Source organism: Thermobia domestica, chromosome 17 (genome assembly GCF_964235325.1).
Source record: "Thermobia domestica chromosome 17, izTheDome1.hap1.1, whole genome shotgun sequence".
Taxonomy (NCBI): domain Eukaryota; kingdom Metazoa; phylum Arthropoda; class Insecta; order Zygentoma; family Lepismatidae; genus Thermobia; species Thermobia domestica.
Genome location: NC_137470.1, coordinates 7933809 through 8050481, shown reverse-complemented (window position 1 = coordinate 8050481; position 116673 = coordinate 7933809). Strand labels below are relative to the sequence as shown.

The 116673-nt window shown below is 37.1% G+C and overlaps 1 protein-coding gene across 1 annotated transcript; it reads left to right on the top strand.

The window, feature by feature from the left end:
* The first annotated feature begins 2815 nt into the window (after positions 1-2815).
* On the top strand, positions 2816-98888 carry LOC145673748 (uncharacterized). Its single transcript, XM_081743493.1, has 2 exons — positions 2816-3052; positions 93280-98888. The coding sequence occupies exon 2, from the start codon at positions 93471-93473 to the stop codon at positions 95958-95960; it is 2490 nt and encodes an 829-aa protein (XP_081599619.1). The 5' UTR covers positions 2816-3052; positions 93280-93470; the 3' UTR covers positions 95961-98888.
* Positions 98889-116673: the final 17785 nt, after the last annotated feature.

The window sequence follows — 116673 nt, the reverse complement described above, 5'->3', positions numbered from 1 at the left end:
AGTAAGAAAAACCCTTCCCAAAATACTTTTCTAAATCCGCCACTGATTCTCAGTATAAAATGATCTTTAAGGCTGTATCCGGAAGATTATTGCTAAACATATAAACGAAACGAAATATTAGTTATGCCTGTACTCATAAACTTCAAGCACCTCCCAAATAAAATTAGGAGTTTTTTAGAAAACGAAACAATCAGAAAAACCCCTCCTAAAGTACTTTTCTAAATCTGCTACTGATTATTTGTATAAATTGGTATTCAAGGTTGTGTCCGGAAAATTATTGCTAAATCACTTCACAACTACAGTATAACAGAAATTTGGAAGTACGGTTTGACGGATATATTGAAAAACGTACGCTTTGACGGATAAATAGAAAAACGGGCAAGTTTAACTTTTGCGCTAGAAGCTAGAGTACTAAAAGCTCTTAGAAATGAAACACGGATGACAAACTAAAATGATCTAAAGAAGAAAAAAGATGTCGATAACTCAAAAGTTAAAATAAAGTTAAATAGCCTCTAAAATTTGCCCTCAAATACTACATTCTTCATGTTAGCTTTAATTCGTAAAACATGTGCTCCATCCATCTTGATGGTGAATTTCAGAGCGAAATATCGCATTGAGGTCATGGAATTCTTATCTAACTATAGAATATACTATAAGAAAGCTATTTAGATAGAAAAATCATAAAAATGAAAAAAGCCAATATTTCCAAAATTCTCGTTTTCTTCCCAAAATAGCCGGCTTTTTATGTGAAAAAAAACATCGATTCAAAAAAGCCGGCTTTTTTGCATCTCTAATCAAGAGTGAATTTCGTGCATTTGCTCTTTAATTACATTTCCTGAATTTGGCCCAGCTGGAGGCTTCGCCCCCTGACCCGCAAGTTTACTCGGTCTACGGTATTGCACCTCTTAAGCACACAATTCTACCACATTTCAAGTTTCCTTTCCTATTTCAACTATCAACAATTTCAACCTACTACTATAAGATTTTGTACCACAAGAAAACGTCCATTTTAATAACATGGGAATTTCTTCATCCCCCCTTTATACCCGTTAAAAATTAAAAACATTCAATTTTGACAATCTTCCTGAGGATTAGTCTCGGTGAACTACAATCATACCAAATTTTACTATTCTAATCCTGCCAGAAGTGCCAAAACATTTTGAGGCGTAGAAGATGTCCCATATAAATAATATGGGAAAGATTTTTCAGTTTCCTATAAAACCAGTCTACATTTGGAAACTTTTAGTTTGACAATTTAGTTAGTTAACGCTAACGAAAACGTATAAGCATACCGAATTTCAAGTTTTTATTTCAATTACAAGTACCTAATAGATGAAATTATAAATCCAAAACAAGGGCCCATTTAAATAACATGGGGAATCACTTCATCGCCCCTTTAGACCCCCTAAAACTTAAAAGTGTTCACTTTTGGCAATTTTTCTCTGAGTTAGTCTCCAGAAACTACAATCATTGCAAATTTAACTATTGTAGCTCTACAGGAAGTGCTCAATAATTTGGAGATATAAAAGATGTCCCATATAAATAACATGCAGAAGATCATTCAGTTCCCAATAAAATCATTCTAAATTTAAAATTTTGTACTTTTAATTATTTCCTTAGGTAACGCTAACAAAAACGTACAAGCATACTGAATTTCAACTTTATAGTCTGATTCAAAGTACCTAAAATATGAGATTATAGGTTTTTAAAAAAAGCCATTTAAATAACATAGGAATTTCTTCATTCACCCTTTAGACACCCTAAAAATTAAGAACATTCACTTTTGGTAATTTTCCTGTCGGTTAGTCTCAGAAAGCTACAATCATGCCAAATTTTGACTTTCCATGTCAGTCGGAAGTACCCCTTTATTTTATGTCAGCTAGGATGTTACATAGAATTGGAACTTCTATTACAACACCGTTTTTGTGTTAAAATCTCAATGTGACAGAAATTGTCGCTTGCAACGTTGTTAAGCTTAGGTGTCAAATTAAACCTGCACAAATATTTTTACAGTATATGCTCTTTCAAACGATATACAATTTATTAATTTTAATTCAAGAGCTCGATTTGAAACAAAATAGTGTCATGATATACATATAAATATTTCAAATTTGCATGTACTTTCTCCCTTGATATTTTGCCTGTATTTGTTAGTAAACATTTACAATCCTGAATCGCACAAAAAAAGAAGAAAAAATCATGTGTATCAGAGATTTAAAAAGATGGTAAACACAATTCTCGCGCGACTTCTGAAACCTCTTAAGTTTCACGCAGACTAATTTATATAGTGGTCTTTATTTCTCTAATGGTGAATAAGACAGTAAGTTTATAACCAGAGTATGCCGTTGATCCTTACAAAATAATAATAATAATCAGTAAAGAATCTTTAAGAATTTATTTCGTCAGCACTAGATGAATCACTGTATTCGGACTGTATTCTAAATTGTGTAGCTATACATCGTCTGCTTGTACCGGAAGATTTTCGCGCCAAAAAGAAAAAAACGTTACTCGCTTGTCTGTTCTTCAGGCAGCGAGCCACAAAAGTGCGGTGTTGTCAAACTTAAGTTTGCCGCGCAAATAAGTGAAACTACAAGTTTGGCTGCTCTTCAACTTATTGTTTTCATTCATATACGTACTTTGGCAATAGTGCATTTACGTCATGGTTCCTTTTGTGCAAGGATGCGCAATAATATGTGATCTGTTATGCGCAAAAATTCTAAATTTGATTGGATAGAGAATATTTATGACGTAATATGCTTCTTTCTTATAAGCGAACTCCATGAAGTTCAGCTCATTCTACTGTTGACTACGGTGAAGAGTGGACGTATGTGACATTCGCTCTCAGAGTTGCAATTTTTGCGTCAGTGTGTGTGTGTGTGTATGTGTGTACATGAGGTTGGAATTTTTGAACTGTTCTTCCTTGTAGTTCATTCGAGACTTTCAGTGGACTTGGAAAATATTTCTTTCCTAAATTAACTGGACATTTTGAAAATTTTGGAAGAAAATAGAAAGTGGAAGGGCAAATTTTTGCGAGAGTGTCCCTCATTTTGAGGTAAGTATTATTTATACTTTTTTAAGTAGAAATATCTCGATAGTTGCGTAATTTGCAATTAACTGTTTTTTAAAGCTTAGACAACAATTTATTTTAGAAAAATGCAAACCTATTTATATAAGCTAAACTGTCCTAGATAATATTAAAAACTAAATGTAAGAATAGTATTAAATTATTGGAGATATTACTGGGAAATTTATTTTACTTTAGGAGTGCTGTTTCCAACAAAACGTTCTATTGACTTCTGAAAGCTTTATAACAGATTCAAGATAAGCAAAAACAAGAATTTCTCGATTTGATATTTTTAAAAACTGAGAGTTACAAACGCCTACCAAAAAATGTGGATATATATTTTTTTTGAATTGCAATTTAGCGTTTTTTCAGTAGTGAGACGTCGACTTACAGCTTAAAGCCAAGTCACCTTCACCGAAGCAGACAAATATGGCGGTAAGTAGGTAAAAGAAAGGAAAGAAATTGTGGTTTTTCTTGTACTTTTGTTGGTTTTATTTGCTTTTAGTAAAAAGGTATACACATTTCTATTTCAGCTGTGTCGGTATTATTTGTTAACTATACTTATGCTGATAGGTTTGTATTGTCTAGAGCCGTGATAGGCAAACTACGCCCTTCGAGCAAAATCCGGCCCTACTGAAAATTCCGTCCTGGCCGAGACATTATTCCTAATAGAATGAACGAAGCCATTGTGGCCATTTTTGTTTTTAATAAATTACACTGGGTTTCTTAAAGTATTTTTCAGATCTTTGGCTCTTTCCTAAAAACAAGTTTGTCTATCACTGCTGGGACGTTTCTGAAGCAGTATTCATGTTGTAATGAGTGTGTTACGTATTTGAAAGTTTTTTTACTGAAACAAAAGTTCAAATTTAATTTCTTGTACCATCTTTTAGATTTCTACGACTTGTACTTTCAATAGAGAGATAATGGTGGGAGAGGAATCAATTCTTAGGACAATTCACTGAGAAAGATCCGTTATCCGGACAGATGTATATTATGCCAATATACGGAATCCATAAGTTTACTACGGAAATCTGTACGAAATGAAATCTTTAAGTTTTACTTCCCACATTTATGCCGGCTGTGTTAAAGGAGACGGTGATGGTAAGAAATGAAGGAAATTGTGGAATGAAGAAAGTGGGAGGAAACCGGAGAACACCGAGGAAACCTACGCACACGGTGTTTATCCACCACAAAGTTTACTTGGTGCGAGCTGGGATCGAACCAAGGACTTTGTACATCAGAGGTAAACGCTCTACCACTGACTGAGCCACCGCGGGCCCAGAAATTTCTACGGAGCATACGTTATCTATATGCTACGTACGTACTGGCTTCTTCCCTCTTAGATGTTACATCATGTCTGACGTTTAAGTCTTCCGTATATTTCGTACATATACGTATGTTACATACGTTAATTATATGTTATATACATCAATCTGCTTGTGAGACCTGAGTGCCTATAGGCAGTTTTTTGTTTAGTACGGAAAATATGTATAGATGGAAAAGTTATACAGAAAGTCTTACAAAACATACGTTATCAGTAATGCTTTTGCTGCTAGGTGTTACATATAATCGTACGTTAAGTTCAAAAGCTACAGGATTTACGCATGTACCGTGCGTATGCCACATTTTTTTTCTGGGTACTTGACGACTCCACAGTCTATCATTCAAGACCAACGTCACAGTATCGGCCGTTCTTCACCTCAATTTCTCGCCTGTAAGAGATCTGGATTAGGGAACCACGCAGTTGCAAAAAACTTCTTTTGAGTTAGATCAGGGTTTCTCAACCTTCGTTACGCGAGCCGCTGTTGGTGGTACTTTTAACTTACGGAAGTATTAATAATTCATATGCTTTGAAGAGGGAAAAGTTTGAGAACTCCTATGTTAGACAACATCGAGTTCGTGGATTTTCTTGGGGCCATCCCGTTTCCTCCCAAGTTCTAATTTCACAAATTCCTTGATACTCACTCGTTTTTATTAATAATATGTTTTCTTTTATCTGAAGGCTATAAGAATCGGAACCTAAATTAATTTTTTTATGCTTTTTTCGCGATCTGACCGTTCTTACTGTGTTTCCTTTTGACAAACGGGTGGATGGATGCATAAGGTCGTTCTGTGGCTCCGCGAAGCGTAGTCGCTAGCGGTCCCGGGTTCTACTCCTGGTAAAGACACTCGATCCAAAAAGTATAAAACCTTTTTCAAGCCAGCCATACTGAGTGAGGCTTTTCCTGGGTTTTCCTCATTCACGCTAGGCAAATGCCGAAATGGTACCTAACATATAGGTCCCAGGCTAATTCGTCCCTTCCCTTTCCTCAGATAGTGTGATGACCGAAGGACGTCATCCCTCAAACGCGACGGGCTAACACGGACGTAGATCTCGAAAGCCCAGAAATCTAAATTCTAATCCTAATAGGGTCGTTCTACCAAACTATTCCCCTCTTTGGAGGGCCGCAGTGCCTCAGTGGTAGAGTGGTCACCTCTGGTTCATGGGGTCCTTGGTTCGATCCCAGCTCGCACCAACTGAGCTTTGTGGTGGACAAACACCATGCGCGTGGGTCTTCTCGGGGTTATCCCGTTTTCTCCCACTTTCTTCATTCATCCATTTCATTCATTTCTCAGCATTACCGCCTTCTTTAGCCTAGCCGACATAACCCTAGGATGTAAAACTCAAATATTTCATTTCCTTCCCTCTTTCTGAGGACGGGGTTGTATATTGCAAGTTGAACTATTGCAAATGTTCCCGTTTTGGTTTCGGTAGAGGGATAAAGATGGATATGGAGTCTACAGGGTGCCCCAAAAGTAGCTATACAGTCCGGTACTGATCAACTCATTGCTTTTTATATTAATTTCTTATTGTTATCCATCAGATAGACTTAGTTTCTTTATTATTTGTTCTTAAAGCCTTTTCATTTATATCTTAAGCTCAGAACAGCCGTGGTAAATAAACCCATAAGCTAGAATGTTATATTTGATCAATGGAAGGGTGTATGCCTATTTTTGGGCCACCCTGTATTCTTGTTTACATTGACTCCAAATTACAAAAAAAAAAAAAAAAACTATATCGCAGCATTGTTGATCTACATTGTCGATATTGGCACCGGAAATGGTAACAGAAGCACTTATTCTTTCACTATTTTTGCAACGACGGACATGCAATCTACACCAAATGTTATTTATCGCTGTCTTATCGTTTTTTTTTCTTCTACTTTATGAGGATCAATATTAAAACAGGAAGAGCTATATCAACAACTCTGCTCTCAATGCAGGCGGCAGGGGTTGGACGTATTACTGGAACCTGAATTCATATCTTAAAAAGTATATTTCCAGATATACAGGGTGTTTCAAAACAACACAACGACAACGTTTGGGAGGTGATTCCTGACACCAAGATAAGGCAGAAAGTATAGACCAACCTGAGTGCACAAATGCTTCTTTTCGGAGTTATAGGGTGTCGAAAACATGAAAAAATGAACTTTAAATTTCCATAGCTCTAAAACGACGTGACCTATCGTAGTCAGATCAAGACTTCACATTGGAACTAATATGTGCACTATCCAAAAATACATGTTTCAGAATCTTAAGGTACTCACGAAACAATTTTTATAGAGGGAGTGTGGCTACGGGGATATAATTTGAAGTGCTCATCAACTCCCTCTGTAAAAATTGTTGCGCAAGTACCGCAGGACTCTGAAACGTGGATATTTGGATACGTACATGTTATTTCCTAACTAAATTGTTGACCCGAATACGTTAAGTCCAATACATTTGGAGCTATGGACCTTTAAAGTTAATTTTTTCATGTTTTCAACAGCCTACACCTTTGAAAGGAAGCATTTGTGCACCCAGGTTGGTCTATACTTTTTGTCTTACCTTGGTGTCAGGAAATACCTCCCTAAAGTTGTCGGTGTTGTTATGAACCACCCTGTATATATTTTACTATTCCTCCTCGTATACTTGTTGAAAGAGAGGGATAAATACGCACATTCCTTGAGACTCCCCCTACTTACAGCAGCTAACCACTGAAAGAATGTAAATTCATGAGAGGTTACTACGAGATATCAGACGTAAGCACTTTCGCACATAGGATAAATTATTTTTTCTTGTTGGCGGTGGTGCTTATCTTCACGACGTCTTACTCATCCTTAGCCTAAAGGGCATGAACGTGGGATATTAAAGTGAAAGATTTCACTTCATTTACGAGATTGTACCCTTTCGTGCTCGATTGGTTATTTCGCGTGCTGCCTGTGATTGTGGTCTCAGGCTAGATTCTCGGTGGGGGCACTTGTCTGTAATACAAACCCAACTAGTAATTCGGTCCTCCGTTTAAAAAGTAATTTCGTTTCTTATAACTTTGGTGTTTGTAGAGGGACATTCCATTCCAGTCAATTAACCAAGTATTCCAGATTATTAAGTAACTAATTAACTCTATTTCCTATGAAACCCAGAGGTCCAATGCCGAGTTCACAAAAGCACTCCACTGACTTCTGTCCTTAGCCAACTGGATCCAGTTTCTACTTTATATTTCTATTTCTGCGAGATTCATCTTAATACTGTCCTTCCATTTGTGCCTAGGTCTTCCTAATGGTTGTTTTCCGATTGGTCTTCCAGTTAAGACTTTAAAAGCGTTTCTACCTTCTTCCAGCCTGGCTACATAACCTGACAAACCTGAGCCTCCTATACTTGATGATTGGTAAAACATATAATTTATACAGTTTCTCGATATGAAGTTTCCGCCATTCCCCCCACCCCATTCCAGATTATTATAAAAGGTATATTTTTTGAGACCTGTACGCAAAGGAAATCTCTTATATTAGTTCAACACTATGTTAAGAAAAAGCGACTTCACGACGCAGTGAAACGGAAATATATTTACCAAAATTTTCCTACCTGACTTTCATCGTTTTGTATGCAAGAATTCCTTGTACAAATTTGTAATTTCATTCCAAAAAGAATGAAATTACATTTCTTAATTTAACATCTAACGATTATCATATGGGAAGCAGATGATTAAGGCAATTGAATGAAGATTGATGAATCGGTATAATGAGAATGTGGGAGGAAAGAGAAGAACATTCACAAAATTCACAGACACGATGATGTCTACCAGAAACTCATATGGATTGGGGTCAAACAAAGGAACATTTAAAAGGGATGAGCGTTTTACAACATTTTTTATTTTTTTACGATTGTTTCGGAGGCAGGGTGGCTCAGTAGTAGAACGCTTGCGTCTTGTGTGTAAGGTCTCTGGTTCGATCCCCGACAAGTAAGTTTGTGGTAGATAGGAAAGCATTTTTCACATACTTGATTATGTCTTTGTCAAATTTACTACTCTAGACACAGAAGTCGTTTTCTCTGTTTCTCATGCGTCGATTCATCCGACTGATTCTACTGCTGATGTGGATTTCCTCAGGATATTCCGTTTCCTCCCACATAATCGTTCCACCATTTCTTCCATCATCATTTACTTGACTTAATTATCCGGCTCCCTTAGCCTAAAAGGCCATTTTCGTGGGACGTTAAACTGTAAGATTTTAATGGGTGATAAAGAAAGGACACAGAACCTTTCCATAAGATTATGAATTCATACAATAAAACTGTTTCTTTCTATCAATTACTGTTTTTTTCTGATATCTGTCGACAAAAGGATGTATGGACAGACGGATACGAGATCTTCGAGTTTTACGTCCCACGCGATGCCGGCTGGAGAGACGGCGACGATGAGAAATGAATGAAATGGTGGAATGAAGAGAGTGAGAGGAGACGGGAAAACCCCGAGAAAACCCACCACCACACGGTGTTTGTTCACCATAAAATTCACTTGGCGCGAGCTGGAATCGAAACAAGAATCCCATGCACCAGAGATACGGATATAACCCTTCTATAAGACTTTTGTATAATTAACCATAGAACATTTTGAAAGTCTAAACGGAGAAGGTAAGCATGTGTTCTTATCTTGGATACAAAATATTTAAAACAATTGAGTTTCTTTCAAATTCATTGGCCAATGAAATGTAACATTAGTTAAACCTTCATAAATCCCTTTAATGCAAACCTTGTGGTAGTTCAGCTAAGGATTTATTAGGAAGAAAAGTCTGTTTTGTGGGATCTTGAATAAAGACTTGAGAAAAAGATTCATTAAATTCTTCGTATGGAGTATTGTACTGTATAGGGCAGAAATAAGGACATTACGAAATAATTAATGAACTGGAAGCTTTCGAAATGTGTGTGTGTGGAGAAGAATGGACAAAATTAACCGAGTGGGAAACGAATGAGAGAATGTTAGAAATGGTGGCAAAGAAGAGAATAATTTTAGATATTATTAAGAAGAGAAACAGAAACTTGTTGGGACAATGGCTAAGAAGGAACAATATCATGAGGGACGTACTAGAGAGTATGGTGACAGAAAAGAGAGGAAGGGGACAAAGGAGACTACAATAATGGAAGATATCGAAACACAGAAATCGTAGGTGAAGGCGAAGAGCTTAGCGGAAGACCTTGGAGCATGGAAGCTTTTCAGTTACAGCAAGCGACCTGCCAATAGTGGCAAATACCTATGATGATGATGATTTTGAAATCATATTTTATTTACAAATAGAATTTGCTGTTTCCAGATCCTTATTAATAAGCGAAGTAAATTTTGGGAGAAAGTAAATCGTATTATATGAGCTGTTGAATTAAAAGTTACGGAAATTATTCGAAACCGTGGACCCCCTGTGGGTTCGCCCGTGCTTGGGCTTAGTAAATGCGAACAAATCTGTGAATTTTGAATACCGCATGTGAAGGGAAATTTTTACTCTCAAAATGCAGACATGTCCGTAAATGCAGCATTTCAACGTATTTTATAAACTACAGCGATTGAAAAAATGGGAAAGCTATGATGTATTAGGAACTACTAGCGCTGATTACGAATTCGCTGGGTTGAAATAAAAACTTTAAATATACAACTCCTCTATATATCTCCCCCTCCTCCTCTCCCAAGTTGCGGTGCTGAATTTAGATCCAAACGTCATGGTATGTGCCACTGTTAATTTCAGCGACCCCGAAAACTATGATTCGACACTAATATCGACAATTTTTAAATATCTTTCTTTCCCTTCCCTTATATTGCACCGTAAATGTAAAATAATAAGAAAAAACATTCCAGACTCAAACCTCATCTATATTGAAAATTTGATCGAGATCGGTCGGGTGGTTCAAGAGTTATTAAGTCACAAATGTAGTCTCATTCACTTTTGATCATTTTTATATATCTCCCCCGATCCACCCAGTAAGTTGAACCATCAAAGTGGAATTATAAAAATCATCCCACGCCCAACCCTCATCTATGTGACAAACTTCATCGAGATCGGTCGCGTCGCTCAAGAGTCAGAAAGGTAGTCACTTTCGTTTATATATATACAGACTAGCTTTGGCTAACTAGGGGCTCCGCCCCACGATCCCGCGTTTGCTCGGCCTACGGCCTCGCATCTCTTATGTATCAGCCTTTGAGTCAATAGTGAATTTCGTGTATTTGCTCTTCATATTTTCTGAATTTGCCCTGCTGGGGGCTTGGCCTACGGTCTCGCGCCTCTTAAACCCACAATTCTACCGAATTTCAAATTTCTTTTCCTATTTCAATTATCTAAAAGATAAGATTTTGTATCTCAAGAAAACTCCTATTTTAAAAAAATGGGAATTTCTTTATCCCCCTTTACAGAAATTAAAAATTAAAAATATTCACTTTTGGCAATTTTCCTGTAGGTTAGTCCCGGAAAGCTACAACCATGCAAAATTTCAACTTTCCACGTCAAACGGAAGTACCCTCTTTAATTTATGTCAGTTCATGTAGTTTAGGACATATCTGGGATTTCAGCATCTATGGCCATTTTAACCTGTCACATATAAGGGATGACATTCCTCGGCGATCATACAAGCCATGCGAGTACAAAGGGAAGGAAAAAAGAAGATGGAAGGAAGTGACCTGCAAATTTTTTATAACTACTATATATTTCTCTGCAACGAAGTAGGAAGATGAAGAAGACGCATAGATTTTATTTGTATATGATCTTTATTACTATAATTTTGTGTAACTGAGTCGACATTAGTACAAGTTGTTTAAAATAACATTATTACAATATGTTTTTAGCTAACAGATAAAGTAGATTGTCACTTGATTTTTTAAAATTGAAATTTTATATTTTCAAACATGTAACATCATGCATTAATGTTCATTTGCGAGAGATACTGTTTCAATATTTGCTGCACTCTGTTGTTCCTTTTCCATTTCTTCACCAACTCACTGACTGTTGATTTTAAACTTGAAAATAGAACTTTCTACCTTACCTTTGTTACTGTAATGTTATGCTACTGAACCCATATTAGTACAACTTGTTTCAAAAACACACGACAAAATTTGGTATTTATTTTCGCCGAATTCATAAAGTACACTTGTAATTTTTAAACAAAAAAATTTAGTATTCTGAGAAATGTTGCATTATGCATTTCGTAATGTTTGTCTGGAAGAGGCACTATCAGAAGAATGAGGGATGCACTTTTTTAGTTTCTTCACCGCGTCAATGATGCCTCCTTTTAAAGCTGAAAACAATGGGAAAACTTGGATATCATTCAATTCTCTTCTACTCTCTGCTTCGGCAGATGTTTCCCTATCATCAGGTGGCGGTCGATGATGAATCATAAAATAATACTCGTAATTCATTATCAGTTTTATGGACAGGATAACTTCTGCCAACTGCAAAAGAAAAAATGGAGAACATAAATTCACAAACTATTAGTTTTATATAATACAAGTAGCCTCAATTACCCGCTTTGCTGGGTTAAATTAAGAGGAAATAGTAATAAGTTTCGTTAGTCAGTCACTTTCTACTATAACTTAGGTGCTCTCTATCAGTTATTTTTTATGACTTTTACATTTCACTCCCCTTCCATGTTGCGTAGCTGAATTTAGATTTAAGTTGCATCAGAAGTGTCACTGTTCATCATAGTGATCCCGTAAATTATAGATTTGGAACTAATATCGGTCATTTTCGATGATTTCTATATTTCTCCCCGCTCCCCTTTCCCATATTGCAGGGCAACGCATCGGAAGTGTCATTGTACATCTCAGCCACACTGAAAACTGTGGATTCGACACTAATATTGGTAAATTCGACCATTTTTACATATCTCCCCCTCCTCCTCCCCCAATCTGCGCGAATGAATTTGGATTTAAACGGTATCAGAAGTGTTACTGTTCATCTCAGCGACTTCGAAAACTATAGATTCGACACTGATATTGGTCATTTTCGATCATTTAAAATGTCTCTCCTCCTCCTCTTCCTCCCCTAAGTTGCACCATCAAAGTAAAATGCAGGGTGTCCAATATACAATGCAACCCGGAGTTTGGGATAGTAGAACTTCTGAAACTGAAGTGATACATAAATAATGGTTATACCAAAATGAAGCCTTGTTCATGAATATATTTTTAAACTAGGAAGCCACGATTGAAGTACACTAGGAACCACACAGTGTTGCCAGATGTAACCTAAATTGTAAATCAATTTTTTTGCAAAACATGTAAATTGACTCATAACTCATACGTATGAATGTTCTGTCGTTAATTTTTAGTTTGTTTAGTTGGAGTAGCTTGGAAACTATGGAGCTGAAAAAAAACTTTTCCACAGATAACTAGTCGGATGAGGCCTCTGTAAGAGGGAACTAGAGAAATCGTCGTGGTCATAAATTAACACTCTGAATTGGCAACCCTGCTGATGTTTCAGCGCATCAAAAGGCGTGTTAAGGATCTGTCTACATTATGCAATTCCTGAAAACAATGAAACACGAACTTTGAAATTATCATGATAAAATTTTTACTTGAAAATCATGCACCCGGCAACACTGCTATTCATTTCTATGAGGATATTTAAAGCAAGAGGTATACAAGAACAATTCTCGAACTATTCAAGACCTGGAAACGAACATTCGTAGTGCCATTGAGAACATTAACACTTCTAACCTTTGTAAAGTTACTCCCAACCTGGTGAAACGTGTGAACCAGTGTTTGAATCAAAACAGGGGACACTCGCAGCATCCGCTGTAGAGCTGGTAACTCATTTCTGATAGTAGCAGTATTACCGGTTCCATGTAAGTAAACATTTTATCATGATAATTTCAAAGTTTGTTTTTCATTGTTTTCAGGTATTGCATAATGTAGACAGATCCTTAATACACCTTTTGATGCACTCAAACATCAACAAAATTGCCAATTCAGAGTGTTAATTTACGAAAACTACGATTTTCCTAGTTCCCCCTTAGAGAGGCCTCATCTGATTAGTTATCGGTGGAAATGAATTTTTTTCTGCTCCATAGTTTCCAAGCTACTCCAACTAAACAAACTAAAAATTAACGACAGAACATTCATACGTATGAGTTATGAGTCAATTTACATGTTTTGCAAAAAAATTGATTTACACTTTAGGTTACATCTGGCAACACTGTGTAGTTCCTGGTGTACTTCAATCGTGACTTCCTAGTTTAAAAATATATACATGAACAAGGTTTCATTTTGGTATAACCATTATTCGTGTATCAAAAGTTCTAATATCCCAAACTCCGGGTTGCATTTTATATTGGACACCCTGTACTTGTAATAAAAGTCATCCCAGCCCCGAACCTCATCAATGTTGAAAATTTGATCGAGATTGGTTGGATAGTTCAAGAGTTATTAAGTTTAATTTATTTTTGTATATCTCCCCTTCCCCTCCCCCTCTGCTAAAATTCTACCGTCAAAGTGATATCACAAAAACATCTCACCTTTGAACTTTATCTATGTTCAAAACTTGATCAAAATCAGTCGGGTGGTTCAAGAGTTACTAAGTTTTATTTATTTTTATATCCCCTATCTCTTCCCTCTTCTCCCCCACCTCTAAGTGGTACCGTCAAAATGATATGATAAAAACCATCCTATGTTTGAACCTCATCTATGTTGAAAATTTGATTGAGATCGGTCTCGTGGCTCAAGAGTTGTTAAGTTTTATTTTTTTTCTATCTCCTCCTCCTCCCTCTCTTCTAAATTTTACCGTCAAAGTGAATAGCTAAAAACTGGCCGCCTGGATTAAGTGATAGTTTGGGTTTGGCTACACTATATGTATTTCTCCAGATATAAGGCTCACAAGAAAACTTTTCATTGAAATATTTTGCTTTTTGGATCTTTTGATCCAAAACTATTTTTATAAGCATGTAAAAAAAATGATCTGGAAGTCAACGTAAATTAAATAAAATATATGCTGATATGTTAGATGCTTATTTCAAACACATAGGGGCCGCAGTAGGTCAGTAGTAAAGTGCTCATATCTGATGCGTGATGTATCTGGTTCGATTCAAGTCCGGATCAGTTGAGCTTTGTGGTTGGCAAACACAGTGTGGATTTTCTTGGGATTCTCCTGTTTCCTCCCACTTTCGTCATTCTACCACTATTATCCATCTCATCATCACCATATTAGCCTATGAGCATAATTGTGGGACGTTAAACTAAAAAAAAAAACAAAAATATGGGACCATAGTTGATAGATTTGTATTTACTTTCTTTGTCAGTATCAAGGTCATACAAGGCGGAACATAAAGTTTAAAGTGACATTGAACCATTGTAGGTTGTTTCATGCCTTCCCATCAGGAATTGAATTCAGGACATTGTGCAAAAAAATCACACATTGAAAGAAGTATACTAGGGAGGAAGGCTGGGGAATCATAGTAATCACTAATGATACTATAGAAGAGGTAAAGGCATGTATATTAGGTGTTCTTAAAATGGCGCCCACGGACAACAGATTGTTATTCTACAGTTCAAAATAAAGCAAAAATGCTGCATAATGTAATGCCCTCAGAGGCCTCCTTCAGCCTCTGTGCGGAATAAAAAATTTTATTATGTGGCAACATCTTAGATTAACTTTGAATCATTAGGATTGCTCCACGAACCAAGCAAGTACTTATATCTATTGTTACGCTAATAGGTGGCGCTAGTGTCAACATTTATCGATTTTAACTGTCACCTGGAAAGCATCGATGTAAGTACTTGATGGATCAGTAGATTTATTCCATAGTTCTTTACCTGTTACGTTGCCAAATAGTGCAATTCACGTTTCTAGACGAGAACCCGCTAAGTATACAATTATACAAGGTATGATCAAAAAGCACGATGAATGTAGTTGCACAATGCCATCTATCAATTTTGTATCCATTTTAACTGGTAAGCCCGGTAGCCTGAACTTTTGGTACAGTCAACGTCGAGTTTGAACGAGTGACATGTTAATTGGCTTTCAGAGGTGGAAGAGTGAGGACGTGTTAACAGTGTCTGTTGCGCGCCAACATTAAGTTTTGTTCTAAGCTGCAAAAAAATGCCAAAGAAGCTCACGAAATGTCAAAATCAGTATACAGAGATGAAGCGGTGGCATCAAAGACATTTACAAGTGCATGAGCGATTCAAAAGCTGCAAAGAATCGGTCGAAAACTAGCAACGATTAAAACGTCCATCCACGTCAAAAACAGATGAAGACGTGCAAAAAATGGCACAAATGATATGTTCAAACAGGCAAATGACTATTTGAGAGCTTTACGAATAACTAAACATCTACCATGGGTCCATGAGAAGCATTTAACCGCTGATTCAATGGGCAAAGGGTTCCTTATTCCCCACGACAACAATCCGTGCCCACCTTGCTTTCGATCCGCGAGTTCTTAGTCGAAAAAATATTCGTCTGTCTGTCCATATCCACGGTACTCTCCAGATATAACATAACGTGACTTCTGTCTGTTCCCAAAGATTAAAACCGCGCTTAAAGGAAAACGTTTCGACAATATTCCTGACATTAAGAGTCTTCATCCCGGCGAAATTAAAAGACCGCTAATTTTACAGTAATTATGTGATATCTTCAAATAGATAAAAGATAATTGAAATATGGAACAAGAGCGCCCTAGACAATATTATTCTGCGTGAGGTACCATTATCACAAGTCACCTAATGGCTTTCCGTTTTCAGCTGTTTAGAAACGCGAAAATAAATGCCGATTTTCAAAATGGCTCGAAATCGGAAGCAGATAAGTGAGTCGTGATAACGGTTTCTCATGTAAAATAATATTGTCTAGGGCGCTCTTGTTCCACATTTCGATTATCATTTATCTATTTGAAGATATCACATAATTACTGTAAAATTAGCGGTATTTTAATTTCGCTGGGATGAAGACTCTTAAGAGGGTCACGACAGAGCAGCTGAACGCTCTTCAAAAAGAAGGCTTCCAGAAATGCTTCCAGTCACGGACTCAACGTTGTAATAATTGCATTGCTAGCCAAGGACAATACTTTGAGGGAGATTAAATCAAATTCCAAGTAAGCATATTATTTTGTTTGTAATAAAATTATTCACCGTATTTTTGACGAAGTCTCGTATATATTTTTCGGATATAGTATACAACAGTTCCTCATCATTTCCCGAGGACTCACGAAGCTCAGTCTTTTACGGATTATTCATTGAGGATCTAGGAACTTGAAAATGGGATAACAAAGCGACTTTCATTTACTTATCGACTGAAACTTGTACATGACATACCACCATTTCTGTACGTAGTGCAAGAATAAGAACTATCCTCGAGTACGGAACACGATGAGGAACTGTTGTATACTATTACCTATTTTTCGCTTTATTTTGACTTGTAGGATAGTGCTCTGTAGTCCGTGGGTGCCACTTTTAGAACTCCCGATATATTAAACCGTAATGATAACATATTCGATCGAATTAACAAAACAGTTAAAAGTAAACTAATGGGGGGGGGCAATCCTTTTAGTACTTTACGTAAAACCTGTTCTCATTGTTATTAATATTGAACAAATTTAAAGAAAGAATTTTTAAGAATATATTATTATGGCACAATTACCAGGAAAGAGGGTTCATATTTACAAAAGATTCTTTCCCAATAATTTCCCGAAAAGTTTAAGCAATTGGATTAGAGTTTTCAGCATTGAACAAGAATTTGCATTTTCTGTATGAGAAAGAAATGAGAATTAATATTGGTTAACCCTGACTTTCTGACAATAGAACCTGAAAGAATACTTGTGATTACTGCCGACAATATATATGATACTAGATATGCAATAATTGCAAATTTGTAGCAAATGACTCACATTTATTGATTACTAGCTGAATATACCCATTCTTCGTATGGGTCAAATAAAATATCTATGTAAACAAACTGAACAACGAAAAAAATATCGGTCATTTTCTACTACTTTTACATATCGCAGTAAACGCCCCCTGAGACCCCTGGTTCGAATTAAAAAAAAAAAAGTCTCGAGCCCCCAACCGATGGAGGTTGTATTTGAAAGTCAACGACTATGGGAGTATCACCATTCATCACAGCGACCGCGAAAACTATGGATTTGACTCTAATAATCCAAAATATCGGTCATTTTGGATTATGTTTACGTCTCAGTAACCCGCAGCAGGTGACTCCCGGCCCGCATACAACGGTAGCTGAATTTGAAGGGCATCGCTAATGAAAGTGTCACCATGACCTCAGCCAATGCGAAAACTATGAGTTTGACACTAATATCGATCATTTTGTATTTTTTTACATGTCTAGGTATGCAGCCCTCCCGGTAACCCTCGGCCCGCAGCCGAATGGGGTGAATGCGATCAGAGTTTCACCATGTCCCGGTAAACTCACCTCCTGGTTCGAATTTAAAGAAAAAAAAACGCTTTGTCTTGGTCAGGAGCCTCGACCAAAGTACCCGTGACCAAAATTTGGTAACTCTCGGTCCAATCGTTTGGTCCCCAGGCCACACACAGACAGACAAACACACAAACTCTTTATTTTGTTTATATTAGATTCATAGAATTTGTTAGTGCCTTAATTGTTTTCGTGAATGAACATGACATGAAAATAGTTGAATTCAGCGAAAAGTATAATGGCCTTGAAAAATTGTGTTCCTAGAACAAAACGAAAAGGGCTTTGTCCTATTTATAATGCTGAAAATTCTATTTTCCATTGTTTAGAATGAGAATTCTCGAGTCAAATGCTTTTGCAACGTCAAGTCTATGAGCCTCCAGTTTTTCAGTGATTATTCCTCAATGGTACGTCCGATCAGGACATGCGACACCTTACGACACTCAGCGGGAGCTCTCAAATTACCATATCAAATTTAGTTCAGAACGGTTCAGGTACCTCAAAGGAGTATCCCGGGTAAAGCAACGCCTAAGTTGAGTAAAGAGGAGCTTCGCTTCAATGAACGTTCGATAAAAGCTCTCAAATAGCTCTATTCCACTCCAGTGAAGGCATTAACATACCTCGGCATTTTTTTTTTTTTTTTTTTTTTTTTTGTAACTAGCTTACCATACACTATCTCTTAAAAGCTTCCGAATATCCCGGATCTTAGTGAGAATCTACTATGAACCTATTAATTTGGCAGAGAAGCTTTCTGTCTATACCTTAAATTTTCGACAACAGTTCATCTGAGAGTTACTGCAAATGATACCTGTAAGTATAATTCTGAAAATTAAATTGGAAAAGGACAATTTGGTATAAGTATTGCATTACATATCAGAAAAAAAGTGCATAAGATGTAAAAATAAGCGAGGTGTGTTCAAAAAAGTATCGAACCTTATTTTTCCTGCGTAAACCAATGAAGCGCAAGATACTTTCTTCATTGTAGATATAGAAGGTGATACTCATGCGCAGTCGTGAATATTTTCCTGGCCACAGAAAGAGCCAATTGCTGCAGTCGGCCAACGAGTGAAGATTGTAGTGAGCGGTCGTCGGATTTAAGTTTTTTATTGTAAAATGACAGAAACACTTGAGCAATGATATTGCATCTAATTTTGCCAAAATCTGGGCGATACCCAAGCGAAAACCATTCAGTCGGATCGGTACAATCAATTTTGAAACGAGAATTTGGCATGAGTAGAGTGTCCACGAAGTTTGATTCAGACTTTCATCGCCAAACATAACCTTCCCGTTTGTCATCAAGCTCCCTACTCACTCGACATAGCACTGTCTGACTTTTGGTTATTTTCCAAGCTGAAAATTCTACTAAAAGGGGCCCGATTTGAATTAAGAAAAAACATCATGCGGAATGTGATGGCATGGTTGCTCGCCATTCCAAAAACTGTGTTCCTCAGGTGTTTCTAACAATGGCGGGAGCGCTGGGAGAAGTGTTTGCATTACCAAGGAGACTACTTTGAACGGAATTAGTGTTTCGGATTTCCAAATCAATAAATGTATTTTTGCCAACCAAAGGTTTGATACTTTTTGAATACACCTCGTATTAGTTCTTGTTTGAAAAATATAGACAATTTTCTTGAAAAGACGCGCTGAAAGAAAATTGAAAGGAAAACAAGTTTTACATATTTTGTAGTACTTTTTATATACCTTGTTGAATGTTAACGTTTTTTAAAGGCTAAAAATATTATACCTAGGTACTTTGAAAAGGTTTTATGGGAATTTGATAAGCCCTATTGTTGCTCGTTGGAACCAACTGATCGATAATTGAGCAAGAGCGCCAATTTGTCTGTAAATTTGGGGGTCTCCATTCAGATGCAGAAAGCATACATGAGGATTTTAAGACAAATTGCATTCAAATTATGCCAAATATTGTAAATTTACAAACACAATGAGGGGGCTCGCATGAGCTTTGGGTTGTCTGGCCCCCTTCCCCCCTTCCCAGGATCGGCGCCTTTGTAATTGAGCACAAAAGGTCGTATAATGTTCGGCATAAGCACTTTTCAAAAGTCAAGCCAAAGAGGAAGTTGAGTTTCGTTTTCCGGTTGAAGCTTGTAAACTCAAGGCTAGCACCAAGCTATCTTTGCTTCATTGATGCTTAATGATATTTCTTTGTTGATATAATGAACATCCTTAGTATTTTGCTATTGATGTTAGGTTAATTTCCGGGCAAATTCAAAGAAGTTAAAATATTCAGTTTAACGTCTCTCTCATGTCCTTCAGGCTAAAATAAACGGTTGATTAATGAAAGTGAATGATTTTGGGGTGTGAGAAGATCCGGGTCTCAACAAAGCTACGTTGAGTGCAGTCAACTGACTTTGCCTAACATTTGAACCATGAAGATGGATAACAAAACGTAAATTGTAGGACTTTGATCCTGAAAGACATGACGAAGCGTCGAAGTGACTCAATGACAGTATTGTTTCTTATGATTCATGGCGTCGTTGTAGATACGGCACGTGACGAGTTTCTAGCGGACAACTTTTGATATAAACTGTCTCTTTCAACTACGTACTTTTCTCTCCCCGCTCCATCCCTTTACTATGCCATCAAATGTTCCACCGCTAGACATCGGATGTTTATGCAAATGCATATTTTATTTGCTTACTGGCTGAAATACCCATTATTCGCATAGGTCAAATAAAGTATCTATGTAAATAACTGAACAACGGAAGAAAAAATAATGGTCATTCTCTACTACCTTTACATATCCCCACAGAGACCTCTCGTTCGAATTTTGAAAAAAAAAAGAAAAGAAAAAAGAAGAAGGGTCTCTGGCTCCAGCCAATGGGGGCTGTATTTGGAAATCAACGCCTGTGGAAATATCACTAATCATCCCTGCGACCGCGAAAACTATGGATTTAACATTAATATCAGTCATTTTGGATTATATTTACCTGTTTTGGTATTCCCCCCCCCCCCCGGTGAACCCGGCCCGCAGCTGATTGGGGTGAATTTGGAAGTTAATGTGATCAAAGTTTCACCATTGATCTGAGTGACCGCAAAGACTATGAATTCGACACTAATATCGGATATTTTCTGCTACTTCTACATGTCTCGGTAAACGCACCCTCCCCCCTCTGATACCTGCTGTTCGAATTTTAAAAAGATGCTTCTTCTTTGTCTGGGACCTAAACCAAGGTACCTGTGGCCAAAATTTGGTAACTCTCGGTGCATTCGTCTTGCCCCAGGCCACACACAGACACACACAAAATCTTATTTATTTGCTTATGTGCTTCTTTGTTAAGCTTGGTAGAGGTTTCTAACAGTAATACAGCTCGAACTTGAAGTTTTATAATGCGTACAAATGCATATTTCAAAGGTTAATATAATGTTTAAGAGAACATTCTGCATATTCTGTAAGTTTTTATTTAAGATTAGCTGAATATACCCATCCTTCGCATGGGTCAGATAAAATATCTATGTAAAAAAATGAACAACGAAAAAATGTCGGTCATTTTCTACTACCTTTTACATACTGCTCATTCTCATTCGTATTTATACCTTTACATATCCCGGTAAACGCATCCTGGTTCGAATTTTGAAAATAAAAGAGCGCCTCTCGCTCCCAGCCGATGGGGGCTGTATTTGGAAGTCAACGCCTATGGGAGTATCACCATTTATCTCAGCGACCCCGAAAATTATGGATTTGACACTAATATCGGTTATTTTGGATTATTTTTACGTGTCTCGATGACCCTTCTATTATGGACCCAGTACCTTAGCTGATGGGGGCTAAATTTCAAAGCAAGCACGATCTTGAGTTTCACCATTGAGCTCAGCGACACCAAAAACTATAGATTTGACAGTAATATCAGACATTTTGGATTAGTTTTACTGTCCCGATAACCCCTACCGCAGAATGAATCCCGGTCCCTATACAATTGGAGCTGAAATTGCAAGGCATCGGTAGGGGAAGTGTCAACACTGATCCCAGCGACGGCGAAAACTATGAATTTGACACGAATATCGGTCACTTTGGATTATTTTTACATGTGTCGGCATCCCCGCCCCCCGGTGACCCTAGGCCCGCACTCAAATGGAGTGAATGCGATCGAAGTTTCACCATTCATCTCAGCGACCGCGAAAACTATGAATTCGACATTAATATCAGTCATTTTCTACTACTTTTATGTGTCACGGTAAACGCCCCCCGTCCCCCGGAGACCCTCCGGTTTGATTTTTTTTTAAAAAAACGCTTCGTCTTGGTCTGGATCTGGACCAAGGTACTCTTACCAAAATTTGGTAACCTTTGGTCCACTCGTCTGGTCCCCAGGCCGCACAAAGACAGACAGACACACAAACAAACCATAGCATGAGAACCAGAGGAACGTAGCTCCAAAAATGCGGTTTTCGCGTTCTTCATGTTTGGACATAATTTTGAAGCCCCACTTGGTGTAAATGGAATGTAACGCTATCTGTTCTTCTTGTTGATCATCTGTTGTAATGTAGCTCAATTACCATCTTATTAAACCTACGAAAATGGAGTTACGTTACTCTGGTTCTCTTGAGACGAAACCCTTAATTTTATTTATATTAGATAAAATATATTCTCATACATGCAATAAATCCATTTTTAGGTTGTATTTTCGATGCATTTCAGTGTCTATGGAACAGAATATATTTTTTGCATGGGAGGATTAAGGAATGGTAGTTTATGAAGATCTAATATTGTTATCAACCGATCAGCAGAGTAAAGACACTTTCAATTATCATGACGTTAATAGAAATCTGATAATGATAAAGACTCATTTTAAAATCTTGTCGACATCAGTTCAGAAACAAGAGACGCGAGGGATGCTGTTCTGTGAATCCTTAGCACTGGTTGATAAAGTTCTAGACGAGCTCTAGTCAGTTCCTGGTGAATTCTGGCGCTCTATGGAAAAGAAATTGATGAATGTTCTTGCCAGAAACTTTGATTATAAAACAATTGAAGCCATGGGAAAATACTCTCAAGTGTTATATTCCAACTTGTGAGAAAAAATAGATACTAAACTTGCTCCCCTCTATATATGTAGTCCCGTAACATCTATTGATCCTGACAGGTCATTTTCTGGCTACAATTTCAGAAATGGACACTAGAAAATGTAGGAACACATCTTATGATATACTGCAAGGCTAATTACGGGAATGAATAAATCCTTAAAAACGAAAGCTTATCTTTTTCATAGGGAAACGTAGAAAAGTGAGGCTCATACGCACAGAGCCCGAAACGACTCAAAACGACATAAAAATGCATGTCTTCAAATTTGGACATACTTTAGTGTGTACAAATGACTTACTTTCTAATGGTGGACATAAGGAAAGGTGTCAATTTTTTGACATTACGGATATGTCCGCCATGAACATAAAAAGTGTGAGCAACTATAGCATGTCAAAATGATCTACTGCCTTGTTTTCATTAGTTTTGACGGATTAATATTTATGTTTTGATCACTGGGGCAATGTGTGAGATGATATAATTGTACGTCAAAAATTTATACACATGCGCGGAAACGTGAGGCGGTTGTCGTTTGTCTCTTGTTATCAGTGTATTCAATGTAGCACTTTGTCGTTTGATCTAGAAATATTTAAGGATATTTTTATCAAAAACAATTGGTTCATTTATATTGTTAGAATAGAAATTTAGCATCTTTTAAATGTTGTCTAGTGACTAAACTAGCATTATTTCCACTAAAATTAATATTTCTAATATGTCTTCTTGCAGTTTGTTTAGTGACAGTATTATTCACGTTGTTAGCAGTGTGTTTATTATCATTACGACATGTGTGTGTGCCCTATTACGGACAGGTTTGACATATATTTGTATGCCATACCTTGTCCTTCGGGCTCTGTGTGTATTATTTCATGTAAAGTACACTCTAAAATACAATTGTGAAAAAAAACTCAAAACTATTTTTTTCTCATATCACTGTGTTCATTTTAACTTCATAATCTGTGTATGGTTTTAAAAATTTAGGATACACATGTATAAACTATAAACATCAAAATAATAAATTCTCAAGAAAAGTCCCTGAAACGTAAAATACACTTTCTGTATTATATTTCACCTACAAAACTTCTGTCACAACTCCGCTGCATTGGGACCGCGGTGGCTCAGTAGTAGAGCGTTCACCTCTCATGCACGGGGTCCCGGGTTCAATCCGAGCTTCCGCCCAAGTGAACCTTGTGATGCACAAACACCGTGTCCGTGGGTTTCCTCGGGGTTCTCCCGTTTCGACCCACTTTTTTCATTCCATCATTTCATTCATTTCTCATCATCACATATCCTAGCCGGCATAAGCGTGGGACGTAAAACTCAAAGATTTCATTTCATTTTTTCAACTCCGCTGCATGTTTGAAAGTGTTCTCTCTATTGTATTGTTAGTGCATATTAAGTGGATATTTTAACACATTTAACAGCATAAGTGCATAAAAATCCAATGTCTAGCCATCACTATTTACTTGCATTGCTACAGTTCCCAAGTGGCCGAGTTACTAGATCGCATGCTTTCTGTGCGAGTGGTCACAGATTCGGTGTACCTCTAAGTAGTGAATGTGGACAGCTGTCCCTCCTCACTATTTTGTGATGACCAATAATCCTGAATTGTCTTCTTCAACTAACTAAATGACTAAAGGAAGCCGAAGGCTTATTGCTACAGATAAAGCTAGCCAATTCAATTGTAATGTAATGACTGTTACCATTTTCTCACTTTTTTCATCCATTATTAACGTCACTACCAGAGCTGAATTTGGTGATTAAATTTTGGGGGCGAGATTGTGTGACGGATAACGGTCTAAACTATAAAGGATCATTTTCTGTGATGGTTTATGCACCCATCAACTGCTCCGGAATCAAGATATTTTCGTGCTTAGAACACCATGTGAATTCTACGTTCTGTCCTTTATAACCTCGCTGTTGGATGACGACATATAAAAAGCTCAAACTCAATGACACGATCATCCTATCTATATGTCGAAATCAAACGAAAAAATAGAGTGCGGAGTTTCAAATTGTTATTTTCTGTTCCGATCCTCTTTTGACTGATGAAAACTCTCATGTTGTGTGTGGTTGCATAACTCGTAAAACTTTTACGATATAGGATTAGCACAGAAACAGTTCCTGGTTTGAAAATGGTATAACCCTAATACCAAAAGTATTATTCTGCTCAAACTTTCGTAGTAGTTACATAAACTCAAAAAGTTGTTAGTCGTGTTGACTGGAATTACAAACACGCAATGTGTGCGCCATCTGTTACATGGGAACCATCTACACGATAATCCAGCTCAAGAAAAATCTTCTGAAGTGTAACCGATGTAATAGAGTTTATAGCTGCACTAATATTTTCGTGAAGATCTAGTGGACCTGGCCTATGTTCCCAACTACCCACAACCTTGAATGATCTTCAGAAACGCATCAGTGTCAGAGATGGAGTGCATTATGGGTCGTCGGTCAAGTGCTTCAGGTGGGTCTAGATTTGTGAGTGGTCAGTAGGTTGTGGGTCAACAGGACGTGACCCACTGCCACCCACCCCCCACTCTGACCCATCATGAGCAACTCTGACCCACCGACCTACTCTGCTCGGTGCATTTTAGACAGCATCTGAACACTGGTGAATGGGGCCGCGGTGGCTCAGTGGTAGAGCGTCCACCTCTGGTGCATGGGGTCCCGGGTTCAATCCCAGCTCACGCCAAGTGAACTTTGTGGTGGACAAACACCGTGTGCGTGTTTTCCTCGGGGTTCTCCCGTTTCCTCCCACTTTCTTCATTCCAACATTTCATTCATTTCTCATCATCACCGTCTCCTTTAGCCTAACCGGCATAATAGTTGGTCGTAAAACTCAAAGATTTCATTTAATTTTTATAAACTCCATCACATTGGTTACGCTTCACAAGATTTAGCCTGAGCTAGATTATCGTCTCAATGGTTCCCGCGTAACAGGTGGCGGGCACATCACGTTTTTGTAATTCCAATCAACACCACCAAAAAGTTTTTGAGTTTATGTGACTACTGCGAAATTTTGAGCATAGTACTACTTTTGGTGTTAAAGTTACACCCTTTTCAAATCAGCGACTATTTTTGTGCTCACCTTATACTATTATTAGAGTTTAGAAAAAAATGTCTAAATGTGACACAGAAATTAATTGAGAGATCTTATTAAAGTTAACAAAATGATATGCATAAGTGTGAAACTTCATGCGTAGTTTTCGTTGAAAAAGATCATCAAAATTAATTTCTTCGTAATTTATCTTTGTATAAGAACAACGCCACGTGAGACTGTTATCGATCATTAGGGTTAATAAGCTTGAGTTATGCAATTAACATTTTTTTTCTCCTTCACATGACTCTGCGAGAGCCGGGTCTAGCCATCTACCTTGTTAGTAAATAAGACAAGTTAATAAATAATGATAAATGTGGAAGTGCTCAGTAAATAATAATAATAATAATAATAATAATAATAATAATAATAATAATAATAATAATAATAATAATAATAATAATAATAATAATAATAATAATAATGTGCGATATAAATTTGCTTCACAACGCACAAGGTCCAATCAATAAATAACAGGAAAAGTTGTATAAAAAACACAAAACTTGAACAAAGTTTGTGCTGCTTTGTTATTTCTTGGTGGTGTTCTAGAACTATTATCAGCTGAACCTGGCACGCTTGCCTCGCGAACCGAATGCTGGGAATCAGAGAAACAAGATGGCGGTATCCTTGCAGGTTTGCACCAACACAGCGTGAAGCAGCGGAGTGGCATTGGTTTCCTGTTAGCTGAAAGGTTGACACCAATTGAAATTCGCTGCTGGATGGCAGTGTAATATGGTAAAAGTTGTTTGAGTCGAACACAAGTATACGAGTTGGCAGATAAGTTCGAGCGGGGGATAACAAGTGCCGAAGATTCACCACGGTCAATACATTCTGTCTGGGGGCCAATAAGGGAGCAATTCTTGAACATTACATTCTGAGCGGCCCGTTTGAACTTATCTGCTCACTCGTACACTTGTGTTCGACTCGAATAACTTTCACCATATTGCACTGACATCCGATGGCAAATTTCGATCTGTTTCAATCCTTCAGCTAAGATAAATCCAAAAACTCTCCACACCTCCACGTTGGTGCAAACCTGCAAAGGTACCCCATCTTCTTTCACTGTTTCCCAACATCCCAATCCTGGGGCAGGCGTGCTAGATCAATCTGATAATAGTTCTAAGATACCACCAAAAATATCAAAGAAGCACAAAGTTTGTCGATTTTTTAAATATTTTTTCGGTTATTTATGGAATAGACTTGTATAATATTTATTGTCATTATACCCTTTAGGCTAAGGGAGACGGATGATTAAGGCAAGTGAATGATAATGGAAGAATTAGTGGGATGAGAATGTGGAAGGAAATGGGACCATCACGAGAAAACTTACGGACACGATGTTGTCCACCACAAACTTACCTGGCCGGTGACCGTATCAGGGACTCCACGCACCAGATGGTTTAAGCTCAATTTTAAACTGTAAGTCTCTCGGTATGTATTGTAAAAATGAAATCTTTGAGCTTTACGTCCCACGGTTATGCCGATTAGACTAAAGGGGACGGTGATGATGAGAAATGAATGAATGGTGGAATGACGAAAGTGCGAGGAAACGGGAGAACCCCGAGAAAACCCACGGGCACGGTGTGTGTCCACCACAAAGTCCACACGGTGCGATCTGGGATCGAACCAACGACCCCAAACACCAGAAGTGAACGCTCTACCACTGAGCCACCGCCCTCCCCGTATGTATTGTAATCTAGTTGTTGACAAAGAGCGCAAATACAAGTTAATCAACCAAAATCAACGTCTAAAACTATGATGGATAAGGTGATCCCCTTGCTTCAGATAACTATAAGTATTCGGAAAGAACCAAATAACTTTCTTTCTATTGTCATTTTATTACACATTTTAGTGAAACAAGCTACCGTTCACAATCTTCTCCTAAAACTTATATTTTTCTAAGATATTGTGCAGCCATTTCCCTTTTGGATCACAAGAGCCTGTATATTTCAATCAAAGATTTTTTTCTACGCTTTATATCTGGAGAACTAGATATAGTGTAGCCAAACCCAAAACATCACTTAACTCAGTATGACGTGCTTATTCCGTAGAAAGTACGAAAAGTCGATTTAGGGGCCGTTCAAAAATGTTGTGGCCCCTGATCCAAAAACTAATTATTGGTCAAGATCGCTATCTTTTGATCTTTTTCCTTTCCTACAATGCAAGGGTTGAATACAAGAACCAGGTAGATCCATTTTTAACGAATTTGAGATTTTCACATGTTCCAGTAGAAAAAAAAAAACACTCTACATTGTGTGCAAGAATCATGTGGATCCGATTATTATATTGAGTATTATAATGCAAAAGAAGGTACACTCATGTCCAAAATGATTGTCGCATATCTATAACTGTATTCTTGTAAGAATGTAATTTGATAATGATTTTGCAGGGTACCTTTAATACTGATACTATGTGTATAATCGGGAAATGTATATTTGTGGTAAATTTCACAGGAAAATAATTAGAAATACGGAAATTAGAATGAGTAAAACAAAATGTTCCTAAATGGATAAGAAAGTTTTATTTTCGTTTTATTGTTCTTATTTACTGCTCGTTTGACATGAAATTTGCCACATACATGTCTTTGCCAATTATACACATACTAACATTGTAAGAAATTCCGAGCCCTTTCCTTATCAAATTATATTCCTACAACATATTTATAGACATGCGACAATTATTTTGGACATGAGTGTACCTACATATAGTGTTCATCGTGAACTTAGAGCAAGAAGCAGGCAGCTCCGGAAACATTTCTAAAAATGGACCTATCTGGTTCTTGCATCCAACCCTTCAATTCTTCTTACCAAATAATAGTTTCCTACAATTCAAAAAATTTAAAATTTAAAATTATAAAAAATACAAACTAAAAATAACTTACCATGGCGGATAATACTATACATCCGACGACCTTAAACATGAAATTATATTTAGATCGAAATTTCTTCGCCACATCCACACATGGTTGTTTGAAGCTGACGCCATCCGAGACACAAGTTGGTATGTTCTCAGAGAAGAAATTTAAACTATCATTTTTTGGCAGACGAGCTATTATGGCCATGGTTACATTTTTCGTTTTATTGTAGCCTACTTGTGCAGCAAGTGTAGGGCGCATTGTTAACCATTCTTCCATGAGAATTATCACAGAAGACTGACGAAACCAATCCATGCAGCTAAAAATTCCACAGCATTTGTTCTGTAATGATAACAAACGTATATAATTCAGCCCTAACTGTCTGATTAAAGTGCAAGTTAACAAACACGGAAAATCTTACTCAAAAAACAAATCCTTCAAGATTGCAATCTATTCTGTCCCAAGACATCACACTCTGCACGGTCAAACACAACACTCCTTACAACGACCATGCTTTATACAGGATGGTAAGAAACTGTATGAACAAACTTCCGACACCGAAACCACCAAAAAAAAAAAAAAAAGTCTTCTGGAACTTTGGTCAGTGAGGGATAATTTCGGCGATATGTGCCGAAAACGTGAAAAAACAAAAAGTTTAGGAATGATCCAAAAAATGGATCAAAAGGTTGCAATCTTGGCCAATAATTAGATGTTGGGTCAGGAGCCACAAAATTTTTGAACGGCCCCTAAATCTAGTTTCCGTATACTTTATGGAATAAGCATATCATACTGAGTTAAGCGATAGTTTGTTTGGCTACATTAATCGTAATTCTCGAGATATGAAGCGTACAAGAAAATCTTTGATTGAATGCAATATATTGGAATGTTTTGATTTAGGGCCCACAAAATTTTTGAACGGCCCATAAATAGAGATTCTTTAGTTGTTACGGAATAAGCACATCATACTGATTTAAGTGGTAGTTTTAATTTGGCTGCACTACATGTAGTTCTCAAGATATAAGACGTACAAGAAAATGTTTCATTGAATGAAGTATATTAGATTTTTTGGATCAGGGGCCATCAAAATTTTGAATGGCCCCTAAATCAAGATTTCATATTTTTTACGGAATAAGCACACCATACTGAGTTAAATGGTAGTTTTGGTTTGGCTACAGTATATGTAGTTATCAAGATATGAAGCGTACAAGAAAATCTTTGATTGAACGAAATATATTGGATTTTTTTGGATCAAGGGACAAAAATTTTGAATGACACCTAAATTGAGATTTCCTATTTTTTACGGAATAAGGACATCATACTGAGTTAAGTGGTAGGTTTGCTTTAGCTACAGCATATGTAGTTATCGAGATATAAGGCGTACAAGAAAATTTGTAATTGAATGAAAAACATTGGATTTTTTGGTTCAGGGCCCACAAAGTTTTTGAATGGCCCCTAAATTGAGTTTTCATATTTTTTTACGGAATAAGAACATGATACTGAGTTAAGTGGTAGTTTTGGTTTGGTTACACTATATGTACTTCTCCAGATATAAGGCCTACAAGAAAATTTCTGCCTGAATTATATTGGATCTTTTGATCCAATAAAGTTCAGAGGGCTGTAATTAAAAAACAACGCAACCTAGAGAGTGCGGTTTAAAACATGACTCTCGAAGTCATACCTGCTCGATTGAAAAATGTATGTTTCAAACCTCCGCAAGATGTGTGCGAGGGATTCCCCAAAAGAACGTAGGAATTCCGTATAACCTGGCAAGTAATTTCTACCTTCCTTTGGGGAATCCCTCGCACACATCTTGCGGAGGTTTGAAACATACAGTTCATTTTCTCACGCTTTCGGCACCTTATATCGCCAAAACTATTCCTCACTGACCAAAGTTCCAGAGGACCTTTTTGCTGGTTTCGATGTCGGGAATCAGCTCCCGAAGTTTGTTCAAATAGTTTCTTACCACCCTGTATTATCCCCCCATCTTTTTGTTTGTCAACCCAAAGGTCTTTTTTCCAGTGAGTTCCCAACTAGAACACTATACACTCCATTCACATAGACCCATCTTAGACATGTTTCCTTATTATCCTATAATAGAGTTGTATTCTCACCGAATAGTTATGTTTCTTTACTGTTCTGTTACAACGCTCCAAACATCTAGGTAGCACGGTTCTTGCGAAATATGAAATGACGTACCTTTATTTTATATTGTACTTAGGCAATCCCAGTTTGATTGCTCTGAAACTTTTTTTTCTGGGAAGTAAGCTATCTTTCTCAGTGGTAAAATGAAATATTTCAGTTGAACATCTTATCATTATGCCCTTTAGGCTAAGGGAGATGGATGATTGAGGTATGTGAATGATTATTGAAGAATTGGTGGAATGAGAATGAGGGAGGAAGCAGGGTACCTTCAAAAAACTCACGGACACGATGTTGTCCACCACAAACTTGCTTGGTCGGGAATCGAACCACGGACCTCACACATCGCAGGTAAGCTCTGTACCACTCAGCTATCGTGTCCCCTTTCTCTGTGGTAAAAGGGGACTTGTATTTCTGTGTGGGTGGGGACTTCTATTTCTTTTTTTAATTCTACGTTTGGTTAGATCTCCCTTTATTTTCCTGACAACTTCTGAAGTGCGGGAGAGAAACGATTCTTCATTAACCTTAGGCTTACTGTAATTTCGTTTGGAAATCATTCTTTTTAGAATACGTCATATGCCTTCCACGTGCTAGCCATTCTCTAGTAAGATGGTCTGTAGATGTTGATGCTCGGCTTGCAAGGTATCCTCCTCTGAAATGGCAAAGACTCTATGAATCAATGAGCTATTTACCACAGATAGCGTGGATCAATGAAAACTTGACGAATGACCCACTGACTCATCACCTATCGTGACCCATGACGTACCATGATTCATCATCCATTGTGACCCACTCTGGCATACTGTGACCCACTCCGACCCACCATAACCCACTCTGACTCACCACTCATCAAAACCCATCGTCATCAACTCTGATCTACGCCCTCCTCTTCAGTGCCTAAAGAGTTTACACTTGTAATAAAACAAGGCTGTGAAATTATCACTCATTGGAGTTTGAATTTCCACGGTTAATCGCTCAAACACCGTACACCGCTCTGTTACGATACTGGTAGATCTGACCTTTATGATATAAAATGGTAAAGTGGTTGTCATGAGCCATATTGCGATGAATTTCAATTTAATTATGGTATATAATTATTTACTTGTTCAATTACAGATACTTTTCAGTGGAAAATAGGATGAAATTTTTAAAAAGTAACAAAGTAGGTCAACGTAATGAAAAAACAAAGGAAGCAGTAATGTAGAATTCGACTTTGTCTCGAAAGCCAAGTATTAAGTCTTATTGCTATTATTATAATTACAAACATCAATATCCAAAAGTGTCTGAAGTTCTTTTTTCACTTACGTTAGATATACTCATCTGAGGTAAATAAATAGAAACAAATGAAAAGGGAAGAAAAACGGAGGCCTTGAAAGTAAAACATAGACAAATTCACCAGTGTTCAGAAGATGGTGTTTACATTGTACTGAGCAGAGTGGGTCGGTCGGTCATAGTGGGTCAGAGTGGATGACGGTAAGTGGTGAGTGGCAGTAGGTCACGTCCTGTTGACCCAGGATTCACTAACTCACTCCATCTCTGCTACTTCTGGTGTTGAAACCTGTTACCCCTAAGGTGAAGACTACATGGTGTACGCTTTCTGCTTAGTCAATGCCCCAAGCTTCCTTGGAGTTTCATCTGCTCAGAATAACTAGAAATGAGATGCTACTACCTTCATTTAAGGTTGTGCGTGTGTCCGTCTCTGTGAGGCAAATAATATTAAGAACATTTTGATGGTTCACGATGTATAGGGTGAAAGATTAGGAATCAAGTTGATAGAGGTGATTTATCCATGGGGTGATAGAAATTCTTGTCCCATATCCTTAATAATATTTTCGGTTTTAAGGGTTTAGGGTTTAGATTTCTGAGCTTTCGGCATCTAAGGCCATTTAGCCCGTCGCGATTTGAGGGATGACGTCCCTCGGCGAGCACACTATCCGGGGAAAGGGAATGAAGAAAGGATTGGGGAAGGAAGGAAGTGGCCTGGGACCTATAAGTTAGGTACCACCCCGGCATTTGCCTGGTGTGAATGAGGAAAATCGAGGAAAACCTCATTCAGGGTAGCTGGCCTGAAAAAGCGTTTTACACTTTTTCGACCGAGTGACCCCAGTTTTCGGTTTTAAAGTTGATCATGGTCAGTATAGACGAAAACGGTAATACGTAACAGGAAGTGGTTTACAGGAACAAATTAAGTGTCCCAAGAATATATTTTATCTGGATTCTTAACTTTCTACAAAATAGGAGTACTGTAGCTCTGTGGTAGAGCGTGGAGCCCCTGATTCGATCCCTTGTCAAGTAAGTTTGTGGTGAACAACTTCTTGTCCGTGGGTTTGGTAGGGTTCTTCCTTTTTCTTTCACATTCACATTCCATCTTCATTCACTCATCGTCATCGTCCTTATCCCTTAGTCTAAAGGACACAATTGTGGGACCTAAGACAAAAAAAGATAGTGAATATGTAGGATACGAATTAACGTATACTCTATACTGATTTCTGTAGTAAACATAAGAATACCGTATATTCTCTTCTAAAACTGAGAGTGAAAGAAACCTATTACAACTTCCGGTGTCAATATTGATCCACATACCGTAAAAAATGTAAGAGTTAAAGAGAAGTCTTTTAAAATATGTTTAGCATTCTAAGAAGAGCATTCAACTATCTATTCAAGCCCTCAAGTAGCACAAATCAACACTTACGGTTTTAACATTGATCGCTGTAAAGTAAAAGCGATAATAGATAGCGAGAAGCAGTTTTTTCTACAATCAATTAAGCGTCTAATGAGTGCATTATATTTGTACTCTAATCTTTCTACTAAAACCGGAAGTGGTGGATATTTACTACCTCATGTGGTTTCAATGAAAATTGAGAAAATATCATGCCATACAAACCAAACGTCTTTGTGCACTGTACACGCAGTGTGCGAATTGAAAAATTTTCCCAGGGGGGGATGAATTTCACCCATATGCGCACCGTCTTCTTACACACACACACACACACACTTATATATATATATATATATATATATATATATATATATATATATATATATATATATATATATATATATATATATATACACTAACAAGTACATAACAGTTGAGATGTGAGATGTTTCATAAATTTTCACTCAAGCAATATTTAGGTTAGCTACGCAAAGTAAGAATTGTTTCCTTTTTCTATCTTCATGTCCATTTAAAAATACTCCAGACGGGGATAAGTTATCCCTGCCAGGGATAAAATTTTTCTTCTCCAGGGTGGGAAAGATTTTTGTCGGGGGGGGAAATCCCTGGCATCCCCCCCGCCAATTCGCACCCTGTGTACACGTGATACTGTTACTTGGTTGGATGATGTCTACTGCACTGAGAAAACATAGCCGTATGTGACGTACGTAAAAACGTAGATTACATGTGTAAATCCTGTAGTTTTTGAACTTAACGTACAGCAAACAAATAACTAAAAAAGTATACTTTATATGCAATTTCTGTATAGTGTTCCGACTAAACATACTCTCCATAGAAGAGATATAACTGTATACAGGAGGTCAGGATCTCGCATACAAATGGACGTATGTAACATATAGCTGACATATGTTACATATGTATACGTATGCAATATAGGAAAGACTGTTAAATGTCAGACATCCTTCAACGACATGATGTAATATCTAAAGATAGTGTATATGTACAGCGTGCCCCACAAAAAAGCACGAAATTTAGATTTTCTACAATAAGAGCGATTCTCGTGAACTACACATATCTAAAGGTTCAGTGTTTCGCATTATTAAAGCATCCGCATTGAAGTGCTACAGAAGAATAAAGTGCAATGTTCTTACTGAAGCACATCAGGCAGCTCGAGAAGTGAAATGTGCGGCTCTGATACAACGTTTCCACGAACACGATAAGTGGAAACAAGTGTGTTTTTCTCATGAAGCATGTTTCTCTCTCCATGCTCCGCTAAACCGGCAAATGAACGAATTTACCGTGCTGTTCAAGTGAAAACAAACATTTCCGAGAAAGATCTAATGGTGGAATATGATAAGCAACAGCCATCAATCATGTGCTACGGTGTGGTCTCTTGGCATGGCAAAACAAAATTACGGTTCATTGAAGGTGACACACCAGGTCAAGGACGTCTACCAAGATACAGGAGAAAGAAGAAAACGGTGAACCAGGTGGTGTATAGAGACGAGATGTGCACCCAGATGTTCCAAGACATTAACACAGTTATGGGTGATCACTAATGGACATGGCAACAAGACGGTGCAAAGGCTCATACAGCAATCGATACTGTGACATGGATAGGAATTAATACTTCTGACTTCATCGAACCTAACGACTGGCCGTCTAAATGTCCAGATCTCAACGTGATGGATTATTGCATTTGGGGTATACTGCTACAGAAGGTTCAAGAATACAAGAGAGACATCACAAACATTGATGGCCTTAAAGCTGTACTGACAGACGCCTGGAACAACGTTACACTTCAAACAATCCAGAATACCACCGGAAATTGGTTACAACGTCTACGCCACTGTGTGGAAGCCAAAGGGAAACATTTTGAGCACTTGCATTGATTATGAACATTCAAGTGACAGTTTCAGTAAAATATAAATGAAAATATGTGTGTCTACCTCATATTACAGAAGCTACAATAAGTTTCCTGCTTTCTTGTAGGGCACCCTGTAGGATACGGATTAACGTATACTCCGTACTGATTTCTGTAATAAACATAAGAATACCGTATATTTGCACAATACACCGCTATCCGGATAACGGATTTTTCTCAGTGTGAAAAATTAAAAAAAAAAACCTCATTAGTAACCTTTCAATTATCAAATACCAACCAAGCACAAACCACCATGTCTACCACAGATCGTAATTATGTGCTTTCTATCTGCTCTCTGTATACTGAGTCTGAAGATATGAACAATATATGCTCTCAAAACATTGAACAGTGTATACTCGTCCAGTTGATATACTACATCTATTTGAGTCACAACACATGGAAAGTTTCAGATCCTAGCATATTATTAACTAATTGTAAGCTCCACTGTTCCCAGGTCTTAATTAAAAACCTGAATAAAAGTATGGCGTTGTGGACTCATATTTCAGAGCACTGAATAATAGAGAGGGTGAAGGTCCTTTACTGTATTTTCCGGTTTGTATCCTTCGTTGTTATGTAATCCCGTAGTATCTTATGGCGATTTTGGTTGCATATTTAAGTGAACCTACTTAAACACTGAGAGACATGCATGCATGCATTTTTGTATATATTTTGACCCTCTCGATACGAAAGAGTGCTTCGTACACGATTAGGTCCTTTTAAAGTCTATCTGAGTAGGATTTTTTCTATGTAAAAATTTGATGATAGACACACAGACAATCAAATTATTTTACTTATTAGTGTAGGTACAGATTATACGAAGTTCAATGACGTCATCAGTTGGAACTTGCGTAATGAGTAAAAAATGAAATGAAATCTTTCAGTTTAACGTCCCATGATTATACCCTTTAGGCTAAAGAAGACGGAAGATTAAGACAAATGAATGATGACGGAAGAACTAGTGGATTCAAAATGTCGGACAAAACGGGAGTACCTCGAGAAAACCCACAAACTCGACGTTGTCCACTACAAACTTACTTGGTCTGGGATCAAACCAGTGACCCGAAACCCCAGATATAAGCATTCTAATCACTGAACCATCGTGCCTCGTAATAAATAAGAAAAATAAACAAATACATTTGGTTACGTATCTTTCGTAGGTCAATTTTACATGAAGTTAATGTCCTTCCTTTAGTATAAGTATCTAAGTAGCCTACTGAAGTACCGTGACATGGGGATACTTTAAATCATGGGGACACTTTGATCAAAACTTCCAAAGTCAATAGAGAGTCGCCTAGCGGCATCAATACAAAATATGTCGTAGTTATTTCAGCGAATGTGGAAGCCCTGAGAATCATGTTACATACTTACTACACAGCTGTCGACCAGTTTTCACGTGTCCTTACGAGGAATTGCTTTATCTACAGTGAAAATACGTAAACATTTGTAAGCGTAACCAACGTTTCCTAAACTTCCCACCTACAAATATAAGTGTAAAATATATACCCATTGAACTAAGTATAACTTGTGTTTGGTAGCTCTGGGAGTATAGGAAGAAACATGAATGCAAAATGTATGTTCTTATATATGTTGTAGAAAATATTAAAATTGAAGGGGTAACTTTGATTACACCATAGGGGCAACATTGATCAAACGATGGGATCGATGGATGGAGCTACATTCCGTGGCTGGTTCAAAACATCTTTCTATCACACGCGAAACTTTTAGAAGGTCACAAGGTGATATCAGTGGCAATTTGTCATTGCATTTGGATGCTGAGGTATTGTCATTGTGCACTGAAAATGCCATTGATTTTATTTGCTTAGTTCCTAACTCCACACATCTTTCCCAGCCGCTGGATGTTGCGTTTCTCAGACCCATGAAGGAAGCCTGACGCGCAAGTCTCACTAATTTTAAAGTACAAAATCCAAGATTAAGCACAGTTCGGAAGAACATGTTCTCTACTCTACTGACGAAAACTCTGAAGAAGAACTCGCAGTAGTGGCACGTGTCACATATACTCACGATCACAACTGCAACATGATATCAGAAATCAAGATAAATTTGATCAATGGATTCCGAATTTGTGGGATATATCCCATTGATCGTGAACAAGTGCTTAACAGATTGCCCGCAGAACATGCTGCAGGAGGTGCTATTCGTGGTGTCAAAGATACTTTAACCACTCCGCTCAAAGAGCAGTGATTCGGTACCGGTACGACAAGCAAACTGCCAAGAAAAAAGAAAAGATTGGATCTTGCACCTGGATATAGTATATGTACGGCTGTAAGTACACCAGGAGACACTGACAGCGACGACCCCACTGATTTGCTTGGGATAGAAGAGCTTCCCTTGTCCGGATATGCCGCAAACACAAACTTGGTCTCCCACCAACCAATATCACATGTTTACGAAGTTGGTCAGTATATTGTAGCTAAGTTTGCTTCCTAGCGAGGTGGAAAAACTTACAAATATTGGTGTCGAATAACAGACACTGATCCCTAAATAATCATCGTAGGGCTCAAAAGGATTGGCGGAAATAAAACAGTTCAAACTTAACAGGCTAAGGGAGACGGTGATGATGAGTAATGAACGAAATGGTGAAATGAAGAAAGTGGGAGGAAACGGGAGAACCCCGAGAATACCCACGCACACGGTGTTTGTCCATCACAAAGTTCACTTGGCGAGGGCTGGGATCGAACCCGGGACCCCTAGCACCAGAGGTGAACGCTCTACCACTGAGCCACCGCGGCCCCCTTATGTATTTTGAGTGAGGAGCCAAATCAGTAGATGGAGCTACAGGCTATGTCAACATCGCATCACTTTAAATATACATCTTTCACTGTTTAGTATCGTTATATGTTTCTAGCTCTCGAGTCATCCAATGTGTCACATTGCAGCTACCTTCTCGCTATAAACAGTTCCTACATATTTGCAATGTCATTTACTTTGGTTATTTACTATCTCTATAACCTACATATGAACCTACGATATTCTAACGGACATTTTCTTTCCTTTTTCTAGCTTTTACGATGGGTTTTATTTAATATTGCATGACAAAATCAAGAATGAGCAAAGTATCCCGACACCAAGTATAACTTTGATCACACACATTTTCTTTCTTTCCTCGGCAAATACAAAACAATTTGGCTTTACAATCACAGAATATGTAGATACAGCAAGACAGATTTGTCATATTTTTTTAAATTTTCTTTCTAGTGTAGACATATAAGGAAATATTGACTTTTACAAATGAAATTTGATCCAAATATTCCCATGTCACGATAAGGAAAAAGTGGAAAACAAATAAATTTAAAACAATGAGAAAACGATTTCAAAAGTACACTGTAAAATAGAAAATAGAAAATAATAATAATAATAATAATAATAATAATAATAATAATAATAATAATAATAAAGCACTTAAAATTATAAAATAATTATCCCTATTACCTATATTTTTTTTCGAAGTTCGTGCTAAACCATACAGATGAATGCCTTAATACGTATAGAATTGCCACTCAAACTCATTTTAAATTAGCCAATAATAGTTTGGTTTGGCATACACTTCAAGAATTTTAATCTCTTTTAATCAGTTGGATACGGTTTTCAATCCCCATCAGGATCCTGCTGCCTACAGTCGGACAATTTGTCAATGCCGACAGATGCCGTGGTCGGATTGCCGGCGCCGGACACCGGCGTCTTTCCGCGCGATTTTCGACCGCGACGAATAGTTGCGTTGCCGAACAGTCGGTAAACAGCCGGAAATGAGCATTAAATGAGCGCCGCCGTCGAAGAGAGGCCGGCATAAGGAGTTGGCAGAAGGTCGGAAAGAGGCCTTTCCGACTGTTTTGCCGACTCTGACGGTCGGCAACAGTCGGTAAAGGTCATTTTACTTTACGATTTTCGACCGCTTGCCGCCTCGGCAAAAGGTCGGCAACTTTGAACAAGTAGATCGTCGTGCCGCCGCGGACGGATGCCGGCTGCCTCCGGTGGCCTGCCACCGTCGATGGTGGCAATCCCTCTTTCCGACCGCGACTTCCTGATGGGGATATTTGTTCCCTAATTTGACGCTGTCATTCCAGTTTAATATAAATCAGTTCTGAGCTTATTTTATTTATTTATGTTTTTATTTTACTCATATAACAATCACCAGATACAGCTCAGAGGCCATTTTATAGTGGATATCTAACACCAACAGCAATAATGGAATGAATTTGGAAGACATCAGCCAGGACCTGTTTAGTAGGTATCATCCCGGCATTTGCCTGTTAAGACTGAGGAAAACCTTGGAAAACAAGTCAGGATGATTGCCAGCGGGAATTGAACCCACTAACTCCTAAACGCGAAGCCAATGCTCTACAACTTGAGCTACTTCGAGTTGTGATTATCGGTCATTTTGGATGGAGGAAACACAAAGACGTAACGGTTGTACCAAAAGCTTGATTTGCAAAAAAAAGAAAAAGAAAAAAGAAAATAAAGAAAGAAAAGAAAAAACTTTTAAATAATACACGGCTCGCCATTAAAATGAACACCAACAAGGAGACATCCTTGTTAGTCAAAATTTTCAGAACACAAGTGTGTAGAGCATAGAGGTACAAACAATTACTTAGAATTACAGCACCATGAAATACCAGAGACACCGGGTATGCCATCTAGTGATAACAAGGAGTGGCCGGGCAGAGAGCTGCAGTTCAAACGAAAGTTGATGTGATGGATGTGCATACGTTCAAAAGATGCCTCGTCGTCGAATGCAGAAGTGCCAGCAGATTCCAGCCTTTGATCGATGTCGAATAGTGTCGTATCCTGACTATGTCCTATTCTATCCCGACAGCAGTTTCTACGTTCGACGGAATGAGGCTACAGTTCAACGCATACCAAGTCAATTGCTTTACGAAATCACTATACAGTAACACGTGGGATCCTAACGACCGCGCCATACTACACTCCACGAGCGCAGACGGTTTGTGCGTATGACTTTGGTAGATCGAATAGTCACATCCCACGCACTGGCGCGAGTAGTGGAGGGGATTGCTCACCACTCAGTGTCCTACGGACAGTTCTACATCGTCTTGCAGAGCAGGGCATATTTACACAGCACCCATTGCTCCGGCTTCTGTTGACTACACAGCATAGGTATGGTGTACTACAATAATGTCCGGAACGTCGCATATAGAGAGACGAATTTTTGGATAACTTCTTTTCATACAAATTCTACTTCTGTCTGTAGCGTCATGAAGTGTGCATTCAAATCTTGCGCTACCGTCGCACGAACGGGACGATAATTGCATTTTAGATCGCCAGGTCGGTTCGGCATCGGGTGTTATGGGGTGGAATAGCATTGGATTCCGTGCCCGTTCGTGATTTCTACGTATTGACAGATATTTGGACTGCTAACGGTACATTGCCGTAGTATTGAACCCAATTGTTGTCCCTTCGTTGCAAGTTTTGCCGGACATTACATTCAGCAGGATAATGCATGCACTCATGTTTCACGTAATGTTTTACATTTCCTCAATTGACACAAAATTTTTTTGCTTCCTTAGTCGGCGCATTCTTCGACCTGTTCCCCGATTGATCACGTCCGTTCGTTCGTTGTACAATGCATCTTGCATTTGTAAACTCCGTCAGCTATAGTTGATGCGCTGAGACATTGTGTTGAAGAGACATGGTTTTGCCATACTCCAGAAAAACATCCAAGAACTCATCCTCTTGTTGTTTTGCCGTGTTATAGCTGTTCTGAGCGCCCATTCTGAACCCACAGGCTATTGACGGTTTCTAGTTCTGCTTTGCTGTCACCACGTTGTCACGCGTCGCACAGAGCGGTAAATGTAACCACCTGTACTTGTACCATGACATTTGTACCTGCCAACTTTGTCGTTGCTATTTTATCTCTTTCTTAATGTTGCATTTTTAATGGCAAGCAGTGTAAATAAAATATCAATCGACACTCTTTCTTATTTAAAGTTTTGGTTGTCTCCGCCTAACATTCTGGAGACGCAATTGATCGAATTCTATTAGTACAAGCTGTAGACCATTTAAGTTAATGGAACAGAAGTTTCAGAATCCCTCACAAATACCAATTGAGTGGGTAAGTGCAACAGTGGTCTAACCCACATTTTTAAAAATGGAAAAGTCAAGTTAAACTTAAACATATGGGGGGTTTTGTACAATGTATGTATGTATGTACTGTACAACGTATTACACATTCAACCATTTGTGCTTGATTTTGGTATATTGTACAGTAAGGCACACTTCTGGATGGTACTCCCATATGGAAATTTGCGGCAAAAGTGTACCATCCAGAAGTGTCCCTTACTGTACAAAACACCACATGTGTTCAAGTTGAACTTGTTTTTTTTCTCATTTTTAAAAATGTGGGTTAGACCACTGTTGCGCTTACCCCCTCAATTGTTTCTGTGGTAAACAAAAAAGCCGTAACTTATGGACACCCAGTATGTGTATGCATATGAGAATAGCATGCTTACTGTGCTTTGTAGTTTCGTATTCTCATCAATATTATGTTCATTCCGGAACTTCATTAACATTGTCATGCCCATTTTCCTCGTCTCATCCCTGAAGTTGTACTCTTGACTGAAAGCCAATTCGGTAGGGAAGCAATGTATTACAATAAGCAGGACAAGTAGAAACACATTCTGAAAAATAAAATCAAAAAAATCATCATTATTATTAAACTACTGAAAGGTTACATGCAAGACGTTAAGTAGATTCCATATTAGAAATGCGAATTTTGGATATGGAAGCTTTTCCTATATGAGCTTCTTATTCAATTATCAGTTTATTTTCCTGTAATGAATTCTACAATTAAAAAGTACCTTTAGAACATTCACTACTTCTGGGTTACTGTTAAGTCTGGAATTGGCTACTTTTATTGGTTCTCAAACTGGCATTTCATTACTGAACAAAAACGTAAGTTATGCAACCTTACATATCACCAGGATCACATTTCTTGCCTAACCACCTTACCAAGTTTGTAAAAGTTATACGTTTTGTCATTGGTGTTGTGCGGGTTGCCTAAATTCAAACTTACAGGCAATGAAAAAAGTATCATAAACCAAGAAACAGATACAAACTTAGAATTTGGTTTATATCTCGTTCAAGAAACCTTTATTGTAAGCTTTAGATTTTCTATCAGAATGCAAGATCAATTTACAAATGTAATCTTTCCCTCTTTATATCTTGTCAATGAACTTGATTTGAATTTAAGTTTAGCGTCCCCTTCAGCAGCGAGGCTGTATGAGACGTGAACCTACAGCTTAACGTGGGATCAAAATCACATAAACTCTCGCCAGAAATCGAACCCAGTTCTCCACGCCAAAGGCACACACGGTAACTGCTTTCCAACGAGGTATCTCGTCAATATATTTGAAACCGGAAACTTCGGTATAGCGTTTTTTTAATATTCTCTCGCTCGAATTTTAAACGCTAAAATAAACGTTATGTAAAGAGTGTCCCATAAAAACGCAACTTTTGATATCCTCGCCATTTTTGTTCTAGTAAGTTGGTAGCACTGAACGTCACACGATTTTCATCTCTTGTTTTTGTAGTTAGTATTCACAGAGCGTCGAATAGCGCATAATCGTCATCGCCAGACATTCACAAGTATCTGCACAACATTTATCACAATTGAAGGGGTAATTTGGATAAGGGCGTATCGATCTATTTCCGGTAAAATGAGATATACATATTTTCTGCAAGTTTGAGCATGTCCATATGTGTCTAGGTGGTGTTAAGGTAATATCTCTACTCCGTAGCGATCGCCTGTCTCCAAAAATGGTGTGTGAATACGTTGGTTAATTGCATAAGGGCGTTTGTTTTTCTACTCTCCTGAAACATTGAAGAATTGCTAGTTACGCCCTTATTCAAATTTACCCCTCAATTGTAATGTTTTTAGTATAAAAACGCTCTGTTCCGTATTGAAGCGCTTCATTTCTACCCGTACAGAAAATAGATCACGATCATGCGTTATTAGGCGTTCTGTGAAAATTTAGCAGTGAAATAGCACTCACTCATTTTTTCTCTTCTTTTCATTTTTATTTTATTTTATTTTATTTGTCTAGTTTGCATTAGTAGTCTGCAATGGAAGGTATGACCTACGCTACCTATTGGCTTTATTATAATGTATTTCGAATCAGTACGTTTAATGAACCAAATTTTCAAACAAATCACACGGAAATAAAGCATGTGTGTTAAACTTTTCACATTATCCTAGATGTGTCTCGGAAATCTACAATTCCACTATAAATTGAGTATTTAATTTGACCTTCAAGTTTGGTATTCATTTTGAAAGTGACTTAATGAATTTTTCAGGCATCCTGTATATATTCGAATAGTCCTGAAAAAATACAAAAAACAAACGTTATTTCTACATTACTGTTGGATTTCTGGAAACGGACCTTTATTATGTTAGATTCTTTTCTTACTGCGTTTAAAGTCAATGATTTTATCAGTGCTCCCTTTTCTCTTTTTTTCTTCTATACCCTTTTCTCTCTCTGTCTCACTTCTGTACCTCTGTCTAACGGACATCCATTGGTTTCATCTTTTCATTGTGTGTGTTTAAGTTTCCACCTACATCAATTTATAAATATTGTTTCGTCTCGCGTATATTCTTTCATTTTATCGACACTAATGCATGTATATTTAGAAATAGAATTCTTCTCATGTTGTCTGCTGATTTTAGTATGGGAGGCAAGGGATCTCTTTATCAGACACAATCATGGAATAAGAAGGTGTATATTGGGTGGCCTAGGAGCACGGCGTTAGCTGTCGCTTTCTTGATGAGGAGTGTACATTCAATATTACACTGTTTATCTGATTTTCGCAGGATATTGATTTCACAGAAAAATATTTCAGTTTAACGTCCCATGATTATGTCTCTTACGCTAAGTGATCAGTGGAATGAAAATATGGGAGGAAATGAGAGACCCCAAGAAAACTCACGGACACGATTTTGTCCACCATAAATTTACTTGGCCGGGATCGAACCAGGGACCCAACGCACCAGAGATAAGCACTCTGCCAGCAGCCACCGTCCCCCTGGTTTCACAGGAAATATAAACTCTGAAATACAACAGGCTGAGAAGTTTGGGTCACATGGCTGTAGCAACTTGTGATGTAATCAGCATTATAATGTAGTTAACTTGATATGGGATTTTTCCACCCATTTTCTGGACTGAGATCAGCATTTGGATAAAAACAGAGCGAGAAATAAACGTAGGAATCAAATTAATCTGTTTGATAAGTAAACGCCACTGTAGTTGTGTCACATTATTCAGCGAAACTATTTTAAAAGAAATAAAAATACAATGAAATGAAATCTTTGTGAAATCTACGTCCCACGGTTATGCAGGCTGGGCTAAAGGAGACGGACGGAATGAAAAAAGTGGAAGGAAACGGAAGAACACCGAGAAAACCCACGCGCATGGTTTTCGTCCACCACAAAACCCATTTGGCAGGAGCTCGGACCGAGCCAGAGACCCCATGCACCAGAGATAAACACTCTACTACTGAGCCACCGCGACCCCTTTTAAAAGAGATAGTAGTGGTAGAAACGCTTGCTCAATTTCTGTGTGTCCAGATTCTACTTTTAACTGTAGGTCCATGTCTTGCATACATAATCTTGGTGTTCAAAGAAATGTTAAAATAACCAAACTTTATTCTAAAGGAGATAAGTGTTACTTGATAATTTCTAGTTTACAACCAAAAGCGCAGAGAAGTACAATAAAAATTAATAATGACATGCTTTTACCTTCAGCAGTAAATACTTAAATTGAACTTATATAAAAACTCATTGAGTTATACTTTATGTATGGTCTTGTGTTAATGAGAATGTGCAATAGAACAATCTGGAGCTACCAATAACGAAAACAAATTCATTGATTCTTTAAATGATCACCTCTTACTATCTTCAAAATACTTAATTATTCTTAGCATTGTTCCTTCTCAACTCTTCCCATATTACAAAAGAAAACACGTTGATCCAAATTTTTTATACAAATTGTCTTTTAATGCCTTACAGTTTTATTATACAAATAGCCTTAAAAATTTATTGCATCAGCGACCTTCCCTTTTTATTATGAACACGGTCCGTCTACTAAGGTTCGACATTGGTGGCATAAAAAGAAATAAAAGACAGAATAACCATAACCATGTGTTATTATACCATATATGTCTCTCCTCTTTCGACATAAGCAGTGGCCAGTGGCGTATTTATGATTTTGTTTCGGGGGGATTTGCTAACTTTCGGGGGGTAGGGGCTTTGCCTGAAAATATGAAAATTCTGGAAGATATTACTTCCATATACTACACTTTCGGGGGGTTTAAGCCCGGAAGCCCCCCCTAAATACGCCACTGGCAGTGGCACTGGTATACAGCTGTCAGATCCAGTTCTGGATGTCTTGCTGTGACCGTTTTTAGTTCACTGGTAACGGCCTGCTGGATATTAGAATTGGAGTCGAACTTCTGCTTTTTCAGTTTTGATTTAATCTTGGAGAACAAAAAGAATTCTGCTGGGCTAACTTGGGAGAATAAATGGGTGGTTGATGCAGACAACTTTTTTCATGGGCAAAATTTGCTCAACAAATCGCCTTGTGGCAAGTCGCGTTGTCATGGAGCAGAAGTCACTCGTGAGAATGAAGAACTTTTGTTCTCACATGTCGAAATACTATCTTCAAGAATCGATTCATAATGTTTTTGAAAACTGCTCCTGTGATAGCGTGATCCTCGGGGTACGAGTTATCTGTGAACCACTCCTCTTCAGTCGAAGAATACTGCCAACATTGCCTTCAGGCAGACTTCTAAAGGCGCGTTTTCTTGGCTGCGGAGAAATTTTACCGGCTCAATGTGCTGATTGGCCCTCTGTGGAAGGTTCGTACGCATGAAACAGTGATTCGTTACAATTATAATCATCCTGCAACAATATGGATCCCTGCCTTCCATTTTCAGCAACTCACGACTCTCATACTGTAAAAAATAATTTATTAAATTTGAGAAACAGTTTCTTATCTGTACACCGAGAAAATATTATCTTAGAAATGAAATTACTAGAAGGAAAGTAACAGTATATTTTCTCGTTTCGCTTTATAAAATCTCATCTACTTTTCTTCATGTCTTATTAAATAAGGATTTCGAATTCTAATCCTAGTGATGGGCTAGCATGGCCATAGATGCCGAAAGCCCAGAAATCTAATTCCTAATTCTAATCCTAGTGATGGGCTAACATGGCCACAGATGCCGAAAGCCCAGAAATATAATTCCTAATTCTAATCCTAGTGATGGGCTAACATGGCCACAGATGCCGAAAGCCCAGAAATCTAATTCCTAATTCTAATCATACTGATGAGCTAACATGGCCATAGATGCCGAAAGCCCAGAAATCTACATCCTAACTCCATAAAACTTGTCCAAATGGAACTAAATTTGCAGAATTTACTGGTGGGGGACTGGCGTCTAAACTAGATACGCCAATATCTCACACTTCCTATTGTAAATAAAAGAAAATTTTGCGCGCACAAACATGCACATACGATTAGGACCATTTTGGAGGCAATCAGCGAGGATGGGGGGGGGGGGCTGCCGCTTCGAATACGTTAAAATTGTTTTGTGCACAAACGTTTGAGACTATTTTGATGAAATACGGAAGAGTTAGGGGGCTATCTAAACGGACGTGATTTACTGTTATAGTTCGAAATTAATGGGAAAGAGGATTTCTCGCTTCAACAATATTCAGAAAATCATTAGTTATTGTCTTGTTGCATTGAATGCTCAACATAATGTTTTGCTAAAAATCAAAGAAGGATTTTTTTTCCTCGCCAGTGATAAAATTCATTTGTATTAAATAATAAATAGTATGGCTAACCTTCAAACGATGAAGGAAGCATGTGCTGGATAAAGGCTTTAAAGTTTAATAGCTCAGCTCCTAATGAAGCAAGAAAGATAATTTTCATATCAATGTGTTTCTGAAGGATGAATCTTGCCGCCGATATACATGTTATTTATGTGGGGTATCAGCGGAGAAGGGGGAGGGTAAATTTCGTGTTTTTTTTTTGTTTCTTGTATCATTTTTTTTAGTTATTCCCGCCTTTGAGACTACGGTCATAAAAATTGGTATGTGAAGCAATGAAGTAGATCACTACACGCTAATGCTCTGCAAAAGTACTTGTTCTTCATATGGGGGAGTAGAGGAGAGGCAAATTTAGCCAAATTTTCGTCTCAGTTTTATGATGTAAATTACATTTATCTTCTGGACTGTACCATATAAGACAAGATATCTTTTCCCTGAATTGGTCTAGAAGCATAATTCTTATTTTTGTATGTTCTACGGGCAATAATAAAAAAATAGTGTGCATATACCGTGGTACAATGGTGGGGGGCGGGACGAATGTCAAATTCAATGAATATTCTTCTACATTTAAAAAAAAAATATTTCCAACAGAAAACAAATTCATTACGCTTTTCTTTTCAGTAAAACACAATAATTCTACTAATTTTTAAGTATTATTGTTGCAAATTTATTGCCTACACATTGGCGTGATTTCGTCAGCGTAGTGTGACTGTAAAGGTTGCCAGAGCCTCTCAAATTCTATTTTTTCATATATATATATATATATTTTTTTTTTAGGAATTTTGCTTCTCGTTCTTCTTCCTCTTCTTCTACGAATAAGGTGAGAATTCTACAAGTGATACGTCATTGGAATCAGTATTTTATAACCTTTCCAACGACGTATCAATCATTACGCTGTAATAATTAGTGGGTCACCAGGACACCCAACGTGAGAGTCTACGATTTCGTTCTAATCCCTGCTCGGTGTATAGAACTGAAGTTTAGTAATGAAACTCATTAAGAAACAAATTTTAATGTAGCCGCAAGAGACAAATGTATAGTAGATATTTTCATGAGAGTTAATGCACCAGAAATCACGAAATACATTATAATTCAACTGCAGTTCCTTTTACGAGTTTTAATCTAATAGTTGGAAATCTTTGGTAAACCATTGGAACCCTTTAAGAACACGCTCTCTTTAGACAAGCGATTTTAGTTAACAAAAAAAAATGAAATGAAACCTTTCAGACGGTGATTATGAGAAATGAGTGAAATGGTATTGAAGAAAGTGGGAGGAAACGGGAGAAACCCGAGAAAACCCACGAGCACGGTGTTTGTCCACGACAAAGTCCACATGGCGCGAGCTGGGATCGAAGCAGAGACTCCAAGCACCTGAGGTGAACGTTCTACCACTGAGCCACCGCGCCCCCAATTTTTAGTTAAAACTTTTAAGTGGATGCTTTACCGTATTGCTAGCTAAAATGCCTGCTACTTGCGCGGAGAACATAGGTTTATGGTAAACAACGGATAACGGAGATTTTGAACGTATTATTTTTATTCCTTCTTACCTCCGTATGGATGGGTACTGAACTTGGACTTACAACATCATTGTGAATATCATTATTCATCTCAATGACCCCAAGACTGTGGATTGGACACTAATATTGGTTATTTTCAACGAACTTAGAAAGTTCGTTTCTGAATTCTCTATGTCTGTGTCTCTCTCTCTGTCTGTCCGTCTGTCTGTTATTTGTGATTTTTTCAATTTTGAACCTCGCATTCGATAGAGCATCAAAACCTTTCTGAGAAAGTGATTAAAATTTCCGCGTCACTCTTACCATTCCCGAGATATTGGCCAAACAATGCCCAATTTCCAGAGATTTAATGAGCTATTTCTCGGAAACTTAAGTTATAGAGAGATGATTTTGGTGTTGATCAATATCTAAGAGGTTGGTAAATAATTTGGTACCAAATAGTAGCCGGTGACCACTGTCCAACTGGCCACTGGTTTCGTCACTGGCCAGTTGGCTACAGGCCACTAGCTAATATCAGTACCAAAATATTTACTATTCTCTTAGTTATTAATGAACACCAATATCATCTCTCTATGAATTACCGTTACCGAGATATTGCCTAGAAAGATCCGATTTCAGGAGATTTAAGGAGCCACATCTCGGGAAACGTAAGTCATAGAAAGATCGCATTGGTGTTCATCAATATCTAAGAGGATGGTGAACATTTTGGTACCAAATAGTAACCTGTGGCCACTGATTAAGTGTCTGGCCAACTGGCCACCGTTCCCCAGATATTAGCCAAAAAAGTTAAAATTTCTAGATATTTAAGCAGCCATATCTCGAGAACTGTAAGTCATAGATGATATTTTGTGGATTTTTGCGAGAAAGAGAAGATGGTGCAAATAAAACAAAAAAAAATGTTTACTTTTAGGAACAATGACAGTTATCCTTCCCAGTTCATCTCTCCATTCTTTTTAAGTTCATTCTGGCAATGCTCTTGGAGCATTCTCAACTGGTTTTATTTATATTTCAAGCCTGGAAGTACAGAAAATTACATTCTTTTTAAATTCTTGAAAACTGTATCCAAATTGTCCTTCCATTCCGAAGTTATTTACGAAACTAATTTCATCAAACGGAAATAACTTTTATCGCTGACTGTACCAAAAATCACCAAAATTGGTGTAGCGTTCTAGGAGTCGCTAGCGCGTGCGTGGTCCCGCGTTCGATTCCCAGTGGGAGAGCCTTTGGAATTTTAACTGTCCCGGATATGTTTGTGTTCGTGTCCCCATCCACTTTAGTAAGGGTTTTTAAAAAAACCTGTATACGAGGATATTCAGATATTCAGGAAACTGATGTATGAGGTTGATCTTTAAAAAAAGCGAAGTTAACTGTAAAATATCACAACAATCATTTTTATTTATATAGACTAGCCTTTAAATAACTAGGGCATCCCCTAAAGTCTCCCGCGTTTGCTCAGCCTATGGCCTCCCATTTCATATTTCAGTATCTGCTCCTTAATCTTCTAATTGTTTAGTCGCATTATATTTTTACAGTAGTCATTCTTTTGTCATTCACAAAGCATCGATTCCTCATTATGAATCATTATCCCATATTAATTACGTTAGAAAAAACGAAATCTTTGAGTTTAACGTCCCACGATTATGCCTATTAAGCTAAGGGAGACGAATGATGAATTCAAGTGAATGATGATGGAAGAATCAGTGGAATGCGAATGTGTGAGTAAATGGGAGTACCCTGAGAAAACCCACTGATACGGTATTGTTCAGTACAAATTTTGTTGGTCAGGGATCGATCCAGGGACCCCACACACCAGAGGTAAGCGCTCTACCACTGAGCCACTTTACTCCCTAATTACATTAGAGCTTTAACTAATATTATTTCTACTTTTTGTTAAGGTACCTTTTCATTTTTTTCTCTACGATCAGTACTAAGGAAGTTACGGATGTTTCAAATTCTCAAACGACCGCCATTTTGAAACAAGATGGAGTATTGAGAAAAAGATTCTAGCTTCAATATTAAGGAAATTGCGGATCTTTTAAAAAATAATTTGAGTCAAATTTAAAAAAAAAAATCTGAGATAACACTCCTGCAAACACACTTGAATATTTGTAATCTCATTTCAACTTAACTGATTTCATTTTAGAAAAAAAATAAAATAGTTTTATCTGTGTACGTTTTTGCCTGAAAGAAAATGTAGAGACAAGTTGAAGCTGGAATATGCTGATTGCAGTTTTAATGGCAAGAATTTCAGACTAGTGAATCTTATGTGATACTAGCAGCGTTCACCCCGCTTCGCTGCGGTCACCCCGGAACGCAATAAACTTTGTTACTTAGATAATTTTTACTTTTTCGCTTTCAAGTGATATGATAAAAACCATAGAAGATTGCACTAATGTTAACATTATATCGCCTGTCATTTATGTTAACCCGCCCCGCTTCGCTGCGGTCACCCCAACCCGCCCCGCTTCGCTGCGGTCATCCCGGAACGCAATAAACTTTGTTACTTAGATAATTTTTACTTTTTCGCTTTCAAGTGATTTATAGCGCCTGTCAGTTATGTTAACCCGCCGAGTCACAGGGTCATGCGGGTTGCATATAAATACGTTTATTTTTATACCTATGATGAACTAATAACAAAGGATTTGTACGTATGGACACCTGAATGGTCAATTATCTCAAGACACTGGTAATTGAAAATTAAAGTGATATGATAAAAATCATCTAGGGTCCACATCCTAACAACCCCCCAAAAATGAAAGAAATCGGTTCAGCCGTATTAGCGTGATGAGTGGACAAAAGATTTTTTGTACGTATTGACACCTGATTGGTCAATTATCTCAAGACACTGGTAATTGAAAATTAAAGTGATATGATAAAAACCATCTAGGGTCCAAATCCTAACAACCCCCCAAAAATGAAAGAAATCGGTTCAGCCGTATTAGCGTGATGAGCGGACAAAGGATTTTGTGCGTTCTCTTTTATATATATAGATGATACACACCACACTTTAGCAGTGAATCTAACCCTTTGTTCGATCATAGAAGAAAAAGGAAGCATCCTCTTGGTTTACCTAATTTCCCGGGCTACTTTTTCTCCTCTTTTGATTTTCTTTAATTCAAACATTTGCCTTTCTTTATAACTAAGTGATGTAAATATTTTTTGCTATAATAACTAAAGTCCCCTGATGTTGATATCCGTGGAACACCAGTTTCGCTTATCACCTCTCTTAGTTTTGGTGTTACTGACAGTGAGGCGGCCGACTACGATACGACAAAAGAAAGAAAGTAACAACTAATGAAAAGAAATAGAAGAGTATAATGGACGAAAGAAAAAAACAACACAGTTCTTACATGGAATGAAATTAACAATAATGCAGTATTAGTTCTGAACAAAGAGCATAAGAAAATGGAAAGTCAATGAAATTCTTAGAAATGGCAAGAAGGATTATTGCTGAATGTGGAATGAAAAAAACTAAGTTTTTTTCAGGGGAGGGGGACTTGAGCCCGATATACCCCTTAATATGCCACTGCTCACACGTCCTGTTGTACGAGAGTGTCAAATTTTCAGCTTCTGTACAAGTTTGGTTTCTCATTGAAAGAAACCCCATTTGATTAACAACTCCCCCTTAGAGACACTACAAACTTAGAGTATTCATTTCTAGAGCTTTTTCTGTGGTTTAGTCCCGAGAGGCTACAAACACGCTAAATTTTATAATTGTAGCCCGAAAAGAAGTGCATAATAATTATGCAGTGTAAGAACGTGTCCTTTTTTAATAACATGCGGAAGATTTTTCAGTTCCTCATAAAACCTCACTAAAGTTGATTTTTTTAAAATTTTTGTGACTAACTGAGATAACAACATTAAAAACCTACAAACATACCGAATTTCAAGTTTTTTTCGAATTCCATTCACCTAAAACTTAAAATTTAGTGTTCAATAAAACGCCCATTTAAATAACAGTAGGAATTTTTATTCTCCTTTTCAACCTCATGAAAATGTATACTTTTAACAATTTTTCTGTTCATAAGCATGCCACGTCAGCCGGAAATAGCCGTGGTAATGAGAGATCAACAAGTACGTATTTTAAAAAAATGAAGTAGAGCAGTTACAAGTACATAAAAAAATCTGTCCTAGAGTCAAATAAAATTGTATGTTATTTAATACAATTGTTGTATTTGCTGTTTGGTTATTACAAAACAAGCTGCTAGTACATTGTGGCAAACATTTTTTCATTATCAGTTCTAAGGATACATTTTGCTCCAATGGAATGTTCAATGCGCAAAACACATTCCTGGATGGTTCGGGAAAGAGCTGGGTGCGTCATTCTCACGCGCATTTAACACGTGTTAATAAAAAAATTCTAATAGTTATATTCAATACTAACAGTGGGTACATATGAATCATTTATTGTTTATTAAGGAATGCGATAGTGAACAATGGAAACATACAAGTTCCTTAAGAAAATATGCTCATAATATTTACCTCCATACATGACACAGAGATAAACTATTCCAAGTGCTTCTATAAATTTGCGTCAGAAATAACCCTAATGCTGTTACCATGGAAGAAATAACCTGCTAAAACATAATCAAATAAACGTTAACATTTCTTTGAAACTTCTTTGGCGATTTGTTTCTTTGGAATTTAAAGCCTCTTTTAGCACAGGTATTGCTCAAAAGTTCTGCCTGAGTTCAGTTAACACAGGTTACTTAATTTCGGCCGGACTACTCAATTTTAACAAACATGAACTTAGAAGTTTTAACATCGAATTACAATGACTTGAAACCTCGTACATTTAAAGAGGCATTCTACATATATGAAAAGTTAATGCACCATGTTGATTAGGTTGTTTTTCTCTTTTGCAAAAGCAAATATTGCTTCATTAATACCTTTCTTTACTATAATATATATATATATATATATATATATATATATATATATATATATATATATATATATAAATGAAAGTAACTATGTTTGTGACTTGACATACTCTCGATGTCTTAACTCTTGAACCACCCGATCGATTTAAATCAAATTTTCAACATAGATTAGGTTCGGACCTGGAATGGCTTCTATTATTTCCTTTAGACGGTACTACTTAGGGGATGGGAGAGGGGAGATACTTAAATGATCCAAAATGACCGATATTAGTGTTTAATACATAGTTTTCGCGGTCGCTGAGATGATCGGTAGAGCCCCCAACGCCTTGAGGCCAGAGGCTTTTTTAAAGGGTCTGAGGGGGGTCTGAGGGGGGGCTACGGATATGTAAAAGTAATAGAAAATGACCGATATTTTTTTCTTTCGTTGTTCAGCTTGTTTACATAGATCATTTAGATAGACCCATGCAAAGAATGGGTATTTCAGCTAGTTTTCTATAAGAAATGATTAATTAATGACTTGAACATTAATTAGTATATTGTATTATTGCATTTTATTTGACGAAACTTAAATCTTACGCTGTTCAGTCATTTTTTAAATTGTAATTCTATTCATCTCGCCAATTAAAATTTTGGTTAGCATACCGGGTGATCCGTCTAAAACCTAATATGAGATGCTTCATACAAATTCAACAATTTTATTCTCTTTATTGCATCATATGTTTAAAGCTGTAGATTTTTACTTGATCGTTTTGTTTTACTGAAATCTGATTGTTGTCACACCCCAATTTTGGTTCACCCACTAGTTGACGACACCTGAAATCTGAAACGGGTATCTAAATTTTGGCACTTCTACTCTACCGTAAGATATAGTTTGTGCTTCATCAGTTTGAAATCAAATCCTTCAGTTTTACGTCCCACGATTATTCCGGCTAGGCTAAAGGAGACGGTAATGATGAGAATTGAATGAAATGGTGGAATGAAGAAAGTGGGAGAAACGGGAGAACTCCGAGAAAACCCACGGACACGGTGTTTGTCCACGACAAAGTTCACTTGGCGCGAGCTTGGATCGAATCAAGGACCCCTTGCACCGGAGCGACTATCACTAAGTGACCGTGCTCCCCGCGCCACATACTAACATTAAACTGATAATGAAATATAGCTTGTTGACCTCTTCATTATGATGCTAACAAGGCGACAGTACATGGAATGATAACTGAATTACAACTTTTAAATATTAATCTCTGCACTCTTAAAATACTTCCTTAAGTTTGAGAAAGGGCACTCGGTCGAGAAAGTGTTAAAGCTTTTACAGACATGTCAACCTGTGTGAGAGTTTCGTGGAATTTCCGCATTCACACGAGGCAAATGTTGGAATGATACTTAACATGCAGGCCCAGACGGCTTTCTTGCTTCCTTTTGCTCGGACAGTGTGATCGGCAATGAACGTCATCCATCATAGATGTGGAAAGTCCAGAAATTTAATTCCTAATCCTGATCCTAAATTTGAGAAAGCGTAGCTTATCTGTGCACCGAGAACATCTTTTCTTCGGAGGGAGAGTTTAAAATTGTCATTAATGAGCAATGAAATGAAAGTGGGGGAGATTGTGTAAAATTGAACGAGACACAAAACGAGAATTGATTATGCACGAGAATTGATATATGTCGTTAGTAAGAAAAAACTTTATCGGTACACAATTAAAGGTGGTTTCTCAAATTGAAGAAAGCGCTTCTCAACACTGCGTTTAGCTATGACATCGTTCAAATATGAAACATCAAACTAAACGACCGGAGATACTGGAGAACTATGACGCGTATTTTTTAAAGAAACTCCAGAAAAAATATTTTTGTGGCACTGAGAATAATGTCACTCTTTTGCCATAAATAAATAAATCAGTAAATAAATATAAAATGAAATCAAAATGAAATGAAATATTTGAAGAGGAGGATTTTAGATTTCTGGGCTTTCGGCATCTGTGGCTACTTAGCCCGTCACGTTTGAGGGATGATGTCCCTCGGCGAGCACACTATCCGGGGAAAGGGAAGGAAGAAATGATTGGGAAAGGAAGGAAACGGCCTGGGACCTATATGTTAGGTCCCACCCCGGTATTTGCCTGGTGTGAATGAGGAAAACCCAGGAAAATCTCATTCAGGGTGGCTGGCCTGAAAAAGGAGTCCCAGGTTCGATTCCCGGTGAGGGCTCACGTGGTACGAATTCCACGTTAATCATGGTCTCATATAGCCTCGCTGCTGAACGGCACGTTAAACTCAAAATCAACTGAACTCAACTGGCCTGAAAAGCTTATTACACTTTTTAGACCGAGTGCCCCACTGGGAATCGAACCCGGGACCTGAAATATTTGAGTTGTACGTCCCACGGCTATGCCGCCTAGGATAAAAGAGACACTGATGATGGGAAATGAATGAAATGGTGGAATGAAGAAAGTGGGAGGAAACGGGAGAATCCGGAGGAAACCCACGCACACGGTGTTTGTCTACCATAAAGTTCACTTGGGAACTGGGATTGTACCCGGGACCCCATGCTTCAGATGAGAACGCTCTACCACTGAGCCACCGTGTTCCCAGTAAATAAAAACTGAAAGTTTTTCGATCTGTTGAATTCTATACTTATTTATTTATGTGAGAAGAAAGTATACTTTTATTTAATTTCTTTTTCGGTGACACACATATTAGTAAGTTTGTGGTGGACAACAGCATGTCCGTTGGTTTTCCTTCAAGCAGTCCCACATCATCATTCCACCAATTTTTCCATCATCATTCACTTGCTTTAATCATCGTCTCTCTTAACGTAAAAGAAGTGATCGTGGGACTTTGAAGTAAAATATTTAATTTCGTTTTCGAGTGGGAAACATCCAAAAACAATTTCGCGTCAATTATTACTGTTTCCCTGAATTTTGAAACCAGAAATGCTAGATTTGTACCATTTCCAGTTTGAATAGTCGGCTAAAAGAGATGGAACTACTCTTGGGGCATTGAATCAATATTTTTTTTTAAAAAAAAAAACGCTTCTTGCTATCTCTTACTTTTTTACGCTGATACTTCTCAAGAGAGATGTACAATGCCTTTTACAAGGGTTCCTATACTCCCCGCTGGTGTAGTGACTAGCTCGCGTGCCTTGTGTGCACATGGTCCCAAATTCGATTCCCACTGGGAGAGCATTGAAGTTTCAAGGCATTACGGTAGTTCGTATTTCATTTAAACCGTAGGTCTACGGCTCACACAACCTTGATGGCGAAAAGGGACGCTAAAGTTCAGAAAGCAAACAAGTCTTCCGATGCTTACGCCTACGATAATTTTGAAATCTCAAATACATATACATATATATATATATATATATATATATATATATATATATATATATATATATATATATATATATATATATATATAGAGAGAGAGAGAGAGAGAGAGAGAGAGAGAGAGAGAGAGAGAGAGAGAGAGAGATAGATAGATAGATCTTTTCCCAGCGTATTCATCCGTGAAGAGGCAACTGGAACTAAGTGCAAATGAATCGCTGTTTTGAGAAACGTCATAAGTCAGTCATATGTCGAAAATAAGCTTACATGCAGCTTTGATTCCTGAACGGTAGCTACACCGTTGGGTTGTAACACGTCAGAAGTCAAGCTAATGGTTCGTGCAATATCGAGCTGCAACAAGTGTTCCTGAGTTGAGAAACGTCACAAATCATTGACTTACGGCATTATTCACATTACTGACTTATGAACCTCAAATCTCAAATCAGAGATTCAAGTGTTGTTTGAAGGTTATGGCCATGGTTCCCAATCAGTATCTCGCGACAAACTAGTGTGTCACGCAGTCGCACACAGTGTCGCGAAATGTAGAATTTAAAAATGGTAAAGCATTAAAAAATGAAATGAAATCTTTCAGTTTAACGTCTCACGATTATACTCTTTTAGGCTAAGGGAGACGATGATTAAAGCAAGCGAATGATGGTGGAAGAATTGGTGGAATGAAAATGAGGGAGGAAATGGGAGAACCCCGAGAAAACCCATGGACACGATGTTGTCCACCACTACCTTACTTGTCTGGGAATCGAACCAGGTATTCCATTCACCAGAGGTAGGCGCTCTACCACTGAGCCACCATACCCTCTCTCATAAAACATTAAATAATCACCTGGAATCTATTTTGAGACAGACTGTACCAAAAGCCTACAGGGGCAGTAAAATACTGTGTACTACATATTCATTACTTCAATGGAAGCTTACATAGTCTTACATTATTATAATTATTAATATTTTAGAAAAAAACAAGTATGGCTCTTCAGTAAAGTGTATCGTTAATGAAGAAAGGTTGGGAGCCATTGGCTTACGGTATGTTTTTTATGTTTATTTATTTATTTGTATTTTTATTTTTTATTTTTATTATTATTATTTTTTTGTCAAATCATTACACGTAAGTGTCCGTTAAACTATCTGACTTTGTCACTTAGACGTTTTGAGATGTCGATATCATCATCCGCAAAATCAAACGACTTTTAAAAAGCTAGGTTGACCAAAATTTCTTTGTACTCGCATGTAGTGGTCACGGTGGCTCACTGGTAAAGCGCTTACCCCTGGTGCTTGTGGTCCCTTGTTGAATTTCCGGTCAGTTAAAGTTTGTGATGAACAACATAGCTTCCTTGGGTTTTCTCGGGGTACTCCCTTTTCTTTGCACATTATCATTCCACCGATTCTTCCACCTTCATTCATTCGCCTTAATCACCCGTCTCCTTATCCTAACGTGGGGCGATAAAATCAAAGATTTCATGTTTTTTAAGTACGCTTACCTAAATATGCAACCCAAATTGCATGCAGATTCTACGGGATTACATAACATCGAAGGATAAATACTGGGAAGTCGGCAACGAGACTTTTTTTTATTCAGGTTTTGAATTAAGGGTCTTCACTACAGCGAAATTAAACTACCGCTAATTTTAGAGTTTTTCTGTAATATCTTCAAAACAAATAAAAATATTGGAAAAACAGAAACGTAGTGAACTAGACAATACGATTTTGCATGTGAAACCTTCACCACAATTCACCTATCTGCTTTTGCTATGCCGCTATTTACAGAACCCGCAAAAAATGCTAAATCTATCTACAGTTGCAAATCAAAAGCAGATAGTTGAATTGTGATAATGGTATCACATGCAAAATCGTATAATCTAGTTCACTACGTTTCTACTTTTCGAATATTTTTATTTGTTTTGAAGATATTACAGAAAAACACTAAAATTAGTGGTAGTTTAATTTCGCTGTAGTGAAGAACCTTAAGACCCTGAAACTGAAACATGTCAGTTAACTTTTCTTTTATATGTGTGTCTGTGTGTCCGTTCGTAAGACACAAAATCTCAAAACTACTTAATGAATTACCATCAATTTTAACCAGGCTATAGAGGATCAAAAGATAGGAGCGGGCTTCGTTGTATGAGGTGATTTACCCACAAAAAGTGCTAGAACCAACCATTTCCGGCTTTAACGTTGATCAATATAGAACGAAAACGCTAATAGATAGCGAGAAACAGTCTTCTATCATCAATTAAGCAAGCGTCCCAAGAATATATTCCGTCTCTAATCTCTCTACTAAGACCAAAAGTGGTCGAAATGAACTACCGTTTCTAGTTTCAATAATAATTAAGAAGGACTAAGATTAGGAATTATATTTTTGAGCTTTCGTTATCTTTGGCCATGTTAGCTTGCCACGCATGAGATATGACGTCCCTTGGCAATCACATTCTATCCGAGGAAAGGGAAGGTGTCGCGATGGCTCAGTGGTAGAGCGTTCACCTCCGGTGCTTGGGGTCCCTGCTTCGATCCCAGCCCCCAATAAGTGAACTTTGTGGTGGACAAACACCGTGTGCGTGTGTTTTCCCGGGGATCTCCCGTTTCCTCCCACTTTCTTCATTGCACCATTTCATTCATTTCTCATTATCACCGTCTCCTTTAGCCTAACCGGCATGACCGTGGGGCATAAAACTTAAAGATTGCATTTCATTTTTTCTGAGGAAAGGGAAGGAAGGAAGCAGCCTGGGACCTGTATGTTACGTACCATCCCGGCGTTTGCGTGTTGGGAATGAGGAAAATCCAGAAAAACCTCACTCAGGATGGCTAGTCTGGAAAAGTTTTTTTCCACTTTTCTACCAAGTTTCCCCACCGGAAATCAAACCCAGGACCGATTGCACCAAAGACGAGAGTGTTAGCGACTACGCTACGCGGGGCCACGATATTTATTGCAAAAGTCATGGCAACCATTTTTTTTCGAAAATGGTAACCAACTAAAAAAAAAATCTGAAATATGCAAATGAAAAGCTAGTTAAAATGTAAACATTACGTGTAGGAAGATGGCTGAACACACACACACCACCATGAAGATATAGCACGAGAAAAAAGACGAAAAATATTATGTCGTTTCAAAATTGTTTTACTGTCAATTGCAACAATACACAATAGTACATTACAAACTACGTGCATTCCATGGCATCAGCAGTCTTCCCAAGAATCCACAAGATGACAGAAACTCTAAGATGTCACAGGCAAGGGCGGATCCAAGGGGGGGGCTACGGGGCTATAGCCCCCCCCTTGACGCTCAGGTTTACACTGGATAAAATGGGCTTCAATTCTGCTTTACACTGGATAAAACGGCAAATTATGGTTTAGCCCCTCCCTTGATCATATCCCGGATCCGCCACTGGAGGTACATGTTCCTGCCCTGTACTGTTGTTTACTGTTGCGATTGACAGCAAAATACGCTTGAAACGACATTTTTTTTCGTCTTTTTTATCGTGCTATATCTTTTGGCGGTTTCTGTGCTCATTCATCCCCATACATCTAATGTTTACATATGAACTATCCTTCCACTTGCATATTTGAGTTTTGTTTTATTTGTCACCATTCTCGAGAAAAAAATATACAGTAGAGCGTCGATTATCCGAAGTAATTGGGGGACATGGGTGTTCGGAAAACTGGCTTGTTCGGATAATCGAACTGTACATATTTATTTGCCAAAAAGAAGTACTGTAGAGTAAATTTATTCATAAAAAGAAGTGTGCTGATTGTTGAAACACAGCGACTGGCGGCTTGGCCGGTCAGCAGCGCCTTATGAAGGCTCCATTAGAAGCAATGTTCCGCCAGCGGTGGCTCAGTGCGGCGACTATTGTGGGAAACTTGGTTTGGGAGTGAGGGGGATGATGGACGGTAGGGTGGGAGAGTAACAGGTGCGAGCGAGTACAGAGTTCGGTTAAGCGGTCGTTCGGTTGACCGACGTTCGGATAATCGACGCTCTACTGTAGTTTCCATGAGTTTTGCAATGGCCCTCGTATTAGTAAATTTTGAATATAATAAAAATCAGTTGCCATGGGAAAACAAAAGTTTTTTAGTAGGGAATGAATAATGGGGTTAAATACAGTGTTGGTCCGTTAAAAAACATCAAACTTCAATTTTCATGTTGTGTACACAATTAGTGCTCGGAAAATGGAATTGTTTCTAGACCATTCGATCTATACTGCACTTTTACCCGTATAGAACCGTCTGACTCATTCGACTCTTTTGGATTTTTGACCTGTTTGGCTCGTTTGACTCGTTAGATCTGGTGGACAGAATAGAACCTGTAAAACTAGTGGAGATTTGATAAAGACAAACAAAAGTTAAAAGTGGGAAGAAGGGTGTAGCCGGGTAAAGGGATGAAAAGTACTCTTACACAGATTGCTGTGATATTTATACCAAAGGTACCTCATATGAAAACATAACTTTGGCCAGAAAAGCAACTTCAAATTCCTTCGAAATTTTGAAGTAATTGTTGAAAATTCGAAAATCAAAAATTGTTCATATCTCGAAAACGACTTGAGTTACGACAGTGAAATAAAAGACAAATATACTTCGCTCAAAGGGCTTACAGGAAACAATAGACAATTTATTTCTACCTTCAAATTTCTAGCAGAAAACATTCCAAAATTATTCGAATAAAATATTTTTGCTTTATATTTGAGTTTTCCAAAATATTTATGGTGCAATGTGGGTTGCCTATCCTGCAGACAAAATACACCTTCGCGACTTTAGTTTCCCTCATTTTACACCAAGTTGCACCGAAGGTATCAAAGCATGGTTAAAATATATTCTACGTGGCTTAGTGCTGCTTCTATAGTTGAAAATATAAGGTATCCACTGAAGCATAAAGCAATAAAAAAACAAGTCGTATATTTTCGACGCGTTTTTCCCTAGAAACTTGAATGTCGAAATATATTGTTTCTTGTTTCCTGTAAGGCCCTTTGAGGAAAGTATATTCGTAGTTGTGAATTTGAGTTAGCACATGAAATAAAATATTTGAGTTTAACGTCCCACGATTATGTCCGTTAGGCTAAAGAAGACAATGATTAAACCAAATGAACCGTGATGGAAGAATTGCTGAAGTGAAAGATTGGGACGAAACGGGAGTTCTCAGAGAAACCCCATGGACATGATGTACTCCACCACAAACTTATGACCGGGGTTGAACCAGGGACAAGAACATAGCACATACTAGATAAACGAAGAGTTCTAAGAGACCTAGCCAGTGTAAAACAGTTAGACGTACAGGGTGTTTCAAAACAACACCGACAACGTTTGGGACATGATTGCTGACACCAAGATAATACAAAAAGAATAGACCATCCTGGGTGCACAAATGCTTCCTTTCGGAGTTGTAGGCTGCCGTAAACAATTTTTGTGGAGGTAGTTTGAGAGTACTTGAAATTATATGTCATAGCCAAACTCTCTCTATAAAAATTGTTGTGGAAGCCCCTCAGGATTCTGAAACTTGTATATTTGGATAAGGCACATACTAGTTCCTAAGTGAAATCTCGACCCGACTACGGTAGGTCCCATGGGTTTGGAGCTATGAACTTTTCAAATCCATTTTTTCATGTTTTCGGCAGCCTACAATTCCAAAAGGAAGCATTTGTGCACCCAGGATATCTATACTTTTTGCCTTATCTTAGTATCAGGAATGACCTCCCAAAACGTTGTCGGTGTTGTTTTGAAACATCCTGTATATTAGAAAGAAACGTTAGGTTATTAATAAGCGTGTATTCACATTTTTAGACATAGACCAAGGCATTTTAGAGAGTATTCGCTATTATCAGAACGTAATAAAGTGAAACCTCTTAAGAACAGACACAGGTGAGACATGAATATTTGTCTGTAAATGAGAAGTGTTCGTTACAGAGAGGTTATATAAATTTAGATTATTCACAGCTCATGTGGTAATTTTATGCGGCATACAGTACCTTGTTATGGGCCTAAATGGAAATATACGCTGATATCGAAATAATGTAATCAAGTGTTGGAATTGCTGGGAGATTTCCTCCCTTTGCAAAGAAACAATAGTATCTTTGGTGGGATGTGTTTATGAGTATGCACTGTCAAATTCTTGTGGAATGGCTTTCTTCTCAAGTCTCTATAATAGTCCTTAGAAGTAAAACTATTATTTTATCAAAAGTGAAACTAACCCAGTAAGAAAATGCGATACAGAGGCGCACCGTGCACCGTATCTGGATCCCCACAAAACTTTGTAATTCGACACACATTTGTACACTTTTTAAATAAAACTAGCTGAACCTGCGCTGCCTACTCAGCACATCGTTCTGTTACGACCAGAATCTCCTCCCCACTGTGCATGTCTCCTTACTCACACAAGTAAAGAATAGGAGACTCACAAAGGGAATGAATTGCTATGTATAGATGTTGGAGTGAGTTTGTAGCAAATATGTAGAAGAAACACGATATCAAATGGAATATTTTTTTCTAATTAATCCATATTCATCCGAGTACGCCTCATTGCGTCTCTTGAGGCCTTTGAAGTTGCCAGCATGCAATAGGTTCTGCCATTCAGATTTAAGGAAAGCTCCTGCAATGTCCGTCAACCCGCCATACTACTGGTAACTTTCCTACTGGTTGGCTAACACCGTGATTTCGGCCTGCAATAATGTTAATCTTCTGGGCTCAAAACGGCCTCTAAATTTTTAATAGAACAGTAAAGACACGATTTTTGAAAATTTTGTATGAGAACTGGACACTCTACGCAAAATTTGGAATCAACCAGTGAAAACGGCATGTTTCTAGCACTTGTGGTTTTCGATATCTCATTGTCGAAAGGATTAAAGACATATAAACTTTTTTTTGGAGACAAACATATAAACCTAGAATTTTAATATATAGACTAGAACAGCAATACTTGATAATGGATTAAAGATATGATTTTGCTCATCATCTGTACTATTTTCTTTTCTGACAAAAACAATTTAATAACTTTTTGTGAGAATATAGGTGTCAGTACTAAAAATCCCTTATTTTTTTTTCGGCTCTAGAATAACCTCCATTTGATACTATATAGACATAATGTCGTATATTATTGGACCCCCCGAATCTTGGACCCCTCCCAAAAAAATCTGCATGCGCTCCTGATACAACATTATTATTAAATACTAAAAATGGAGACAGAACTGATCGATCATGATAGTTTACGAATTTATTGGGAAAAGTTCTGCAATAGTTGCCATATAATTCTGCAGAAACTACTTTCTGATGGAAACTTGCTTGTAATTGTTGGATCAGTTAAAGGCATCAATTGAAGATTTATTATTAGATTGCAAAAAGTACTATTGATAATATTAAAATGCTAGGTTTATATGTTCGTCTCCAAAGAAAAGTTTATATGTTTGTCTCCAATCCTTTCGACAATCAGATCTCGAAAACCACAAGTGCTAGAAACGTGCCGTTTTCACTGGTCGATTTTAAATTTTGTGTAGATTGTCCAGTTCTAATTGAATATTAAAAATAACATGGCCGTTATTTACTTATTACATTTTTAGGGGTACACTGGAAATGTTGAGATTTTAAAACGTAAAGTATCATGTCCTGCGAGTTATGCATTCCAACACGACATAATTGATACTGGAGTAGTATAACTCTCAGGCGTTTGTTTCATGCCCAAATGATAATAAAAAACGAAGGATAACCATTTCTCTAGTCTAAGATGAATCTTTATTGTTTGGGGTGTTTTGTCTAATGAACACCATATTTCACTGACACTATAATTAATTGTGTGTGTAATGTATTTGCTTATTACATAGGGCATACAAGAAGAAAGAAAACACTCATACATGAATTAGAAACTCCAACTGGAAGTAGGCTCAAATCTTGCAAACGGTGGGAGATATTGAAAAAATCTCCCCTTTATGAGACTCCTTGCCAATTTTTATCAAGACATCTATCACTTGTGTCTGTAAAGGGACATGTACAGATGTTGTGAGGGATGACAAGGAAATTCGTGCTCATATGTAAATGATGCGCTGGGTAGAGAGTGCAGGTTCAGGTAGTTGATATTAAATAAGTATAAGCTGGAAACAATCTGTGTCCGTTATGAAAAGGTTACTAATGGGGGGTAAAAGTAGACAGTTCGTTTTCTTATCTGAGAGTGCTCGCAAACTGAGAGTTCTTAGTCATAATCTCTCCATGTAAAAGAAGTCCTGATTGACTGACTTACCAACGCCCATACCAAACCGCTTAAACAAGAAAGTTGAAATTTACACATGGCACAGGATTTGTGATGTTAGGTCCCACTAAGGAAGGATTTTTGGAAATTCGACAGCAAAAGAGTGAGCAACAGGGTCAGTTATTAGCCTATCTTAAAATGTCCATATCTCGGAATTTCTGAACGTTACAGACACATGAAATTTGGTATACGTTTTTTTTATTTAAAATAATTAGACACGTCTTTCAGCGATTTTTTTTTCAATCTTTGACTTAGAGAAGGAAAGAGGATGAGAAGAAACAAAGGGTGAGAATTACAATTATTATCTCGAAATCTTTTCAGGTCAGAGACATGACACTCAGTATATGGACTTTTTTATTTAAAATAAATAGACACATTTTACCTTATACATATATATATTTGCCGTAGAAAGGAAGAAAAAAGGGTAGGGTTACAATTGTTATAATTCGATACCCACATCTCGAAATTTGTTAAGATTAGGAATATTAAATTCGTGTGTTAAGATTTTTCATTTAAAATAATTAAAGACGTTTTTCAGCGTTCTTCTAGTACTCCCCCTAGAAGGTAAGAAAAAAGGCGGGTAGAGAAAAAGATAATAGGAATTGCAATTGTTCAAATAAGATGGCCTTATCTCGAAATCTCTTAACGTTTAAAGGCATGAAAATTTGTATTTAGGCCTTTAATTTAAAATAATTAAGGACGTGTATCAGCGTTTTTTTTACACTGAGAAAAAAATTGTAGGTGGCGTACTTAAAAAAGATAGGTTACATGCGTAATTCCTGTAATTTTTGGACTTAACGTACAACAGGCGTATAACTGAAAACGCATGTTTTATAATAGTTTCTGTATAAGTGTTCCATTTATACGTACTTTCCGAATGAAACAATGTAGGCGGTCAGGAGCTCACATACAAATGGACGTATATAACATATAGATGACGAAGGTAGCATAAGTATATGCATGTGATATACGGAAAACTGTTAGATGTCAGACATCCTGCAACGGCATGATGTAACATCTAAGGGCAGTGCCTATGTAGCATACGGATAACGTATGCTCCGTACTGGTTTCTATAGTAAGCAAGAGGATAACGTATATTAGTACAATATACCACTGTCCGGAGAACGGATTTTTCTCTGTGTACTACCACTATTACTACTACTACTACTACTACTACCACTACTACTACTACTACTTATTATTATTATTATTATTATTATTATTATTATTATTATTATTATTATTATTATTATTATTATTATTATTATTATTATTATTATTATTATAACACCATAGTGTATAAACATGAAATATGGGTGGTTTGTAGCTGAATACTAAAAATTAGTTGACTGCTCACCTCGGTAGTCGTGAACTGTAGGAGGCAAGAACATCGTTCACGAGGTTCTGGGTTTGAATTCCGGAGGAGCAAGTATTTGGTCTCGAGCCAAAAATTGTTAAAAGTTATAGGGCGCTTGCCAAACATGTCCAAAACTGCTCGCCTCGCGTTTAGGATTGTCAACAGCTCGAGTTGCTCGGCTCACAGCTCATTCACTATCGAGCCAAGCCAACAGCTCACCCAACCGAGCGGACTCGAGCCGAAACTAACCGAGCTGATGGCTTACCCTAACCGAGACGGAGAGCTCATCCCAACCGCGCCGGCTCGAGCTGTTGAACCGATCTGAGCCGGTTGACATCACTACCTGGGTTGGGTTTCTGCTTGGCCTCAAAACTTCGACAGCGCAGGTCTCAGCCTTGATTGTAAGAACTACAGTATATACTTATATTGGTGCTCACGATGTTTGAGGATGTCTACTTATAAAAGTCAATTGTCGTTTCGTTAATCGAGACGAGACGAGATGCGAGCAGTGTCCCATCTCGTGAACAACACTAAAAGTACTCCACATTGCTGCTTACATTTCTCATGGCTTTCGCTTTCCAGTCTAATCAGGCAATGATTTCAAAACGAGTTAAAACGAACTGAAAGAGCGAGACATTTATCAAACTCGACTCGACTCGAAACTCGAACTCAAAACAGTGACTCGGCTCGGAACTCTACTAGAGGAAATTACCTTTGACTCAACTCGAATTCGCTTCGAGTTTCGAGTCGAGTCAAGTTTTAGGTCGATTCGTGTCCATCCCTAACTTTTGGTAATTTTTCTGTAGGTTAGACCTGGAAAGCCATAATTATACCAAATTTAATCATTCTAATTCTGCAAGAAGTGCTTAAACATTTTGGGATGTAGAAGATGTATAAATAACATGGGAAATATTTTTCAGATCCCCATAAAAGCACTTTAAAGTTTGAAATCTTTATTTTTACTGATTTCTTTAGGTACCGATAACGAAAACTTACAAGCATACATAATTTTACGTTTGCATTCCAATTCCAAGCACCTAAAATAAGAAATTATAGGTCACAAAAGGCCACATGAGGAATTTCTTCATCTTCCCTTAGACCCCTAAAAATTAAAAAGATTCCTTTTTGGCAATTTTTCTGTCGGTTAGTCCCGAAAAGCTACAATCATGTCAAATTTAATCATTGTAGCCTTACAGGAAGTGCCTAATAATTTTAAGGTGTAAAAGGTGTCCCATATAAATAACATTGGAAAGATTTTTCAATTCCCCATAAAATCACTCTAAATTTGGATTTTTTTATTTCCAGTAATTTATTTAGGTCATGCTAATGAAAACATACAAGCATACCGAATTTCAAGTTTTTATTCCAATTTCAAGTACCTAAAACATGAGATTACAGGTCCAAAAAGAGATCCATTTAAATACTATGGGAAAATTCTTCATGCCCCCTTTAGAACCCATAAAAATCGAAAATATTCACTTTGGCAATTTTCTTGTGGGTTGGTTCCGGAAAGCAACAATCATGCGAAATTTCAACTTTCCACGTCAACCAGAAGTACCCCTATAATTATGTCAGTTCGTTTCATGTAGTTTTATATATAGTTAAGATATATATGATTTTCAATGATTTTTTTCAATAGGTCTTGGTTCTAACAAGTCTATCGGTTTTAACGTGTCATCCGAGTCAAAGGAGTCAAGCAGGTCAAACTATCCAAATGAGCCAAACGTGTAATACGGGCCGAACGGGTCGAACTTTCCTGACCTGAGCTCGCATTTGATAAGGCAAAACCGAATGCATTGGGTAACGAGCGGATAGGAGGATACCTGTTTACCCTAAAACTTTAAGCAAAAGTACAGTTTGATTAACGAAACTCCTTCAGATAGTGTACACTGTGACAGTTTCAGTTGCTTTAGTTTAATATTACAAGTTTGTGTCCTTCAAGGTGTAAAGAAGATGGAGGACTCATAAAAGCCCGGAAGAATTGCAAAGAAACGGGACAACCCATGCAAACGATGCCCATCACAAACTTACATGAATTGGTTAGTGTTCCCAATACTCAACGAGAAAAAGTGGCTAAGATCGATAACTAAATATGGCCAAAAATGTCTAGAAAGGAAAGCAAATTTCCGCGCTAAAACAAAGCTAAATAAAAATGATTTCTATAATAGCATAAAGCTTTATGCAAAACTATCTAAAAGAAATAAATGTCATCATCATCATATTCTTCTTCAGGTTGAGGAAAAGATTCTCTTATCTCGGTATCTGGTAACAAACTGCTTTTGTTCGAACTAGTTGCAAACTTGGCTGAAATTTCGTACTATAGAAAATGACACTTTTGCTCACGGCGCAACCCAAACCTCACTCTTAAAATTGAAAAAAGCGTTTTTGTTTTCAACCTGTTCCTGTGTCTGTTTTTCATTGTTTTCTCAAGGTTAACCCTTTCCGGATCCTGGCTTTTTGGGCTATTTTTTAGACTTTCAGTCAAGCAGCTACTGTATCGTCACTATTTATCCTAGAATCATGGTTCATACCTCATTCTCTTCAGAATAGAGCTGGCTTTCAAATGGTACCACTAGCATGCTCATACCATATACCAGAAGCGGGAAAAAATGTCAAAGTGAAAGTTTCGGAGGGAATTTTTTTTTCTCGAACTTTGGCTCCCTCTGAACCCCCCTGTGTGAACGTAGCCATCTAAGAAAATCTGAGAAATAGTACTTGGTATACTGAACGTGTGTGCCAAATTTCAAGTTTCTATCTTGAATAGTAAGGGAGGGAGAAATTTTATCAAAATTTACCACAATGCCCCAAATTACCACAAAACACTATGATCTCAGGGAAAAAAATTCCTGAGACATCCCTAATTACCCTAGGGTCATGTGTCGCCCATATTCTCTTTAGCTTAGAACTGCCTTTCAGGCGGTACCATTCACATGTCTCCATTATGTATCTAAGGCGGGAAATTGCAGAAAAAAGGGATTTTTTGGTCAAAATTTCCCTTTTTTCAACTTTTAGCCTCTCTGGACCCCCCTGTTTTAACGCAGAAATCTGAAAAAAATCCGTTAAATACCACTCGGTGGAATGAATGTTTGTGCACAATTTCAATCTTCAAGGTGCAAAAATAGACCCGCCAGAAAAAAAATTCAGAAATTTCCCCATGTTACCCTATACAGAAGTATATTTTGAAAAAAAATCACTGAGACGTCCCTAATTACCCTAGAATAATAATTCGACCGTCATTCTCTTCAGAATGGAACTGCCTTTCAGACGGTATGACTCACGTGTCTCCATCATGTATGTGAGACGGGAAATTCCTGAAAAACGAGATTTTTTTGGTCTAAAAATCCCTTTTTTCAGATTTTCCTCCCTCTGGATCCCCTCTGTTTTAATGCAGAGATCTGAAAAAAGTCTGATAAATACTACTAGGTAGGCTAAATGTTTGTGCACAATTTCAATCTTCTAGGTGCAAAAGTAAGCCCGCCAAAAAAAATATACCCACCATGTCCCATTTTTCCCTATATAGAAGTATATTTTTTAAAAAATCCCTGAGACGTCCCTAATTACCCTAGGACAATGATTCGACCGTCATTCTCTTTAGAATAGAACTGCCTTTCAGACGGTATGACTCAAGTGTCCCCATCATGTATGTGAGGCGGGAAAATGACGAAAAACGGGATTTTGGGGGTAAAAATATCCCTTTTTTCACCCCTTTGCCCCTCTGGTTCCCCCCCTGTTTTAGCACTGACATCGGAACAAAAAATCTGGTAAATACTAATTAATGGACTGAATGTTTGTGCAAAATTTCAATCTTCTACGTAGAAAAATAAGCCCGCCAAAAAATATTGAACATACGCTTAGAAAATGAGAAAAAAATTTTTTGAATTATGACGTCATCACCTCCTATGTCTTGACGCAGGACGGTCTGAAACCATACGTAATGTCTTCTACAAGGCCTCTGGACTTGGAAAACAAAAAAACCGGACGAAAAAGCTCAAATAGAAGAGAAATAACGCAATGTACCATGAAAAATGCGTATGGTACAAATTGTACCATAGGATCCGGAAGGGGTTAATACACGCTTCACTCCCGGGTTAGTATACTGTATATATAAAAAAGCCAATGAAATTAATTCTGAAAGTGGACACCCTCCTCCATTATTTGTATACTGATTTACTTTGTGTAAAAATTCTTCACAAAGTTACCCATTTCATGAAATTTACGTTCGACTTTGATTTTCAATTGTATCGATATTATCTTCAAATCCAAAAAGTAAAACCTAAAGCTCAGTCAGTAAAAGACTGTTTCGCTGATTTCAAAATTATCATTGACTCTGAAAAGCGACATGTTCTGAAGGATGACTATATTATCAGGAAGTGTATTCTGAATTTCTTCAACGAAGTTTTTACTAAAACTTACAAGTCTTCCCCGAAAACTTTTCTCAACGTCTACTGGTAATTTACAGGCTTTGAGCCCATTCCCTACATTGTAACTAAGATATATGAAGGAGTCAATATGTCATATATCTCTTAGAGGATCAATTCTAGCAATGGAGTTTGGAATGCTACCACTAAGAGAACGGCTCGAACTTCAAAAATTAACAAAATGAAGCACAGAATGTATAAAAAAGTGCCTAAATTCAGAAAATGGCTAGAAATGGCTTAAAGCAAAAAAAGCATATGGATAGGAAAGTCACTAGTAGCCTATTAAGAAATTTGTAGCTAGCCAGGTTCTCAAAATGGCCAAATCTAGCTACAAACTGGCAAAATTGGCAACCCTAGAGCTATGGTCAAACCAGAGATACCATTGGCCAGTGTTGAGAACAATCTTTGAAGAAAATATACTAAATGGCCTTCAGAAATAAGATTTTTTTAACGAAAAAAGTGGCTAGATTTTGAACTGCTGACCTATAACACACATTGTAGATTTTAAAACCCATTCTTGTGTGTAGGATTATAAGTGAGTTGTAGTAAAATTTGAAATAATTGAATTTTATTCAATGAAGACTAACAAGCAACATACATGACTTTAAATTACAATGAAATTAATCAACAACTTATCTGATTTGTGAAAGTCAACAGCCATATTATTAGTTGAATTGAAACTAGTAATCATCGATGACGTCGCAGCTAGCTGAGGCGCTGGAATTGAATGCACACATCGTTGGATTGTGATTGGTTGTGTTTGTGTAGATTGCCAATGTCCCAATTTATAGTAGTACTTCTTTCGGCAGGGTATAGTCCTTAAAAACACTTCTTATTTCTCCGTACACCCACATGAATCATCATGATTGCATTGAGCGTTTTCAAGTTAATTAAATATTCTATTTCTTTCCTTTAATAAACAAAAAATCCTCTGTGGATTGAAGAACCGCACAGTTTGCTAAATTTGTAGTAGAAAACTTTCATTCTTGCAATGAAATATGAAAATTAAAATAATTACAAAGTAGCAAATGGGCCGTTACGGAAGCAACATTAAAATTCTTTCTGAGTCGATGAGTATTGTTAAATTGCTGCAAATCTGTAGGTGGGGAGAGAGGAGAAGAATGAAAAACAAGTGTTTATTGCAAAATAAAACACCATCTGTCTAGAGCAGTGGTTCTGATCCTAATTCCTATCACAACTCCCATTTTATCACATCCTCTTGCCAGCGACCTCATTATAATTTCTGGTTTGTGATAAGCATGTGTGGGATTTCCGGATCCGGGGTTTTTGGGCTATTTTTTAGACTTTCAGTCAAGCAACTACTGCATCGTCACTATTTATCCTAGGATCATAGTTCATATCTCATTCTCTTCAGAATAGAGCTGGCTTTCAAATGGTACCACTTGCATTCTCATACCATATACCAGAAGCGGGAAAAATGATGTCAAAGGGAAAATTTTGGAGTGAATTTTTTTTCTCGTAATTTGGCCCCCCTGGAGCGCCCTGTGTGAACGTAGCCATCTTTAAAAAATCTGATAAATAGTACTTAATATACTGAATGTGTGTGCCAAATTTCAAGTTTCTATCTTGAATACTAAGGGCAGGAAAAATTTTATCAGGAATTCCCACCATGCCCCAAATTACCGTAAAACACCATGATCTCAGGTAAAAAATTTCCTGAGACATCCCTAATTACCCTAGGGTCATGTTTTGCCCATCATTCTCTTCAGAATAGAACCGCCTTTCAGGCGGTATGACTCACGTGTCTCCATCATGTATCTAAGACGGAACAATCCCGAAAAAAGGGATTTTTTGGGTCTAAATATCCTTTTTTTCAACTTTTAGCCCCCCTGTTTTAACGCAGAAATCTGAAAAAAATCTGGTAAATACTACTCGGTGGACTAAATGTTTGTGCACAATTTCAATCTTCTAGGTGCAAAAATAAGCCCGCAAAAAATAATACCGAAAATGTCCAAAATTCCCCTATACAGAAGTATATTTTGATAAAAATTCCCTGACACTTCCCTAATTACCCTAGGGCCATGTGTCGCACATCATTCTCTTTAAAATAGAACTGCCTTTCAGGCGGTACCATTCACGTGTCTCCATCATGTATCTAAGGCGTGAAAATCGCGAAGAAAGAGATTTTTTGGTAAAAATATCCCTTTTTTCAACTTTTTGACCCTCTGGATCCCCTCCTGTTTTAACGCAGAAATCTGAAAAAATCTAGTAAATACTACTCGGTACACTGCATGTTTGTGCAAAATTTCAATCTTCTACGTGCAAAAATAAGCCCGCCAAAAATACTTTACATAAACCCCCCCAAAAACTATTACACGAAAATATAAATTTTAGACTTATGACGTCATCACCTCCTATGTCTTGACGCAAGAAGGTGTGAAACCATACGTAATGTCTTCTACAATGCCTCCGGACTTGAAAAACAAACAAAAAACGGACGAAAAAGCTCAAATAGGAGAGTTATAACGCAATGTACCATGAAACACCCCGTATGGTACAAATTGTACCATGGGATCCCCAAAGAATTAATATACCTATTGCGGAGATCTCACGATATCCATCTATTTCTATAATAATAATAATAGAATCAATTTCTTGTAGAATCCATAAAATCCATTTATAGTGGACATAGTACCTCTCCTAAAAGTGAATGGATTAAAACTAAATTTGGTCAGTTCATTCATATTACAAATATTAAATCATATCCGTCATACTGTTTCAAATGGACGCCGTTTGAAAATTTTAAAACTCCGAAACTACTTTAATTTTGGATGATATGATAATAAAATGATTTCTAATTTTGGTTTTAAAAAAAACGTGGACAGTTGTTAAAAGAGTTATTGAATATTTTAAATAACTTGATAATGTGCGTCACGAAGTTTGAACCGGACATTGCCGCACTAGTGAAATCGCGCCATGCTCAGGTATCTCATTAGTTTTCAATTTTAATTCTATTTCAATTTGTTGCATTTGTATTTTCTGGTATTTCAATATGCAGTTCTCATTAGTTTCATATCATACCTCTTTCATTTAAATTGATTACTAAACAACTCTGCATCCATTGAAAATGTTTAATAGAACTATTTTTTGTTGTTCTTAACAGTACGTATAAAAATTTTAAAAAATATGCGTATCAGAACAAAATTCAAAATAATATTTAAATATATTTCCGGTATTAGATTTTAATTATATTTATCTCTTCTGCTTGTCTTTGCGACCCCCAGGTGGAGAAACCTTCGTCTAGAGAAATCAATACGATAATATATAATGGCAAATTTGTAAAAATTACACTTTATTTTCAAGGGAAAAAGTATTTTTAGAATTAATTTAACGGTTAAGAAAAAAGAAAGCCAAAAATGGCAAAAGAGTTTCATAATATAAGTTATATTTAAGGCTATAAGCATTTCGTAGATATGTATGGCTAAATGTCTCTCCAAATAGGCTAGATTTGTCTAAAAATAAACTAAATCGTTATCACTGCCATTGACTCACCGTGCCCCCTACTATATAAGGAAAATAAACTTGAAACTGTTAGCATTGACTCAATATTTTGTTTCAGTTTCGTAAGTGTGGTAGCAATGAATAAGTGTTCTGTATTACTCATTCCTAGATATTCAAGTTAGGAAATTCCTTAAATAAAGAGTCAAATTCTGTTTATTATAACTGATACATATCATCACAAAACAACGTGGTGAATAAAGTCATAATAAAACTTGAAACAATTACGTTCTCCTGTTTGTTATATTTTTTCCAAAGTGGCCTGACAGGAAATGCGTAATGGCGTCGGAATTCATATTATTATAGAAGGAAATTGTTATAGCAAACAAAACAGAAAATACAACAATTGTCTATACATAACAGGATGTAGCTATTTGTTTCAGCAGCTATTTGCTTATGTAATTATGCAATTGTTTTTACCTTCTTTTTCCGCTTATGAATAATACGCTTTGATAACATATCGCAAGTTTTGTAATGAATATGTGGCGTTCCGATGTGTGAAGTATCATCGCAAATTTTCAGAGTATTCCTTTGCCCCAAAAATACAAGTTTTATACCAGTGTTTTCCAACCTGGGGAGGGCGAGAAGAGATGGGCTGTAAGTTGCTGACAGAAATCACTGTTCGTAGGTTTCCTTAAGAAAATTTCCAGAGGTAGAGAGTTCACCTGTGGTGTATGGTGTCCTTGATTCGATCCCAGCTGGCGCCACGTGAGCTTTATGGTGGGCAAACACAGTGTTCCTTCTGTTTGCTCCCACATTCTTCATTCAATTATCATCATCTCCTTTAGCCTAGCCGGCATAAACGTGGGACATAAAACTTAAAAGATTTCATTTCATTTCATTTTTTAAGAAAATTTCCCTCCACTAACACAAAATTTTCTCTTTTCATATCAAATTTTCCCTAGTTTGCTCCGTATCCAATTCCTATGACAAAAATTGTGTAATACGATTAATTTAGCTATATCAAAGGAAAGTGTCCACCACATTTGTTTTTTGCTTCTATTTTTTTCTTTTTTACTTTTTCTTGAACTTTTTTTAACGAAAAACTATACACAAATACACCCAGTCAAGAATGAATGCCAATTATGCTACTCTGAAAAGACACACTCATGCTATTATTATTGTCTTGGTTTATTTCTGAAGACTAAAGAAAAATTTAAGCGTTTATTTTGGTCAATCAGTCAGCACGAGAATTTCTCTTGATTTTTACGTTGTATATATAAAAAAAAGCAATTTTTTTCTTTTTCATAAATTTACCTACAAAATTTCCCTCGATGAGGGAAATTTCCCAAAAAATACGAACACTGTTCAGAAATAACCTGTGAAATTATAAATAAATAACCAGTTGTAATGACCGTTCACAATTCAACTTTGTTATAAGTTTGATAATTTTGTTCTTTGTCATGGGAAGGAGGCGTGTGTAAAGTACGCAGGTTTACGAAGAGGTTGCCAGATAAATAAGGTTTGGAACCACAGATTTATAAAAGTGAGATTTGTTTCACATTCTAAATTATGAGAATTGTGGCCTGAATATAATTGTAGTCTAACCAACTAACTGTGTAGCCTATGGAACCCGAAGGTTCAATGCCACGTTCACAAGAGCTCTCCATTGACTTCTATCCTTAGCCAACTGGGTCCAAGTCAGAGATGGAGTGGGTCAGTAAGTCAGTGGGTCAAGTTTTCTGGGTGGGTCAGTGCGTCGTGGGTCAACAGCATGTGACCCACTGTGACCCACCACCCACCGTGACCCACTGCAAGTCACAACCCATCATGACCCACTGCGACCCACCGACTCAGTCTAACCTACCGACTAACTCTGCTCACTGCATTGTAGACAGTATCTTCTGAAGACTAGTAAATTTGTCTGCGTTTTACTTTCAAGACCTTCATTTCCCTTTCTTTTCCATTTGTTTTTCTCTACTTACCTGAGGTGAGTAGGCTATTTAATATATCTAAGTAAAAAAGGAAGTTCAGGCACTTTTGGATTTGATATTTGTAATTGTAATAATAGCAATAGGATTTATACTACTACTTGGCTTTCGAGGCCTGTCAGTTTTTAGAGGAACTAACTCAGGCACGTAGCCAAGGGGGGGTCCGGACCCCCCTTCGAGACCAGAAATGAAAAAATAAGGAAGGATGAAACAAAATAAAATGAGAAAAAGAAGGAGCAGCGTTAAAAATTAAAAAAAAAACTACAGGAAGCTTTTGGTTTCTCTTTCGTATGAGGAGATTTGTATTACTTGCAATACATGTGGCGAGGTCAGCGAGATATCCTGGAAGAGTCAGGGAATTTGAAATTTCTAGAAAAGTTACAGAATCCTCAGAATTTCTGCTACTAGTCAGGGAGATTTCAAGCTTCCGAAAGCAGAGTGCCGTTGAGTAACAGCGTGGTCATTTTTTTCATCATAATTTTTCGTCATCGCATCCTTGCAGAATTAAACATGTTATTTCAAAAACAATTTTCTACTGCTCCTTTAACCTGCCAATTGGAACCGACAGTAGTTGACGGAATAAAAAAATATATGGAAAGTAGTTCTATTAGCATTTGATTAAACAGAAAAAGGAACGCAGATATTGTACAATATTTTACAAGACATTATTGAGTATGTACTTTTCATAATAGTTAAGATCATAATGAAAGGAAAAGTGTTACATTTGAATGAACAAAGAAAGGAACGTAAATATTGTATAATCTTTTTCAATACATTTTTTTATTCTCTTATTGCTCGAGATTTTTTCATAGTTTGTTATCAAAATACTTACCACCATATCCTCATTTTATTGTCGTAACAAACCAATATATGTTGATAGTACGTAAATTAGTTTACATTGATCAAGCTCCTGAGCCTTCAGAATTTCATATCACGCCCTCCCCTCGTTACGAAATCCTGGCTAAACGAACCAACATATGTTCCAGTAAAACAGTTCAGAATGATCGAGCCCCTGGTGTGATGATCACAGTATTTCATGTCACGGACCCCCCCCCCCTTCACGAAATCCTGGCTACGTGCCTGGCTAACTACTGGAAAAATACACTTTTGAATCACTGTAATGTATAAATTATTTATAAAAAATTGAATGTAACTCTGTGTGCCTGACCATAACGGCCAAATTGCAAAGTCAAATGAAATGACTTTTGGTATATAGTTAGGCCTTAATCCAAACTGGGATGTTATATTGCTTTCATTATAATGCATAATATCCTAAGGAGGTAGTGAGGATCCGAATTTTTGCTGAAAATAATGAGTATCTCGCAAACCGTTAAACTTACGGAGCTGGAGTTTAGTGTATTAACTCTTTATTAAAAATAAACAGAATGTGTCCTAGCATTTTTGGTTTGTAAAAAAAATAAAAAAACGATTGATATTAGTTAAGGTGGATCAGTCAGTACCCGGAAGTCAGTATAAGCATTAGTTCATTACCTTAACCAATGCGTAACGAAATGGCACATATTATACATATTGCACTATAAAATAGAGTTACGCATCAGCTACAACATAAGATACTATTTCCTGTGATTATGTATTCTGTTAGCTAAACAAGTAACATATAAGAGGAAAACTTGATGAGTTTTAAGATGAGTACGCAAGATGGCGCTTGCAGTTCGATCTTGCTACTCCTGTGCTCAGTTTTATGAAATTTTTACTTATAAGCATAAATTATTTTACAAGTAGTTATCTCTTTACGCAATATGGATATTATATGACCGTTTTTTGTGTTATGTTTTACATTTTATCCAAATATTATTCTAAGTTTAAGGAAATAGTTTTAGCGGCTAAATCTCATGCTTGCGCAGGACGCCATAATGCTTCGTTGCCAAACTTCCATATGTACTGCTACAGTCACAGTAGGAGGGCAATTCCCTGTTAGTGTTTGAAGTTTAGAGGCGGTACCTGTGAATTGTGACAAAATTATTATAATTAATAAAAGTTTAAAGTGGGGAAACGGGAGGAATCATATAAAAGAAAACAGAATCCAACTCAAAGTAGAAGGTCGAAGAGCCAAAGGAAGCGAAGAGAAAGGGAGAATAATTTTAAGAAACAGCTAAGCGCTTTGCAATTTTTAACTGTTTGTTGCTACGTAAATATTATACACACGTATAATTTATTTTCACTATCATTTTGAACGTTAAATATGTAATATGTGTTCTTTCTTTCTTTTTCCTTTACTTTATTTCTTTATTTTTTATGAAATTTAAATTTGCGTACGTAAAATATTATATCTTCTTGAAAATAATTTATTTATGTTTTTGAGCTTTCGTATGTACACGAGTAGTTGCCTGAACCCGTTAGTGGAAAATACTAATTCATTTCGCTTACTAGGGAAGGTCGTAGGGTGTTACTCTGACTTCATATTGATCCTATGCTCAGTCGACTGCTTTTTACATATGAAACAATTAGGCAACCGGAGAAATCTTCGATAGCAAGTGTGTTCGAATTGTGAGCGTTAAAAGTTCAAAATCGAACAGTTCTGAAAAAAGTTTGAAGTAACCATTTTTTGAGATACACGCCTCATTTTTGGTACTGGGGTGTTTTCTTGGTTACTCGACAGAATGATGAGGTCAAAATGTACGAATTTTGCAAGATAAGGGAACTTATTGAGGAAATGTTAAAGCTTGAAGGGCAGTAGCGTATTTACGATTTTGTTTCGGGAAGGGGGGGCTTTGCTAACTTTCGGGGGGGCTTTGCCTGAAAATGTGAAAATTCTGCAAGATATTCATATACTTTACTATAGTAAGTAAGATTTGGGGGGGTCTTAAGCCCGGAAGCCCCCCCCTAAATACGCCACTGTTGAAGGGTAATGGCGTTTTACAACTTGCAAATTGCCAACTGTTTAACACACCGGGTCAGTAGGCTAATAAAATTTATTTGCCACTCCTATTCTACTCTATTGTCATTTGAATGTCACTTTCCTGTGTGGCCACCTTAACATTGAACAATAACATATGTCTTCGAAACGCTTTGCCGCGGAACTAATGTGAACGGGACTCCCAACCCAGCCGGCCTTTGAGTATTATGGAAAAATTGAAATGTTTCAGTTTAACATCCAACGAGTATGTCCTTTAGGCTAAGGAAGACGATAATTAAGGCAAGCGAATGATGATGGAAGAATAGGTGGAATGAGAAGGGAGGAAACGGGAGTATCTCGAGAAATCCCATGGACATTATTGTGCCCATTGTGGAAGACAGGTTTCAATATTTCACCACTAGCCATTTTTTTTTCAACGGATTTTAATGACGATTGTTAGAAAATAATGACCAAACTTCAGGCAATATTTTACGATATTCCGCGAGAAATGTGACCAGAAAACAATCGCTAGCGATGATATGTGCAAAACAGCAGTTTTCTCGAGAATAAAATTCACCTGTTCACAACTTTAAGCGCACATTCCCGTTAACCATTTTTTTTTTTTTTTTTTTTAATTTTTCGTTCTAGTTTGTCGTTGAATGTCTTAGAATATTCCTTGGAGTTGGCCCAATATTTTCCCACAATCGACATTCCAATTCACTGTAAACTAAGCACATGACTACCAATGATGTATTAGAACACCGTATTCTGTGATACATAAGCATAGGCCGACAGGGTCGGAGTACCGCTCAGGTTTGTTCCGCGGCAGGCCTCTCTGGCGCTGCGCAAGCTCTTTGGATCCCCATTTACGCATGACTAATCACAAATAAAATACCGGTGGTATAAATTAATATTTGTATTCACTGTCAATGCCAGCCTGTAGTGGATAATTTATTTGATTTAACTTCATTTTAACAATAACCTGATTTTCGTTTTCCATATATGATATTGTGTTGTTGTGCGCCCCAGTGCATTTTTTTTTCTGAACAGCTGATCCGGATAAAACAACATATTGGTGACAGAGCGTTTTGAAAAAATATTGGTCTCACTCCTAGCTACAGAAGGGAGAAGAACACTACAATATAGATCATCGTACACGACATTCTTCATTGAATTTTGCACGCCTGACAAAGCGTTTCCGACGCTAATGTTATCGTTCAATTTGAAGGTGGAGGGAAAGTGTAATTTGAATGACACTACAGTCGAATAGGGGTAGCAAATACATTTTATTAGCTTATTGGTCCTGTATACCAAATGGGAGGCAATTTGCAAGGTGTAAGATGCCATAAGCCTTCACCCTCTTCCAAATAATTGCCCTTATCTTGCAAAATGCGTATGTTTTGATCTTACCACTGTGTTGGGCGCCCAAGAAAATCCCTTGCTACTAAAACTGAAGCGTTTATATTAAGAAATGGTACTTCAAACTTTCTGCAAAACCTGTTCAATTTTGAACTTTTAATGCTCGTAATTCGAATACGCTTGCGATTGAGGATTTCTCCGGTTGCCTAATTGTTTCATATGTAAAAAGGCGTCGACTGAGCATAATATCGATACGAAGCCAGAGTAACACTCCGCGACCTTCTCTAGTTCGTATTTAAAAAAAAAAAATATCATAAAACCTACAGCTTGATTTTTTTCCTATAGAGAAAAGAAAGTATATATAGCTTCAGTTCAGAAACACAACGACTCCTGTAGAAATGCAAATCCTTTTTCTACTCCGGAGCTGCAGTGGCTCCATGGTAGAGCATTGACATTTTGTACGTGATGTCGCTGGTTCGATCTTAGCTTTGCCAGGTGAGCTTTATGTGTGTGTGGGTTTTCTCGGGGTTTCCCGTATGCTCCTACTTTTCTCATTCTATTATTTCATTCATTCTTAATATCACCATCTCGTTTAGCCTACATGGCATAACCGAGAAATATGATTTTTTTTCCTGTAACGTCCTATCATTGTGCTTCGAAGGAAACTTAGACGGGAGAATTCATACTTGAGCTTGTTATTGTAGAAGATCATGTGTTATATGAAGTACAGCAATCAAGATGCAAAAGCAAGTACTTACAAAACACTTGGAGAAATGAAGTAGGTTAAATATACTAGCAGATTTTAATAAAATTAGCTGGAAATAGCTCGGTAGATAGATCACCTCTGGCGTAGGAGATCGCACTTCTCGCCAGGAGGACTTTATATAGGACACATAGTGTGCGTGGATTTTCTCGGTGTTTTCCCACTTCCTTCAGTCCACCATTTCGATAGTCACCATCACTGCTTCTTTTAGATTCGGAATATAATCGTGGAATATTAAACTAGAGAATTTCAAATAACGCCTTCGGTACCCTAACACCCGTGCTAATCGCGTAGCTTTACTCACTACGGGCCTTATACAGAGTCGTTCTGATGCGTGATTAGTGCCATACTAAAGCCTTCGATTAAAATATGTTTCCTGCAGTAATCAGGCTTTTAGTATGACGCAAACCATACGTCAAAACGACTCTGCATAAGGCCCTATAAGTTTCAGATTACTCATTCCACCAGGATTGTGGAACAAATCTGCCTATGTAAGTAAGCAACCTAGTAAAAGTTGGTAACAGTTTTCATTTAACGCAGTTTAAGCCGTATTTTGCCCAGAAAACGCTAGTAGCCATCATATTTACACCCCTAAACTAAAGCAGCTCCGAGGATTGCAACTTCGCCTATAAAATACAATTTTTGAACTACTAAGACAGTGGTGCCCCCCCTTATGTCCATTACGCACTTCCCCCTCAATTGTCTATCCGTAGGGGTTCTTCCATGAAAAAAAATCTTTTCGATTAATTTTTACACACCCTCAAACATATTTATATAGATTTTTAATCCCCCCAAATATTTCAATGACGTAGTTTGCGTCATAGCCCCCCTTTGTGGGCACCCCTGACTAAGAATCTGTTTTGTCCTATGTACCCAGGTAGTGATTTTGTATTTGTACATATATTCTTAATCTACACCGTAGAGACATCTAGTTATAAATAAATGTATAACGTTCCACTGTCATTTTCTGAGAAACTATTATCATAAAAATTATATAATTTTCCTCTAAATGCAAATTGACTTGCGCTTTGACCAGAAAACGCTGGAATTTTAACCATGAAAATTAACCATGAAAAGTAGAGCTACACCAAGGATGGCAACTAAACTTATAAAATACCATTTTTGAGCGTACTGAGAGTTTGTTTTGTCCAAAAGATGAAATTTATGTAATGCTTTTGTATTAGTATACGATTTCTTAATCTGCGCCCTAAAGACATCTAGTTTGAGAGAAATATACGCATAACGTTTTATGAGTTGAAAAAATCACCTTTGATCCAAGAATATAATTAATTCACATTTTAAAGCAGGTAGTATTGAGTAAAATGAAAATAAAACTCTCATTTCTCTTCGTAGTAAATCATGTATAAAATGTGATCGTGTCTAAACACTTTTCTATCCGTAACTCATGTGGCAACATCGCATGTGTTGCAATGTGCTCTGCCATCTATTGAGAAAGTTTTACCCTAATGGTGACTAGCGATCCAGCTTAAGAAAAAAATTCAGAAACAAAAAATACAGTGCTTCGCTTCATATATCCATTGCTTTCTACTATAATAATTGCTGAAGCTTATGTTTATTATATGGAGACCTTACAGCAGAGGCCAATCAATCCATAAAGTTGAGAGAAAAATAGACATAAAATTTGTACTGTAAGCTAAAGTACACGGAAATTTTAAGTTTGGATTGTACGCATAATTGTATGGAAAATTTTACACTTTTTTCCCTTTATGTTGGTCTACTTACTTTGATTTGGAACTGAAATTTCATCCTTTTTTCCACTGAAAAGTATTGATAATTCAACAAGGAAATAACTATACTATGATAATTTAATTGAAATTCATCGTAATTTGGCCCATGGCAAACAACAGTGTGGTAATTGAAGGGGAAAAAGGGGGAAATTCCCAGACACCTCTGAACACTTCTCTGGAACCTCGTTTCCTTTTGCCTTCTAGGGGGGAGAGAACTTGGTAATGACATCAAACCTTCATGTGTAATTACAAAAATTAAATTTATAAACAAATAATAAATCATCAGTCTATCACGCTTTAATTGATAATTTATGCACAAGATTCCCTATCGAAGGCGTGGTAGATGAAGTTTCTGTTCTCCATGAGTCGACATTGCCAACTGACATGGTCGATATGGAAAAGATGTTTTATGGTGATAGAGAAATGATACTTCTTGCTGAAAACTTCAAAACTGACCAAGAAAAATCGTTATCAGACTTAAGTCTAACAAGTAGATTGTCAATGAGAAGTTGCAGAAATCGGGTAGAAGTATTATCAATTTCCACGACAGAGTGGGAATGGGGATTTCCCCTTATGAATTTACAGATGACTGATATTAGAAATAGATTAAGTGCTCAAACACTGTCTAACTTGTTGTTCATCAATGTTAATGGCCCACCGCTAGACATGCTCAAAGTAGACGAGCTAGTTATTTCTTGGCTGAAGGATGGACATCATTCCGCTGCGGATGATTTACCACGAAAATGTTACCAACAGGAAATAAATCCGATTTCAGATTTGTTTTAAGGTGGAAAATTACGAGTTATGGAAAATGTATACTTGTATTACTAATGGCTTATTCGTGTCATTCAACTTTGTACCTAATTTTTAATGTCTCTTCTTTCCTTTTTATAAACTAGAAGGTAAACTACTTTGAATAAATATTCATAATAATTGCAATTATGCATATTTGTAACTTAAATTTAACGTGGTGTTTTAGTGATTACACAAATTACAATTATGAGCATACTTTATGGAGATACTCTTACAGACAGTACCCGAGCACCTTTATACGCTATGGAAAACTGATTTTTCAAGTCTTTTGGAGAAAAATACTGTGAACTGAGAAATCATAACCTTTTCCATATTGTACAGGGGTATTTTCCTGCGAATAGAAGTTTGTTTTGGAATGCGATGAGAAATGAACACTCGCAGGAATACTCTCTTAGTACAAGTATATTTTAGGCACACACTAATTTCCCCCACCTCTAAGTGCTTCAATTTCCTCACTGCCAAACACTTTACCATTTTATATCGTAAAGGTCAGATCCATCGTTATTGTAACAGAGTGGTGCTTGAGCGATTGACAAGAAATTCAAACTCCGATTAGTGACAATTTCAGTTTTGTTTTATTACAAGTGTAAACTCTTTAGTCAGTAGAAGAAGCCGTGAATCATGTGTAAGAGGTATGACGAGATTTTGGTGAGTCAGAGTAGATCACAGTGGATAAGAGTGGTTCATGGTGGGTGGTGGGTCAGAGTGGGTCACGGTGAATGGTGGGTCATGGTGGGTCAGAGTGGATCACGGTGGATGGTGGGTCATGGTTGGTCGTGGGTCAGAGTGGGTCATGGTGGGTCGTGGGTCACGATGGGTGGTGGGTCAGTGGGTCAAGTTTTCATTGACCCACGCCAACTCTGAGTCCAAGTTCTACTTTGTATTTCTATTTCTGCGAAATCCATCTTAATATGGCCCTCCCATCTGCGCCTAGGTCCTTCTAATAGACGTTCTCCGATTAAATTTCCAGTTAAAACTCTGAAAGCGTTCCTACTTTCTTCCATTCTAGCTACATGACCTGCCTACCTGAGCCTCCTAGACTTGATGATCCTAACAATGTTTGCTAAACGATATAAATTATGCAGTTCCTCCTTATGAAGTTTCCACCATTCTCCATTTCCGTTCATCTCGGGTCCAAATGTTCGCCTCAGGGTTTTATTCTCAAATACTTTCAGTCTACGTTCTTCCCTCAGAGTAAGCGACCACGTTTCGCAACCATACAGAACAATAGGCGTGATTTATTGTTTTATATATTTTAAGCTTCACATTCCTCAACAGGATTCGTGACGACAAAAGATTTTAAACTGAATAATAACCCGAATTTCTTGTTTCTAGTCTGCATTTAATTTCTTCGTGAATATGATTTTGATATGTTAGTATTGATCCTAGATATTTGAAAGTATTCACTTTATCGAAATTATTCCTTGGTACTTTAACGCATCCATAATTTACCGTGTTACGATCCCGAAGAACTTTCATGTAGAGGGTGTCCGGGAAATAGGGACAAATATTAAATTGCTATAAAACTAATAAAAAATATAGTGAAAAAAAATTATAAACACGTTGAGTAACTTCTCCCATTTATGTATACATACACATTAGGTAATTTTCTCACATTTATGTATAAAAAATTGTATCCGGCATATGACCACCCAAGGCTGCACGGCAATGAGCAATGCGTTCATTGAAATTTACGATGACGCGTTCACAAACATCTGGTGTGATGCCATTAATAACCCTCTTAATTTCATCCTTCGGTTGTTGTATTGTCTGTGGTTTGTTCACGTACACTTTAGATTTCACAAATCTCTACAAAAAGAAAAAGACACAAGGGGTAAGATCGCATGATCTAGCAGGACATTCCTGATTTCCTCGCAAAGAGATAATTTTTTGAGGAAACTTTTCATCCAGCAGACCAATTGTTTCACGGGATGTGTGACAGGCCGCACCATCTTGCTGAAACCAAAAATCGTCATTTTCAATTTCCATTTCATCCAAAATTGAGAAAAACCAATCTGAAAGCATGTGTCTGTTACGGTCGCCGTTCACAGTGACGCCAGCTCCTTTATCGTCTTCAAAAAAGTACGGGCCAATCACTCCTCCTGCTCAGAACCCACACCACACAGTCGTGCTTTGAGGATGCATCTGTTCTTCCACAGTCATTTGCGGATTTTCTGTACCCCAAATTCTGCAGTTCTGCTTATTGACGTACCCACTGAGATGGAAGTGTGCCTCATCTGAGAAAATTATTCTTGTCGTGAAGTTCTCGTTCTCCGCTTGTCGAGCCAATACCCATTGAGCAAATCGATATTTCTTTCCATGATCTGTAAGCTTCAACTCTTGTGTAAGTTGAATCTTGTATGCATGCATTCTCTGGTCTTTTGACAGGATTTCATGCAGTGAACTTGGTGATAAGTTCAATTGTTGAGCTCGTCGGCGAACTGATTTCATGGGGCTTACGGTCACATTGTCACGCGCGACAGCAATGTTTTCTTCTGTTCGAACAGAACGCGATCTTCCAATTTGCTTAATATTTAACATTGACCCCGTGGTCTCAAACTTCAGGACCAACTTCCGAACTGATGATTCAGTAGGAGCAACGTTGCGTCCAAGTGTCACACGCAATCTCGAACGGTTGTCGTGGGACTTTCCTTGTTTTTGTAATAACTTTTAATCACTTGGATGCGTTGCTTTGTTGTCAAACGCTCCATGCCAAAATAAACACCAACCAACAATAATCACCATACAGGCTACTATTTGGAAGGATAGAAGATAACAAACATGGTAAAACCACTGCTGCCAACCGTCATATGACAAAATGACGTCTATTAACCCTATATTATCTAACCAACAATAATTTTAAAATGAGAAACACAGACTTAAAATTTTCCACTGTCTTCTGAATTTCATTTTACATAGCATATGTTTGGCAGCCAGTAAAATATAATACTCTCAACTTGTATGCTGCACTGTAGATTTGTACTAAAAGTTGAGATTTATTTTGCAATTTGATTTTTATTTATGCTGTTGACCTACACCAAGAAAAATAAAAGCTGATTTTTAGTCTAGACTCTGCAGAGGGACTGGAAACTTTGATGTAGAATTTTAGGAGGATTCTGTATCACACACAAGATGTTCTGAACCAAGGCACGTAGAAACTTGTTCCTTAGCCAGGACCAATCTGTACAGTCTCAAATAGACGGATTTGATTGATTGATTGATTGAGTTTATCGTCACGTTCAGCAGCGAGGCTATATGAGACGTAGACCTACTGATTAACGTGGAATCCGAACCACATGAGCTCCCGCCGGGAATCGAATCCGGGTCTCCCGCGCCAAAGGCGCGTACGCTAACCGCTTAGCCACGGAGGAGCTCTCAAATAGACGGAAATCATGTGTGTCTTTCGTCGCAAAGTGTAGAAAAAATCATGGTTACTTTGAAAAAAAAAATCTGGTTGGGTATGGACAATAAACACCTGGACGCACCCACAGGGAGTCCACGGGGTCGGGACTTCCACCCCCGAAATTCCCTAACTCAACATACATATGTATACTTTTTTTTTTTAATAAAACTATACTGGTTTAGCAGGAAAATACTTGATATAGACCAAAGATTTGACCTTACTCATCATCTGTACTATATCTTTCCTAATAAAAACAATCTCATTTTATCATTTTTCGTGAGAATATAGGTTTCAAGACTTAAAAATTACTTTTTTGTTTTCGTTGTAGAATAACACCTGTTCGATACTACATAAACATATTGCCTTATATTATTGGACCCCCAAACCTTGTACCTCTCCTCCCTAAAAAAGAGAGAGAGAGAGAGAGAGAGAGAGAGAGAAGAGAAGAAAGAAAGAAAAATCTGGGTGCACTCCTGAATAAACAGCCCCATTCTTGTGTACAATCTAGGTTTATCTTGAATCCCAAACTGAAATGAAATCTTTAAGTTTTACGTCCCACGGTTATGCCAGTTAGGCTAAAGGAGACGGTGATTATGAGAAATGAATGAAATGGTGGAATGAACAAAGTGGGAGGAAACGGAAGAACACCGAGAAAACCCACAGGCACGGTGTTTGTCCACCACAAAGTCCACACGGCGCGAGGTGGGATCGAACCAGGGACCCCAAGCACCGGAGCTGAACGCTCTACCACTGAGCCACCGCGCCCCCTAAATCCCAAACTGGATATTGCATATCACAAAGTTCATGAAATGAAATAAAACGAAGTCTTTCAACATGACGTCTCACGTTTATGTCCCTTAGGCTAAGGGAGACGGATGATTAAGGCAAGTGAATGGTGATGTAAGAATTGGTGGAATGGGAATGTGGGTGGAAACAGGGGTACCTCGAGAAAACCCTCGAACACGATGCTGTCCACCAAAAACCTGGCGGAGGATCGAAACAAGAACCTCACGCACCAGCGGTAAGCGCTCTACCACTGAGCCCCCTTCCATATCAAGAAAACTACTAGTTATCAATAACAGTTTTTTTCGCTATGTCGATCCATGTTAAAACCGGAAATCGTAGATTCCAACCACTTCCGGTTTGAAACCGAAAGTTGCAGTACACCTCTACCATTTCCGCTGGCAATAAAAGAACGAACTTGTTGATGGAACCTAATCTTGTGTCATTTAATACATATCATGAAAACCGGTTCTTGCTATTAAATACTTTTTCGTTACCATTGCAGTCAGTGTTGATACCAGAAATTCTTGATGTTCAACAATTCCGGTCTTAATGGAGAGAGAAAGGTGGAAATAACGGTTATTATTGGGACTCAATACCGAGTTGAGTTGAGTTGATTTTGAGGTTTACGTACCGTTCAGCAGCGAGGCTATATGAGACGTGGACCTACTGATTAACGTGGAATCCGAACCACATAAGCTCCCGCCGGGAATCGAACCCGGGCCTCCCACGCCAAAGGCGCGTACGCTAATCGCTTAGCCACGGAGGAGCTCAGAATCAATACCGAAAAGCCATTTCTCCATTCAGACGCGCACCCAAAAATGTTCTCAGTGTAGCCCTCCGCACTGGTATAGTGTTTAGCGCGTGTGTCTTTGATGTACGTAGCCCCAGGTTCGATTCCCAGTGGAGATCGTATGTTAAATTTTAATTGTCCTCGATATACCTGTGTTCGTTTCCCTGTCGTGATAAGTAGAAAATGGTCAAAAGAGTAAAATTAGGCAAATCATGCAACTGAAAAAATGTTCGATTAATCACTGGGTTTAAAAGAGTGGTTAGCGTGTGGGCATTTGTTTCGTGTGGTCCAGAGCTCGATTCCCGATCGAAGAGCACAAAAATTTAGTTTCACAATCAACCACCTTCATCAATCGTCTGTCTTCTTTAGCCTGAAAGGCATAATCGTAGGGTGTTAAACTTAAAAAAAAAAAAAAACTCATTTTCTTCAAATTAAACAAAATACTATGTTTGGAACGCTGAATCCAAACAAAATCCACATACTTACAACTTTATTTAAAGTAAAAAGTAAAAAGCCAGAGTACCCGATGTCGCGCATTCAATATTACCATGAATCTTATCAACACAACACCAGTAGTAACGAAACGTCACTACTTTCTCTGTCAAGGCATAAAACTAGTCCTCTGTCAGATTCATTCTCCGCCATAACCGTCAAATTTGGGAACGGTCTTCCAAAAGATATTCGAAAATCATCCTCGATAGCCATGTTTAAATTCGACTTAAAAATTACTTCTTGTTTCAGACTCACTAGTACGACTAACTAAATCAATATTCAATTCGGTGTGTTCTAATACAAGATCATTTTCTTATTATTTTCAACTAACTTAAAAAGTTCGTTACTCAATTCTCTATATCTGTGTGTGTGTGTGTCTGTCTGTTATTTGCGATTTTTTTTCAATTTTGAGCCCTCCATTCGATAGAACATCAAAAACTATCTGAGAAAGTGGTGGAATTTTTCGCGTCTCTCTTACAGTTCCCGAGATATTGGCCAAAAAAAAAAAAAAAAAATGGCCGATTTCCGGAGATTTAAGGAGCCATATCTGGGAAAACGTAAGACATAGAGTGGCGAATTTTTGAGAGAAAGAGAAGGTTCGGATAAAAGGATTTGCTTTTACATGTAGGAACAATCACAGTTATCCTTCCCGCTACATATCTCAATTCTTTTTAAGAGGCCTCATCACTGCGAAATTAAAATACCGCTAATTTTACAGTAATTATATAATATCTTCAAATAGATAAAATATAATCGAAAAGTGGAACAAGACCTCCCTAGACAGTATTATTTTGCGTGAGATACCGTTATCACGACTCATTTATCTGCTTTCGATTTCCAGCCATTTAGAAAATCGGCATTTATTTTCGCGTTTCTAAATAACAGCAAACAAAATGCTACTAGGTGACTCGTGATAACGGTACCTCATGCAAAATAATATTGTCTAGGGAGGTCTTGATCCACTTTTCGATTATCTTTTATCTATTTGAAGATACCACATAATTAGTGTAAAATTAGCGGTATTTTAATTTCCCAGTGATACAGACTCTTAAGTTGGTTCTGACAATGCTCTTGCAGCATTCTCAACTGGTTTTCATTTTTATTTTTTTAAAACGAAATGTTTCAGTTTAACGTCTCACGACTAAGCTTATTAGGCTAAGGGAGACTTATGATTAAGGTAAGTGGATGAAGAAGTAAGAATTGGTGGAATGAGAAATTAGGACGAAACGGAGGTACCCCGAGAAAACTCACGAGCACTATGTTATCCACCACACACCTAGTTGGCTGGGGATCGAACTAGAGACCTTACGCACCAGAGGTAAACGCCCTACCGCTGAGCCACTGTGCCCTCTATTTCCGGTTTGGATAGAGAGAGAGAAGTGGACACGAAACTTACTATTCGAACATTACTACCGTTTTCACTTTATGAATATTAATAATGAAACAAAAGACGGTGGTATAAATAAGGCCACTGTTAAAGCAGTCATTAGCTCATTTGGTAGAGCTCCAATTTTCGGATTCGGAGGTTGCGAGTTCGAATCTAGGTCAAATAAAGATAATTTTTCTGATTTAACTCCTGAAGTAGAAATGTTTCCCTCTTCACTTTATCTCGTAATTCTGGATAGAGATGCTTGGATGCTGAAAAAAGTATACTAGTATAAAGAAAGATAAATCACATGATTCCTTATGCAATTTTTAACTATACAGTATTTTCACCTTTCTAGAACGTTTCTAAAAGTTCAGATTTCTAGACCCCCTTTTCGCTCTTTTATGTGGCCTTTAGCTAATTCCTACAGTTACTTAGTAACTCTCATATATCTTACAGATGTCGTATCTCTTTCTCTTCCCTCTACATCATGTCATGTCTGAAGATTAATGTTTTGACAAATAAGTTACAGAGACAATTTTAAGAAGTAAGGCGATCTCCGCTATCAGTAATACATATTGTGGTGTTTAACTTAACATATAAGACAATAAATCGAAAAACTGAGAATACAAATCTTTTCAGAGATGACAGTGCACTAATGCTTCAAATATGTTCCTTTACTCCTTATACCTACGTTAATTCCCTGGTCAAAATAAAAACTCTTCAAAATTAATCACAAATTCGTATGCAACCTTCTTTTCCTTAGAGTACTTCGCGGTCATATGCCCATCATGGCGATGTACAGCGGGGCACACTTCTAAATTGAACAGCCATATGGAGATTTACGGCTAAGATGTACCATTTAGAAGTGTCCCCCGCTGTACAAGCACTTTTGGCGATGAGGATACATAACTAAGGATCCCGCTCGTTCATTGGAAAAACGGCTTGGAAAAACGGCTTATTTTTTTTCAAGTTGTAATATTTCTATGCTTGACATTTGACTGAAGTAAAGTCAAAGAGGCCTCAACCGCTAAAAAGGCCCTCTAAACGATTCCTCAATTATTAGGATAAAGCATGAGGGAGTAAAGGTTAATTCACACATAGTGTGCCATGCCCATCCCATACTCCATACGTGTCACGGATGCCACCATTCACACACACACCATGCCGTACCGCTAGTGCTAACTACACCATTTCCCTTGGTTCTGGTCAACTTAGTGTGACTTCGTATGCTCCAAAGAAAGCCGAAGGATCGCGGCCGACGAGCCACGACCGGGCTGGTTTCTTCTCAAGGCTGCCTGTTGGGACACTGTATGAGAACAGCACAGGCACGGCACGTCATATCTGAATTAGGAAAAACAACGCAATGAATTTCCAATGACAAAGTTTGAAAAGAAACTTCATGAATCACGACATGTATGAATTAACCTTTATAAGGTTGTGCTGTTAATATATTACTCTGCACGATAACTTGAACGAAATCAAATTTTTGAATTATATTTTCGCAATGGATAACTAGACCAGTTCTCAGTTGATTGTGAAAAATGAGTTAATCCCTTTGGGATTCAGAATATGGGCACACTTCTTTACATTCGTTAGTCCACGCAATACCTCTTGAACAAAAGCGATCTTTTTTAGCGATAGATAACTAGAGGCATACATCATTCAATTTATTTTTTTAAACAGATTAACCAAGTTCATCCTTAATGTCTTGTAGTTGTTTACGAAAGGTATCAAAATGGAAGAAAACAACAAGCATACATATTTCTATAACCTCTTTTCACTTCATATTAACAATATAATAGGCAAAAACAAAAAACGGTCTGGTAAAAACAGTAAGAAAAATCACTCAATACAAAAAGTTCTTGTTTCAATATTCTTATTTCAACGAGATTGACTCTATTAATAAAGTCGACCTAGGTAATAGCTCTAGTCATCTATTACACCAAACAAAATTCAAAAATTCGCTTTCGTTTGAGAGTTATAGTGTGAAATAAAGAACTGTGTGTAAAAGAAAGTCCTGGGTTGAGGTGAACATCCCTCGTAGAAAACGAGAAAAGATTTTTTGGTATGACCTTAGCCTCTCAAGAATCATTTAGACCCCTTACTTTGTAAACTAAAACGTTAATCATTTATACTCAAAGGAGTTTTTAATCCACGTTACTCTTCACTGCACTTTTTAAACTTCTAAGGAAAATTGCAGTGAGCAATATTTATCAACTTGGTCTATATTTTGCGAAACAATATTTTTCTTTTCGCATTCTCATAATATCAGCAACTTACTTTCAGAGTCAGAAGTAATAGAACGTTTTAGTTATTTAATAAGTCTCAAATTTTATTAGAAATTAATAGGGTTCATACTATTACACATAAATTTACAATTCTTATTTTACTTGCAGGTGGCTTCAGATCCAGAACCTAACCACAACTTCAGGAATTCAATTTAACTAAATTGTGTTAGGAAGAAATTAGCCCATCTTCAACAGTATGTGTGATATCCAGCAGCGACTTCAGCTTCTAACATAAGTTTATATTTTCCTGGACAGTTTAGTAAAAAAAAAGAAACAGGTTTCTTTGTTACTACAAAACCATGTCGAATAAGAACCCACGACGCCCATTTCGATGCTCTGAAAGTAAACATACTAGTCGGAGTAGGACCTTTACTAATTCTAATCGTAGAAGGAGTCGAAGAAGTGAAAGCAACAGAGCACCAGAAGAACAAACTCAAAACCTCGAGAATCAGGAAGGTGCTGCTCAGAATCAGGACAAAAATGCAGAACATTCATCAGTTCCCAAGCATGAAGAGATAAACTTGCCCATGCAAGCTCAGCAACCAGAACCCATGATAATCACTGAAGAACCCACAATAATAACTGAAGATCAAAGAGCAACCACTAATTTCTCGAATTCTTTTGAAAGAGAGGACAATTTAGCTCATTCTCAATATGATCAGCACGCTTCAATAAGAAACGAAACCGAAAACGTACAAACTTTTCAAGATGTGGAACAATATCAGAACTTTGGAGAAATGCCCATTCCTCTTCTACCTCCAAATTCTGTAGACGCTTGTCCCGTGAATCTTCTACAAGGCAAACGTATTGCACCGCCCAGACGCCCTAATAAAATTCCTTTAAATGTCCCTACATATGTCGTCCAAACTAATGCTTCCCGTTTTCAAGAGCTGCACGGTACAGCTTTCAACCCTTGGAGAAATGAGCAAACTAGGTTCACAAATGAAATAGAAGTACAGCCTCAAAACACTAGTATAAACAACCATCCTTTCCTTCAGCAGGAAAGACCTTTAGTGCCTCGAGATTACAGTTACGCCAGAAATTTTAGTCCTATGACGAATGAGCAGGTTAATATTATAGGGCATGAACAACCCCAAAACATTGGCATGAACCCCAATCTACATCGGAACCCAAACAATCCTTTATCTGTTCAAAATTTGGAAAATGCTCCTGTCTTCAATCCTGAGCTAGAGCATACTGTAACCCAAAGAGTACCGCAAGCCCAATTGGAGGAAATCGATATGGATCCCAGTTTTAATCAAAACCAGAATATCTCATTCGTGAAACCCGGTTTCTGGTACACTCCAGCCTACGATACTATAACGAACGATAAATATGCGATTCTAGCACCACCTCCTGCTGAACAAAACAGCGATATAAATCCTAATTTCTATCAAAATCGCAAAAACCCACTTGTTCCTGAAGAAAGCTTGTCGGTCACAATTGATCCTACAGTACGTACTATTAACCCGAGATTGAGGAATAACAGTGTGAAGCCTGCCTTTCACCAAAATCAGAACGAACTCCTGTTTAATCAAGATCGTGGACAAGGTATACCAATCAATTCCTTGAGACCCATATTTGTGGCTCCAAGGCCAACTGAACGACGACAAACTGAGAACAGGCCAGACATGCTTCGATGTTTTTCCCAGCAGAACGTCAGCGTTCCTCCAGGGTTTGAACATGAAGTATTTCTCAATCAGAATCGCAACAATCCTCAAGAAAGCTGGCCGGTCACAGTTGATCCTACAGTACGTACTATTATCCCAGGATTGCAGAACAACAGTGTGAAGCCTACCTTTCATCGAAATCAGAATGAGCTTTTGTTCAATCAAGATTATGGGCAAGGTGTATCAATCAATTCCTTGAGACCCATATTTGTGACTCCAAGGCCAACTGAACGACGACAAACTGAGAACAGGCCAGACATGCTTCGATGTTTTTCCCAGCAGAACGTCAGCGTTCCTCCAGGGTTTGGACATGAAGCATTTCTCAATCAGAATCGCAACAATCCTCAAGAAAGTTGGCCGGTCACAGTTGATCCTACAGTACGTAGTACTATTACCCCAGGATTGCAGAACAACAGTGTGAATCCCATCTTTCACCAAAATCAAAATGAACTTTTGTTCAATCAAGATTGTGGGCAAGGTGTATCAATCAATTCCGTGACACCCACATTTGTGACTCCCCAGCCAACTGAAGGACAAGCTGAGAAGAGGCCAAATATGCATCGCCGTTTTTCCCAGCGGAAGGTCAGCCTTCCTCCAAGATTTAGACATGGAGCATTTCTCAATCAGAAGGAAAACGAACTAGTGGATCAGAAACAAATATATAGTAACGAAACCTATAATCAAGAAAGAAGAGAACCTTCCTATCGTAAAGAAACTGGACCTTTGAAGTTCACACTACCATATGCTCCACCAGTAGAAGTTTGGCATAAGAGACCTGAACTGAGCAACCTAGCCTGCTCTATGACAGACAATGTCTTAGATAAAAACCTCCCTACTTATCAAGGAATAAATCACGAAGCAGGAACTAGCTCTGGAAGTGGCGGTAAAAAAGTGAGCTATTTGGATTCACTAAAATGTGACTGTGACTTCTGCAATGGTACAAGTGAAATTAATGTCAAGCCGATATTAGACAAACTAGATGCCGAGGTGCGTGCAGAGCTTGAAAAAAAGCAGAAGAGACTCAACAAAATTTTTGAGGACTGGGACAAGCTACAGAAAGAGAAGAAAGAGAAGCAAATGCAGGAGTTACGCAGTCAACAACTTGAATTGAAAAAATAAATCGGAATGTGTTAACAAAACGTCTTTCTTAATGAAGTAGAATCAACTTCAGATAAGTCATTTACACAAAAACGTTGACTTTGATTCTAATTCTGTGTAGTTGACAATAATTTCTAGTATCAGTCCTATTACTAAATAATGAACAACGGAAATAATAACTAATTAATTTGGGGAGTTTTCGATTAAGTCATACCACTTTTCAGTGATTATCTTTGGTACTCAGAATACAAAACAAATTAAGAATATTATTCCAAATTATAAGAGATAACTTCAAAGGTCACGGGGTTAATTTTTCAGTGGAATCCAGTTGTGAAAGTTATGGGCTACACTTGAACTTACAGACACATCGTAATGTTCTGGAATATCTTTTGAGATGATGATTGACTTGACAAACTTTATGATTCTCACGGTTATTAATGCTACGTAAGTGTTTTATAAGAGATATTTTTATTTTTGGTATTAAAGACTAGTTTTGCGGAATGAAGTTTTGGTGCTAATAAAATGAATTTATAGAAATTAACATTGAAGCGATTTGATTACTATATACTTAATGACATTCAATTTCTCTGCATGCACACTCGAAAAGAACTTGTGTAAAACTAATTGGAAGTAAATACTGCCAATTGTGTGCCTTATTCATATTAGTGAAAAACAGTTCAATATTAAATTCACTAATTTTACCTTAAAAATGCAGTTTAGTACGTTATAATACTTTAAAGTGATGAGTGACTTCGCAGAGTTTGTGATTTCTAGGAATTTTAGTATTACGTAAAAGGCTTTAAAGGCGCTTTTATTTTAGACGCTGAATAATAGTGTTCTTCAATGAATTTTCTATGTGAATGAAACGAATTTATGAGAATTGCCTTTGGAACAAAGGACACATGTGTCTCGATTTGATTACTAAACATTTAGTGACATTTAGTTTCCCTGCACACGTGCTCGAAACTATAAAAGTTGTATAAAACAAATCAATGATAGAAAAGGTATAAGAATACTGAAAAATTGGAAGTAAATAACGACAATTGCGTGCCTTACTTATTCATATTAGTGAAAAACTGTTCAATATTAAAATTCACTAATTTTACCTTTAAAATACAGTCCAGTACATTATAATATTTTACACTGTATTTTAAAGTGATGAATGACGTTACATAGTTAGTGATTCCTTTGTGTTTGTGTTATATGTTTTGGAAGTGTGTTTATGTTAAGGAACATTGCATTACATGATTTCTTTTAGCAAAGACTGATATATAAAAGTCTGGTGCCTTTTCTACAACTGACACGGGCGAAACACACAGCAAACATTCAAATTTGTTACTTGTATGTGCATTGAAAAGACTCAATTGTACATAACAAATTACGGGCAATTGAAATTGGAATCGGTAACGGAGGAGAAAGAGGTAAAAATTGGTAATGAAATGCACATGTATACTGGCCAAACTGAATTCATATTAATTTCATAGTCTTTTCACCTCGTTTACAGCTAACACTTTCACCAAATAAACAAAATAAGTATTTTATCTAGTTGTGAGTGCAAAAATGCACTTTTCTAAGAAATGAAATACAGACTCGTGAAACACAGGTACTACATTTAAATTGGTACGCGACTACCATTATTACAGAACTAGATATTTGGACATTACTTATCGCTTACATTTTGTGGTTTAAAAAAAAATGTTTGCTTAGGGTTGATATTTACAATTTTGGGCTTTATAATAAATACTACTTTGTTCTGGAATATACTACTTGCAGGCTTTAAAAGAAACTATTACATCTTTATGGCACTTATAACCTATAAGATTTACAAAAACTGTTACTTTTCTTTAGCATTTGTAACCTATAGTAATTTATTTATTTATTTATTTTGGGTTCAAGAGACCACAGCATTGTACATTTTATTACACAGAATAATTAAACTATTCTTGTTTTGGCATTTACTACATGCAGAAATTACAAAACCTTTTACTTTGTTTTTTACATTTACAAGCTTTGGAACGTACAAAAGAACTTCTAGCATTTACAACCTGTTGGATATACAAAGACTCTTACTTTGTTTTGATATTTACAACCTGTGGAATTTGTAAAGATTCTTACTTTATTTTGGGATTTATAATCTGTAAGATTTTTAAAACTTTTACTTTGTTTGGCATTTAGAACATGTCTGGCTTACAAAAACTCTGAATTTTCTTTTGGCATTAACAACCTGTGGAAGAGACAAACTCTCTAACTTTTTTATTGTCATTTACAACCTGTGAAAGTTAAAAATTGCCTTAAGAAATAATCAGATATTGGCTGTTTTGAACCGATTCCATTTCTCTTTGTATGTGATATTACAATATACCAAAGAAACATTGTAAAAAGCATTGATTTATTCGAACAGTAAAAGTGTTTTTCTTTTTTTAACATATTTGAAATTTAATGCTTGTAAATTAAATATTTTTAGATTGTTGTAATTGTAAATTTCGTATTCTTTTTCACCAAAGACTTGTTTCTAGTTAGAATCAGGGGAGGATCCAGAGGGGGGCGATCGGGGGGGGGCCCACAAGAGGAAACTTTCTTATTTTATATATAAATAAACCCATCCATAACAAGTTTGGAGCTCTTAAAAGTAGCAGTATTACCGCCGACCGCCCCCCCAGAAGTCCGTCCTGGATCCGCCCCTGGTTAGAATGCTAAAATATTCAGATACTTCTATATGTGCAAACCCAATAATTTTGTAAACAATATTCCAGGAATCGTAATGAGTTATCTTTTGTACACAGGTTTGTTAATTATGTATTTAAATTCGTGTTGCTCAACAGACACACCGAATATTTCGTATCATTGTTTGTGTGTAGAATGTGCTTCCAATTCAATATATGTATTTTTAAATTCCAACTTTGTATATTTGTTAACTTAGCCAGTGTATTAATAAAAGAAAATAAATATTCAAAATGTGTTCTTAATATCTTTAATACGATTTATGAAAATTAAAATGTGAAAACTGATGAAACGAAAATTAGCTCTAATGGTTCGGTCTTCTTCCAAAAAAAAATATACAAAAGATGTTTTAAAGTTTCTATTTTTATTGTTTGTTGAATTTAGCGTTCCTTCTCAGCAGCAAGACTATATGAGACGTGAACCTAGTTTATAAGGTGCAATACAAACCACCGCAATGCGTTCAATTCTCTTCTGCCAGGAATTTAACCTAGGACTACGTGTATCAAATGTGAGCGATAGCAACAGCGTGGCAACGATTTCTTCTTTTATGCTTCAGGAAGAAAAATATATGGATTAACAAATGTCTGAAACGGAGGAGAAATTACAGAGGAGATTGTAATTGATAGGGTTGTACACTCATGTAATTAATTGGCTTATTCCTATAACAAGCACCTAGATGAGATGGCAACATTGTATTAATACCTTCCAAGTTTGGCAACGGTGTAGCAGGTCTTGTTATCCTGACAAAACTAATGCATGTAACGAAAGACATGCAGGTTTCGTTTGGGTTTATTCTTGGGTATATTAAAGCGATATTACATTTATTGAGTTGATATTTAAAGTTCATTTACGAAATGGGAAATCCTTAACCTCAGAGGGTGATGAAAAAATTGGAGTAGAAAATCTATCAAAAGCATAAAATTGAAAATGGCGCTAGCGTGCTTGTGAGCCCGCAACGTAAATATTCGAGCTCGATTATTGAAAATCATTAATGCTGTAAAATGTTGTAGAGTTGATATTTGGGTTACTTCTGAGCCATCGGATCTGTCCGGTTCGCTAGGTTTGTCTGGGTCACTAGGTTTGTCCGAGTGAGACCGGATCTGAAAATCAAAACCCAGACTCATGTAACAGGGAAAAGTAATGACCAAAGTGACCATAGATGCAGCAGAAAGAAATAATTTAAGATGATACCAGCAGCAGAGAAACTTTGGCAAGATGGGTAATCTAAACATGATATTGTGTGTATTGAGTTTAATTTACCTTTTTATCAGTAGTAGTTCCTAATGCTACATTATTAGATGAACAATTTTCAGTATTGAAAATGTCTTAAGAAAAATATTCAACTAAATCAGGGACAGTTGTGAAAGTGGTATGGAAAAAAGTTTTAAAGACTATGCATGTAAAACGTCTGGTTCCAGGTCTACTAAACTATTGACAAACTAATGGATAGAGAGGAAGAAAATCTCTTGAAAAATGAAACTGAACAATGTTTCAACATTCAAGCTTACATTGTTACATTCAACATAATTACATTCAACATAAGATAAATCTTACATACTAAATTCGCTGAAAACATGAAAGATATTATGTATTAAGCAGCACATTAAATATAACAACTCATTTTTTATATCAAGAAACAACTTATGCAAACGGGATAGCACCAATACTATTAATATATACGTATCTATATTATACAAATGAAAACAATATGTCCAGCTCAACCGTCAAAAATGGCTTAATCGTTTGAAAGGAATTTTGAACATGGTTAATATACAGGGTGTTACAAAAATTTATCAAAATATTTTGCAAATATATTCCTCACATCAAAATAAGAATTAAAGTTCATATGTACTTGTGGTCGGAAGTGCATAGTTTCGTAATTATAAGGTGCGGAAAACGTGAAGAAATGAATTTAAAGGTCCATAGTTCCACTACTTTAGCACGGATCGTAGTCGGGTCAAGACATCACTGGGGAACTAGTATGTGAACTATTTATCCAAATATCCATCTTTCAGAACCTTTGATACTTCCTCAATCATTTCTAGAGGCTGTTTGGGAGTACTTGATCACTCTCCACCTACCTCTCTAAAAATTGCTGTGCAAGTACTGGAGCATTCTTAAACATAGATATTTGAATAGTTTACATACCAGTTCCTCAGTGATGTCTTGATCCGATTACGATAAGTCTTATAGTAGTGGAACTATGAACCTTTAAAATTCATTTTTTTTTCATGTTTTCGGCACCCTATAACCCCGAAACTATCCACTTTTGAGCACAGGTCCATATGAACTTCTTTCTTATTTTGATGTGAGAAGTCTGTTTCCAAAATATTGTAATACATTTTTGTAACACCACAAACTGGGTTGTTGTTAGGTCGTTTTCATTAAAATGTGTATCCTAAGTGAAAAGAGGAAGTCCAAAATGCATGCCAAAAATAGTTTCTAAAGCTAAAAAGATGAAACTTTGCAGAGCTGTATAAATTTCTTATTAAAAACGAGTTGGCATGTATCCAAACGTTTTTAGAAAATTCCGCTTTTGAAGAGACAAAAAGAAAATCTCAATATTTAAGAACGACATCGAGATTTTATGTCTCGTCATCACAGCAAAACGGATCAACCATTTGAAATGATGTCTTTTAACATAGCGAATTTAGCAATTGGTCCCAGTCGGCTTTTTATCATGTTACATTCATTAACATGTGCATCGTAAGGGGAAGGAGGACTTAAAAGGTATGTCACAGATAGACTATCTCACGAGTACACTATGTTAGAAAGGTGAAACTTGGTATATAAACACCTCATTTAAAAAAAAAAAGAAAAAACCGTAAGCACATGAATTTCACTTTAAAGGTGAAAAGAGAGCAACTTTCAAATATTTGTTCAACATATAAAGGTGACATCAATGTTGTGTTTAATCATCATGGGAAAACTTGGATACCGTTTAAAATGAAGTTTTGAACGTGTTTAGTACTTATTAGCAAATAGTTTGCTGGCACCCGCTGGGAATTTGATCAAAGTTCGACACACTTTAGATACTGGTCAATTGAACGCAAATATAACATTTTAGTTGAAAGTACAAACAGGTGCAGAAGTAATGAAGATTTGAAGTTTAGCAGAAGTCAATGAGAAACGGAATTTGATGTGCACGAAAGAAAAGAATAAACATTTTGCGGTGTTTCAACAGATGAACATTCGACTAACAGATTACTCACGCAGGCCGCTCGACTATTTATTACGCATGTCTAAACTGCACAGCTGCGCTGTAATTGTTGCTGACCGATTAAAGCTACATCAAAATTTGTTTCTTATTGACATTCAATGCTAGATTTCATTTCAAACCACATAATTTTCCCCCGTGTGTACTTCAACTTGACGCAAACTATAAATGACACATAGCATGAATAATGAACAAATACCCACCATAAATCAAGTAATTAAATACAAAAGTTAACTTCTCAATGTAAATAAGCACATGACTAAGAGTCAGTCACCAAGTCAAAATCAGAATATTAAAATTAAATTAAGGTACCTATTACTCAATGTTTAATTTCAAAAGAAAATTTCAACCATGACTGGCCTATTCACAATTAAAACTTATTATGGAAAATATATGTCAAATTGAACATAGAGATCATTTACCTTAACACTAAAATAAATATACTGAAGTCAAATATTAGTGTCAAAATTGGGATAAAATATCAGTAATTAAAATATCACTAACACAGTCAAAATAAGTAATAATTATCAAATATATATATAAAAAAAACAGTTGAGAATGCTCCAAGAGCATTGCCAGAACGAACTTTAAAAGAATGGAGAGATGGAGTGGGAAGAATAACTGTGATTGCTCCTGCACGTAAAACTTTTTATTCACACCTTCTTCTCTTTCTCGCAAAAAATAATTTCTCTATGACCTACAGTTCCCGAGAGATGGCTCCTTAAATCTCCCGAAATTCGAACTTTTTTGGCCAATATCTGGGGAACAATGACCAGTTGGCCAGCGGCCACCGGTTACTATTTGGTACCGAAATGTTCACCATCCTCTTAGGTATTGATCAACACCAATATGATGTCTCTATGTCTTACGGTTCCCAAGATATGGTTCCTTAAATCTCCCGAAATAGAATATTTTGGCCAATATCTCAGAAGCGGTAAGATATATAGAAATATTATATTGGTGTTAATCAATAACTAAGAGAATCGTAAACATTTTGGTACCAATATTAAATGGTGGCCACTGTCCAGCTATCCACTGTGGCCGCTGGTTACTATTTGCTACAAAAATGTTCACCATCCTCTTAGATATTAGTCAACACCAATATTGTCTCTCTATAAGTTACGGTTCTCGAGATATTGTTCCTTAAATTTCTGGAAATTGGACATTTTTTGGCCAATATCTCGGGAACGGTAAGAGTGACGCAAAAATTCTACCACTTTCTTAGATATTTTTTGATGCTGTATCAAATGGAGGGCTCAAAATTAAAAAAAAAAAATGAAAATAACACACACACACACACACACACACACATAGACATAGAGAATTCAGTAACGAACTTTTTAAATTCATTGAAAACAAATAGATAGAATCTAACTACACCACAATTAATAAAAGTATGCAAACGTTTGCAAAATAAATATTCATACATGAAAATAAAATAAAGAAAACAAAATAGCACCTGACCTCGTGGATAATCTCAAAATAATATTAAATAAAATTGTGGCAAACTCAAAACATCAAGCTGTGCATGATCTTGACAAGATTCAAAAATTATAATACAATTGCAAACACACTCCAAATACCCTTACCCTTAAAAAAGAATACCCTTGCGCATTGCCAAACATTTCTTTAAACACAAAACAAATCCAGCAAAAAATATGCTATCTTACAGCGATATTCTCCATAGCTTCATTACTCTCGAAGCTTTATCTTATTCTGTACTCAACTAAGATACTGTATTATTAATGAGTCGTAACTGAATATTTTATAGTGTCTTTACTTTCTTGTATTAAGTGGTAACTTACTATATTGTATTATCTTTATTCCCTTATTATCTTATAGTTCAACAATATCTCTTCAATACCAACAATAAACACTGCTAGCAAACAAGGCAGTAAACTCAACGCCAAAATAACTTCAAAATATCATAATGCGTGGAGAATATGGTTAGCAAAACAGACGTGAGAATTGCTTAAATATATATATATATAAAACACAGTAGGGAGTGGACATGTCTATAGGACCAGGATAGGCATTTGAAATCTGAAAATGCTCTTGAACTCCTGTATAGCAACAAAAGAACAGTTCTATGCTTAAACGTACTAATGGATCAGAACCCTTTGAGACAAAACAAATAAACCAAACTAAGACTACGGTGCTTAAGAGTATGTTCTTTCAACAAACGAACATCGTGTATTAAATAACTCAAAATTTAAAAGAATCAAAAATGACACATCAAAATATGCGAAACTAAAATTACATTGCATGCGAATAAAATCCATAGACCACAAAAGACATACAAAATAATCTTACAAAATAACAAAGTTCAGAATTGCAAGGTTGAAGTTTGAAATAATTAATAATTAATAATAATAATAATAATAATAATAATAATAATAATAACAATAATAATAATAAATACATTTTCACTTCTTAAAGTACTGGAGAAATTTGAGGTATGTCTTCGAGTCTCACCCTAAACGAAGGGAGAATCCCAACCAACATCTCCTTGCGGAAGAAAGCGGACAACGTCTAACGGGCTAACGTAGGTGGGGATCGGCTGACTTAAGGGCTAAGGAGTAAACCTGTACCAGGTGCCAACAGCCTCCTCACATGGCTGATGAGCGGTTTTAAGTCACGGCACCTTCTTGTCCTTAGGAGAGGAATTTGTCCTAAAAGGCGGATGAACAACAATGTGGTCAACGGCATGGAGATGTAGAAAGGAAATGAGAATACTACCACATTATCTTATTTCCAGGAGGGACGAAGGAGGAGAATAAATAAACATAATGATGGTTCTTCCTGGAGTTAAACATTCCGAAGGTAAAATAGTTATCCATTCACATCTCCGGGTGGGGACTACTCCGCGAAGAATCATCAGAGAAGAAAATAACAATAGCAACTTTCATTTCTGGATAGGAACTTGGAACGTACGACTATACGACGTGCGGGTAAACTTCATAGTTTAAAAGTGGAAATGGATAAATGTAAAGTGAACATTAGAAGTGAAGTGAGATGGCCAGGAAAAGGTGAGATAGTATCGGGAAATTACACAATATTCTATTCGGGTGTGTTAAGACCGAGAAGGTGTCACGATAGCAATGAAGAACAAAGTAGCAAGAAGTGAAACCAAAGTGAAATGCTGCAGTGACTGCTTGGTGTTTGTAAAACTAAACGCAAAACCAGTGGATATTAAGATAACACAAGTGTATGTGCCAACTCCCGACCATGATGACAAGTAATATATGATGGGATTAGTGAAGTATTGCATAAGGAAATAACAGATAGGATCAACGCCGTAATAACGGGAGACTTTAACAGCATAGTAGGAGAAGAAGTTGCAGAGAAGATGGTGGGACCATTTGGACTAGGTAGAAGAAACGCACGGGGCGAAATGCTTAACGACTTCTGTGGCAACGAATACCTGGTTTAAGAAAATAAAAACCAAGCTGTACACATGGAAAAGTCCAGGAAGTAAGAAATTTTAGCATTCTTGTCAAGTAACCTTTCAGGGGAAGTGAACGAGACCTGAAGACGGTACTGGGAGCGGACATTGATTGAATCACCATCTAGTGGTGGAAGTGCAAACCTGGTTGAATTTAATCAAGAAAAATGAGAGCAGAAATCAAATATGGGAATTAGAACGATTAAGTATGGACAGTGATGTAAAGGAAGAAATAGAAGAAAAATTCTGTGCATTGTGCGATATGGTAGTCAATGTAGAAAAAAGCTGGGGAAAAGTTAAACAGATTCTACTTGACACACTCCACAATAACATTGCCAGGATGGAAAGAGCACCGAGAAAATCATGGATAACTGAAGCGATGCTTAAAGAAATGGAGGAACGCAGAAGGATGAAAACCACGGACATCAAAGAATACAGAAGGCTGAATAATGAATTAAGAAGAGAGATGGACAAAGCCAAAGAGAAGTACATATAACATATATGTGAAGAAATAATGGAACTTCAATGGCGGCGCACATATAATCTGATGCATTAGAAAGCACAATTAGGAGGGAAAGCTTACAAAAGTATACACAGTTTGGAATTGAAGACCAACAAGGTAATGTAGTCACTGACCATCAAAGAATTCTTTGAGTTTGGGAGAAATACGTAACAGATCTGTATGATCAGAACTACTCCCCCAAAAAATATTGCGATCGAAGCAGAGGAAGAGGTGTATAATGAAGAAAAAGGACCCAGTATATTGAAAAGTCAAGTAGTACAAGCCATCAAAGATATACAAAGGAAGAAGACCACTGGAGACAACAACATACCAGCAGATTTACTCAAGAAATTAGAAGACAATGCAATGAAAATACTGACTTCACTTATTAACAAGATCTACCTGAGTGGAGAATGGCCAAAGGATTTTCTTGATTGTTACAATGATTGCATTACCCAAGAGAAAGAAAGCAAAGAACTGCAGCGATCACAGGCATTAGCCTTACTTCCCACACTGTAAAGATTATTGCACGCATACTAAACAGACGGCTGGAAAACTAGAAGAGATCTGGGAAGAAAATTAATTTGGATTCCGGAAGGAAAATGCACCAGTGATACTACTGGGTTGATGGAAATTATATCAGAATGAGTTCTTGACGTAAAGGAAGGGTTGTGCTTGTGCTTCATCGAATGGCAAAAAGCTTTCGACCGGGTCAATTAGATCAAACTTCTGAAAATACTTAAAGAAATCGTGGTAAAATGGAGACACCAACGACTCATTCGTAACATGGACAACGAGTGAAGTTGCACTTGAATGAAAGAGGACGCAATAGTATGAAGAATGGAAGAGAAGATAGACAAGGATATAGTTTGTCGTCCCACTTATTCAACATTTACAATCAATGTTTATTTAACGTAGAAAGCATTAAGGGGGATTGGAGAATTCAAGATTGGAGGGTAGATCATTAACAAGATTAGGTATGCGGATGATACGGTTATTATAGCTAGAACCGAAGAAGGACTACAGCCCAGGAGATGATTGACAAAATAGTTGACACTGGAAAACTATATGGAATGGAAACCAACATCGAAAAATCGAAAGTCATGAAAATATTCCGTGGAAACGCGCTCTTATGGGTCAGAGTAGAACGAAGAGAACTTGAAGAGGTCGATAATTTCAAGTATCTGAGAAGCATTTTGGCGAGAGATGCTTACCGCACCAGAGAGATTACGTCAATAATTGCCGTAGCCAAAGAAGCATTCAACAAAAAAAGATACTTAACGGCAGGCTTAATACTGGACTAAGGAAGAAATTGGTCAAGTGCTACATATGGAGTATTGGACTGTATGGTTCAGAGACTTGGACATTACGGAAGTTAGAGAAGAAATATTTAGAGAGCTTCGAAATGTGGTGTTGGAGGAAGATGGAAAAGATAAAATGGACACAGAGAGAGAGAGAGAGAGAAACAAAGAAAGATGTTTTAAGACGGGTAGGAGAGAAGAGGACACTTCTAGCCACCATCCTTCGTAGGAAGGCCAATTGATTGAACACATCTTGCAAAGAAATTGTCTTCTTCATTCCACCACAGAAGGAAAGGTGAAAGGAAAGCGAAGAATAGAAAGAACACAACTGACGATGATTTGAAGAGTAGAAGAAAATATTGGGAGTTGAAAAAGGAAGCTGAAGATCGAGAAACGTGGACCCCAACCTAAAAAAGAAAGAAATTAAAACCTCATTAGTCCCAGGACCTGCCAACAGGCAGAATACTTAATAATTCTATTTCAGAGCATATATAAGCAGTATGAAGTATTACAGTAAAGGAATATTTGAATTCATTTCCGAGCATTATTACAAATGTGAAATTTACATTAGCTTTTTCAGATTTAATCTAATGTCGATTACCAAAAGTTCGAACACTCTACCACTCAAAATAACGGAAAGATGTCAAATTATACTTTACGTCCTCAAATAGATTTACTATACTTACTTACAATTCTACAAAAGACAAAAAAAAAGTACATAAATGATCAAAAAGGAAATATATAAAATAAAACATCTCTACATTTATTTGTGAATGATTACAGTAATAATTACTTAATGTTATATTAAGAGTGCATTTCCAGTATCCATAATATATTCATTGGGAACAAAAATAAAATAAAATAAATAAAAGCAGTTTTACAGCTTGTGTACTATCTGGAAGGCGAATAACGTTATTTTTATCATTTCTTCTACGAAATTAAGTTCTTCATATCTTACAAAACCAGTAATTGTATATCACACCTTAAATATAGTTTTCAGTCTATATATAACTGTACTAAGCGTAATGAGTCATTATTTGGTAATGGAAGGGTCAAAGAAAAGTACAAGACAGTTCTAAATTCCATCAGTGTCAACAGGGAGGCGTACTCACAAAAAACTGGCAAAAATATAGTTTGAACTAAAGTACAGGCATACACACATTTTGAAAGGTAATCTTTTACATTTCCAACCTATTCGAAATAACTTTTCCCACTTCTATTTATTTAGTTCACAAGAAGGTGACATAGCTATCACCCAAAATCAACAGCAATGCAATATGGTAACTGAACTAGTACAGTTGAAGTAAAGTCATTTATGAAGACCCTATATTATAATTAAGTTTACTTGATCTCGTGAAATAAAGTTATGACTTCTTTCACTATGTTGCCTTAAGTTAAACGTCATGTGATGTGCATGTTGAATGTTATTATAGGTATATGTACTGTAAAGATTGCAGGATATTGTCAGAAAGGAGACACCACATCAGAAAAGAAGAAAAATGAAATGAGATATTTATGTTTTACATCCCACGATTATGCCGACTAGGCTAAAGGAGACTATGATTATGAGAAATGAATGAAATGATGGAATGAAGAAAGTGGGAGGAAACGGGAGAACCCGAGAAAACCCACGCACACGGTGTTTCTCCACCACAAAGTTCACTTGGCGTGAGTGGATATCGAACCAGGGACCCCACACACCAAAGGTGAACGTTCTACCACTGAGCCACCGCGGTATACACAAAAGAAGAAACATATCAACTATACAACCCAAAGGGAAAGAGCTTACGAACTCAAAATTCATTTTAATCTTCAACAAATTATATTTTGGATAAGAAAGGAGGTACATTGTTACCAGAAAGTGAAGACAGCTTGAAAAACATACATGAAATTATTCAATTTATATTTGAAATTGTGCTGAATATTACAATTATCATCAGTAGGGTTCATCATATCCTAGTATATCAATCTTACGCAGTACTCTCAATAATAACACAGCTTTAATTTTATCATAGACATATATTTACCTTTATGACATTAAAACTTCGACTTATTTGAAATAAATACATATCTATACATGATAAACGTCGTCCTTGAACACTGAGGCTTTACTATGACATGTTGTCCTGTACACCTCTTTAATAGCAATGCTTGCATATAGAAATTAAGTACTAGGACTTCATTTAATAACGTACTCCACTCTACCTTGATTATCATATTATAAAAGTATACCTTTATAATTTGGACGTCAATCCGAATCTAACAAGGAACAGACACGAACGTGTCACCCGGACATCCAAATCAAACCTAGTCCATTCGATAAACATAACAAAGATATGTTCATGCACAAAAGATTACATGAGACGGACAACGGAGTAAGTCCCTGGAGCCCATTAACCCTGTTAGTATAAAGAAAATCGTAGACTCGCAGTGAAATAGCTATTGCATCAACACTGTTCATCGGAAAGTCATGGTTTAACTTCATTCTCTTCACCATGAAACAAGGTTTCGAGAGGTGCTACGTATTGGTGCCCATAACGTACTTCAACAGGGAAAATTGGGAGAATGTCGGGAAAATTCCTCCAAAAATCGCTCCCATTAACTTTGGCCCCTCTCGAGTGGCCCTGGATAAAAGCACACAATCTAGATATACCTCGAAAAATACTATAAGAGTTAGGAAGTGGATGTACCAAGTTTCGTTTTGATAGACGGAATAGGTATGGGGGAAAGGCTGTACATCAATACGCTCTGTACGTACAAAACCGACTCTATGATCTGACCTATAAAAAGAACATAATATAAAAAATATAAACGCAGCTATTTATCCGATATCAACATTTGTACCACATTCTCTGTAGAATGAAACAGGCGTTTCAAAGAGCAACTGTGCTACAGTTGTATTGTAACAAACCCACGTTCTCCACCAACACCCCCATCCATGCTCTTTTGTTCTCCATTCTGCTCTTACTGTGTCATGCTATATCTTCTCCCTTGTTTTAAGGATATACCTGATATCCCTATACCTCAGAGTACTTTACAAGGTATATTTTAATTGTGTATTCCTACCAGTGTGCGACTTACCAGAGTGATTGAGAGGAAAATCCCCCTCGGATGTTTCCCATAAGTTTTGAACTTCCCCACTTCATAATAGAGCTATTTTGGAAGACATTTTTGCGACATATCCCCAATTTCCCTCTCTACATGTCACGGAAGAATATGCATGATAACTATTGAAACGTTTGCTTCATTTTAGAGACAATGTGGTATAACTTTTGATATTAGGATAAATAGTACTGCGTTTATATTTTTTTATAGTATGTTCTTTTTATAGGTCAGGTCATAGGTTTGGTTTTGTATGTACAGAGCGTACTGGTACACGACCTTTCCCCCTCATGTCTATTCCGTCTATCAAAACGAAACTTGCTACACTCATTTCTTATTCCCTATAGTATTTCTAGAGATACATTTGGATTATGTGCTTTTACTCGGGGCCACTCCAGAGGGGGCCAAAGTTGATGGGAGGGAATTTTCCCTACATTCACCCAATTTTCCCTGTTCAAGTACATTATGGGCCCCAACACATAGCATTTCTGGAAATCTTGTTTCATGGTGCAGAGAATGAACTATAAACCGTGACTTTCCAATGAACAGTGTTGATGCAATAGCTAGAGTCTACGATTTTTACTCCGTTGACCATGGCATCTAATTTTGTGTGCATGAACATATCTTTTTTATGTTTATCGAATGGACTAGGTTTGATTCGGATGTTCGGATCACATGTTCATGTCCGTTCCTTGTAAGAAACAACCACCATGTCTTGAGGCACCGATCAATCAATTTATTCACTTATTTCCCCTATTTCAACATCCATCAGTCAACCGAAATGACTTAACAACAAATTAACACACTGAGAATCAGCTGAAATGTGAACCTCAAGCACCGATGCTAACGGATTATAGAATAAAACGAGAATTTTCAATCGGTAATATGCTATTAAATATGTCCCAAACAGGAATATCTTTAGTATGTCAAGGAAACTTCTAACTACAAAGAAAAGAAAATCATATGTAACATAAGGTCTACATAGCCACTTACAATTACTGAATTACTTTCCACAACAAAATTCTGAAAATTAACAGTGTTACTTAAATAGAATACTTAAATATATATATAAAAAATGCAATATTTAAGATTACAGATAAACTGTCAACTGCACCCATGCAAGCCTGTAATAGAATATTCTTCGGTGTGGATAATCTATACCGGGACCATGCATCTAAATCTTAACATGGGCACAGAAAAACCATGAAACAATATTTAAAATGTAAATATACAATATGGAACTTACTATCGGTATAAACCAACACTCAAAATACATGAGTAAGCACAAATCAACACCTGAATACATCAACGTAGGTGTTCCACAAGGATCAATATTGGGATCTATACTCTTTTTTTCTCTAAATAAATATGCCAAACCACCTTAGAGACTAAACTTATTTTATACGCAGACAATACAAAAGTCATAATAAAATCACAACCACACAAAATCCGAAAGAAAATAGATATCAATATGTCACAGATAGTCTCTGGTTTGCAAACAACAAATTATTTCTAAGCTCCGACGAAACCTCCTGCTTATACTTTCATTCTAACCACGCAAAATTGACACCATATCCAGTACTTCGAATAGACGAGAAAACAACAAAGCCAACCGAAACAGTCAAGTTTCCTGATCTTCTGATAAATAATAATTTGTCCTGGTCTCAACGTCTTGCAAAATTATCAAATGAATTATCATTTGTAATTTTCCTAATAAAGTCACTTGTTCCCATTTTAAGCAGAAAAACAGTAGGGTCAATCCATGCAGAGTTATCGAGAAAAAACAAAAATTGCCGCTCGACCTTTAAAAAAAATGTTTAATTTTTTCGTGAATGTTTATATCAGGGTACTTCAAAACCACAATTAATTATTTTTTACAACATCCCATGGCGACGCAGTGGCTGCCGCCAATTCGCATTTTTTCCGATTTTAGGCGTTTACGTTGTTTTGGATATCTCATCATGTGTTTGTCCTATCAAATTGAAAATTGTTGGACGTCTCCAACTCGTGCAGAGCTAAAACTTTGATCTCTTAACATTTTTGCCTAAAACCACTTGAAGCGGGTGAAATCAGGGCGTACAGTAGCAATATTTTTGGACATTGAAGACATGTATGAGAAGTGGAAACAACTGATGTAGAGGTCTGAATTTGTGTGTGCATGTAGTCCGGGGCCATCAATTAATACATAAAAATTTACAGTCCTGTAGCTGCTCCCAAAGGACTGAACAAAAATCGTAAAATTGGGGAATTATGCCAATTTGGTATGTTTCACTGTCCTATATCTCCAATGGGTCTGGATTTAAAAATCTGAAATTTTGGGAATAGTTAGCCCTTTAATATACCATAACACACAACAAAGCGCGTTTTGTGTTTCTGAGCAGACAGGGGTCAAAGTATTAAGGAATGACGTCATACTCCAGTATGTGTTTTGTTCACAAATTCAACTGGAAATTTGTTATTGTGAAGTAAAATAAAGTAGAATGAATGGTTATTCCAATTAAGGCTCTCAAGCTCGTTTCTTTCCTTTAGTTGTAGCACTGTCTTATCACACCCACAGCAGCACTAGTGAAGAACGCCGCTATTAACAGTGAACACTTAATCAGTGTAAACACTGACTTGGGAATGTAGATCAAACGAAAGGACAACAGTCTCCTGCATGAGTTGACAGTTAAAACAAAAATAAACATGATTGAATATCATTGATATAGCAAGCACCAAGAGCAATGAATACTTACGGACTTTTTGTCAAGTGTGAATTTTGACTTTCCTCGCCTTCTGCTGATAGCGGCATTCCTGAGCAGTGCTGCTGTGGGTGTAATAAGACAGTGTTACAACTAGAGGAAAGAAACGAGCTTGAGAGCCTTGACTGGACTAACCATTCATCCTACTTTATTTTACTTCACAACAACGAATCTCCAGTTAAATTTGTGAACAACAGCTCCTAGAGTATGACGTCATTCCTTAATACTGTGACCCCTGTCTGCTCAAAAACACAAAACGCGCTTTGTTGTTTGTTATGGTATAGTAAAGGGCTAACTATTCCCAAAATTTCAGATTTTTAAATCCAGACCCATTGGAGATATAGGACAGTGAAACATGCCAAATTGGCATAATTCCACAATTTTACGATTTTTCTTCAGGTCTTTGGGGACAGCTACAGGTATGCAAATTTTTATGTATTAATTGATGGCCCCGGACTACATGCACACACAAATTCAGACCTCTACATCAGTTCTATCCTCTTCCCAAACATGTCTTCAATGTTCAAAAACGTTGCTACTGTAGATCCTGATTTCACCGCCTTCAAGTGGTTTTAGGCAAAAATGTTAAGAGATCAAAGTTTTAGCTCTGCACGAGTTGGAGACGTCCAACAATTTTCAATTTGGGAGGACAAAAACATGCTGAGGTATTCAAAACAACGTAAACGTCTAAAATCGAAAAAAACGCGAAATGGCGGCAGCCACTGCGTCGCCAAAGGATGTTGTAAAAAATAATTAATTGTAGTTTTGAAGTACTCTGATATAGGATAAACATTCATGAAAAATTAGATTTTTATGAGATGAGCGAGCGGCACATGCTTGATCACTTAGAATGGATTGACATTTACGCAAAAGATTTCCTGCAGGACATAATTACCATGCACTGTTCCACAGCAAAATCAGATACAGAAAAGCCTTTTGGGGTTCATCCACAGAATTTAAGAAAGTTTTTATACTCCAAAAGAAAGTGATAAGGATAACCACCAATATTTGCAGAACGCTATTCAAAGACTAAATATTCTTCGACTTCCTTCATTGTATATATACGAAACATTACTTTTGGTTCACAAGAAACAAGAACTGTACGAAAAGAACTCAGATAAACATGGATATAAGACGAGAACGAAGTCACATCTCCAAATTCCTCTTCATAATACCACTTTACTTTCGAAAACAATTGCATAAAAAGATATACAACTCTGTAACTCATTGTCTAATCAAATTAAGTGTCTTACCAAACATGAAAGTTTCAAAAAGTCAGTAGGTACTCTGTTGCAAAATCACTACTTTTACAGTATGGAAGAATACTTGCACACTGATCTATATTCTGTAAAGGAAATCACAATATTTTATCATGTTTTTCTATCTAGGAAATTGTAAAAGTACTTATGTTTTTAGTATAACATGAATATATATATTTGTATAATCACATCATTGACACATTCTATACCATACGACAATCAGAAATGGTCATTTAACACAACAAAACTCAATTCAATTCAATTATATACCAAACAGAAAACAGAGTATATCAACAGAAAATAATACGTTACACTCTTAAGGAGATATGAACCTTATTTCTAGAGACTTTTTTTTACCACTTGTACAAGTTTAGATTACAGTTAAGGTTATTTTACAAAATGCATTATATTTAATGATAGGATGCGTTAATATTACACCTTTAATTCTGAAGTAGTATTTAGTTACATCACAAATTAAAAGTGAGCACGATAAATATAATTTTTAAGTACATCCCTCGAGTACGAACTATAGGCTAAAGAAAACGCGCGATTAATGAAAGAACTGGTGGAATGAGGATGTGGGAAGAAACAAAGAGAACTTGGGAAAAACCACGGATAGATGCCCACCACAAACTCTTATAGCGTCAGATCGATTCAGGCACAACTAGCATCAGAGGTGAGGAATCTACTACTAAGCCATCTTGCACTCAATATCCATGAAAAATTACTTTAGATTTGTTATCAGTATGTACAATATACAGGGTGAACCTGAAAGATGTGCAAAAATTCCGGAAGGTGATTCGTGACACCAAAAGTAGACAAAAAGATCCTTTTCATATTGTCGAATTCCGCGTCGTGTAAGATTGATAGGGGTGTCAACCTGGAATCGAAAATCGAATCGTAACAATTGGAACGGAACAGAAAGATGTGCACATACTTCGTAAAATCAAAGGAAGACAAAGTCCTCTTGCATGTTGTCGAATTCTGCGTCGTGTATGAGTCACAGGGGGTTCTAACTTGAAAACGAAAGTCGAATCCCGACAAATGGAACGAAATAGGAAGATGTGCATAGTGCACATGACGCAGAATTCGACAACCTGCAAGAGGATTTTTTGTCTTCTTTTGGTGTTACGAATCACCTCCCGAAGTATGTGTACATCTTTCTGTTTCGTTCCAATTGTCAGGATTCGAGTTTCGATTCCACGTTTGTCCCCCTGTCACTCGCATACGACGCGGAATTCGACAATATGCAAGAGAACTTTTGGTCTTTTGATGTCAGGAATCATCTCCCGGAGTTTCTGCACATCTTCTGGTTCATTCTGTATATCGTACAAAAAACTCAATCCGGAAGGGAAATCACAATCAGGATAACAACCAGCTATTATTACCCCTTAAGGGATCCGGGTTTTTTGGGGTATTTTTTAGACTTTCAGTCAAGCAGCTACTGCATCGTCACTATTTATCCTAGGATCATGGTTCATACCTCATTCTCTTCAGAATAAAGCTGGCTTTCAAATGGTACCACTTGCATGCCCATATCATATACCAGGAGAGGGAAAATTTCGGACGGATTTTTTTTCCATATTTTGGGCCCCTTTGGAGCGGTCCTGTGTGAACGTAGAGATCTCAAAAAAAAAAAAAAAAAAAATTGATAAATAGTACTTGGTACTGAATGTGTGTGCCAATTTCGAGTTTCTATCTTGAATACTAAGGGCAGGAGAAATTTTATCATGAATCCTCACAATGCCCCAAATTACCGCAAAAGACCATGTTCTTAGGTAAAAAATTTCCTGAGACATCCCTAATTACCCTAGGGTTATGTTTCGTCCATCATTCGCTTCAGAATAGAACTGCCTTTCAGACGGTATGACTCATGTGTCTCCATCATGTATCTAAGGCGGGAAAATCCCGAAGAAAGGGATTTTTTGGTCTAAATATCCCTTTTCTCAATTTTGGCCCTCTGGACCCCCCCCCCCAATGTTTTAACGCAGAAATCTGAAAAAAAAATCTGTTAAATACTACTCGGTGGACTGAATGTTTGTGCACAATTTCAATCTTCTACGTGCAAAAATAAGCCCGCCAAAAAAAAAAAAAAACCGAAAATGTCCAATATTGCCCTATACAGAAGTATATTTTGATAAAAAATCCCTAAGACATCCCTAATTACCCTAGGGTCATGTTTCGCCCATCATTCGCTTCAGAATAGAACTGCCTTTCAGACGGTATGACTCATGTGTCTCCATCATGTATTTAAGGCGGGAAAATCCCGAAAAAAAGGGATTTTTTGGTCTAAACATCCTTTTTTTCAACTTTTTGCCCCTCTGGACCCCCCCCCCCCCTGTTTTAACGCAGAGATCTGAAAAAATCGGGTAAATATTACTAGGAGTGCTGAATGTTTATGCACAATTTCAATCTTCTAGGTGCAAAAGTAAACCCGCTAAAAAAA

Coding starts and splice junctions, on each gene's coding strand:
- LOC145673748 (XM_081743493.1), top strand. CDS start 93,471: ATGTCGAATAAGAACCCACGACGCCCATTTCGATGCTCTGAAAGTAAA.